Source organism: Sprattus sprattus (genome assembly GCF_963457725.1).
Source record: "Sprattus sprattus genome assembly, chromosome: 14".
Taxonomy (NCBI): Eukaryota; Metazoa; Chordata; class Actinopteri; order Clupeiformes; family Clupeidae; genus Sprattus; species Sprattus sprattus.
In genome coordinates, this window is record NC_137912.1 from 8,847,539 (window position 1) to 8,955,038 (window position 107,500).

The following is a 107,500-nucleotide window of genomic DNA, read 5'->3' on the forward strand; positions in this document are numbered from 1 at the left end:
GAAATATGCAGACAGCAGGGACTCCAGGAACACACACACACACACACACACACACACACACACACACACAAACACACACACACACACACACAGGTAAGTCTTTAAACGCATGCCTACTTCGGAGTAAGATGTCTGTATCTAGGGAGTCTATTAGCAAATATCTCACTGGGAGTACAAAACAAACAGATCGTAATCTCATCCAAACGTTTCAGGTACAGGAATATTTAACTGAGTTAAAGTTTCATTTGTTCCTTATTTCCATTTGTTAATTTCAATGTGATTCATCATTTGCGTTCACGAGTCTGCCATACATGTTTGTCCGTACCGTTCAAAGAAGACATTTAAAAAATAAGAATCACAAGTGTGATGCTGATGGAGCACATACGTACACACCGAGTGGTAAAGACACAGACCAGAGGTCGCCAGACCAGGTGGACGTTTTCCCCAGAGGTCGCCGCTCTGGAGGGGTGAAGATGGCCGTCGGTGGAGTCCAGTCGTCAGCCCTTTCACGCTTGACGGAGGGAGCACTTGAGCAGCCCTGGCATTGAAACACTGAGGTCACGCCTTCCCAGAATCCTCACCTGATAGACGTGCCAGGAGACGCACAAGCAGACCGCTCCTCCTCCCTCGTCCGCCATTTCGTGCCGCCCTCGGACTCCAGCGGCGGTTGCCAGCGGCTCCTCTAGAACTGGAGGTGGGGCTCAAAACTAAGCCTCGTCCGTGGAGATCCAAAGGCCCCTGGTTCCACAAGGAGCGCCTTAGGGGTCACTGAGCGTCTTCATCCACAGACAGTAGGGGTACCAGGGGGTGCTGAAGACACTTGGGCAAACATGCCCCCCTGTGGCTGGCAACCGTCAGCCCTGATTTCACCTGATTTCACCTGATTTCACCTGATTTCACCTGATTTCACCTGATTTTACCTGATTTCACCTGATTTCACCTGATTTCACCTGATTTCACCTTGACTTTTCTGTTGTTCTCAGGCTTCTCTTTCCTGGTTCAGTGGAGAGTTCAAGACATCGTCCCTTTCTGGCAGTTTTCTCCAATGTCATTAACCCTTCTTCGAGTTAATTACTTCGTAATTAATTACTTTCCAGTTCAAAGAGCAGAAAACCAAAACCGTCCCGAGTCGCCGCCAGCGTTGTTGTCACTCATTTCGCCATCCTCTTTCTCGCTCCATTTTTTCCTCTGTCCATCATTGCTCTCTTCTTTCGCGAGAGACTGCTGAGGACCTCCTCTGGTTCTCCTAATCTAAAATGGCTGCCCTGGTTGAGAGCGGTGTGTTGCTTCTCACCATTTGATTTTAAACAGCGAAAAAAGTGAGTGCTGGCTCTCCTCCAGTGCTTTGCTCCCTCTGTCATCTCTCTCTCTCCCCCTCTCTCTCTCTCCTCCTCTCTTCCACTCTCTCTCTCTCTCTCTCTTCCCCTCTCTTCCTCCCTCACTTCACAGCCGTTTGCAGTTTGCCTTTTTTTTTTTTCCTTTCCAACCACTGACGGCTTTTCCACCCTCTCCCTCTGTGTCTCTACATCTCCTCTCTCTCTCTCTCTCTCTCTCTGTCTTTTTCTCCTTGTCTCTCTTCCTGTGTTGTGAGTGGCTAGCAGGTTTGCAGGCGGCAGTTAAAAAATTTGGAGTCATTATGGTAATGGTGCTAAGTGGAGGTAAGGGGGCCGGCACGGCCGTGCTTTGAGCAACAGGTGGTGGGAGGATGGTGGGCTGCCGTGGCTCTTCTGGATGAACCGCCTGGCCCGGCGGGACCGAATTAGAGCAGTGACTCATGCACCAATAGGAGCGGGTAGAGCGGGGGTAGGGGGGGTTGGTGTTAGGGAAGAGTGTGTGGGGGGGGGAGGGGAGGGGGGTCATTTCGAGTTCTGGTACAAGGAGCTCGTTACACAAATGAAAGTGCGCACACACACACACACACACACATAACAGGCTTACACACACAGATGATCATGCTTTCTCTCTCTCTCACACACTCACACTCATACACACAGATTGAGAAAGAGGGAGAGATAGAGAGAGAGAGAGAGAGAGAGAGAGAGAGAGAGAGAGAGAGAGAGCGAGGAAGAGAGAAAATGGCTCCCAGACTGAAGCTTTATAAAACACTGAAAATGTGCCACTGCCAGAGTAGCATAGTAACCTGCAGGCGTGATGCATGACGGGGGATGCGAGGGGAAGCATACGCATCCAGCACACCAGTGTTGTACCTGAACGCGTTCACGGAACGAACGTTCATGAACTCGTTCATAATTTTGGTGAACGTGAACTGAACGTACTGTATTACTGCCTGATGAAAGATACTGTGAACGCGTTAATTCTGGTGTCTGTGAACGCCACCTTCATTCTTTTTTTTTATTTCGTTCAATAAAGTGCCAGATTTCTAGAGACTTCTAGGCGAAAAACACACCATTAATTAACAGTCCTGTATCCAATCGCTGTGTGTGCGTTCTTCTATACCTGGCAAGTGGGAGAGCGCTGTAAACGCATTCATTTTGGTGTCTGTGAACGGCACGTTCACTCTTTTTAATTTTGTTCAATAATTTGCCAGATTCCTAGAGACTTCCACTTCCATTACCAGTCAATTGCTACGTTTGCTTTTTTTCTAGTGTCTATGCCTGGCAAGTGTGAGAGCGCCGAAGTTGCGTAGAGGCAGAGAGCGGTATTGCAGACAGATAGAGATTTAGAAAAATTACTGAGCTGCTTTCGCGTAGACTCTGTTGATTCCGACTTAACATGTTACTGCTGTTGCGTGCACTTATAAGGAGCTGGCGGGGCGTGTATGTATGCAAATCCAGGTGCACATGAACGCGCGTACAACTTAAGAAAGCTCTTCCGGGGGAGCCAGCTCACAATGCAGCAGAGGTCTTTTGGTCTTTTCTAATCAACCTGAAGTGAGAGGTGTGTAATCAACAGGAAGTGAGGTGTGTAATCAACAGGAAGTGAGAGGTGTCTAATCAACAGGAAGTGAGAGGTGTCTAATCAACAGGAAGTGAGAGGTGTGTAATCAACAGGAAGTGAGAGGTGTCTAATCAACAGGAAGTGAGAGGTGTCTAATCAACAGGAAGTGAGAGGTGTGTAATCAACAGGAAGTGAGAGGTGTCTAATCAACAGGAAGTGAGAGGTGTCTAATCAACAGGAAGTGAGAGGTGTGTAATCAACAGGAAGTGAGGTGTCTAATCAACAGGAAGTGAGAGGTGTCTAATCAACAGGAAGTGAGGTGTGTAATCAACAGGAAGTGAGAGGTGTCTAATCAACAGGAAGTGAGAGGTGTCTAATCAACAGGAAGTGAGAGGTGTCTAATCAACAGGAAGTGAGAGGTGTCTAATCAACAGGAAGTGAGAGGTGTCTAATCAACAGGAAGTGAGAGGTGTGTAATCAATACCTTGTTCTCTCTCAGGGACTCTCATTATGTCTGAAGCCCAGAGCCCAGGCCTGATGGAAAGGCCAGCTAGTGTGTGCTGTTAGTGCATGTGTGCGTGTGTGTGTGTGTGTGTGTGTGTGTGTGTGTGTGTGTGTGTGTGTGTGTGTGTGTGTGTGTGTGTGTGTGTGTGTGTGTGTGTGTGTGTGTGTGTGTGTGTGTGAGAGTGTGTGTGTGTGTGTGTGTGTGAGAGAGAGTGTGTGTGTGTGTGTGTGTGTGTGTGAGAGAGAGAGTGTGTGTGAGAGAGAGTTTGAGTGTGTGTTTGTGTTTGTGCCTGCATTACATGCATATCTTTGTCTGTGTGTGTGTGTGTGTGTGTGTGTGTGTGTGTGTGTGTGTATGTGTGTGTGTGTATGTGTGTTTGTGTGTGTGTGTCTGAATACACAGGTGATATTGGATTGATAGAGTCTAGTTTGTAATGAAACCGACTAATGCAACATGGCTTATCTCTAAAAATGTTCAGCAGTAATGGTGGATATTAATGAATGAGTGGAGAGACAGTGAAACATGATCAAAAGTGGTGTGCTTTATCTTTGCACTTTACACAAGGCCCCTGATGAAGTTAGCTGCGTAGCTTCCGCTGTGTTTTTTTTTTCAGGTAATAAAAGGCCATGTCAGATCACAGCCAGTAGGTGTTTCTGCCTTCTAATGGATTCTCTTTGATGTTCCTGTTGAGCACATATCCGCAGATTTAAAAAGCAAAGTGCTTGAGGCATCAATCAGGGAACAAGCTATCAGTAATGGGCAAAATAGTCCATTAAGATTCACTGTGTGTGTGTGTTTGTGTGTGTGTCTGTGTGTGTGTGTATGTGTGTGTGTGTGTGTGTGTGTGTGTGTGTGTGTGTGTGTGTGTGTGTGTGTGTGTGTGCGTGCGTGTGTGTGTGTCTGTGTCTGTGTCTGTGTCTGTGTCTGTGTGTCTGTGTGTGTCAGCCTGTGTGATGCAGAAATTAAATCCTGTATCCAGGCAACTGATACCTGCTGTGGAACTGAAGGATGTGATGTGACTAGAGCAGAAACATTAGCAGAGAAGCTTTATGTGAAGTGTGTGTGTGTGTGTGTGTGTGCTTGTTTGTGTGCAATTCTCTCTCTGTCTCTGTCTCTGTCTCTGTCTCTCTGTCTCTGTCTCTCTCTCTCTCTCTCTCTCTCTCTCTCTCTCTCTCTCTCTCTCTCTCTCTCTCTCTCTCTCTCTCTCTCTGTGTATGTGTTTGTGTGTGTGTGTGTGTGTTTATCAGGGCAATAGTTTGAAAGGCAAGTACTTGTTTTTGTGTGTGTGTGTGTGTGGCGGAGGTCGTGGTGGTGGTGGGGGGGTCTTAATGATAAATAGCTGTGTGGTCTGTTAGCATGGTGGTTAATTAATGTTTACAAAACAGCATTGATTCTTCCAAAATGGCCACCAAGTGTCCTGTTGCAACACTGCTTGGTGGCACCCATGTAATTCACTCTGACACTTCCCATCTCTCAAGCAGCCTCCGCTCACAACAACATCCTGCACAGTAGTACTAGCCGATCAGTGGGATAAGGGTCTTTGTCTTCCTGCTTCAACCCTGCCGTCACTCAGACAGGGATGATAATGTCATTAGCCTAATGTCTCACACATACTAATGGGTTTTGCTGGCTGTATTTATGCCAGTGGCCTGCAGACCCCATCTCCTCCCTCTCCTTCCCTATGTGGTCACTTGACCTTCTGAACTTGTTCCAGGACACCTTCACTTTGACCCTCGGAGTCAGGGTAGAGGAAGGATATTCCTAATATGGTCATTGATAACTAAAGCAGTGTGAAATGAAAAAAATAAAAAACTTGAATATGGAAATACTACTCCATGCTGAATGATTTGCCCAAATATTTGCATCACTTTGCACCAGTCATTTTTGTGTGTGTGTGTTTGCATGTATTTTCAGTATGTGTATATTTGCATGTTTATCAATAATGCAAACACGTTTTTACATCCACACAAACACATGCACACACACAAGTGCATAGATAGATTGATAGATAAATAGATAGATCAGAATAAGAATCAGAATTCTTTTTAATAGCCAAGTTACATATACAGGATAGATAGATGGATACCTTATTAATCCCGAGGGGAATATTAGGACATCCAGTAGCTTATACAACTTATACAACTCACAGACACAACAAACACAAATCACAAACACATAGGGAGTACATGTTCACAAGGAGTGGGGTGGAACACACACATACAAAGTGAGTAAACCTAAATTTGATCATTGTCTCCCAAGACCCTTTCCTGTATCTGCTGTTATCCTGAGGGGGAGGGGGGGGGGGGGGGGGGGGGGGGTTCGCCCAGGGTTGCCTCACAGCCAGAGGGCTTTTACGCCAATGCTCAGAGACCCTGGGCAACAGGCACCCCAGAGCCCATAATAGCCGACCCCACATAACCAAAGCCTCAATTAGCTTTTAAGAGTCTTTCAGGCCAGCAAAATCAGCCCTAATTGGATGACAGCAGGGCGGTCAACACCGCTGCGAGCTACAGTTGCATTAGAGGAAATCCAATTTAGTGCAATCGCCCTTCCTGAGGGAGAGGGAGAGAGGGAGGAGAGAGAGAGAGAGAGAGAGAACAAGAGAGAGAGCACGAGAGAGAGCGAGAGAGTGAAAGAGAAACGAAATACAAAGAGACTGAAAGAAAGGGAAAGATCGAGTGAAAGAGAGCACAGCACCCTTCAACCAGGGCGAGTGAGAGGAGATTGCCAGACATACACACACACACACACACACACACACACACACAGGGCGAGTGAGAGGAGATTGCCAGACACACACACACTCACACACACACACACACACACACACACACACACACACACACACACACACACACACACACAGAGACCCTATGGAACACAGCAAACCATAACATTAAACTATGTCTAGGTCTCACCACAGCGTTAGCACTAAGAGCTAGCACAACATTAGATGGCCGTGACTCACTCTGTTGGTCTCGGCTTCATGGTCACTCTATGAATGGCAGTTTAAAACCAGGCTGTTTATGGGGGGGATGACTTTTTAAACCCTCCACCTCCAGACTTATGACCAACGCTGAGGGCCGCCAGCCCCCGCAGCCTCAGATGACTCCATTACCCATAAGCCTCGAGCGGCAGACGCAGAAGTAAGAATGGAGCGGTGGCTTCCAGATGAATGGCTAGGCTTGACTGATCAGTGCTGACATGTTTGGAATCAGACAGTCGAGGGGGTTAGGCGGGTGGGGATAAGGGGATGCTCCCTCTCTAGCGGGTCACCAGCCGAGGAGAGCAAGCGGCTGGCTCGTGAAGCCCACGCGAGGCGATCGTGAGCTGTGTTTGATACACAGATACATACGGAGAGGAGGGAGTGTGCAGCAGTGGCATGACGGCGGCCTTGCGTGAGAGAGCGAGATTTGGCCGCCGGCTTTCCTCCAATCCCTCTGCTCAGACGATCTGCACATGCTCAGTGGATGTGAGCTTCATTCATGCATTCTCTTCTGCTGTTTAAGCGTTCCATTCATAGCCATTCATTCGCTTATTTGTTCATTCAATCATTCATTCATTCATCCATTCATTCATAAGGTTTCTAAAGGACAGAGGCCCTGAGCTGTAACTCATTTATGAACTGAGCTCACACAATGTTTCATGTTTCCTTTTGCAATGCGTTATAATAAATAATACAATATGCAATCACGTGTTTGTTATGTGTTGCTTGCAATCAGGGGTTTCAAAACCACATCCTCACCACACACGAAGCGCATCACTTGTATCTTCCTTCTGTTACGTTCATAATTGGATTGTGGGACCCTAATATAAAGGCAAAACAAATACTTTGTTGATTGATGATACTGCTGCTTTTGGCTTTTGAGGTTGTGTTTATTCGTAACCATGGTCACCACAGCGCCACCTAAACTTGTATGTGTTCATGTGTGTGTGTGAGCATCCGGGGTAGTTTTAAGAGTCATTGTTCATTCTTAAGGTGTAAATACGGTAATCAGACACGAGGCACTTGTTTTGGAGAGTGTAACCAGGCGATCTAAACAAACAGATTTACAGGAAGTCAGTCAGAGCCGTGACTCTAAACCTGCAGTGTAAACACCAACGCCAATGGGTCATGCCATGCGTGTCAACAGGAAGAGAATGAGGCCTAGTCCTCACTGACGGTGTGCATATTTCATAGTGGGACACAGAGGGTTTCTCCTGGAGTACATAATTCAGTCGGGTAGGGGGAGACCACTTAATGAATTAAAGATTGCATGTGTTTGTTCATGGGGGTGGGTTTCAAAGGGATCAAAGGGGTTTTAATTCTGAATGTTCCAGTTCAGATAAACGCATGCATTCATGCATATGAGAGAGAGAGAGAGAGAGAGCGAAAGAGAGTGAGGGCACGTGCAGACAGATAATGAAAGAGAGAGAGAGAGAGAGATAGTGAGAAAGAATAACAGAGAGAGAGAGAGATTGCATGCTTTTATGTGACAGCGATGTTCTTCTGGCCACAGGGTTTGTGTTGTGGCTCGGGGGAGCTGTACTGTTTTAAGCCACTTAAAATGTCAAACAAAATGTCACACTCGTCGTCTTCTTTTAACTGAAGCAGCACCTAAACAGGTCCTTTGCCTTCAACAACCTGGAGCGTAACCAAAACAAAGCACTATTGATATCAAGTCTAGCGTCTAATCTCTGATTGCTACGCTAGCCCCTTGACCTGCTAAAGCCATTCACTCTGCATTAGGACCGCGCGTTGTGTGCTCTTAATCAGCTGTGTGGCCATGGCAACACCAGGCCACATCCAAAGCAAAAAAAAAAACCTCTCCCCCTGCCCTTTCCATCTGACACACAGCTGCCTCTTTGATGGGACACAGAGGCCATCGCCTCCTGACACGGATCCACACAAGACAGCGAGTAACTGGAGCGGTACAGAGAAGAAAGGAAAGAAAGGAGGAGAGGAGGAAAAAGGAAGAAAAGACAGAAGGATGTGTTTTATGATCTAGTTCTTTCTGATGATCTTGTGTTCTATGTGCTTGTTGACGTACATTAATGATCACGGAGTGGACTGAAACCATGTTTGCGTCCTAGCATCGGAGCCAAGGACAGAAGGGCGGTTCTCTGGCCTCCGGGTCCCTCTTCTGTCAAGACAGCTATGCTATCTCCGCACAGCAGGGAGATCCAGGGATGGAGCCAGAGATATGGTCCGCTCAAGCTGTCCTTGTAAACTCTGTCAAGCTGAGACAGACTCAATCTGAGACGAAATGTGCGGCATATGTCACGTTAGCAGGGGTAATATTCTAAATGTTTGTCACATTAACATGGATGACAGTGACGTGCTTGTCAGGTCGTGATTTGGAAGAAGTGTTTGTATGTGATGTCAGTTTGGACAAATTATCATAGACAGTCTAGATGGAGTTAGAAAGAGTTTATCAGAGACAAGTAAATCCAAGAAGAAGCAACCACGGTCCTGCCATCGTGAAATCTGCACTGAACAGACGAGCTCACGTGTTATTGTGTGTGAATGCATGCGTGTGTGTGTGTATGAGTGTGTGTGTCCAGCATGGGCACATGCAACTGTATCATTATTCTGCTTGAGTGCGGGAGCCACTAAAAGCAGTGAGTCAACACACTCGACTCCTGACCTTTCCCACTACTGTGGAATGGTTCCCCAGGGGGTGCAGAAAGGCCTCTGACCCACACACACTTCATCCTCAGGAAACCCTTTCCCCGTTTGTGTGTGTGTGTGTGTGTGTGTGTGTGTGTGTGTGTGTGTGTGTGTGTGTGTGTGTGTGTGTGTGTGTGTGTGTGTGTGTGTGTTTGTGTGTGTGTGTGTGTGTGTTTGTGTGTATGTGAATATGTGGGGGTGGGGGGGTGGGGGGTTCCCAGGTTGCTCCTCAGCCCGTCCTATCCCTATCACTGCTGGAGAACCAGCAGACACTGGTCTCTCTGCGTGTGCAGTGTGCTTTATTAACCCCATTTCCACTGGATCCGGAGTGTGGCAGCCCTCAGAACCATCGGGGAAGCTCAACGCAGAAAGCAGATGCGGTAGATTTCTATTGGCTTTGCCTGGAGGCTGCCATGGCAGAGGTGCTCTTTGAATCCCCCCCCACCCTCTACCTGACCCTGGCCTCGTCCCGTCAGTCGGGGCTCCCCCTGCACTTGAGAGTCTTGTTTTCGTCCTCGCCACGCAGCTCACTGTCGCCACCTGGTGGCTCATATCACACCCTGACGCTTGCGGATCCCCACATGCATGTCGATGCCGCAGGCCGAGATGTGTTGCGCTGTGGGGTGTGTGTGTGTGTGTGTGTGTGTGTGTGTGTGTGTGTATGTGTGTGTGTGTGTGTTAGAGTCAGCGTGCCTCTGTAGCGGGCGTGGGCGCATGGCTGATCCAGCGTGTTTATGAGAAGGGCCCTGGAGAGGTGGGTTGAGTGCCCCTTCAAACCTCGCTTTAATCTCCCCCGGCTCCTCAACCAAAGCCACTACTGCCTCCTCCCACACGTCCAGGATTAGACAGGCCATTAATTCAGCTCTGCACACACCTCCAGAGACACTTTCTCTTTTCTCCATCTCTTGCTTTCCATCTCTCTCTCTCTCTCTCTTTCCATCTCTCTCTCTCTCTCTCTCTCCATCTGTCTCTCTCTCTGCCATTCTAATATATTTTTTTCGGTGTAACACCGTTCTTTCCAACAGGCACAAGTAGACGGATTTTTGAAAATATAAATAGAATGACTGTGACTAGCCCTCTCCCTCTTCCTATCCCTGTCCTCCATTCCACCATCTCCTTGTCTTTCTCTCTCTCTGTCTCTCTCTCTCTCTCTCTCTCTCGCTCTCTCGCTCTCTCTCCAACTGACAAGGACAGGAGGCAGCATAACCAAAAAATGTTGAAACGAACGAATGACTGATTATTAAGAAAATGAATGAATGAGATTAAGCTGCAACCATTTCCACAGCCTTACACGGGCACCTCAGCATTCCAGTGCCATCTCTCTGTGGAGGACATCGGGAACCACAACCTCTGATCACTGAAGGACACTAAACTTGTGTCGCTGCACCTCGACCCTTGGCAGGGTTCTTGAGGGTTCTACGCAGACGGTTGGGGATGCGTGGACCTTGGTCGATGCCCATTGATTGCGTGCTGTAATCCAGCCCCGACTGGCTAAATAATTCAGGACAGGAGGAGAGCACCGGGGCCGCAAGAGACCCGAGGACAACAACCGACCGAGAGTCACGTGGCTCTGCATTCTCTCAGAGATGCACGGCAATCCAGACTATTCTCAGTTGTAGTTCCAGGTTGGTGGAACGAACTGCCTAGCACTACCAGAGCAGGGGCGTCCCTCTCTACCTTCAAGAAGCTCTTGAAGACCCAACTCTTCAGAGAGCACCTCCCTTCCTAACTGGCACCTTGGATTAACTTGCACTTAAGCAGTGACAGTCCCGCACTTCTTTTTCTTTCTATGTCGCTTTCTATTTCTTGAAAAAAAGAAATGAAAAGAAAAGCAGTATTTATTGTTACACCAGGTTTTTATTGCTCTTAGCTTGACTGTTCTCTCCCTTGTACGTCGCTTTGGACAAAAGCGTCTGCTAAATGACTAAATGTAAAACGAGATGACGGAAAGAAAACACTGCTTCACACATTCACAGAAAACACTAACACGTGCATCTTTTGAGACAACTGTAAAATGTAAACTGTGATACACACCGAGGTAAACAGACACATACAGACACGCACACACAGACACACATATACTGTATACACACGTTTGTTTTTGCAGATACCGGATGTTTACAAACTGACATGTGCATGCATACAATGTGCATAACATTGCTACACATGCCAGCACAGGCACGCTAGCAAACAGTGCGCTATCTTAGTTTTCTTCTATTAAATGTATTCATCCAGGCAAGCAGCTCATTACACACACAGTAATACATTCACATGCACACACACACACACACACACACAGAGAGAGAGAGACACACACACACATACACACACACACACACACACACACACACACACACACACACAGACACACACAGACACACACACACACACACACACACACACACACACACACACACACACACACAGACACACACACACAGACACACACACAGACACACACACACACACACACACACAGAGACACACACACAGACACACATACAGACACACACACACACACACACACACACACACACACACACACAGACACACACACACAGACACACACACAGACACACACACACACACAGAGACACACACACAGACACACATACAGACACACACACACACACACACACACACACACACACACAGATGTGGCTTGCTGTCTCCCTGCAGCAGAAGCAGGAGACCCGTGTAGACCACACAGCTCCCGTGCACCATCTGTGAGGTTACACAACCACTGAGACACCTAAGGAGCCACCGGAGGTGACGGTCAACCCTCACTCTCTCTCTCTCTCTCTCTCTCTTCCTCTCTCTCACTCTCTCTCTCTCTCTCTCTCTCTCTCTCTCTCTCTCTCTCTCTCTTCCTCTCTCTCTCGCTCTCTCTCTCTCTCTCTCTCACTCTCTCTCTCTCTCTCTCCCTCTCTCTCTCTCTCTCTCTCTCTCTCTCTCTCTCTTCCTCTCTCTCTCTCTCTCTCACTCTCTCTCTCTCTCTCTCCCTCTCTCTCTCTCTCTCTCTCTCTCTCTCTCTCTTCCTCTCTCTCTCTCTCTCTCGCTCTCTCTCTCTCTCTCTCTCTCTCTCTCTCTCTCTCTCTCTTCCTCTCTCTCTCTCTCTCTCTTCCTCTCTCTCTCTCTCTCTTCCTCTCTCTCTCTCTCTCTCTCTTCCTCTCTCTCTCTCTCTTCCTCTCTCTCTCTCTCTCTCACTCGCTCTTCCTCTCTCTCACTCTCTCTCTCTCTCTCTCCCTCTCTCTATCTCTGTCTTTCTCTCTCTCTTTCTTTTGCTCTATCCCTTCATCTTGCCCTCTCTCCTCGTCCCCGTTCTTTGGCTCCCTTCCGTTCTCTCTCTTTCTCTCCATCCTCTGTCTCCATCTTTCTTCCCCTCTTTCACGAACCTTGCAGATTCCATTACAGCCGTTCAGACGTGACAATGCACGGCCCGTGGCGACTGGTCATGTGACCTTCAGCTTGGCGAGCAGACGGAAGCCTCGCTATCGTAGCCACCGCTCCCCACGCCCCCCCACCCCCCAGCCTTCCGCCTTCCATTTTCATGTATCCTGAGCAAAAATGCGCAGCATGGCTATTTCTGGAAGATTCCCTGAAACACTGTGATTGCTGTCACATGGAATTGCAGGAGAACAGCCTGGGGGATGCTCTCGCTATTTTATGAAAAGAGGGGAGAGAAGCGCATCAGATGCATTCAATGAGCAGAGGACAAAAGCTGAGAGAGAGAGAGAGAGAGAACCAACGTCTATCCATCAAACACTCAAGTTTAGGCTCGAGACTTCAGGAACCCAAGGGGCAAAGACACTTATGACGTTGTCCAAGTGACTTATCCCCACATCATTCATCCTGGTAATGGACTCTTTGTTAGCCATCAAAAGCATGATGCCCAAACAGGTCTCAACTGCAACTTATGCACGGAGGCTCAGAGCTGAGCAAGATGGTGGCTATGAAAGGTGTATTGCAGTATGAGGCTATTTTACATAATCTTCTGTTTCCATGTGACACAAACACACAGAGAAAAGCATTATGTTCTTATCTGTCACATCATATAGCAAATACAGCCTGATAGCCAAATAGATGCCTGGTGGACTTAACCATAGGCAAAAATCACTGATTCTGAGGGGAATTGAGGGGGTTCCGGCCCTGTGCTCTGTCAAGCGCCTTGTGACAATTGTTTCGTGTTGGCGCTATATAAATCAAACTAAATTGAATTGAACTGAATTCCTTTCTCCTGGCACTTCCCCTCACGCGGTGCACAATAGCTGTGAACAGAACCATTACCACAATAATACTAATTTCCTTCCATTGCTAGGTCTCACAAGTACAGCAGATATTAGATTATCGTCAAGGCAACATGAGGATTGCCTCCTACAGTGTTTAGATGACATAAGCCGTCTAACAATTATAAGACTTTGTGAAAGGACAATTTTAGTAGAGGATTGTTAACGACACATTTCAGCTTGAGTGTTTAAGGCCCCGTCGAGAGGGAATGTGTTTTTCCCTTCTCCTGAGTAAGTAAGACTTTATTTATATAGCACATTTCGTAAAAGAGTTGCAATTCAAAGTGCTTTACATAAAATCAATAAAAGCAAGCAGCAGGAGCAATACATGGAGTAGAAGATAAATACAAAATGATCAACATCGTATCAGAACCTGGTGTTCTGATAGGCTTACTAAAATTAACCCTTAAAACTGCTTAAAAGAGAAATAGTAAAAAATAGTGCAAGTTACAGAGAAATAAATAGTGCCAGATAAAATTAATAAAATGCTTTGGTAAAAAGAAAGGTTTTAAGCTGCCTTTTAAAGGTGTCTGAGCTTTCCCAGGCACAAAGTGAGGGTGGCACACAAGGCTGTCGTCGTCTTCACTCAAATCTTAATGCTGTGGAGAGAAAATAAAAAAACAACCCCTGCGTGTCCCTGGTGCCTACCAGCGCAGCACGGCACCGCCATGCCCGCAGCCTCGTCACAGATGCGCCTGGCACTGCAGGAGGGGTTGCCCACCATGAAGCCTCTGAATAAATCATAGAAGGTCACAGTGGAGGGGCAGGGGGGGCGAGAGGGGCGGGGGGGGGGGGGAGGTAGTGGTGGGTGGGTGGTTGGAGTGGCATGCGGAGCTAGCATGGCAGAGCGGCGCTGTCACCGCGGCCTGTGGGAAGAAAGGGTGATTTGGGCAAAGCGCTCCGCTGCACTGCATGTGGGTGAGGAGGGCTTCTGATTGCCACGGCTCTCTCGACGGGGGGACAGAGATTAGAGCGCTTATTTATAACTGAATGTCAGGCTGTCTCTGCCTCTTTCAAAGAGATTTGCCTTGTGGAGGGACATCTTTCTCTATCCTCTCGAAATGCCATATATGGAATACAACTTTAAAATATAAATACAGTACGATATTGAGCATTTCCAGGTATTCTTAAGCGTGTATTGAAACAACACTGATATATGTGATGCTCGGTTCAAATGCTTTAGCTAAGCTCTAAAATGCATTTATTTTTCTCCATCCCTCGCTTTCCCTCTCTCCTCTCATCATTTCTCCTTCTTTCTTCATCTCCCCCTCTCCTCACCTCTCTCCTTGCTCCTTTCTCAGACGTATTTATGAGCTGGTCATTGCGAGTGCAGTATTTATAGGTGTGTCTGCTCTCTGTAACAGCACCGGAGAATGATGCCCAGGACTCGACAGTCGATGCCCTAGGCTCTGGAGAGGACATAGTCGGTTTCATCTGCATATTCACCACCTTGACCAGCTGTCATAAGGAAATAACATAGCACCTGTCTCACACTAAAGAGTAATTGTTGGTGGCAAAGGCACTTCCATGTCCTCAAGGGTACCTGATCAGATGGAAACGGACATCAAACCGATAGGATATGAAACTTGGGAGGTATTCTAAGAAGAACTTGTCGTTAAGGATCGTTTATCAGAACCAAGAGGGTTCTTACAGGAAGACTGACTGGAAGGCCCTGAGAATTTCTAGAATCACTCCGACACACACACACACACACACACACAAACACACACACACACACACACCACACACACACACACACACACACACACAAACACACACACACATACATACAAACACACTGTGCACTCACACACACACACCCACACACATACATACAAACAAACTGTGCACTCACACACACACACACACACACACACACACACACACACACACACACACACACACACACACACACACACACACACACACATCCTCACACACACACACACACAGCCACACATTCCAAAAATTTGGTTGACAACCCTAGCACCGGGTTGATCAAGCGATGAGGATAAAAGCAAACAGACCAGCAGCAGTCATTATCCTCTCTCCGCTAATGGCTTAGGGACAGGATATTGAAACGGCGAAGCCAGCACTAGGGGCAATGAGAGTGATGGGTGATGGCTAGAGAACACGATCATTACCGAAGACTAATCACCGGTAATCTCACTCCCACACTCGCTCAACCAGACAGAGACAACCTCGCTGCCTGAGAGAGAGCTACTCTCAAAAAAAAAAAAATGAAAAAACTGGCTCGACGTAAATAGATCCACAAAACACAGTATGTACTCAAGAGCTTAATGAAGAGAACATGAATGAGTGTGTGTACCTGAGCCTTCTGTTGACTGAACATTCTGCCTGGATGAAGGCAGAGAACATTTCTGTTTGCTTGAGGGAAGTGTCCTGTAAGCTCTGGGGCCGTGGGGAATTGGACTGGAACTAAAAGCTGCCCATACAGCAGCAGGGAAATTAAGGGTTCTGTCCCACTTCTGGGCTGGGTTTGGGTATGGGCATGGGTCCAAAGTACCTTCAGAATCACCCCAGCTATATTGTTGTATGTTATATGTTATATTATATATGTTATATGTTATATGTTTTATGTTGTTATAGTGTTATAGAGTTATATGTTATTTTTTGGTGAATGTTACTTGTTATCTGTATGATTTCTACTGCGTAGAATAGATGATGATGCTGGCCAAGTCTTAAGACTGAAGCAATTTGGTGCATGCAACAATAAACACTTTGACTTTGACTTGACTTTGGGTGAAACAGGGACCCTGTCTCTCTCTTGCTCTCTATCTCTATATTAACTGTATCTGTTTCTCTTTTACTGGACCCTCTATACTTTCTCTCTCTATCTTTGCTCTTACCTATCTCCGCACCTTTACCTCTTCCCTCTCTTGACACCTTCTCTTCTCTGTTTGTGTTGTTTATTTAAAGCTAAGTGATTGGAGGTGTGGTGGTGGCGGTGTGTGTGTGTGTGTGTGTGTGTGTGTGTGTGTGTGTGTATGTGTGTGTGTGTGTGTGGGGGGGGGGGGGATGGCGATTCATGCTTCCTGCTAATGGCCCTCTTCCACCTGTGCAGTTCAGCCTGCTGGTGCATGATAATCCCCCCTCCATTTCCTGCACCGGTAATGAGAGTGCCATCCCCTGCCCACATGCCAAAGCCACCGCCGCCATCACCACCACCACCTCGGCCAGGGAAAACATCCCAAGCCTGTGACGCCAGCAGGCTACGGTACCCCTCACCTCTCAACCATGGGCTACCGGCACCAGGGCACACCCTTTTGGACAGTGATCAAACAGCTGACGCAGATCAAAGACCTGACGCAGGACGAGGGGATGCACAGGAGCTGTTTTACTACTGTTTTACTACAGCATCCCACTACTTTACTGCATGTCTAGAGGTTATCAGTTTTATCTCTTCTTTTACAATACCCCAGGGTTATCCATCTGTCTTTTTTATATGGTCAACAATTACTTACCAGGCTGAAGGTTATCTAATTATCTTTTTATAAGACCAATGGTTATGTGCCTACAGTATGTGCTCTAAAATGATCATTGCTTATCTACAACTCCCCAGAAGGTGCCCTCTCGGCTCTGAAGATGGGCAGGACAGTCCACCGAACTCAAGAAACCAAACAAGCGCTCCACGGCACACTCACACTCTGCCTGAACTTGGCAGAATCGACATGCGGCTCACATGACACGAGCCAAACGCTGCCACACAGCGCCTATCCAAGAATCGATGCGATCGCAGCGTCTGCGTACGCACCGAGGGGCTATCAAATGTCCGCCGGGCAGCCGCGTATCAGAGGGAATAACTCACTGCCTTTATCAGCTGCCAGCAAATGATGACACACACACACACACACACACACACACACACACACACACACACACACACACACACACACACACACACACAAGACACACACACACAAATGATGAAGTGCCAACACCAGGCCTCAGGCTAAGAGCTTCGTCTCAGGTAGAAACCTTTGTTGGTTGACCGGTAGAAAAACATCTTTCATGGTTGAGTTTTGTTGTGTAGCTCATAGCTGAAGAAGCATTCATCAGATGTTTCAGACGGGAAGATTTAAAGCTGTTGTAAGAAATAATTCATCAAATACTTGAACTGTCTGTACTATCTGACAGCTATAGTTAAATGGTGAGTGAACTAAGGAAATGGAAGCATGTGTGTGTCAGTGATTTGTCATTAGGCAGTAGTTTTACTTCATGATGTACCCAGACATCAAGTATAATAACATACTTGTATTGTTTAAAATCGACTCGAAGCTGAAGTGAAAGGGTCAACAAGGCTTGCATCAGAGAGACAGTGAGTGGTATGCAGTGTATGTAAGTGTCCTATTTTTATCTGGACTCAAGACCCTTGAGGTGAAGACAAATTCAAGAGAGAAATTGAAGAGATAGGCAAAGACAATTGTGTATTGGCTTTTAACAACAGTATATTTTATAACTACTGTAACACAAATTAGTGTGTTAAACCGGTTTGGATATAAACAGAAAAATAAGTTATATTGTGTGTATACTTGTGTAGGAGGAGGGACTCAGTCATCTGTGTGTCAGAGAGAGATAGACAGAGAGAGAAAACACAGTGATTCGATGCATTATTGATAACCTCCTCAAATAACACAACCAAAATAATCTCTTTGCCCTTCCAAACAAACAGTACAGCGTAAGAGAGAGTTAGGTAGGGATACAGTAGGAATTAGCAGAAGAGGTACACATTCTCTTTTAAAAAAAGGAAAAAGAGAGAGATAGCGAGAAAGACATAGAGAGAAAAAGGAGTGTCTGACAAATAGAAGGATGGATAGAAATAGACCCCTAATGTCTTCATCACAATATCGACTTTCGTCTTTAATAACAAGATTCATCAACAATTCCTATTTGTGTCCATGCAGAGGCTATCCCCCCATGGAATTGGTGTGTATCCCATTTCTTTCTGCAGAAAAAAGGCCTGGAAACCCAGTGGAGTGGGCTGGGTCAATGGCATCGATATTATAATGGAGCAACAGTAGATCTTGGAGCACGTCCAGACTCTTAATCAACCCTTTTACCCTGACCTTGCAGCGAGCGAGGAATTAGTAGTCTGACAAGCGGGCTACACCCATTGCTGGGTGCGCCCCAGATATTGCGCCTTAAAGAGGGAGACAAATGGCCCGTTCCAGGAAATGGCTACCTGGGCGTAAGAAGCTTCTCTTAAGGGAATCTAGACATCTAAAGTGGTTCTGCTGTAGAAAAAGCATTTTATTTGGCAACAGCTTTCATTCACAGCACATTGGTTTTAAACAGTCACTATATAGGCCAGGATCTATAATACACTTTAGATTACACTAAAATCATTGAGAATACCGACCTTTTAAAAAAAGACTTAGAAGTGTGTAATTCACAAATGAGCATCATTATGACTTGACTATCAATAAGAATGAATCATTTCCGATCCTTCATAGACTGACACTGTAAGTCATAAAGTACCATGGTGAAAATGTAAATATATTGCTTTAAATGAGAGCAGGGGATGTCAATTGTCTCAGACTAAGAATTCTCGCTCTTGTCCGAGTGGCAGAAGAAAAACCTGGGCCCAGTTTCACCCATTACATCTTCAGCAAAGGAGAAAAAAGGATTCATTTCGAGGTGGATATCTTCTGTTTTACTCCATCCAATCTCCCATATGGCCCAGTCAAAGGACCCTCGCTAAGTGTTTAATGCATATTGTGATTGCAATGTTCTGGCTGTGATGTGGCAGCAGACAACATTTGGCACCGTCCGCTCCATCTGGTAAGCTTGTGCCAGACAAAAATAGTCTTTGTCTGCTTTCCAAGACCGAAGACTCAATGCGTGGTGGTGGATGCAAATATTCATGCTGTACTGAAATATTCTGAATTTGTTTCAGTGTTTTGTAAGTGGGAGTGGGATGTGGAGTGGAGTGAGTCTGGGTCCTTTGGTCTCAGTGTCATTCCAAATCAATTTCAAATTGTGACTGTTTTCCTTTATTGATCGATCATCCCATATCTACAGCTGTGACTAACAGCGGAGTGACAGCTGGACAGCCGATCACGCAAACGCTGATTTATTACTGTGTCGTCCATCTCACAGGGGACGTTTGATCAATCGGGGTGATCAATGCAATTTACGTAAAAGCGTTGCGTTAAAAAAAAACACAGGCAGACAAAACTCTTCACGTTTAGTCTCTTACAGATGAACCTCAGTGGATCCCAATAGTCTAGTTTTATTAAAAAAAAAATGTAATAGTGGTTTTCAGCTAATGAGGAAAGCTCTGGATGACCAACGGCAGGGAAGAACCACAGCATGAACCCAGCTTCGGTCTATGGAGAGCCCGGTGAAGCCAGAGGCAGGCAGCCCAACGTTGATAAAATGCCTCCAATTAGTCCCTCTTAGGCGGTCATGCATTTTTAAACACAGTTTCACTCGGCCAGACCAGCAGAGATCTGCGCCTCTAATTTGAACCGTTGCCTTTTCCACTCATTACAAGAGAGGGTGATTCATTTCTCTCGCTCGGATATTCTTTGCCTTTCATTACTCTCATATCATGTTTGCGCATTAGTGGATTGTATGAATTGTCTGTCTGCCCATTCTGCCAAGTCCAGTGGGAGGTTGACTGGCAAACACACAAGACAAATAGGGACCAGGAGCAGCATGTAAACACTTTGCCTACGCTCTGCAATTAGATAGCGGAGGATGCTACAGTAAAATGAGGGCACTCGAATATCAGTGGTCGATGCTACGGGACAAATGACCCGTGTGGTCAGATTTAAGTGCGCTTAGCAACCATGTGACTCTTTACGTTTACATTTAGTCATTGAGCAGACGCTTTTATCCAAACGACTTAGAAGGATGTTTTACACATTTTACACATTTTACATTTACACTGATGGCACATCAGGAGTTCAGTGTCTTGCTCAAGTACGCTTCTACAGGGAATCGAACTAGCAACCTTCTGGTTGCCAAATGACTTCTCCACCTCCTGTACCACTGTCACTGTCACTGTCACTGTCACTGTTGACTAGGTGCTGTAGAGGTGCATGAAGGTAAACACAGTTCACCTACTTCCCAGCGGTAACAACTACTGAGTCGTGGAAGGTTTGCGTACAATACATCTAACAATACATACACGAATTTCACTCGCAAATAATAAACTGGTTATCCAATGGGGCTGGATGTATTGGTAGTGCTGTCCGTGTACACATACAGAGTTACCCATCATGCATTGCTCCTTTTGCACTGAAGAAAGTCTGACATGGACTGAAATGTCCGCACTTCTGCACTCAATTCACTTTTGCACTCTTTTCACTGTCTGTACAGCTCTGCAATGTAACAAATAGAAATATCTGAAATCCAGACTCCAGTCTGAATTCCTTTTTTGCTCTCCGTGTGCAAGTCCTTCCTTACTGCACTAGTGCTGTGCACGTAAAACAACAAGAGTGAGGATATTCAAGAGACGTAAGTATAAAGACACAAACATGCTTACAAGCTCAAACTTTAAACAGCTTGTGGGAGATTAAGAAGACTTTTTTTCTATCAAAATTACATGCGTAGCTATCTAAAAAACAAATTCCTAAGGTTTCTTTTTCTTCATCGCTAGCCAACCAGTTTTATTTTGATTCCTCCTGATCTCAGGTCAGAAGAGGTCATCCTCAGAGTGGGTGTATATGGGTGGATTCTGCAGGGGCCAATAAAACAGTGGTCCTATTAGGACGTAGTCAGCCAGTAGACGGCTCTTAAGAGACTGCCATTTTTCCTCCCTCAGGCCAATCAGCAGATGAGTGTGTTCCGCGGCATGAGTGCTCCGAGGCGACGGGTTCTCCCGAACAGGGCAGAATTGATTTTTCGACACTTTCAATGCCAACGCGGGGCGCCATCCAAACCCTTTCAACAGGTGCATTACCCTAATTGTCTGGAGTCTAAGCCAGCAGACGGGAACAGGGGAGGTGAGTGGGTGCAGTCTGCACACACACACACACACACACACACACACACTCAAACACACACACACACACACACACACACACACACACACACACACACAAACACACACACACACACACACACTCACACACACACACAAACACAGAGAGAGAGAGAGACATAAACCACTGCTCCCACACACAGACAAACACGCAGTGTGAACTACAGTGTGATGGGGAGAGAGACTGATGCACAGTGGATGCAACACTCTCCTGTCCGTCCCTGACCAAGACGGACGTGATCACTTGACTTGGTTCCCGGGCGCCATAAAGGCTGCCCACTGCTCCTGGCTGCCCTGGAGGAAGGACAGCCCAGGATGGGAAAATGCAGAGGACAAACTTCTCTGCGACCTCTCCGGCATGTGTGTGTGTGTGTCCTGTGTCCCCACCCTAAAATTAACGTGTGTGTTGCAGTGTATCATGTGTGACCAAATAAAAACTGACTTTGTCTTTGACTTAAAGACACATGCACGCATACAGAGATAGGTAAAGAAAGAGACCCATAGACACATAGGTAAAAAGGATTTGAGATATTTGACAGACATTTGTCTCTGTCTGATAGGCACAACGTTTTCCAGTAAGTGACAAAGCTGCCTTCTCCTTCGGGGGACAGCGCAGGCTCAGATAGACACTGACAGCTGAACAGTTCCAACCCAGATCTGGTCTAGGATCAGCGCCCGGATGCCCAATGTTAAACTCAAGGGCAAACCTGCTTATCTGCCAGTTACGTACATGCCACCCAGCAGGGCTGCATTTGTCAACATTCCCGTGCAATATGCTTCCTCCGACTTCCACCGATAGGAAAATAAATGAAAAGAAAAAGACGAATGACATTTTGGCCAGTGGATGAGCTTTAACAAAGAGAGGGACGCAGTATGACTGTGCAGTTGTCATGGAACCACACCCTGGAGACAGCATATGGAGGCTTCACTGTCTGCAGAACTCTGATGTTTTGATGGTGTGAGTGATATCCTCTCAAATATTAAACTGCAGAGACGGCATCACTCTAACGCCACACACTTAAGAGCGGCACGTATCTTTCAGACACAAAGGTCGATGCCTGCTTATGCACACACTCAACACACACACACACACACACACACACACACACACACACATACACACACACTCAACACACACAGCCTTGGAGAGCCTGTCTGATATTGCGGCAGATGCTACTTCTCATAAATCGCACTGTGAGATGAGAAGAGAAAGACAAGAGAGCCATCTGGGAGAGAACTGACCACACACATACTCACTTATACACACACACACACACACACACACACACACACACACACACACACACACACACATACACACACTCACTCACACACAGCAGGGTTGTGATGGGTGTTAACCAATACCACACTGTTCCGACAGTGTTTATCAATGTCTCAATATCTGCAAGCAGCCTTTAGTTTGCCAAGAGGCATGTTGGTATTAAAACAGTCTGAGGCTAGACGTCAAAGCCTTAAAAGAGTGCAATATCATAAAAACAGAATATAATTAAAACTCAGTTATTTTCTCAGTTCACCAACAATGGATATCACTATGTCAGCAGTCTTATAATCACCAAAAGAACATCCTTAGCAAGATCATACAAAGCTGCAGCACGCAGTTTAAAAAAAATCGAGCAAGGTTCAGGGGTCACTCACCACGGTAACGATGTGTCGAGCATGGACAGGGGCGTTCTCGACGTGGACCTCGTGATCGTTCCTCGCCAGGAGACTGACGCCATGCCGGCGTGGTGACTGGCGGAAACGGGAGTCCATCAGCGCAGCGGGACTCAGCTTGGCCATCCTGGCATGAGACTGGCCCCTGCTCCAGGACCCTTGGCCCAGGTCAAAGGTCATCTCGTGACCCTCAGGGTCCACGCGGCGGTAGATCAGGTCGTTGCCATGGTCCCCAGAGAAGCCATCTATAAAGTATAATGACATATGGTGAGTCTCCATCGCTATAATCACAACAAACTAAGGTCCCTGTACATTGATGACATTGGCATTGCTATGTCACAGAGCAGAGAGTATGTGTTTGTTTTCTCTCTGTGCATTGTTACATGGTCAAAAATAGACAAACAATATGTCGACCTGGTTGTCAGTCTTTTATCTCCATTTTGGAAAGTAATTCAACGCATAGTAGATAGGAGAGCAATGGTGACAATGTAAAATACTGTAATATGAATGCCCCAGGTGAGAGCCTAGGATTTCTAAGGTATTTCTGACAGTACAAGGAAATCCAGACCAACTCTCAAAACATCCTCAGTATTGATGTTCTTCGTAGTGTATTCAAATCTTGCCAAGTAAACTAACTATCCCGTCTTGATGCAGGGGACACTTAAAGCCTTGAAGCCAGGGCTAGGCGAGGCCCACATAAGGAGTGCAAACAGACAGTGGACCAGAGGGAAAAAAGTCGCCTGTGGTCCTGCTGTTTCATTAAGTTGCTCATTCACCCATCCATCAGGGCTCTCAGCAATGAAGATCTGGACTCCTGCCAGACGCTCAAACATGCCCCCCCCCCCAATGAAAACATGACATTCAGACTGGCTGAGGGGAAAGGGAAAAGACTGTGACAGAGAACTGGGGATGAAACAAAAGAACTCAATAAAGAGAGACAGACAAAAGAGGAAAAGCGGAAATGGAAAAAAGGGGGCAAAGGAGAGAGAGGTGAGACGAATCACAAATTAGATTTGGCCTATAGCAACCTCACACATACACATCAGAAACACACACACACACACACACACACACACACACACAAATGACAAATGCACAATGTTTCTTCATATTCACCACATTTCAAGCAGCTGTGGCAGACCTGTCCACCTGATGCCAGTCAGTCATGCTAGTATAGCGTTTGCACTCAACACCACTTTGTAAAGCTCCCTATGTGTGTAGTGTATTCGTAGCTCACTGATTTAAAGGTGTGTATGTGTGTGTGAGTGTGTGCGTGTGCATGTGTGTGTGTGTATGTATGTGTGTGTGCATGTGTATGTGTATGTGTATGTGTATGTGTATGTGTATGTGTATGTGTATGTGTATGTGTATGTGTATGTGTGAGACAGACAATGTGTGTGTGTGCGAGAGAGAGAATGTCTCTCTGGATGCGAGCATTATGGCCTGTCAGTCTACCAGTTTAATGCTGTAAAGGCAAGCTGTCAAACCAGGGTCCCTTTCTCCCTCATATCCTTATCCCTTTTCTCCCTCATATATTCTGACGAGACTGTGACACATGGCAGATTCTGCTACAGCAGCATGGTCTTCTGAATCCCAGACTCTTCTTTCTTTTCCATGCGCCTAAGTCTATTGATCACCCTCTGAGCCACTTTAACCAAACCAACCACCATCTCCGTAGATCCAAACAACACAGAGCTCTGGCTGTCTGTGTCCTTGTGTCACTGATAGATTGTTCGGATATATGAGTTGTGTTTACTACGGCAGGCTAAGAGTTTTTAATTATGTTGGGTAGTGTTTATAAGATTCAGCGCATGATGAGCAATTAATGGATGAGTAGAATACCTGACGCAAATGTCAAACTGCAGTTCAGTATAAGGATAATATTTGAATTAAAGGCCCATAGCGCCAGCAACTAGGCACCTTGCTGCGACGACCCGTACGTTTCCCGAGCCTCCTTTACCATAAACACTTGGCACGTTTTTCTCCCCAGCGACAGTGTTGTTTTCGGACGGTTGCTAGCCCTGGTGCTGAAGGAGCTTCCTCATTGGGCTAGAGGTGGGAATTCAGTCAGCTGTTGAGAAGCGGCCAAAAATGCCTGGAAAACTTCAAATTCACCTTTTACTCCGACGGCACGTAAACTACTCTATACAAGTGATGCATTATGACATGTATGGTGATGATAACCGTTTAACCGACAAAAGTCGTATCAGCTCACCTGAGTGATGGTGTTGAGAGGCTAGACTTTTGATTATAGATAGCAGTGCTATAAACGTCTACGCCATGAATCCATAAAATAATGTAGCCTTATCTATGCCGTTGTCACATTTATGGCAGTTCTGTTGTTATTCTGTGCATGATGGTCCTCATAATGGTTGACAAGCAATCATTTTGCTGGGTGCCGGTCGTCAAGCACCAGCATACGCCCAAATATACGGCCGCCAAAAGCATTCACACATTTAACACAATATCTACAATAACGTCTTACCTGTTATTCCGATGTGTAGCAATAAGCATGCTGCAACAAACAAATCCCTTCTTCTCGGCATGTTACCGTGAAGTTACTTCGCCTCCGTGGTTACATTCAAGACGACTAGCTGACACTTGGGGAATGTAGCCTACTGCTTCCGTGCTATTGTTCTTGGCCGAATTACGCCTCGTGTATATACAAAAACACCACAATACTTATTTATCGCAATTAAACGTAATCTAGCCTGTGGATTTGATAACCTACCGGTTCCGTCTACACCAGCACTCGCACAGATACATCTCGAGCGGAGATGCAGCTCGTCTGCCGCTCCTTCTGCATAATCAATGAGGGGGTTTGACCGTACACAAATACGCGCAGATTCAGTCTACCGGGTTGTTTAAACAAACTCTTCTCACCCTGTCTTTGCTCGAGTCCTCTCTTGGCAACTTGAAGTCTTATAGGCTAGTAATCGTAACGTGGCAACATTTTCAAACGTTGCCATGTATATGGCACTATTTTGGAATAATATTTTCTTCAGCAAATAGCAGTTTGTTTATGTGTACATTGAACACAATTTCAGATTTTTAAAGTTGGTCTCATGCTCCATGCTCACAAAATGATGATTCCTTTCAATTCTGTACACGAAATTCATATCTGTAGTTTACTGTCTATCTGTAGTTTACTATATGCATTGACGGATTTCAATCTCTGAATTGTAACTCTCTAATCTTTGTCCCAGATATTGTTCCATTATTGTATTTTTGCGATATGTTTTCATTTAATTAAGAAAGAGCATTATTCTAAGCATTCGGAGCCTCTATAAGATGAGTGATTCGAGAGGAAAAGTCATAGATGTGGCCTGGAAATAGCCAGGGTAGCTAATTATCTGTGTGAGCTATGGAGTGGCAATCAGCACCACACAGAGCTCCACTGTGAGGGATAGATTCAGCTCCATCTAGAAACCTCGAAGCTCTACAGGCCTGATGTATTTAGAGTCAGAGATAAAAAAAAACACCCTTTTTAAAATGCTTAGCCTTTCTAGTGTGGGGAGTTGCTGGTGTGGCATACATGCACTGCATGACTGAGAAGTCTGAGGAAACGCTGGACTGTGAGCTTTTGCAGACCAAACATTCTGTAAAACAAATATTTGATGCATTTTCCATTTTTCTGTCTTTGTTGGTTCTGATTGAGCATGTCAGTGTTGCAGTTGACTTTAGTTTATATGGGCAGAAAAAGATTCTGACTGAAAATAAAATCTGAGTAGTTCTATATAATAAATACATTTGCCATATTAGCCACCATGCAATATCTCTAACAACAACATGAACATAAAGGTTGACAAGATCACAGCTGTGTTTTATTCCCTATATAGGGATATAGGGGGGGGGGATGACATAAAAGGATAATCACTGTAAACATAAAAGGATAATAATCATCCAAATTCGTGCCTCAAATACTGTAAAATGAAAATCTACCCCTCCTGTCAGCACCCAAATCCCTTGCCTGTAAACTATACTCCACAAACACGCTGGGTTTTCCTTTCTACAGCACTCTAAGGAAGATTTGCTAGGACTGAGTGAAGGCATTTCTTTTTGTTAGAACCCTTTAATAGGTGTAGCGGATGACCTACTTCTGTCAGACGCTTTGATGCCACAGACCATTTTCTCCATCTTCTCTCTCCCTCGCTCTCACCCTCTCTCTCTCTCTCTCTCCATCCTCCCTCTTTCTCTCTCTTTCTCTTGCTATCTGTCTCTTTTTTCTCTCTCTCTTCTGTCTGAATAACACCTTCTCTTTTTGCTCTTCCTCACTCTCTTAATTGCTTTTCACTGCTCTGATCCAGTGTTCCCTCATCCCTTGCAAAACAAAGAGCTGCTGATGTCTGGAGGCATTATTTAGAGTCAGCGGTGCAGATGGGATTTTTTAACTGGGGGGGGGGGGGCGCTAACATCGCCTAATCAGCTGTGCAGAGTTATTAACTGATGACTGTCGCCTTACGTATAGGGAGAGTGGTGGGGACGGATCGGGGTCACTATGAATCTGGGGGGGACATGTCCCCCGTCCCTATCTGTGTCCCTGTTCAGAGTGTCTCCTCCACACTGTATCAGTGAGAATGTGGGTGCCGTAGACACCAACGCCACTACCAGCGGTGGCTTGCACTGTTCCATTCATCAAAAAAGCTTCATGCCCTTTGCAGAGGCATTGTCCCTTAAAGCTTATTTTTAGTACTGCTGCAGGGGGAGATACAGAAATATCAGTCTTGAAAGTAACCTGGTATGTGCTTGCTTGCTCATTCAGTCAATAAAGAGTGTTTCACTGACCTACACTGCTGAATCTATCATCATCATCTGTTTGCTAGTTGATTGCATTATTTGCCAGCTTTTCGTCTTGGCTACAGGATGCATGTGTAATTAAACGTTGTTGAATAGTCAATCACACCCTTGCTACTTTAGATATCTCTGCTGTCCCTTCCAACTCTCTCACTTTTCACTCCCCACCCAGGTATCAGCATGTTCCTTCAAACCAGAACTTAATCAGAATTCTCTCTCTTTTTTAAGCATTAAGATAAGCAGAGTAACTGGGCATGAAAGAAAGTAAGGGTTACTCAAGAAGGTTACTCATTTTGCTCATTTATATTCTTTCAAGTGGTCATTTCATGGACAATACAGGCATACCTAAATATAAGGCTATTTTTTGGGCTCCAGTGATTATCATGAAGTCACTGAGATTGCGGTGAGTTTGCTCTTATGATGGCCTGTTCCCTGTCACATAGTCCATTAGTACATTTGATACTGAAACTCTCACCAACATGATAATGAATATGATACATTCAGGAAATTACATCAGAAGATGTTTTGTAGGCTGTACAGTGTATAAATGCTTAAGTTTCCCATAAATAGATACTGACAAACGTAATCATTATGCTTTGGTATTAGTCAAAAACTAGCTTCAAACAAAGCAGCAGTAACAGCATTTGAATTGGCTATTGGACAGATTGACACAGATTGTATGCTCAATTGTTAAATGATTCATTCTGTATGATTTTATTATTTTCTATCTGTTATATAATCTATACCTGTTCATTCGTTTTAGACCTATTTTTGTGAAAGTCTACGAAAAAAAACATTAAGTGGATTTGATGATTAGCTGACAACGAATTTAGTTGTGATTTAAAGCTAAAAGACAATACCTGACTGTTCTTAGTGTGTCTAAAGCTGTATCTCCAAATAACACGTTACCCCCTCTATTGGCAACATACAGTAACTGCAAAGACTGTAAACTAATTCCTTGTCTTTTGTGGTACTGGAACCACCTGCTGGTGATTTGTGGAACTGCATGATCTCTTTCAACTATGTCTGCAGAGCATTTCTACATTGCTCCAGAAGATCATAGTTGTCAGAGGGTGCCACGTTTGAACTTTCATTACAAAAAAAATGATTTCAATAAAAATATTTGATGAACAAAAAAGAAAAATGCAGTAGAAAGTAGGCAAGTCTGAATGAAGTTTCTCAGATGCTCTAGTCTTGTCTAATGTATGCAGATGTTTTTGCCACGAAAAGCAGTGACTGGAAGCTCAATCTTTGTATTGAGATAAGAGGTTGAATGCAAACTTGTCTATTGAACCGGACAGTGGGTGACCTCCCTGAGACCTTCACACTGCAGCACACAGTTTCTTGTTGGATTTGACCAAAAAATATTTCATTGTCTTCTCAATTTAAACACGATAGACAAATCATTGATGCACTGGTTTTAAGAGCAAATATCTTGGTATGCTCAAACGCTTTTTGGATTGATTGGTTGGTCATGCTATTTTCTATATCTGCTCTATTCTCCATCAGATTTAGGGTTTCGGTTGTCACATTTACTGAGATAATTTTTTTTAGGCCTCTTCTTTGTTTATTTGACACGTGTTAGGTTTTTCTTATACCTGCGTGCTGGTTTAGAGAAGAGTCACCGGATGAAGCTTTCTTGTAGCAAGATGAGTTTACTTAGTGAATGATGACACAATACAACCATCAATGCAATGCAGTCACGCATGAAACATTAACATCAATAGTCGGAGAAGGCCTTCTGCCCAACACAAGAAATGTTTTTAAAGCTTTAAAAATTCTATTTCTGTGATATCACTCTGGGCCTCACAGGGCCCCCCTCCCATAATCATGCGATGGTTTCATGTCATAATCTGGTCCCCTCTGTACACAGTAAGAAACACAAGATGTTGTGGTACTTTTCTACTTCTGTATTTTTAACTGCTGGTCTGCACATTGAAATGTCAAGTGTTTCTTCCTGTCTGTCTATGGATGCCCCCCTTTCTCACACTGACATTCAGAGTTATGGCCTGCTGTATTCTTGGTCTTAATATTTTTCCCATGTGAACCTCACTCGCCATTTTTCTCATGCTATATCGATACATTTTGATTTTATCTTACACACGTTACAACCATTGATTTATACAATTATCAGCGATTATAAGGGTGATTTTAATAATCCTGTGGGTGTATTGTGTTCTTTGTTTATCACTTACCTTCCCTTTTTTGTAGCTCTTGTCGTGGAAAATTATAAGAGATTCTTCAGAATTCTTAAGAAACTTCTCAAGGCAAACAGGTATGAATATACTGAATGGTTTAATTCAGAGCAAATCACGTACTGATGAGCTGGTTGTATGATTCTTCTCTATATTTAGGCTACTAGACTTAATTACAAGAGGCTGTGTAGTTGTAGGTTGGAGTCTCAATCAAGGCAGTGTAAGAATATTAAGAGTAGTCAGTTTTTAGTCTGCATAGAAAATATTAAAAGAGTAACCAGTATCAGTTGTACATAGGAAAAGTCACAGAGGCGGGGGGACCCCTAGAACAACAGGAGCACAGGAAGTGTAGAGGCAGTTGAGACCTTTGAAGTCTCCAGATCAAAAACTGTCAAATAGCTAATCAAAGACTGTCTAACAGACAATTTTTGCCAACAACTGTCTGAACGTTAGACACGTCACTGGGTCAGACAGAGGGCAAGGATGGAGACGGCCTAGCAACCAAAAGAGGATCAAACAGAAGCAAGTTGGAAAATCACTTTCGATATGTCACTCGCACAACAGTATAAGAGGGCCGCATAACCGCTCTCTCATCAGAACGCGCCTTCTCCGACTTTACTCTTGTATCGTTGTACTTGATATCTCAGTAAACTTTTTTACTTTTACCTTTTACTCGACCGTGTGAGTCTCTGCTTTATTCCTGACCAACACTGGAAATAATTTTCATACAACTTGAAGCAGTTCGGATCAGAGCCAGATAAGGTTTATTGCAATAGGTACAGATCTCTAAGCACATCAACTAAACCTAAGTTCTAAGTGTGGAGCAGAGCCTAAGAGTCGCCGGGCGCACGCAGCCGTGTTGATGGATGAATACGCAACTCAAACAGAATGCATGACATGTACAACAAAGAATCACACACACACATATGAACACGTAAACAGTCTCATGGTCGCACCTGTGCCCTTGCCCTTGGGCCCAGGGACCTGATAGAGTGGGCGCCTCCGAGGAACGCTTGGTATGAGTATAGAGAGGGGCCTAAGCAGACCATCTTATCAGCAACTGGAGATGTTTCTCAGCGAGGAACATATGGTGTGGTATACTTATGGTAACCTGTTAACCTTACAGGAAGTCTGGGCCTCCATATTCTGAGCTGGAGTGCCGGGTACGGATGGACGGTCACCAAAAAAGTACACTAAGATCTTCACAGAAAATACACTAGGATCTAAGATGGTCCATGAAGCATCTCAAAAGACTCTAAGCAAACAGCAAGAGCGATCAAGAAGGAAAGGGTAAAGGTGACCAAGTGCCTGTTGTAAGAATATTCAAGAGTAGACAGTTTTTAGTGTGCATAGAAAATATCAAAGAGTAGCCAGTATTAGTTGTACATAGGAAAGTGCAGAGGCGGTGGACCCTTAGAACAACAGGAGCAAAGGAAGTGTAGAGGCAGTTTTAGAGGCTTTGAAGTTTCCAAACCAAAAACTGTCAAATAGCTAATTAAAAACTGTCTAGCAGACAATTCTTGTCAACAACTGTCTTAACGTTAGACACTTCGACACGTCACATGGGCAGACCAGGTGGCAAGGATGGAGACGGCCTTAGCAACCAAAGGAGGACCAATCCGGAGCAAGTGGGAAACCACTTTCGATATGTCACTCACAACAGTATAAAGAGGGCCTCCTAACCGCTCTCTCGTCAGAACTCATCTTCTCCGACCATACAGCTGTATCGTTGTACTTTGTTGTGCCTCAGTAAACTTTTCTACTTGATTACATTTGAACTTGTACGCCTCTTAACTCAAACTCCAACACCGATCGGACATTTTCTTACACTGTGCCCATTTATATATTTCTAAAGCCCTTTCATACTTCCCTATTCTTTGCCTACCCCTGTCCTTGTACCCCTTCATCAGACTTGATCACATCTCCTATTTTACATATTGCAGTTCCCCGTGCTGTCAGGCGTCTCAGTGATTTTATGTATGGTGTCTGGAAAACGACCTGTCTTGTGATATTTGCAGAAGTGTCTAGGAGTCTCCACGATTCCTAGACCTTTCAGAAGCGCCGTCCGAAAGACCGCAATGAGTCTATCCTGTGTTTTTTAAGGAAATGAATGGCATGTCTACCATTTGATTTATCAGAAAAGGGCCTTCTGCTTTATGGCAGCCTTCCTGTCTAACTGAGATGCACCTGGCCTGCAGATAAAGACTCCAGTTTCCTGCTGCAGGAGAGAGGCTTCTAGCTTGGGGGACTGTTGGTCTTGCTGCCTCCCAGTTGTTAGGTATTTTCTTTTTGTGTGCTGGTTTAGAGAGGAGTCACTGGACGAAGCATTTTGTTGTTACAAGATAAGTTTTTACTGGCAAATAATGATAGCAAATACACCCATCAATGCAATGCAGTCAAGAATATTACATCAGCACTACACCGTAGCTGGAGAAGGTGCATTCTGATCAGATACAGACAATGTTTAAAGCCCAGCCCAGTGATGTCACTCTGGGCCCACAAGCCGCCCATGGGACGGTGACATACCCTCTTGTCCACCCTGTACATAGTAATATCACATGATTTTTGTGGAATTTCCCATTTACAGAACTTCTGTTTTTTATCTGCTGACACATCTCATCGTCTAAAAGCTTTCCCTTATCTGCGCCACAGACTGGCGAATAGTTTTTCTCTAAACTTAGTTTCCACTGCCCTTTCAGACAGCCTTCTGTCCCAGTTTTAACTTGCCGTCTCATCTGGCTTTTACATTTCCGATGTGGATTTTAACTTGCTGTTTCTGTCTGATTTCATTTGATGCATTTGATACTTCAAATGTATCTTACACAGCTTAGGATTTCGTTTTACAGCTATGATTTGTCTTGTAGTTGTTGTATTTGTTTTACATTTATAAATCCAATGGATTTGGTACTTTTAAAAAGGTGTTTTTAGTAGATGTTTTGGGTCACTGGTGGAGTGTTCGTTCGCCCCATAGAGCTACTAGAGTTGGGGTGTAACAGTGGGCCAGAGAAAACTAGGCTGATTCAAAGGCATCGTATCCTTTCAAAGGTCACAGACTGACACAGTGAGGCAACGGTGATCAATCAGGAAACAAGGTTTGATTTATTTGACTGTGCAGAGATGGAAAGAGGCTAGCATCACATGAAAACCACCAGTAATTAGATAAGGAAAAGTCTGAGTCCAAGCATCCCACCAGGTTGACAGGAGAGGGGGTTAATCAACGGACCCAACATTACATGGATGTGATATGCGGCCACTCTGAGACAGAAGAGACAACATGCTACGCTTATCAATGCCTTCCTGATTATATGTAAGGGATATCTGATGACAGAGAATGCAAAGAATAACGGTCACATTTTGGCCTTGAGAATACAGCATACCAAGAGCATAAAAAGAATAATAGTCACACGTTGGCCTTGCAGGAGACACAGAATCCACATATGGCCGGGTACAAACATATAATTAAATATAAATATATATGTATATGTATGTATAATATTTTTAAATATCATTGTAACTATACAATGGAACATTAATATTTGAATGCTTCATGTTGTTCACACAACTCCCAGTGTGCATACAAGTTGATGTTAGAGTGTGTGTGAGTTTCTGCAGTGAGACAGTCCATGAATGAGAGATAAGGCGGATATGATTTGGCACTCTCACCACTAGGGCCCAGGTGTGAAACTCCCAATTTCTCTTATCTGGGTTGAAACCTACTCCCTTTAAGTTTTAGAAGTCCAGCTGTATTCAATGTCCTTGTTTATTGATATGGTTCCATCTCCCAACAGTGCCTTTCCACTGAAACAAGAAATCCTTTGCTGCTGTGTGCTTTGGTCTTCTGTGAGATAGAAGTTAAATAGAATAATATCATTTCCAGACAGCCTCTCACCTTTTTGCAGTCAGAATACCGGAGACTGGATGTAGAAATCTGAAGTTTCATTGTTATCAATAAGCTTCAATAAGGAGAGGCTCATCTCATTGTGTGAATGTCCTGCAAGCCTTTTCAAAAGCCCATATCTTCATGTGGTCTGTTCTGTTTTGGCTGCATTCAGCATTAAAGGCACCCAGTGCAACTTTATGTAAACATTCAAAGTTGCACTGGGTGCCTTTAACCATTCCCTCTTCTCTAATTCCACTGGGTTCCCTTGTGTGGGTGTGGACCCCCTGATACCTCCTCCTCACCGGGGGTTTCTTGAAATGTGTCTGTGTCGTGTCTTTAGTGCTGACTTTAACATAAGTAAATCATGTTAATAGCTAAGTTACTGCTTCCTGTCTGGTCTGCCTTGAGACTTTCATACTGATGAGGTAATCCATGTTCATCTAAACATTCAATATCCCACACTCTCAGGCAGACTTTAATGCAAAAAATGGTTTATCCATATGTATCTGTTGTCTCTGTGTCTAATTAGTTGATTCGTTTATCGTTGATATGTTAATTGAATTTGTCTACTGGCAAGCAAACGGTTTGTGCGAGTTCTCCCCCACAATAGAAGAATGCGCGTGCATTCACAGAAGAGCTGATAGGATAGAAGCCCAACCCGTCCTTGACGCTGACTGGAGATCACCACACGACATACACACTTCACTTCCCCCTTTGTCTGAAGTTTACAGGCAGTCTTCGATCGAGTTCTGAATGCAAGTGAGGCACAGCGGTGTCTTTAGAAAGCCCCGAAATGGCGAAAGCGAACTGTCTCCTCCTCAGAAACCTGTTTATTTTTTTCAACCTGCTTTTTGCGGTAAGTTACCCTGCTTATTAGAAAGTAGCCTAATTGAAAGAATTTGAAATATTTCTTTACCTACATGAGAGAAAAAAAGACTTTCGCTTGAAAGTGCAAACATCGACTGTGAGGACTCCGTGACTTGTATTATGGGGCTACGATGTCACCCACGAATTGTTGAATGTATCACTTTTTATTTTAGATTGCGGGTGTTGTCGTGTTCGTTCTGGCGGTATTTGTTCACGTCCGCTTGAACGCCAACGAGGTAGGATATTTAAGGGTTAATTTGTTTTGAAGTTCGACCAACAAAGTTTGTTATTTCAGCTCGTCACATGATCAGATCAAACGTGTACCAGCTGAATCACCTAAATGCTTGCATTCTATTTAGTTTGACAATGGAGTCATCGGGCTGTATATGGTCGGGTCTGTCACATTCCTCATTTCATTTCTGGGAGCTTACGGTGCTCTTAAAAATGTGAAATGGATGCTGGTTGTGGTGAGTGTCATTTTGAAAACAACGTCATACCTTTGAAGTTACGTCTCCTACGTTTGATAACCTTTCGTGTCTCTCGTTGTTTGCAGTTCCTTGTTCTGATGTGTTTGAGCTGCTTTACCCTGTTGCGCTTTGCGGTGCCTATAGCCCTTCTGCATCCACAGGTAAGTCTGATTTCAAGGGATCTCAACAAGACACAGGGCCTGTGAACTTCCACGTTAGGTTTATCTGGAATTATTGTATTATCGTTTCATGTTAATGGTTTATTTAATGGTTTACTTAATTATTCAAAGTGGGTTAACAGTATTTGCATTCCTTTTTGTGTCTCAAGGTTGGCCTGTTGCAGGAGGAGATGGAAGTCGTTGGGCCTTTGGATAAAACCCCTGGTGACTTCCAGAGAATTATGGGTGAATTCCAGAGTCAGGTAAGCAATACATCATGTCTAATCATCTCCAGCTGAGGTAAACAGCCGCACAAATGGAAACATCACTTCACTCAAACCATGGACTGTAGCCTACAGTTTAGAGTGTATCTACAGGAACAAGCTGTTAAAATGGTCCACTATCTAAAACTATTTGTTGTCTTGGTATTTTGGCTTTTGAGACCTGTCTCAAATATGTTAATTTTCTTGGTAGAACATACCGCTCGATATTAATTTGGCTCTCTTCAGGGCTCATAGGAAAGTATTCAACAGACCTTTATTATGAGATGAGCAACGTGTAGACTGTAACGGTCATTTAACTCACTGCACGAAGATGACCTCATCATATCTGACCTTATAAACTTGTTATATTTACATTCCCAAAGTTACCCAAAACAAGATTCAAGATTCTCTTTCTCAAGGCTGACTCACACAATACTCTACAGAGACAGCATAGATAAAATGTGTTTTGAACATGTCCGAACTGTTTCTACATCTGCAAGGAGAATATCCACCAATTAGTGCATATTTGGCAGAATGAAACAGAGTACTGAAGGAGATACAATTGTATGAATTGTATATTATGAGTGTTCTTTTTTATGTCCTTGGTTGTTAAGTAGTCACATTGTTCTTTAAATCCTTTGTTACATTGTGAGTTAGAGGTGAAAAAAAAGCACACTTTTGTTTTGCTTGAAGGAGTGTTCTATTACAGTTCTTTTAACGAGAAAACTTGCAGGTAGGCTTAGCAGTGACCTTCTCTCTCTCTCTCTTTCTCTCTCTCTCTCTCTTTCTCTCTCTCTACAGCTGCTCTGCTGTGGTCTTGCCAATGGGTACAGGGACTGGAATAACAATGTGCCAGAGTCATGTGACTGCACCACAGAGGAGATTATGCAGGGCGCATGCCTGCCCCTGCCGGACAATACCTATCAGGTGAGCCATCATTGGTAACTGAAAGAACACCACACAATCCCTCAGCACCATGACTCATAAAGGTACAGTGTGTAAGATCTAGGGGGATCTAATGACAAACATTGTTTATATAGTCTGTGGTTTGCGCTGATTTTAGAACAGATAAGGGGGTTTAATGGCACTCCGCTTCGCGTCGTGCCTAACAACTCCCCTTACCTGTTCTAAAATCAGCGCAAACCACGGCCTCTTGGGGCTTATTGCTTAATTATATCATTACTGTGTATTCACCTGTAACTATGAGTCGGGTTTTTGTTAGCTTAGAATGAGTCCTTCATATCGCCATAGGGAGCAGGTCTTCTTCCACGAAGTCAGTCATCCCAGAAAGGACTAACCAAAACACTGGTTCTTGAGAGGGCTTTTCATGTTTTGTATGCACAAGATGACCACTGTAGGTTCCTCTGTACTGAAAGCGAGGTGTATTCAACCTCCCCCCCCCCCCCCCCCCCCCTTCTATTAGTGAGTCACATGTAATGCCTTTCCCCCCTTAGGACTATTATCTCATCAATCCCATCAGAAGGAGGACCAGGATGGTGCATAAGATGGTAAGGCATACTTATGAATTTGAAACAAATATTCTTGGTTGCGTGTTTTTGCTTTAGGGCTTTGTGTAGTTGCCCCACTGTAACAGCTAGAGTGTCTATCTTTGAAGTTATGGACTTCATGTCTCTCACAAAAGTATGCAAAGTTGCTGTAACAATCAAAAGTCATCCAATTACATAGATGCATGGACAGTATACGCCTGTCCAGAGCAAAGTTATTACAAAACTTTGGTTCTAAACCTGATTGTTCAAATCCTTGATTGTGATTGGCTAAAAGCCGTTGTAAAATCCAGCATTACCTTACAATTTGACCTGATTACATTCCATATTACTGCGCAGCGAATGGCAAGGCATTCATATAGCGCATTTCATACCCAGTGTTCCATCTGGCCGTTGCGTTGTTTCAAGGGTTGCGTGGCAACGATTTATTTAGGAACTATAATTTTTAGTGGCGGAAGAATGACGGTTTATCATTAAACTATTGTTTCTTAAATTGAATTGTCTTTATTTATGAAACCATATTGGGGCTTATTGCTTAATTATCCTTATGTTGTACCCTTTACCCCACTTCCTCAATAAGAGTTACTTTAACAAGTCAGCCAACAAACCTTGTGGTGCCCTGCTTTCGTTTCACAATGTTTTAGATGCAAAAGATGAAGTGGGTCAGAAGTATCAAAAGCAGGAACAGGATGTTGCAACAGATCCTGTTGCTGATGCAACCTAATGCATCCGCATTAGTACTACATCAACAAAGTGAATTAATGATCTTTTTAAACTTGACTTCTAAGTTCTAACTTGACGTCTTACTCCTCTTACGCTTATTTAGCCCTGTGGTGAGATAATTGTGAGCAAAGCCCTTGATTGGATTCTTGGAGTGTTCTTTGGATTGACCACCTTGGCAGTAAGTACTGACAGTCATTTATCAGAATCAACTACTTGTGCATTGTTTGCACTGGTTAAGTCTCAGATTGATAATTTAGTTTTAGACTGAATAGAAATGGCTTGTCTCCTGGTCATTCTCCATGATATGTGTCTTTCGATAATGCCTTGAAGCAGTTTGCGCTTGGGCTTGCTGATGTGTCTCCTTTTGTGTGTGTAGTTCCTGGCAATTGTGATGACCTGCTGCCTGCTGGCTCAGAAGAACAAGCTAGGAACTGTGACCAAGCCGTCCATGATTTTCAGCATATCATCCAAGCCGCCCAAGTACAGCCAGCTTTTGGAATACAAATAGTGCCTGGTGTGGTTTCAGACAATGCAGAGGATTTCGGAGGCAATGCAATTTTTTTGCTACAACATTAGTTATTAGTTCAGCTATGGTTGGTTGTAGGTCACTTTAAATGTTGACCGTGTGGCTTGGTCATGACTATTTTGAAAACTCTGGCTGGCACATTAAGTCACAACCAGTAATTTTCACAATCTCTTGGATGGGGATTTCTATAGTACTGTTTTGTACTGATTTGACTGTTACTGTTGGCAATATGATTGGATAGCTATCTGCTCTTAGCAGCTACTCTGTTTTTGATTGCTTTGTGAAATGTTTGCAATACATTGAATCCCAAATGGGTGACCTTATTGGTTCTGTCTGGAGAAGAAGTCTATTTGCACTATTTGGCGTATATCTTGCTTGTGAAAGGCTTTTTTTTTTTTTTTTTACATTTCTTTTATATGATCTTTTAAGACACTGAATTAAAATGACTTCAACAAAGTTCCTGCAAGTGTTTTGTTTTTCACCACCGTGTCCTGTCAGAGGACGAGAAGGAAGCAGTGGTACCTTTCTTTTTTGTCTTTTCTTTAGTCTTTACTAAACTGCTTTAAGGGACAAATCTCAGTATCAGACTTTAATTCTTTAATTCATCTTATGTATTTATATTATTGAATATATATGTATATATATATACAGTATATATGTATCATTGATCCATTTTAACAATCTATGAGCGCCAACATTTGCGATTTCCAATTTAACACATCATTAATGATATTACAACATGCAACATGACCCACAACCTCACCTAGTACATCATACTGGACGGAGACATCGGCAACACATGTTATAGGCCTACCCCAGGATCCGAAAAAGGCCCTCCTTCATAGTACAACCTCGCTGTCTGTAGCCCGCAAGAGCTGAACACAACAACATGACTGCCCATAGAACCTGAGCAGCAGGATAACAGCAACAACAAATCTGCAGGCACCCTCCTTCATCAGTCTTAAGTTGAATTACCCAAAGGATTCCTAAAAAACTGTACTGTTCTTTTCATTAGAAATTCAATACCTATCCTGATATTAGTTCTATGCCCACATTATTTTTGTATAACGCACTGTCCATATCTACATTGAGGACTATACATGTTGAAAAATATCATGGTTGTAATACAGTGATGTGGTGAACATGGAGCACTACAAGTAGTTTTAACTACAAGCGTTATGTAAGGCCAGGCAGAGAGGCCTACGTGCAGAGAGGAAGGTCAGGTCAGTCAGAGAGGCCTGTTTTCTAAAAACAAGACCACATGTGCAGGTTTGCAGAGACAGCCAAATATTAATTAAAAAGATTTATACATAAGGGGATGTGGAATTCTTCAAAGAGCCGGTAGAAGTTTCCCAGGAAAGAGCTCAGACATCATAACCGGGAAGGGTGACACTACTGATAAGAAGACAGCTGCTCAGCATCTTGAAGGTTTTTTGGGCAATTAGTTAGCAGAATATTCTGATTGGCCGAGTTTGGATAAAATTTAAAGGTTTGAGAGAATATTCTGAATGGTTCAACTTGGATACATTTGGGGTTTTTGATTGGGAAAGCATAGTGACGAAAAAAAAAAAAACATTTCAAAAGTAAGTGCCCTCGTTTTTTGACTGAATTGAATAAAAGACTGCAAGAGTAAATACACTTCAGTTCATCGCAATTTCGTCTTCTGACTTATTGAAGTATCAACTCTAAGATTTGAAGAGGTTGTTTCGCTACAACATACACACATGCACAGACAATAGGGTTGTGATGAATTTTCTTCCACATAATTTAATATTGCCTGCCTGAGACAGAGATATGTACTGTAAGAATATTAAGAGTAGTCAGTTTTTAGTCTGCATAGAAAATATTAAAAGAGTTGCCAGTATCAGTTGTACATAGGAAATATACAGAGGTGGGGGGATCCCTAGAACAACAGGTGCACAGGAAGTGTAGATGCAGTTGAGACCTTTGAAGTTTAGCTAATCAAAGACTGTCGAGCAGACAATTTTTGTCAACAACTGTCTGAACGTCACGGGGTCAGACCAGGGGCAAGGATGGAAACTGCCTCCGAAGCAAGTTGGAAACCACTTTCGATATGTCACTCGCTCAACAGTATAAGAGGGCCGCCTAACCGCTCGCTCATCAGAACTCATCTTCTCTGACCATACAGCTGTATCGTTGTACTTTGTTGTGCCTCAGTAAACTTTTCTACTTGATTACATTTGAACTTGTATGCCTCTTAACTCGAACTCCAACACCGATCACGTAATTTTCCAACAGTACAAATGTACACATGTACAAAAGTTAATTATATTAAAGTGTTGCTGTGCTTTTCTGTAGTTTTTAATTAACTTAATATTCTGAACCCTACTCTATGCCCATGATCAGGAATACTTTGATAGTGGCAGTTGATTTGTCCTCATTTTTTTATGCACCCGTAGGTTAAGGCCTACAGGAAATTGTGGTGAGAAAGAGAAAATAAAATCCTTCAACAGAGGCATGCAATCTGGTTTGCATATGAAAATAGAGCGAAATTTGGTTAGAAGAATTTGGCTCTACATGCGTTTTTCTAGCTATTGATATAACCAGGGGCTGAGCAAAGTGTGCCTCAGGCTTGTCTTTTTATTTAAAAAAAATTGAAAGGAGATAAGCATTGGTAGATTGAGGATTTATTTACCTACATAGACAGTAATGTTACATGTGTGACAAAACAGAAAACAATTCTGTTTTTTTTTTTTTTTATCCCTATAAAGGATATATGTATGTGTTTTGTTTTCCCTAAGTACATTTAGACAATATTTGTCCTTGTAGAGAAATCATGGTTGTAAAACAGTGTGTTGATCATGAAGCAGTTTTGGCAAAACAATTGTCACAAGGCCTGTGTACAGAGACAAGGGTCTTTTAAGGTCAGGTGGAAAGGCCCGTGTGCAGAGGTGAGTGTCTTCTTAGGTCAAAAAGAACGGCCTGTTTTCGAAAACAGGCCTACAGGTGCAGGCTGATTGAGACAGCCAAGCATTCATAGAGGGGCTTCGAGATAAGAGGTGCAGATAAGTCAAGGACAGGCGAAGCCTCCCAAAAAGTTGTAAACAGAGTCTCTGAAACATTGGCAAGGACACCAACCTGCTCTCACAAGTCACCATTGTCTTAAAATGTTTCTCCACAACAATTCAGCAGAAATGTTATGATTGGCTGAGCGTAGATAAAATGTATACATTTGAGAGAATATTCTGACTGGTTTAACTTGGATACGTTTTGAGTGTTGAATTAGTGAAATTTGGATACGTTTTAAGCTTTTGATTGAAAAGAATAGTGAAGAATATGCCAATTAAAATGTTAGTGCACTCGACAGAACTGCTCCATGGACCACCACTCTGAATTAAAAGTCTAGCATTCTGTCTTCTGACTTTCATTGAAGAATCAACTCTAAAGTTTGAAGAGGTTGTTTTTGCTTTAACATCATAATATAAAAAAGTCGGAATGAAACCTGCAAGATGCGCTCAACAATGTTCATCTCTCCATCTCTAAAAATGTTGGTCGGATCCATCTTGCAAAAATACACTGGAACTGGCTATCCTTAGCTGTCTAGGCACTGCTAACAAGCTCACAATAATCTTTTTTAATTTGCACTAGCTCTTGCTGACCAAATGAAGTTTGAAAATGTGCAGATAAATAAACAATAATCCCAAACAAGATTTTCTTAACCAGACAAAAAAAACTACATAACCTTGAAAATGTAGGTTAAACTAATTATGTGCTGCGTTTGTTGCTCTCTTTATGAAGTTTCCACAGCTCACCTCAGTGAGAGTCATGGAACAAGTGAAAACCATGACAGATTTATGATGGCAGTGATCGATTGGAGTTTAGTGTCAATCACATTCAAGTCGAGAACGCTCATAACTGCATCCTATTACATTAGGAGCAGGCAGCACTTAGTGGCATAAGAGTGCATTAAACTGCAGGCGGCGATGATCGAAAGACTGCACGGGTGTGCACATCGTAGCACTGGATCCAGACATGGCAAGAGACGTCTGAAGTTTAAATCTCATGTTAGAACCCTTCAACAACAATATTTTTTTACTTGAGTACAACCTTTGCTTACTCTGCCCACCTCTGCAGATCATGTACGCCTATCGTGGTTGCTCTGTCTTTAAACAATAGTGTTGCCAGATTACTCATGCTGGTGTTATGCTATCAGTCGGGCATACATGTTCATACACACCAATATCACTTCAGCAGGTTATCTTCACACCACCTCTGAAGCCTATCCTTGGCCTGCCCTGACATGCCTTTCATTTCCCCTAAATACCTGGATCAGTGAGCTGGGTCTGACTTACTCTACCTTACTTGTAGCCACTCTCTGAATTAGGTACCAATTACTACTACTACTACTACTACTACTACTATTATTATTATTATTATTATTATTATTATTATTATTATTATTAATAATAATAATAATAATAATAATAATAATACCAACACTATGACTATAATGTAGGTCTGAAGCAAATTAAGTGTATGTATGTATTTTTGGGGCTTGACTGCATTTTGGCAGTTTATTTTATATTTTTTCACTTTTGTTTGAAAAGACTGCAGATTCCCAAAAAAGAGGGAATGTGTATTTGGTGTATTTTTCTAAAATAAAATTACTGTGACAGATTTGGGAACTCTCATCATTTCAAATGGTTCTAAACGTGTGACCCCACAATTTCCAGAATTAAAACCATGTAACCAAAAACACTTCCACCTAACCAAAGGGACAATAGGGAACAGGATTGATTAAGACAGGACGGGATAGCATGTACTTTACCGATCCCTGAACGGAACTTTATTTTCATAAAGTTTAGGGCTTGACATAAAAATGTACCCAGTCAATGATTATAAGTTAATTGTCTTTTTCCCCCTTGTATATGCCACTGTTGTGAGAGTTGCATGTTCTTTAGGTAGGCTATCTCCACAGCTGTTTCACTTGACTGGGATTTTTAGAATTTTGAAAAAATACTCACAATCAATTATACTAATAAATGATACTAATCAAGACAAGTTAAACAAACGTTTGTCAACCACCAACTCTATTAAGAGTGTAGTCCTGAGTTATAGTTAATAGTAAACTGAAATATATTGTTTTACTTATAAATAACACGACCTAATGGTTGCGCGTGTTTTGCCTTAAATGGTAGGGGGTTCCTCCCTGGACAAGGCTTAGTGTCTTTTGGCAGGTGGCTTTGGCTTCCTGTACTAAATTAAGTTAAGGTCAATGACCCCCTTACAAATGCCAGCTGTACAGAAAGGTAGACAGTGAGGCACCGGCTGGTTTGGGGTCTTCCCTCTTACGGATATTGCAATTTGGTGGTTCTGATTGGAGGTGGGCAGATGGTATTTTGGGATAACTGAGGTCTATAAGAAGGGCTAACACACTTCATATGATCAGAACGATTCCCGGGGGTCCGTCTCTGTTGTCTCCATTGTGACAATAAACCACTTCCAGATTTCTTCAACTCAGTCTCTGAGTCTTCTGATTCCGAATTAAGAAACCAGTTTTTAGCCACTACAATAGATCATAACAGTGAACAAACAGCTGAACTAGGTGATGGCCTGTGGGCTAGGCTAATTTTATTAGTAGTAAAATAATGCATTAAAAAAACACATTGATGCAAGGGTACAAAGTACAGTGAATAAAGCACAAATATGTTGTGCAATAGCATCAGAAAGATGGGTGGCACAATGTAGGCCACTCAACGGTCTGAGAGCCTTGGGTAAGAGCGCCTTGCAGTTGTAGTTTGAGAAATTATATGGAACCTAGTTCTGGTAGGGGTCTTGCACAATGTTGGAGGCCTTAAAGATGTAATGTTTGTTGAACATTTTCTTGAAAGACTTTTAAAAATGCTAAACCTAAGTTTAATCTGGCCTTAGTCTCCATGAAGTGCATAGGTAAATGTGAAACACTACTACTTTTGTCTAAAAAATCTTAACTCTATTTCTGGTTCATTCATGTATGGCAGAACTTAGTGTTATTTTACTGTAAGTCAGCATGCCAGACACTGAGAAAAAAGTGGTGGGAAAGACAACCATATTCCAAATAAATTGCAAAAAGGACAGCTATCAGTGAGCTTTATTTATAGAAAATAAATACACAATATTTCAGTTTTTGCTACAGGTTTCCTCCTACTGGTCTAGCAATGCTTTGCGCTCATCTGCATCTGCAAGAGATGTCAATGGCCAAGATTGAAATACAAGAGCAAGGAAGTGATAGGCTAGACAGCATTTGAAAGGCAGGAGTTATTGCCTGATAACCAAACAATTGATGGGAAGTGAGTCAAGTGGTAAGAGGGTGGAGTTCCTTAGTGATTGGTAATATTAAATTGTAAACTTCACTAGTTTTGTAGTGTTCCTGGCAGAAGCCATGCACACGTTGTGTGATCTTTGTTGTATTTACATTTTTACATATGTATATGATCCATAGGCCTATTAATCTGGCAGTTGCTTGTAGTTAAATCAAAGGTGCCCAATACATAGATAACCATGTCGTTCCAGTTACCTGTTTTGGTTAGAAATTTAGAGAAAGGTGTTACCCACAAATGGTTAAAAAAGTGAAATTCACTCTACACTACAAAGATTGTCGGAAATTCTTGGGGAAAGTGTGTGTGTGTGTGTGTGTGTGTGTGTGTGTGTGTGTGTGTGTGTGTGTGTGTGTGTGTGTGTGTGTGTGTCATGTGTGTGTGTTTGTGTGTGTGTGTGTGTTTCATTCATTTGCTTTGCCTTCCAATAAAATACACCAAAGAAAGTGATTCATTTGTTAAATGTAAAATAGTGTAATATGAAAATCAACAAGTGTGATTGCTGTTGAGTAATTTCCCTATTTATCTTATATTTACCTACGGCGCCAAAGAGGTCATGTGTATGCAAGATCCAAGGAAGAGCTCAAAAAATGTTGTTGCGGATTCAAATAATGGTGCGTTTCTATTAGGTTCATTCAATCTTGCGTGTATATTAAAGGATGATTTGTGTTGGTATGAGTGTCACACTTTTTTAAGCAAATTGTGGTGTGTGTACACAGGAAGGTATTGTGTCCAGTCACATAGAGGACGTCCCTTACCAGAACTACCACGCCCCTTACAGGAAACATCTAGGCTAGCTCTTGAAACCGTCGAATACTAAAAGTGTGCTTACTTACCTGCTCTCTGCTTTGTCTCAAGATGGCAAAAGGGAGTTCTGTTCTCAGAAATATCTTCGGCTTCTTCAATCTGCTTTTTGCGGTAAATTAAGTAGTGTAGTGTGAAGCAATATTAAAATGCGATTAACTGAAAGAAGTAAAAAAAAAAAAATAAAAAAAAAACGCGTTCAAAGGTTATGTGTTACCGTAGGCTGAATAGCGTGTCGATGTTGAAAACAATCAGCCTACTGTCAAGTCTACAATACAGTAAATGTCATCGTTGTTCTTCTAAAAATGAGCAACGCTTTTCTTTTCTAGATTGTCGGTGCTATTGTTATTGTCTTGGCAATACTAGTCCATGTTCATCTCAGTAATGTGCAGGAGGTAAGAACAACATGATTTTATTTTTAATGTTGCGTAAAAAAAATATTTGTATTCTTATGGATATGTGTAGCCTTATATAGCCTATTTGTACGTGTGTATCTGTAACACGCAGGCCAATGTAATCAATTATCTTACTGTAGCCCACCAGCAATACAATTTGTGACTGCGTCATCGCACTGTGAAACAAACTTTCACTTCCATGTTTAGTTTGAAAAGGTCGGTGGAGTCGTCATCCTGTATGTGATTGGATTTATCACATTGACCATCTCGTTTTTGGGAGCTTACGGGGCATTCAGACAAGTGAAATGGATGCTGATCGTGGTGAGTGGTTTTGCCGTTTATTTGTAATGGTTTCTCTGATGGATTGAAACTTCAGTAAATGTCGGGGTGGGGTTGTGTGTGTGTTTGAGGTAGTCAAACACAATATAAGGGGGAGGAGCATAGGACGGAAAAATTGTCTAATGAAAAGCTTCCGACCAGGGCCCTAGCCCTAGCAACGGAGTTTTTTCTCTTTTCTTTTAGCTTTGGATTTATCTTTTTTCCCTAGTGAAAGTTGGTTTCAGCAGCTCTGTGAATAGACACCTCGTAGTAAGATCAAATGCTTGATGATTCAAGTCCAGGAACTGATGGCTTCCTCCTTATTTGCAGTTCTTGGTGCTGATGTGTGTTGGCTTTCTGTTCCTGGCACGCATTGCAGTAGCTTTGGCCATCATGCGACCAAGGGTATGTCTACTCTGAACATGACTGAACTAAAGTATTCCATGATATAGATTTTGTTTTCATCAATCCTATTTTAAGCTATTTCATCAATGTGAAACACAAATATGATCTAACAAATAATATCTTAAAGGACCATTGAAAGTCGGGCCTTCAGTGCCTTCCACTTAATAAAAAACGGTCTTCTCACTTAATAGGAATCTCAACATGAAATAACAACCAGTGTGTGTGTAGCAAGAGATGTGATTTTTGTATCCCTTTAGCTGTTGGATTTCACATTATTTCTCTCGCCTCCTTTAAGGTTAATAGCATCGCAGAGGAACAGCTGGATGCAGTTTTGCCACTGGATAAGACTTCTATGGATTTCCAGTCAATTATGGATGCATTCCAGTCTTCGGTAAATATTAGCATAAGAGACGATGTTGTAGTTGTCTTTAATCGTTTCGAAAAATAGGCATCAATTACATGTTATAGTGTCTTAGATTTGGCTTTTAGGAATTGCCAAATTAATTGCCAGTGTAACGACCCTTATTCTCTTGTGCATTGGTGACCAAGAATCGGACCAGGGTTTTTTTTACAGTGGCTTTTATTGCCTCCAACGTAGCAGCTCTGCATTCACAATGAAAACAATAATTTCACAATCTATGCTGCAACAGCGACTGCATACAACTCGTAGAACGCAGATGTTCTAGCTCTCATCTACGACATAGACAAGCCTGTAATATTGTCATGCATCTGCACCAGACTATCTTAAGGATAGCCTTAACTCTCTCCGTGGCAACAGATGCACTGCTGTGGTCTTTCCAACGGATACAAGGACTGGAATGAGAACGTGCCCGAATCCTGCAACTGCCCTCCCCCAGAGGAGACAATGAACGATGTCTGTGTGGCGATTCCAGGAAACTATCTCGAGGTGAGACACCGCTGTAGTAATGCGTAAGGTGCACCCGACATTACAGTGGTCTATAAAAGCAATGAGGAACATCATACTCACCCGACATTACAGTGGTCTATAAAAGCTATGAGGTACATCATACTCACCTGTACTTCTGTGGAGTTTGAGTAGAGGACTGCGAAAATGTTCTGTACTTTTACTACTAAGTACTTCCTTTTTAGAATGAAATTGATTATATATATGTTCGCTCAGTGGAAGTTTGATACTAAGTCAAATAAGGTGAGTTAATTAATTGCATGAAGGAAATGTGACCTAATTTTGAAGCATTTCATAAAATGACCTGAAAGTGGTTGGTATGTTTCCAATACAGTTTGTGATACTACTTCATCCGCTGAGATTTCTCAATTTGTTTCCCCCTTTTAGGCTTACTTCTCCCAGCGTATGGTGTACAGCCAGGTATGGCTACCCAACAACCATCTGTTCTGTTTTGTCTGTTCATAAATTCACAAATAGTAGTCTGAATGGCTAAATTGATACATCACTGGGTTCGATTTGTAGTCCTAAAAGTACACTCTTCTATGTTATTGTGCAGTCCTGCGGCCCTATTCTCCTGACCCTCCTGAAGACAGTGGTTGATGGTGTGATGGGGGTCTTCTTTGGGCTGACCGCTTTGACTGTAAGTGATGAAGTGATCTTACTAGATATCCCCCATTTGCTAGACAATTCCTGTAGGGAAAAAGAGAGAGGCCATTGGCTTAGTGGTTTAAATAGGGGTCTGAAAATCTCTGGGCTGTGGAATTGAAGAATTAAATCTCAGTCCTATGTAGAATATTTTTAAATTAGATTAAAATGAAGGAGCTGCTGTTACTTTTATCTCCTTCCTTTTGTGAAGTAGGCCTATTACTGTAAAGAATGTTTCTATCCAGGGCCCGTTTTTCCTCACTGGATCAGGTTTTTTTTCATACAAAACGATTTAAATCTGTCCAGTAATGAGTAAGAACACTATAACCTGCAATTGCATAACGCCTATACAATGTTATCCTATGGGGCAAGCATCCGTGTCAAGGGGGGAAAAATGACGGCGTATAAACTGCTACATTTAATCTTAAGGCTACTTTACCAGCAGATACAGTCCCGTCAAGCAAGAAAAAAACAACTGCTTCAGTGTTTAATCCAAAGCTTCTTGTATAGTACATTGTATTTTACTAACATATTTGAATTATATTATTTGACGTTGGAGCTCAGTCAGGTAGAAATCAGCATAATTGTACGAGTGCATTGTCCAATAGTCACTGTCTAACAAAAAAATGTTTGTGAGTAGACCCACATTATTAGTTGGTTTCACAGCAAGTATGATGGGTAACAGTTTTGATATTTGTTTTAAGACCTGACATTTTCAATAATAACTATGAAACATTATTACACTTGAAGCAAATAAAAAAGTAATTTGCATATCACTGCGTTATCAAATAGTAGTTGGGAAAAACAGGCTGATTGTACGAACATGTGGTCAAATAAGCACAGTTCATAAATACAGTATACTGTATATATCCCATTGTCCACTGATGGAGGTGTTGATTATTCATTAGCTTCATCATGCTTTTCTGAGTACTGCCCGTCTGCCCCAAGGTCTAACCCCTCCTTAACTCTCCTCCTAACCTTTCCTTAACTCACCTCTTCCTGGTTTGTGTTTGTAGGTTTTGGGCATTGCGATCTCCAGCTGTCTGATTGCTCATATCAACAAGAACAGAATTGCAGGAGTTATGTTCAAACCTACCTTGGTCTTTAGCACCTCACCACCACAGTACAACGAGCTGGTCAATGAACCGTACCATTAGTTCATTCGTGCCCCCGGAGGTACATGGTGGCACTTGCTGTATCGCTTGATTTGGGCGGTGATCTTTTCTTGGCAGGATCACTGTAAGTAATTGATTCATTAGTCACTTTATCTACATCTCACGCCTCTCTGCACAAAGTTAATGACATGCAAACACAATATTGCAATCAAGAAATTATTAAATCACTAGCCATGCTTAGGCATCTCGCTTTGCTCACTGAAAACTGTTTAGCATTAAAATGGAGGAAAGAATGTTTTTTTCTGGATATGCTGAGTACTGTTCTCTAATTTTTGGGGCTTGACTGCTTTTTGGCAGTTTATTGTATATTTATCACTTTCGTTTGAAAAGACTGCTAATTCCTAAAAAAAAAGGGAAAGTTTATTTTGTCTAAATTTCTGAAATAAAATGATTGTACCAGATTTCTGAACTTGTCATCATTTCAAATAGTCCTAACCTTGTGGTGACTCCACGAATTCAGCATTTAATTTAGAACCTATGTTTTGCTAATTTTTGGTGAATCTCCTTTCACCACACGCATCAAAGGTAAATCACGGAGGGGCAGAACACTTTATTTCAGATATTGCCTCATCGCTTTGAACTTTAACATACACAAGCAGAACATTAGTTGGAATGGTAGGCTGTAAGTTATCCACAGCGTTTGTGGTTTCTTCATTCACTTTAAAAATACAGCAGAAGAGTGTCATGAAGTGGGTTAAAAATCTCAGGCACAATAGCAAATAGTTTGGGAAAAACCTCTTAAAAGGCTAAACGCTGACATCGGTTAGGTCACCAGCCATATCAGCGTGTTGAAATATTTGAAATCGGAATGGTGATCGAACAGATGCCTCGCTTCTTTAATAAAGATAATAATTATGACACTTTTGGTGTTTTATAGATTACTGTTATCAGTGATCTACCTTCATTTTTTTGGGGAAGGTTATACATGTTTACGTTTAAGTTTAAACCATTTCTGCTGAGATCACCTAAACGTTTCCTCCAATATCACCTCATAAAAACATTATACAGTGATTCAGAGGTTAGGAATCGCTGAAAAATACTACTTTGTTAGTCTTGTAAACGATTGTTTCACCTTTAATTCTTTTGAATTAGAATGGAATATCTTTCCAATTTTGTTGCCCATGGTTCCCAATTATCTGCAACCATCACTCATGTGTTTAAATGGCGCATTATGTTAACTAATACTAAATTATCATGTTAAAAAGGCTAATTCATCACTATTAATCCATTTTGCAATTCTGGCCGTCTTCGGTATCTGGAGCATCAGTAGATTTGATTATGGTCTAAATATGGTCTGACAGAAAGACCCCATTATTCACAGAACAGTGCAAACAGACAGAGAAGTTAAAGCCCTCCCACCAGAGGCACACAAGACATGCCAATGATAGGAAAACACTACAAAGTTTGTGTTAGTTATGCTCGTACAGGGAAATAATGAAGCCCCTCTTCCATACACAAATGACTTCCAGAGTATTCTGGTCTGTGAGTGGTGCATCTTTTTAAAGTGACTCAACCTTTTTGAATATAGCAGAGCCCAGCTGTTCAGCATTAACAAATTGTTAATCTTCTCTGTGACATGAATTAGTGTTGAATCAAGTGATATTTTCCATTCCATTTTTTGCATCAACCTATATCAGAGACTTCAATTCAAAGAATGGATTTTGAACTAACTGGTTCATATTTCATGATTAATTATCCAGACAGGTGATTATTATTATTATTAAAAAATAAATAACAGGAAGAAACAAACTACGCATGCACACGCACACACACACAGATGGTCTCTGTATTATGCTCTGAAGCAATTTCACAACCACATACTAGGAAACCAGTTCTATGTCAGTCTCAGAAAGACAGCAATACTTTTTCGAGACAGAATGAAATGAACAGAAGAGGGCGCTATACACATATAATGCCTGTTGCCAGTGCACACAAAACTCATCGAAACTGCCTGGAATTCGTCACTTAAATTGTTATAATAGTAATAAATAGCTGTTATACATATAATAAATAAGTTCCTATGCAACCTATGTTCATGCCATATGGCTTAGACAAACACTTTATGGAAGTGGTAGACCACTGCTCTCCCATGCCCACATCCACGGCTGAAGTGCCCTTGAGCAAGTCACCTAACCCCGATCACTACTCCCCGGCACCGCCAAAGGCAGCTCACTACTCCGGGTTTTTGTGTAACTGCACTTCACTGTGTGTGTGTGTCACTTCCCTGGATGGGTTAAATGCAGATGTGGATTTAAGAGTGTGTGTGTCTACACCACCTCTGCCATAGAGACACTTTCACTTTCACTTTATGAATGGCACAACTTCAATTACACTGTGCGTTGCCGTAGCGATGGGAGAGAGCAGTCACCTCACTTGGCCTTGAACGGGTACCTGCACCTTTACCGCCACCCCAAAGATCCAGGCTTGATGGTATGGCAGTCAGAGCGGCAATCCGTCACACTGTCCTCCCTTTCGGGAAGCGCACCTATACGCTTCACACACACAGTTATTCCTCATGCATCCTCCAACTGTACTTCTCCCATCCCAAGGCGCCCCACACACTAGTGCTTCACCCATCTAGCATCTTCCAGTCCCGTGCCCCACCTAGCTGTCCAGTTTCTGGTCTTGAGGTGGTGAGAGTGGCTTGGCCCCCGCCCTCCCGGACAAATGTTGTTGCCGGCCTACGGGATGGTTGTCACGATCGTGGCAGCCATTGCCACGATTTGGCGGCATCTGGTGGCAAAATGACTTTTTGTGCTTTCTATGTTTGTTTTGTGTCCATGTGTCTTTGTTGTGATTGTGTGCCCTCACCTGTAACCCATTGTGTGCCCTCACCTGTTCCCTGTTGTGTGCCCTTACCTGTCTCACCTGTTGTAATGTCACTTCCCTCGTTAAGCTAGGGTATAAAGCCCTGGCTAATCTCTGTGGCCCTCATCGGGTCGTTACACTGTTTCCTGTCTATGTCTATGTCTATGTCTATGTCTATGTCTATGTCTATGTCTATGTCTAGCGTGAGTTTTGAGGTTTGTTTCTCTGTTGTTCTCAAGCCACTTTTGTGTCACGTTGCTTTTAAGCATTGCCTCTCGCTGCTAGGGCGTAGTTCCTGTGGTAGCTTAACTTTACTGGCTTCTTTAGTTTATGGCCTTTTGCCCTGGATTTGATCTTCTGTGTTTTTGGGATTTATCTTTTATGTTGGACTACTGCTGTTTGGAGATGTCCCTGTTTTGCAAATAATCCAACTATTTTCAACTTCCTGCAACTGGGTCCTCTCTGTAGCCCACTGGGTTAAACGCTGGTTCCCCAAACCCAGCATCTCGGGTACAATCCCTGAGGAAACCCTGACAATGGTGGAGGAAGGTAAGTGGCCATAAGAGGCGTGGAAGGAGCCCGAACTGCATGCACCAGAGCTTCAACTTGCCAGGTAGTGCAGTTCTGTCGATGTTCTCCAGGCCGCTGGCTACATCCTTCCTGAGCTGGTCTACTTGCTCTTTGTCCTTAAGGGAGGCATCATACCATCGGCCAAGGCTCTTCACAGGCTTCTCAGAGACAGTTGGAAATGGGATCATCACCAATGAGCCAGCTCGATGTTATCTTGCAGCTTTTCTCAGCAGCCGTACAGTGCAAGCCTTGGTCGTGGTGAGGGTGGTAAGGTCGTCCATGTAAGCGCTCAAAGGCGGCAGCCTCAGGCCAGGTCTTATAAGCTGTCCTCCAACCACCCACTGAGATGCTTGAATTATCATCTCCATGGCCAATGTGAAGGAAGATTAAATGCATCACCTGCAGATTATGGCAGTAAACATTACTAGAGTGAAAAATGAGCTTTAGTTACGTTAACCACACTGCATTATGATCTGTACTACGCATCGTCAAAAGTCTGTGAGGGGTAAAATCGCTTGTCGCTAAACTAGGCTAAGGCTACTCTTGTTAGGCTGTATATGGGTGACCTTGGGGGTGTTCATGTTTATAATCACATTTGCTAACCTGTCGTTCTGAGAACTTTCTGAAAAGTTTGGGGTCTGTCTGAGAGGTGCTTAGCCATATTTGACGTGTTCCTGTTTTACAGACGGGTCTCTGTGTGTCGATAGGCTTTCCTTCACAGTCTGCTTCCTATCCGAAGTACTTCCAGATCTCACTTTTTTTCCCCCAAACAAGCCGAGGACGTCAGCAAGAGCTCCTGCACATGAGGCCATGTCTCCCCTGAGATCACTCGCTGTGAGTTTCATGTGTGAGAGCTGGGCAGCCCAGCCTTGCAGTCAATGCTCGCAGGCACCCTGAGAGGCAAAATCGTATTGTTTTTTACGTAAGGTTTCCGCGGTACCTTTCTAGTACCGGTACATTGCGCAAAATTAGCCTATATGTTTTGTTTACTGTACTGCAATAAATTACAAAAAAAATAACTTTTAGAAGCCAGACTTTTTCCCGGACCCCCAGGCAAGGCGTCCGCGGACCCCAGTTTGAGAACCACTGCTGTGGCGTATTGACATCTCACTGCCCCAATACAGTGCACTTACATCTGTAGTCGATGATTAGTGTTGTATCAAATGGAACACTGACTGACGCAAATGTTTACCCAAAAAACTGTGCGCCAGCTTCCTCCAGGCCAACTGGAAATTTTAAACAATGATGGCAGACCAAACGCCATTGACGGCCGTGTTTTGTATGTAAATGTACATCTTTTGGCGTTTTCTGAGTTACCGAGAAATAGGAATTGTTCTATCAGATAACACAGTTATTGTAACCAGTAATAGTAAGTAAGTGATTTGCGAGGCGTCTGTCAGCCAACTTTCCAAACTGAAAATCTGCCGAAAGGCTCCCGCTCTTCCGCTACGTAGCTGAGATGGCGCCCGTTTAGGGCGAGTAGTAGTGATGCGCGAGAGGGCGTTATTTTAACACCCGCCCCAACCCGACCCAAGACATTTTCCAAACCGCCCCGCCCGACCCGTGGGGAATTCTGAAGCGGCCCGCCCGACCCGCCCAATTTGACCCGCAAAAAAATAAAAATAATAATAACAACAAATACAATAAAAAGCCTGGGGCTGAGGGTTATGCTTAATTTAACACGTAACTAAATGAGAAGGATTTGCGCTAAATTCGCATTATTGTGAAACTTCAACGGCAGGTCTACATCAAACAACAACAACAACGACAGCTTTACGCAATTATTTATTGAAGAACTGTTAACAAATGCGTGGAAGACATTAGCCTGGCCATTACCAGCCTGTGACTCCATTTCATTCCGTCTTTCAGTCTGGGCCAACCCAATGCATTTTGGTTTCCGAGATGGGCGGGTGCTTATCTTGAGGTTTAAAATCATTGGAGTTCCCTTAACCAATCAGCAACGTTTAGTAAGCATTCGGTAGATTAAACTCTTCCCAAAGCCAGTTGGGAGAAGAGCTACGACGTCCTTTCCAATCATAAAACTTACCAGAAAATACTCTTGTTCTCCTTTTAATTTTCTGATGTTCTCGAGAGTTGAGACAACTTTTCCGATAGCTTTTCGTGTCTTTTCCTCCAAGGCGAGTTTTGCGTCACAGCTCTGAACTGTTCGCTGATTGGTCCTGCAAAATTTTGAGTTCTGGAGACGATTGTCAATGGGGTTGGGCCAGACTGAGTATGAGCTTGAAATCAATTCAGGCGTAAATACGTAGGCTGGTGTCACCAGGCTAGGAAGACATAGCCTATGTCTATGAATGTCGTAACAGATTTGATGTACCTGTTTTATGCCCATCATATTTGTACAGCGCCTCACATTGAAGACACATGACGTAGTCTGCAATGGTGTCATCGGACAGCACGACTTGTCCAAATGTTTCCCACACCTTGCTCTTTTGGTCGGCTTTCCGTACAACCTTTGCATCGCCTTTTTTAATCTTCTCTCTTATTAAGTCAGCCATTATTGGAGTCCTCCTAGAAGTTTTGGCGGTGCAAACAAAAACTACGGATGGCGTGTTGGGATAAACTAACCGGAGCTGTATCTTAAACTATACCATTCTAAAAGGTAACATAATTTTACAAAATATAAAGTATAGAATAAAATGTGAGGTGGACACCCATGTTATGTAGCCTAACTCAGACGACTAGCAGGAGTGGGAGCTTTGAGTGCAATAACTTTGTGACAGTGGGATGTATGCAATTGATAAGTTTTGTAGGCTAACGCAAAATTGCGATTTCACCTATGTATTCCAAAAGTTCCGGGTTGCAGGTCTTGACTATTTTGACCCGCCCCACCCGAACCCGCGATACTTAGAGAAATCTGCTACCCAACCCACCCGGCCCGCGGGTAATTGGGTAACCCGCGCATCACTAGCGAGTAGTGTCCATCGTTTTACACTGCATTTTTTTTACCGTTTGCAGTGCGCCATCAGAGTACTTTCAGTGACCTGAATTCTGCTGTGTGAACGCCCTAAGCACTGAAAGTCAGTGTTCGAAGTGCACAAGTGCTCGGTTTGAGATAGCGCCAATGTTTTGCTGACAAGTGTTTCGTTTTGGTTATATTTCTCTGGCAACAATTCTTTCTTCCCTTTTTCTGCCCTTATATGCTGTGTTTGCGCTGCTGCTGCTGGTGATGGTTACCGGACAAGAAGTTTCACTTCATTTATTTGCAAGTGATCCAATAAACACTTCATTTAGCGGTCATCTTGCTGATGAAGAGATTATTTATTAAGTGAAAATGTATATGACCCATAGAAGTGAATTCATGACCCATTCTGTGAAACAATTGAAGACAAAGCCTTTAAAGACCTTTTGGTCAAAGTAAGCTGGATGCCACAACTGTAATCCTTCAGTTCAACAAATATATTAATCGGAAAATCTAAAACAAAATACATAGCAGATGCTCACCAGCTTATAATGTTTTATGGTACATCATGAAAACCATATAGCTGCCATTCATGGGCAATAGGTAAGCATTCTAAAAGGTGCAACACAAAACAGGATTATAGTAACAAGTGACCTAATATCCTGCAAGTGCATGAGCAAGTCTCAAGTCCTAAAAATGCAGTCTGAAGATCTCCTAAGAAGCGCATCCAAGCTCTGTGTACTTTGCGTCACTTGAATGTGTTGTAAAAGTAACTGGTGGTGTGATTCTCGTTCTTCTCATTTGGCACAGAATTACACTGGACAAGATGGGACCAACAACCTGTGGAAGCAGCACAAAAAAGCTGTGAGAAGTTGAAACAAGAAAGCAGAATAAAGCACAAAGCAAAAGACACAAATATTAAAAGCTTCCTCATCAATATGACCACATACGTACCAGATATAATAGACAAATAAAAGCGATCGCAGTCATCACTTTGAAGCCCATTATCCAGATGGGGAACAGGTATGGAAAACATGGCTGCAGATGAAAACACAACAAGGAGGAAAACATTTTAGCATGTTAAGTGATGACACTGGGAGTGTCCATATTACAGAAAATGGTCTCTTTAAAGGAAAGAAGGGTTTTAAAGTGCACAAATGAATCCCAGTTACTCTACCAGGTAGGTAACCAGTCACATTATGTGTGTAGACAACAGTCAACCGATAAAAAGTGATTCAAATACATATCTGAGCATGTACTTCCATTCACCCACTAGATTTAGACTAATATTTACTTGTTTCAGAAGCCCTTCCGGACAAAGATGGCTACACGTTCCCTCTGAAAGAAGCTGAATATTTGCAATTCTTTTCTATCTGACATTTTTTCCATCTGTTGTGAATAGGCAGTTGATTAAAACAAGACAACTAGCCAGAGTTGGACTACTTCCCACATCACTTTAACACCTTGTGAACCCTATATGTATGAGTTTCTAACACCCTATGAACCCTATATGTATGAGTTTCTAACACCTTATGAACCCTTTATGTATGAATTTATAAAGATAGAAAGGTACACAAAGCGCTGTTGTCCCTCAGAGATAGCAGAGATGGTCATTACCTGCCGATACACCTGGATTTCCCCAGATATGTCCGTCACATTGAGGTTAATCTAAACAATGCCAAAGAGAGGTTCCATGTTAGGTACGGGTTCTGTGTCAGATGAGGGCGTATAGTGAGGAGAGAAACACAAGGATCTTTACTCACACATACTGTTGTGTTTTCAAGCAGCTGTGGACATCGACATGATTTAGGAATTGTATCTCCCCAGTCACTGGCTCCATTTAGAAAGCCACAACATTGATACTGATGAGAGTGTGTGAGAGAGATAGAGAGAGATTTAATTAATCCTAATTCATAATCAATAATGTTATGGGGGTTGTTCAGCCCAACAGGATATGCACACATCTTAAAGGAGATTTGGAGAAGTATGTTACCATGTATTGAAAGGCATCAAACTGAGACTGTATTACATCCGACTCTTGATCAAGTGGCAGTTCCGGTTTAAATACAACTTTTGCATGTTCTTCCGTCTATGGACATAAGTATCCGTCAAACATGTACACAACCATCTATGTTATTAACCAACACTGGACAATTCATTCATTGAGGAGAGCTATAACGCTATTTGTGTTATTAAATGATTAGTCTACAACATTGAGCTGCTCACACATACCATGTTTATTGCAATGGCTGAGGATACTGCTGCCCCAAGAAACAGCAAGCTGACAAGAAACCTCCCAACAGAGAACTGTGCAAATGGAGTCAAATGAAAGCAAGTAAATTACATGAATACAATCAAACAAATGTGTAGATGTATGTCATATACTGTATATGTCAAACTTCCATTTCTTAACTAAATACAACAGTAGGTCGTCCAATTAAAATCAATACTACTCATCGAAATAATAATAATGAACTAGCTTACCACAATCAGTGGCCACTGCTTCTTCTTGAAGATGCCATACAGCCCCACAGCACCCATAACCACTATCCCAACTCCAACTGCATAAGTGACGGAAAACCCCACAATTGTCCCTGGTTCATAACTCTAGAAGAAAACATTAGCACTATTAGCATACTGTAGCACACAGTCAGTGTGGTTTCATTGATAATAATAATAATAATAATGGATTTTATTTTTATAGCACACTTTCACATCCAAAGAGGTCTCAAGGTGCTTAACAACATCACAACAACAATAATGCAAGGTAATAGGAGTGAAAAAATAGCAATTAAAACAGTGCATTCTAAAAACAATACAGAAAAGAAATAAAAACAGAAACCAGGACTTTAAGGTTATTTTAGTTTACCAACGTTTCAACAAGTTTTTATCAGGGTATCTGCTATACAAATATTGACACTGATTTTTAGGGAGCATTGGTCCACATGTTCAGATAATGTGAACCAGCTGTAATTCACTCCCAATTGCAACAGATAATAACCACAAGCACTCAAAGCAGAATAGACAACAACACATCATCAGACTGATACAATAAAAGAAGGGAAACGGAAGAATAAAACGGCAACAATTATTTACAATTATATTCACTATAGGATAGAGATTATCAGAAAGCTTCTTGTTGAAGCAAAAGGATATCCAGATTACCACCTCTGGTAGGTAGGATGTGTTTTTCAATACCTGAATGAACATTAATGAGACTATAGAGCATTTCTTTCCTGTTTGAATCTTGCTGTTTTTTCCAACGCCTCATAAAGACCTTAGTGTGCGTTTACTCACTATTTTGCTATTAAAATACTGAAAATGAATACAACAGTGAAATATATTTACAGAGAAGGCCCGAAAACCAGAATGTTACAATGAATAGCCTATGTTATAAACAAATGTGTTTCTAACACTTGTTCTGCCTTCACCCTTCACCTCATAGACTTGATGGTGTCTGCCATGAAGAAACAGTGTCAGGGCAAGCCAAATAGTTCCCAGAAGCTGAAAAACAAGGTCACATTAGTCACATAGTGAATAACAAAAGTATATTCATAATAATAAAATAATTCTCCGATACCACTGTTTTGTTACCACACAAAAGTTTTATGTTTACTTTTGCTTGGAAATAGCCTCCTGTTATACATTTTATTTTATATCCATATTATTAACAACCTGAGCTCATCTGCTGATAACAATACCTGTTTTCATTGCATTTTGATGGTAACTGGTATTTTCACTGTAGTAATACTGCCTTATTAAGTACTTGAATCGGTATGGCAAGTACACAAGTGGAAATACTCATACTCATACTCGAAAATGTGGTATTGTATTGTGGCATGAATTTTATTTTGTTGAAATGACAATATTGAACTGACTAAAACAATAACTCACCCCTGTAATGACATTCACAACAATGAATGTCTTCTTCAAGCATGTGCTGACTGCAGCCATCCTCCAAAACTGAGACTTTCTGTCTATAAATGCTAAGGCACCTTAGCGGCAACACAGCAAGCTGAGCTCGTCTGAGTGCAAATGAATATGGTGCAGTCTCTGATCAGAGTTTCTATTTTGCTGTGCCGTCAAGCCTTACACACTCTTCTTGCTGGCTGGCTCTCAGATTCAAAGATCCCCTTTCAGTTCTCACTCCCTGTAGACAACGTTGTGAAATGAAGGTGTGATTCCATAGAAAGGTACAAGCTGGAGATATTTCCAGGAAAACTGCCAGCCCAAAAAAATGGACTTGCATCTCCAGAGACAGTTACATTGGTCATAGGCCTATTGGACTTGCCTGTGTTTAACTCCATCTAGAGGAAAGTATTCAAAACAAAGTTCATGTCAACAGCAGTTAATGTTCTAACTGCAAAGCTTGCACAACCAGACAATTGAGCAAACTTTCCAAATCAAAAAGTCCAATGACTAGCATGTGTACATGTAAATACAACTGTGGCAAAACTGCCATTGATGCTATTTGATATATTAGACTTGGGTCAATATAGCCCAGAACAATGCATGAGATAGTCACATATATGGCCACTTGTTATTTATCTTTTATAAAAATAAAAAAAGATGCCCATCAGCTGTTGCCTAGGTTTTCTCAAACATTGTTTTTAAATTTGAGGTTACATTTTTTTCATTAATAAGCTATTCTTAATATTTTACCAGTGAAACATTTATTTTATCAGAACTTTTGTCTTAAACATTTAAAAAAAAAAAAATAATCTTCTTACTGGGTGAATATTCCATACAATGTTTATGTTAGGCACATGTCAATTTGTATCAATAATTAGGCTGGCCATTCCTACTTAGATAAAGGCTAAACAGCCAACCATATTGTTAGGTAGGCTTTTACCTTATCACCAAATAGCTAAGTAATATGTTGAAGACTGATCAAATAAAGAAATGTTTAACTGGAAAAAATATTTGACTAACTGATAAATGATATGAAAAATGTTTTTAACTTTTCAAACGTAGAGGCTAAATGGCCTACGTCACTGTCTCTAAAGCAGTCAGTTTTTCAGTGCATGCATACTTTACAATATGGTCTGGGCTGTTTGACCTTTCTGTAAGGGACGAGCCTTATTATTGATACAATTGACGTGCACGTGAAATTGTATGAATTAATCACCCAGTTTCTGAAGTTCTCAACCTTATCCGCCCTCCCCTGAACCACCCCCCTCTGGGTTAAGAGGGTCTCATACACATCGGCCAGATCTCTCCACCTCATGCTGAACCTTCGACCCTGTTCTAGCTAAAGATCACATCAGACTTTTGCATGGAACATTAAAAAAAAAAAGACATAAATTCAAGATGTCAAGTTCTGCAGCCATGTTTTATAAACTGAAATAAAAGAATGTGAGGTTCTCACAGGTTCTGTTGCATTCATAGTTTTCTGCAATGCACTGATTTTCTAAAAAGTCAATTTGTAGTTCCATTTACACTACAAAAGCTAATTCTACCCATCACTTACCATGAGGACTGATGTATGAAATTATGTATGCAGTGATTTCAGGATCAAAAATCATAACACCCAACAACTGAGAAATTCTTTCCCCTCAATTTTATTGTATGAAAATGTACAGGGCAAGTTTAACGGTAGGACTTCTGGTAGCGGGCACGGGCTCCAGGTCCACCGAACTTCTTGGACTCGCAGCGACGAGGGTCAGCCACCAATAGAGTCCTGTCATACTGGATCAGGATGTCCTTGATCTCTTTCTTAGAGGCCTCATCGACATCTGCAGGAGGTGGCAAATTAAACACGTGTTCAACAACTGATCACCTCTCCTCAGAGATAAACTCCACATACACTCACAAAAAAACACACCACTGACTGAGGCTTTTGCTGTTTAAATGAGAACTTACATTTCTGGTAGTACGCCACCAGGGATTTGGAAATGGCCTGACGGATAGCTGCAAAGTGAAGAGAGCAAAGACTTGATACAGCGAAATAAATACATTAAAAAACACTTGTCCATGAGAAAGCACAGTTGATACCAGAATAGTCCAAGAGGGACACATTTGTATTTTAAAAATCTCTAAAATTGAAGGCAAGATGTGCTCCATCGATACATCTTTCCATCCATCCACCTACCATAGACCTGAGCGACGTGTCCACCACCCTTCACACGCACCCTGATGTCCACCCCAGCAAAACGCTCCTTGCCGAGCAGAAGAACGGGCTCCAGCAGCTATGGACACAAGAGCACGTAGCATTAGGTCACAACTTCACATTTCCTCATCAAAGAGTATGTAGATATGGATCCATTTGGAATATTTGTACTGAAATCTGAATCCTTATTAATCCAGTCAAGCTGTCAAAAATATATCAGTAATCAGATGTGCAGCGGCCTTTCAGCTGACACCCTATAAATCACCTGGAACCGAATCAATACTGCAAAAGGTCACCTATCTACTCTTTTTCTATATAAAATCAAACTAGTCATTTCCCTCCAGTAGATATACAAGCTAGACATCATCTGCAAATGTAATATCTTGCCTTGTGATCCACTAAGCACAAGCAGATAGTTAGCAATGCCATACAGAAATATATTGTAGCGACACATGTGTACACACAAAAAAACAGCCAAGTCTACAACCCCAGGATGTCTTTAGATAAGACATTGGTTTCCACTCACCAAATTCATATTCAACTTAAATATTCAATAAGCCAACACGGCCACACCATCAGAAACACTTCATGATTTATGGATCAATGACATAATGAATTCTTGCCTTTCCCTTCCCATCAGATATCATTACTTCTACTGAGACATACAACACATCAGACAGCTATTATTCTAAAGTAGATATTCAGCTCTGTCGTACACACCAGGGAACAGCCAAGACGACAGCAGCATGACTTACCTTGTACTGAAGAGTTGCTGGCTCAATCATCTCAAGAGGTCTGCCATTCACCTTGATGAGGCCATTTCCCCTCTTGCAGTGGGCAACAGCTGTGGCTGTTTTCTGTTTAAAAAAAAAAAACAAGGTAATTGGATAAATGTTCTTGTCTCCTTACCCAACACTTACTAGATGGTTCGTCACATAACTTGCTATGGCAGCCTAATAAACTCGGCCAGGTTCGGTTCCTAGCACGCTAGCATCAATTAGCTGACAACGTTACAATGGCAACTAAACAAGTGGCCCGAACGGAATTTAACTTAAGAAAAATACATGTATTTGAAGGTTAGGTTAACGATATTAAGTACGCACATGCTTCCAGCCACATTTCAGGAACATGTTCATTAAGTTGTATAGGCTGCTAGCTAAATAATGTTAGCTCCTTCCCCAATTGTATACCACGCACGGCAGATCCAAGCAGCCAATGCGATAGGAGGTTTCACTAGGCCGCATTTGATGAAACACGCACTTAACTTTAACTTTCTACTCTAAATCTATCGCGGTTAACGTTTTGAAGTTTTAAGAAACATTCTATCGTTGTTCTATGACAACTTGGCAAACATACATATGCTGTAACACATTAGATCACAGTCAATTTGTACACTGACAAGCTACCCAGGTAGCATGTTGTACCCCGATTCAGTAGCTAGCCGCCTAGCTTAAAGCCACACGTGGATGTTTGATATTTTGTACTTACTTTGCGTCCGAAGACCTGGACAGATTGGAGTGGGCCTTTCGCTGGCATGTTTCTAGAAGAAATAAAACCCAAATGAATGCTACAAAACGTATATATAGGACAACAATTGTGTGATTGTCAAAGGAGCTCAGCGGAGCACATACCGTCTGCAGCTGCGGTGCCGTACGGAGAGGCCGAAAGGGTTTCAAACGCCGAAAATCAGGGGCATGGACACGACACAGAGGAGCATTTTACGGTAATAAATTGAACCTGTTTACGACTATGGGAGTGGCCAGAGTATGGGCTATTCGGAGATGTACGTTTTCACATTTAATTAAAAGAAACCCAGGAAGGAAGGTAAAGTAATTGAGCCAGATTTATGTTTATTTCCTATTTAGTAACAGGCATGGACAGAGTACAACCACTTACCAGAGTCGTATGTCTGCTACATGGCCTCTTAAAAAGTTGACTGGCGTTCCACATTGCTTGCAATACACCCATATTTTACTGTATTTGTGTGGTGTAAATGTGCAGTCCACAATTTATTTTAATCCAACATTATGTTTTGTGACAAATACAGCAAATTGCTCCTCACAGTCCGGTCAGTGTGTGCAATATTTAAAAAAAAAAAAAAAAAAAAAAAAATCGTTTTCGTTCGTACACAGTCTTGACCCTGTAAGTGATAAACGAACATAGTGGCTCGGACCGAGCCATAAACAATTCCAATTGCAAAACCCTGCAAACATCACCAACAGCCCAGTTGACACTGATAGAAGCTTGCCAAAAAACGAACTGGTGCTCATCCTCATGCAGGAGACTGATAATCTGAAGGCATCCCTTCCCTCACACGGAGTAGAACAGAACGCCGCCTGGATATACAGTAAAGCGGATAGGGCGCCCCCTTGAGGTGAACCTGTGGAAACTGAGCTCTTATCTGGTGAGAGTAGTGCTGTCAAACGATTAAAATATTCAATCGCGATTAATCGCATTTTTGTTATAGTTAACTCAAATTTAATCGCGATTAATCGCACATTTTTAACTATTCTAAATGTCCCTTCAATAATTTTTTTTGTATGCTCTTATCAACATAGAAAAGTGGATTGGCTTGCTTTATGCAATGGTTTATTTTATTGAAAAACAACATTGCCAAACCGGGCGGTACAAAATAAAATAAGAAAGTGCACATTTCAGATAAACAAGGACTCAGCCTATAGTGCAGTTAAACCATGGCTTAATATTTTCTTTCTTTCAAGTTTGCTGTGAACATAGAAGTCAGGCCTCTTATTTCAAAAACAATGAACCGTAACAGTTAGGTTACCAATAAAAGTTAAGCCTACTACTTATGTGCTTTCAGCCAGCTGCCTGTTAAAATTTTCAGACAACAGTGAAGCTCGCTTTTTTTGCACAACACAACTTTTAAAGGTAAACTTTCTATTCAGAAGCTTTTTATCATCCATTTCGCCATATCGCGCTCACCATTCACTCAAACGTAACGTTAGCCTACTACACAGTTTGGGAGAGCAAAAAGAACGTTAATCTAAAAAAGATTTTTTTTTTTTACAACGCGTTAATCGCGCAATAAAAAAAAAAATCAATTGGTTAATTAATTACTTAATAACGCGTTAAACTGACAGCACTAGGTGAGACACATCCAGATTAGGGTTCCTATATATTTTTCACCTTTTTCACTTTTCATTAATTTCCCTGATATGTTTGCAACCCCTGGCACATTCTAGATGACTGCTGTAAGTAAATTAAGCATTATAAAATAATTGGGTTCTAGCGCGTAATTTAGCTGTTTCTGATTGGACGAGAGACGTTCCATGCTAAAGGTTATTCTTCAACATACCTACAGTTACGGGACTTTTCACAGCTAAAAATAAATCACTCCGCGATGAAACATTCGCATTGATGATAACCGTTAATTCAAAGTTTTTATAAAAGCAATATAGCACTCGTGGGAGTGGGGTAGGTAAGGGATAATCCCACGGGTGTTGTTGCCTACGCCACTCGGCCTGGCGGCTTCGGTGGCTACGGCCGAACACCACCCGTGGGATTATCCCTTACCTACCCCACTCCCACTCGTGCTATATTGCTTATATAAAATAATTCTACAGTCAACAAATTAACATTTCAACACAAAGTTATTGATTCAAAATGGTTTATTTCGCCATTGTTTCTCCGCAACAAAAAATAGTTCCATTGTCAACGTCTTGGTTTGGAATTTTAAAAACTTTTAATTAACGGTTATCATCAATGCGAATGTTTCATCGCGGAGTGATTTATTTTTAGCTGTGAAAAGTCCCGTAACTGTAGTATGTTGACGAATAACCTATAGCATGGAACGTCTGTCAATCAGAAACAGCTAAATTACACGCTAGAACCCTAGAACGGTTTATCAGCTGTTTGTTTGTTTGTTTACTACATTATTTATCTTGCATTTATCTTACATGTTCATTAAGCTGTTTTGAAATGTATATTGATTGTTCTCAAAAAATCACCAGCGCTAGTCAGAAGATTTCCCTCTTTACCCACGTAATGCAAACCCCCCTACTTATTCATACAAGACAAGCAAAGCAGCTCAGCTAGCCGTGCATCTTGGTTCCGATAGTCAAATGCAGCATTCTGTCTGGTAACATGCATGACTGTGCTAGTGAGAGAGAGTCTCTTGACCCTTGTTGCCCCCCACCCCCATGAACTCTCATGATCAAAAACTAGTCTGGAGGGCTCAGCGATAGATTTTGTATAATTGTCCTTTTGGTGTCCATCTTCTGCTTTAATGACAGTGAATTAGGTGCTTGTGTATTCTTGTCAGTGTATGTAGGACAGTACATCTCTTCCTTAAGAAGCATTTCTAAAAATAAAAAAAGTACTGATAACTTGACCGGCTTTATCTAAGGAACATCAAGCACATAATAGACAAATGATAAATGAGTCATAAATGAGTGGTCAATGAGTTGTGATGCAAACATGCTTACACACACCCATGTCTCATGATCGGAAATGTTGCCTACTGTACAGCAATAATAGGCACAGTTTGATCATGTGACATAAACAGTCCCCTCCCACTAGTACCAATGAGTACAAAATGGTCATAAGTTATGAATGTTTTGGTGAATTAGCTTAGTCTCACACTGAAAGAATTGAGAAAAGTCCAACCTTCCCTTCAGGACATCTACCTCACAAGATGCCTCCGAAGAGCTGGCAGGATCCTAAAAGACTGTCACCACCCATCCTTCAGACTGTTCACCCTGCTGCCTTCTGGTAGAAGGTTCCGAAGTATCCGGGCTCGCACCCGCAGACTGGAGAACAGTTTCTACCCTAAGGCCATCAGACTCCTAAATGAACAATAATGCACTCTCATCACTTTACACTCGCCACTTTACTCCACACAGGCTCACTTTCACTGCTGTTTGCGCTACATTTGCAATATTGCACCATCCACAAACTTGAAGTGTCTTTGTCTCTGGGTTATTATGGGTATAATATGTCCAGTATAGCTTAAAATATCATGTAGGTATGTTTATCTGTTTAGTATCTGTTTAGTATGTGTATTTATGTTTAGTATGTGTATTTATGTTGAGTATCTATATTGTATATTTATTGTTTATCTAGGTGGTCTACTACTCTGTCTTTCATATGTTTGTCTAATGTTCAGTACTTATTGTCAAGTTATGTTATGTTATATCATGGATGGAGTACTTATATGTTTATTTGGAGTACTTACTGTATATGTTTATATGTTTATATGTTTATATGTTATGTCTTGTTATGTTATGGTAGTGTGTGTCCTGTCATAAGAATTTCAGTGCCCAGTCCAACTCTGTTGTTCTGTGTATCTGACAATAAAAAGACTTGACTTGACTTGAACCTTTAATATAAGTACATTTATTCTGAGAAATAAAAACCTCATCAAGACGTAATTGTTTTTAACACCCATATGTGCCACAATTATTGGCTCCCCTAGAAATTGTTGTAAACAAAATGTTACTGAAGCATCTTTTCATACTTCACTTGTGTTAGGAAAGTTTGAAACAGTAATCCATGACTTCCTGTTTCACTGGGGTATGAATATGAGGTGACAGAGGCCAAATTCCCTCAGTCTTCAACATTAGAAATATTAGAGCACATAATTAAATAATGAATTAGGGCAATGTTTAAAAAGTAAAAATAAAATTAAAAAAAGCCCCAATGCACAGTGAGGAGGGATGGTGAGAGAGGCAAGAAAATCCCCATGGATGACTGTGTGAGAGTTACAGAAAAATGTTGCATCTTGGGATCACAAAGTTTACCAAAGCTACCTTCAGACGCCACCTCTATGCCAATAAATTATTTGACAGACATGCCTAGAAAAAAAAGCCTAATTGTCTAGAGTGCTTAACGCTGCAGGGACCTTTATTGAAACTGTGTTCTGTTTTCAGATGAAACGAAACCAGAGCTTTCTGGCAACAAACACTAAAGGTGGGTTTGGCGTAAACAGAAGGATGACTATGCTGAAAAGAACCTGATCCCAATTCAGTCTGGTGGAAGGTCTGAGATGTTTTGGGACTGTTTTTCCTCCAAAGGCCTTGGGAACCTCATTAGTGTACTAGGCATCATGGACTCCATCAAATACCATTTTAAATCAAAATCTGTCTGCCTATACCAAAAAACTCAGCGTTGGATCTTCCAGCAGGACAAGGATCCAAAACATATGTCCAGATCAACACAAAAACGGTTTACTGAACACAAAATCAGGCTTCTACCAAGGCCACCTCAGTCCCCTGACCAGTGGTGTAGTGGAGATTTTTTTTGTGGGGGGACGCTAGATGTGACGTCACCAAAAACGGAATCCCACGTGCACGCGCACACACACATTTTGGCAAGTGTGTTTTTAACTGGTGCATTTTCAATATTTTTTTTTTTTTTTGTATAGTGATTTTTTTTTTTCAACATACCCGAGTGAAATCAATGGGGGGACGGTGTCCCCCCGCATCCCCCTCCCACTACACCACTGCCCCTGACCTTAACCCCATAAGTTGACCCCATCTGTGGGTCGAGCCGAAGAGCAGAGTGCACAAGGGAGGACCTAGGACCCTGAATGATCTGGAGAGATTCTGTAGAGGAATGACCTCAAATATCCTATTCTGTATTCCCCAATCTCGATCTTATAGTAGGAGACTCTATTGGCAAATAGGGGGGGTTGTACAAAGTATTAAATGCAGGGGTGCCAATAATTCTGGCATAAGTGGTTTTGTTCAAAATAGTTATTAGAGGGGTTTTTTTCTCTAAGAATGTACTTCAATTAAGGGGTTGGATTTCTCATTTTATTATGAGACTAAGCCAATTAATCAAAAGGTGATTTTCTATAATTTATTTTACGGATCTTTACGGCCATATTTACCATGGGTGCCAATAATTGTGGAGGGAAATGTATTTCCTATTTTACAATGCTAATATAATTCTGTGACTTAATTCTTCTTCAATATTGTTAGTTGTTCTTCAAAAACGAATACATATTGCCTCTGTGTTGCCTCTAACAAAATTAGATATGCAAAGAAAATCACAAGACACCTATGTTCTTTAAAAATCAATCCGCGGTCATACACACATTTCTCAGAATCAGGGAGTTTGTCCAGAGCACCAAACCCTTTGAGCAATGCCCTGTGCTGGCATGGGCTATTATGTAATCTTTTTCTCCTGCATTGCACATGCATAATTCCCATCATTATGACACTGTTTATGGTCTGACCATTGCAGAATTATGAGTGTTGTTGAAGTCGTGCATATCTGTGCAGTGCACTTTGTAAATATTCTAGCAAGTGTATTTAGAAGCAACATAAAGCAACACACACACACACATAACGCACACACACACACACACACACATACACACACATACACACACACACGCGCACACACACACACACATAACGCACACACGCACACACAGGCACACACACACACACACACATCCTCACAATGCTGTGTGCTGATGTAACAAATGAAGGGACACAGCTGCGCGGGAGTGACGGTGTTCATATATCTGGGCATTCTCTGGCCTTGGCCATATTTGGACCGACTCCACTGCCATCCCTCCAATAAAGGCCTTTTAGGGGCCACTGAAGTGGCGTTTATGACTGATATCCCCGGGTCCGTGTCTATTTAGAGCAGCTCATCCCCTTCTTTAATTGCCCCATTAAGGAGAAAGGGACCCAGGGAAACCAGCAGAGTGCCAAGCGTTTTGGAAGCTGTGTCCATCGTTGAGGAGAGAGAGTTCCTCTCTTTTTTTTTGGTGACGTATTATTATAAACATATCAGCTTCAGCCTGTCACGTCAGCGTTAAAGTGCACAGCCAGGGGTTTCAGTCTGGTTTCACTTGAGCTGCCGCCTCCGCAGCTCTCTCTCATGAAAGTGACAGTGCAAATAGACCAGTCCAGCGGCTTTTGTATGGGAATTCAGGTCAGCTTTTCCCTAAGGAGCACACTGGAGGAGGAGTGATACAGATACAGAGCAGGATGTGGTTGTCTGAAGAGGGCGACTTTGGGCTGCACAAGTGCGTTCAGATGTAGTGTCTGCATCTGGCCTGTAGAGGGAGCCATATACATCTTCCTCTTGCGAATGAGTTCCGGTGCTGTTTGAAGGATGGCTATCAGACCCCAGTCACTGGTCCTCTAAGTACTTAGCATTTCAGGCAGCAGGAAGAGTAATGACTCATAGACACCATCCCAATGTCTCCCCTATGGCCTAAGCTTTGAACCCTCACAGACTTAATTGACGTCACCTGGTAAGTGATTGAGTGCAAGAGGTGGCAAGGGCTTAAAAATGGTATGACTAGTAAGCACGCTGCGACATATCACGTTTCTGGGGGGTTCCCCTGGTAACGCTGTTTTTCACATAACAACGCTGTGAACTGTGGGTAATTCTCTCAGGTAAAATCTGCAGAAATGCGGACTTACGGAAAGTGTGCACAAGGGGCTCAAAATATCTGTGTAAGTGCCCTCATGCACCTGACGGTTTGACAGTGGGACAGCCCTTAGCCTTAACGGTTAAAGCGGGGAACGCGCCTCAAATTCTGAGAGTGTTAACAGTGGGACTGGGCCATGAACAGTTCACAGCGTCCACTTCTGCCAAACTGGTGACGTCCATTTAGTGCACGTGGGCAGTGTGGTGGTGTTTACAGCTCCGTGCTGGTGATTAAACAAAAGTGGGTACTCATGCAGCTTGTGATGCAGAAACGCAGAGTGACGTGTGCGTGGGACCCTGAAACAAGCACAGACCGTTCAGAGTCCATCTGATTCAGCTTCCCATGGAAGTGTTATTGTGAATCAGTGGCTGACATTCACTAGACTGAAACAACATCTGACGCAAACGTGCTAAAATAACTCAGTTTTCATGCAAGGCATTATTGTCGGTGCGTCAGAGTCCCCTCTTGGAGCACAGGCGGTTAGTTTTATTCAACAAACACACAGGCTGAAATTTGTATTCAGTGCCAACATTTCCATGGACAACACATTGACTGCAATAAAGAGCGCCCCCCTGTGGATGTACAGTGTGGTGGCATGTCACTCAGCAGCTAAGTATTGAGAACTATTTGGATTTGGAAATGTACATTTCACATGAATCAAAGACAATGTGTATGGATTCATTGGAAGAGACATTTGTTGAATGTCAAACATGGAGCCGTCTGCAAGGAGAGGGAATAACAGACGGAAAGAGACAAGGAGGAACCCTGAAGTGGCATTGCTGATCCGGGCAGCATGTTATATTTTGACCAAAGAGGTCAGAGGTCACCTCAGTGTGTGCAGGGGTGGGGGGGGGGCGCACAGCATGGCTGGAGCCTACGGGGGGGCTGCTGGAGATGGGAACACTCCAGATGTTCACATGGGAGACAGGAAGCGGAGAGCCGCTCGGACAACAGGCTTCCGACCTGTGACGAGTCGGAGAGAGACCGCGTTCCCATGGTTCAGCGGTGGCCCCCAGCGGTTGTCCCAGCATTCATCCTTTCACTTGGCGGACACTAAAGACACGCTCTCACTCTCCTGCAGCGATGGACCGTGGATTTGATGAAGTCAGCGGTGCAGATGAGATTTTTAAACTTATTAACTGATGCTTGTCGCCTTACGTAGGGAGAATGGTGGGGATGGATCGGGGTCACTATGAATCTGGGGGAGACTTGTCCCCCCCGTCCCCAGTGCTATTTGCGCCCCTGGATGAAGTCAAATTTTCCTTTCAGATATATTTGCTTACTTTCCATGCCTATGGTCTTGGAGGCTTGGGTTATCATGACCTTGGCATAATGTGAGCCAAATGAAGATCCACGGTAGTGCATATGAGTAAAGTTTGTGCTCTGAAGAAGAAGAAAAAAAGAAAAGAAGAAGAGGTGGAGAAAGAGGGGGGGGGGGGGTTGTAAGCCTGGTGTCTGGGCATACTCTTACCCTTAAAGGAGGGAAGAACAAGATGAGCCCCTGCTGTGGCAGTGTGGAGCTGAAGATAGATAGCATCTTGGGAATCTGTATACACTGGTGTGACTCACACTCCGTCCTAGCCTCTCCTGACATTTACAGCGGGCATTGTGCTGTTTACACCGCACGCCAGCGCTCTGAAGACACCTGGCTTCTTTTATTGTCAGGGAGGCGCCACCTTCTTCCAACCATCCCCTGCCATCCCCTGACCCAGCCACTTCCCCATGGCAGAGGGCATCAAATGTGGCATGGCACTGCCCTTTTTTTGCTACTCTAAAACAGCTCCAGGTCCGGCCTCCCCCCGCCTGATCTGTGTCGGAGCTCTTGCCCTGGTCAGGGATGCATCACAGAGGTCTGGCACACATGTACATGGTGTCCTCCCTGTGGAGTCTGGCCTGGGTCTTTGTTGGCTGATGCTCGTCTTTCCCTTTTTGTCTATCAGTTTTTTTCCCCCCAGAGAACTGTTCCTCCATTAAGCCGCTGCTTCCTGCAGGCAGCCATCTTGCAGACAGCCACAGTTCTTCTTATTAAAAACAATTTACCTAGGACGCTAACTATTGTGGAGATATTTATGCAAAGGCCAGAAGGCAATATAAATATATTTGGAGAGGGGGGTCTTATGTAAAAGCAATGTATCGTTAAAACACTTACAAACAGGGTGTATTACATGTGAATCAGCAGGGTAACAGGAAATCAAGATATTTACATTGCTTCCTATTTGTATGTTGATGTTTCTCGGGCATAAACATTGGACAGCTCTCTCCAGCTCGGTTTCATTGAAAGAAATACATTGCTGAAGTTGCCGGCGAGCTGGTTGCCTAGGAAACTCCTGGATGGATGATAAGTAACCAGAGATACATTTGTTTGTGTAGAGGGTCTTGTGTGTGTGTGTGTGTGTGTGTGTGTGTGTGTGTGTGTATGTGTGTGTGTGTGTGTAAATGCATGTTGTTTGGGGGAGGCCTTGTGTGTGTGTGTGTGTGTGTGTGTGTGTGTGTGTGTGTGTGTGTGTGTGTGTAAATGCATGTTGTTGGGGGGAGGCCTTGTAAAAGTGGCCCCCTCAGGAGGAAACGTATAAGGTCTGTGAAATCATCCGCCGATTTCCTGCTGCCGTGGCGATCCGCTCCTGCCCGTGGTCCCTCCAGTGCTCCCATCTGTCAGTCTCATGGTGCGCTCTCCAGGCCTCTCCACCATTTTGAGATAAACGCTCTCAGATTACAGCTCTGGGTATATCGTCCTGACACTTCTTCTCTCAAACTTAGAGCTCTGGGGGTGTCGATTCGAACTCAAACTCGGGCTGCACGGCAGGTAGAATATCCCTTTCTACACCACCAGAGGAGCAGGAGAGCCTGCAGTCACCCGAGCGGCAAATCCAGAAGGCTGGCAAAAATAAGGGGAACACACCATATATGCACATTTCCTCCTCCTCCAGCGCACCGGGCCTTATGGAAACACATCACCTGGAGCTCCGACCTTCGTGACCCCCGCCTGTCACAGCGCTGCGAGCACGAGACAACGGCCGCAGATTTACAGCAGAAGTCCCACCAGCCCCCCCCCCCCATTTTTTTCAGACCTGCGATATCGTCTCATTTGACCATAATAGGTACTGAGGAGGCGGGGGAGAAGAAAAGAGGGGGAAAAAAAGTGTGGCTGGTAATTGAAGTTTCCCTGAGCGGCGAAGGGGCTGCCAAGCCTGGCGGGGGGGGGGGGGGGGTTACCGGGGGGGTTACCGGGGGTCTCGGGGGGGGTTTGTGGCGGATACAACGCTTTGGTTGCCGTGGCAACGGCAAGGCACTGTTCAGAAAAAGGTGGTGGTGGTGATGGGGGGGTGCTTATTAAGCAGAAAAGTGATGTCCCAGAGAGGCCTCTGAATGCACTGCCAGCTTGCCAGGGCAAATCATGATTGCAGCAACAGGTACTGCGTTTTATATCTCCAGCCTGTTCTTCAGGGCCCTCAGAGGGACACCCCTGTGCCCTACCCCCCGAGCTCAGAATGAATTTTCCGACAGTGTTTCCAGCCCATTGTTTCCAGATAGGTAACCAAACCCTTTTTCTTTGTCACTGCACTTTTGACAAGCATTAGATAAGGGACTACCATCACGTCTGTCATAATTGTGGACAGATTTGGACTTGAGAAGCTCCTTTCAGTCAAATAAAGTCACTTTGCTTCATTTATAAAGTGCACCTTGTTTTTTCGTTCTGTAAAGACATCTTAGCGACCTCTTATTTTATTGTTTGGGGTAGTATTCACACTAATGCTTATCAAATATCAATCAAATTCAGCACACTAATGGAAGATAGCATGATTGTGTCACACTGTCTCTGCCTCCACGGCCCCCCCAACCCCCCCCCCCCCCCCCCTCTCGATGGGGTTTGGGTTCATGTGTGAGGCAGGGTTTGGGTTCATGTGTGAGGCAGGGTTTGGGTTCATGTGTGAGGCAGGGTTTGGGTTCATGTGTGAGGCAGGGGTTGTGTCGGGCCAGAATGGACTTGGCTGCGGTCTCTGGTGCTCTGTCTAACATGGGTCACAGCAGCATCAGGCGCCCTATCTGATGGGCAAAGGAACAGTAGACCTGGAGCTGCATACAATCTGCCATGGAAACATCATGATTCATATGAGCGCTGTAGCTAATCTCTCTTGTCATTGCCATTGCTTTCTCCTCCTTTTTTTATGTCTCTATCCCTCTCTCTCACTATCTCTCTTGCTTTGTGTGTTGCATGTATACTTTTTCCTCTTCACTTTCTCGTTTTTCTATCTCCTTATAAAAAGCACACAGAGGAGATTGTGATGCTGCTGTTCACTGTCCTTTATGTGGAGCTGTCATAGGTCACCCGTCTTCTCTCAGCTGTGTGCAAAATATGCGGTATATACCACAAAAATGCATGACACATCTATAACACTCATGATTACACAAAGCCCATAATTGCTGAAACTACTTGCAGTGGTGCTGATGCATTGTAGGGACCGCATTCAACAATTTTAGCGTCTTTGAGAAGCGCCATATAAATGTGATGTATTATTATTAATATTATTATTTTACATGTCACAGCCAGCCACTGTTGGTATGTCTGTCCTTGCACTGAAAGACTTTGCTGTATCTCATTGCGTTAAATCGCTGCGTTATGATATTCGAAAGACTTTGTGTTTACCATGTCTTTGTAATAATTCTGCTCACACAATTCTGCTTTTTTCTGGTGTCAGCTTCTGAATATGGATGTGTGTGTGTGTGTGGACAAAATACTTTGGTCAGTCTCTGCCTGTGGGAGTTCAGTGATGGATCACTGTGATATGTGTGCGCAAGTGTACATATGTGTGCAAGAGAATTTGTTAGTGTGTGCTTGTGTGTGTGTGTGATCAGGGATTGCATGAGTATCTCTGTGTGTGTCTCTCTATGTCAACATATTTAGTGTGTTTGTCAAGAGAGAGTCTGTATGTGTGTATATGCAGGAAAGGCAGAGAGAGAGAGAGTAAGAGCGCAAGCGAGAGAGAGAGAGAGAGAGAGCAAGCAACGGTGAGAGAGAGAGAGAGAGCGAGCAAGCAAGCAAGCGAGAGAGAGAGAGAGAGCAAGCAAGCAAGCAAGAGAGAGAGAGAGAGCAAGCGAGAGAGAGAGAGAGAGAGAGAGAGCAAGCAAGCGAGAGAGAGAGAGAGAGAGAGAGAGAGAGAGAGGCCAGAGCTGGGTGCTGGGAAACAGGACCAGTGCTTCGCAGGCCTCCACAGGAGCACTCCTTAAAAGGCCAGGATAGATGATGTCGTGGAGGCGTTCTTTTTTTTTTTCTTCCCGAGAGAGAGAGAGAGAGAGAGCGAGAGAGAGGAAGAATGTTTATGCGGGAGAGAGAAAGCGACCGTCCTCTTTGGCAGAGTTGGCCCCCTCTCCTCGCAAGTTGACACGCGTCTCTGTGAGATGCACCAGAGCTCACGGACCGTTCCAGCCCATTTGCAGCCCCGCTGAAGGCTGGAGGAAGAGCCCCCATCAATCCAGCTGTCACTCAGCACCGCCCCGGTCCTGATGGGCCACTGCTGGAACAGGGTCAAAGAGTCTGGGGAAACCGTGAGTGGCTTCCCTCATTGGAAAAGCAGAAGGGGAAGAGCTACATGAGAAGGTGGAGTGGGCAGGTACAGGGGACTGAGAGCGTGCAGATAGTTAAACCAGACGTCATCAGTTCAGTAGAAGAATATCAGATGAGCACATTTTCGTATGGTTGCTAAGGAGACCATCTTTAAGGCACGTAAGACGCTCTCAGCTGAGCGATGCAGCGGAGCGGTCGAACAGATGACACATCAAGGTGCTCGTACTCAAAACCAGCATCCTGTCTTAGCAGCATTCATACAGTCAGTGACAGTTTGGGAAAGAAACTGGTTTTGAAGGTGCGTAACAGGTGCTTTTGTCTAACACAGACTGCATTTACCCTAGTGGTACTTTAAATGAGAGTTGAGAAGTATAAAATCCCCATCACACACAGAAGTTCTCAGACGACAGCTGGTAGGCCTTTTCGGGGAGGTGGGAGGGGCTGGGGGGGGGGGTCTTACTCACTTTTTCCACCACGACCTTTCGGGAAGGGGTCAGGGAACACTTCATGTACACAATGCCAGTAAAGCCAAAACAGAAAAAACTCCCCCCCCCCCTCAATAATCCTTGTTGGGGCCAGTGATAGGGAGTAGGAACTTGTGTGAGTGTGTGTCTATGTGTGCATGCCTGATTGCATGAATGTGTGTGTGTGTTTCTGTTTCTATGTGTGCATGTCTGTATGCATGAGTGTGTGTGTTTGTCTGTAAGCGCACGTTTGAATGTGAGTGCTTGTCTGTGGGTGTCTGTTTAGTGTGTGTGTGTGCGTGCTTGTGTGTCTGTATGTATGTAAATGTGTGAGTGTACGTATGTCTAAGTGTGTATATCTAAGTATGTGTGAGTGTGGGGTCTGTGTGTGCATGTGTTCTTATGGGGGGGGGGGGGCTGTCCCTGTGTCCCAGGATGAGCTGTGGCTCCTCCATGGCGTTTGAAGTGCGTGTGGGCTGTTATTGTTTCCCCCTGGCCTGGACCAAATCTACCAGACATCTGCTCTAATCTGTGGAATTCTCTGCACACTTTATGGACATATATGTACCAGTGCCTTGACGTCCAACCCCCCCGCCTATTTTTAGCATCCTTTTGCCACTGGAGGCTGTCATTATGACGTCACGCCACCTCTCGAAATAAATCACTTTGTTTATCTTGGGTTGCGCACTGTGATGGCTTTTTTGTGTCGTGTTTGTTTGTGTTTATTTGCCCGTCCAACTTTTATAAGACACGCCGGTCCACTCCGGTCCAGATGAACTAATGCTGTCTCCAAGGATGCTGTCTCCATTCCCCCCTCCCCTTCCTTGAGTGTTTCCAGGGGCCAGATTTAAAGCTATATTGCACAATTCAAATCCACCTACCTTTTGTCAAATTCTGCTAATTGCCCTTCTTGGTCCTCTAGCTGTCAATCTGAGTGTGCAAACTCTGATATTCGAACAAAGGGAATGGAATATTGGAAACAAACATAGTGACTCAAACTGAGGTATAAACAATTCCATCCAATCAACTTGTTGCTTCAGGAGCATGGAAGGGAGGGGTATAATTTGATTGACAGTTCAGCTCAAATATCAATTTTCTTTTACCAGAATTGCAGTCTGGGGGTGTGGGGGCAAGTAGGAACATGTTGAGCGGTTCTGTCAGGGTCTTTTTTTTTTTCTCCGAACAAAGGGGGAAAACCACAAAGTCTGACAGTACAATTGCACTCTGTAGGACAGCCTGTAACTACATCTGTTATGAGTGTTTGTGTGTGTCTCTGTTTACAAACATAAGGACATATCTGTAGCAAAGAGCCGTAGTCAAAGCCAAGGTTTCGTGTACGAGTCGAGTGTTTGTGCGTGGGTGTGTGTGAGTTTGTGTGTTGTTGAATGTTTATATGCATAAATATATATAAATATATATATATATATAAATATATATATATGTGTGTTCATTTATATATCTTTACATATGTGTGTTTGTGTGTGTGTGAGTATGTAACTATGTATATATGTGTGTCTGTGTATGTCAGTGTTTATATTCATTTCTTTGGGGGGTGTGCGTGTTTGTGTGTAACCCCATATCCGCACATATACACAGAATGTGGGTGAAGTGTGAGGAAGGGGGAGCTGACAGCTGGCTGAGTGTGTCTGTCAGAGGACTCTGCTGCTCCTTGGAGACTCCTGAGGGTGAAAGTGCTGAGGGCTGTTTGAGGAAGCGAACACTGACTCTGCCCCACCCTCACCCACACCTCAGAGCCAAACGCCTTATCCCATTCTCCATCCATCTCTCGCACTCCCCCCCTTTCTGTGCAGGTGTGTGATGGCGAGCGGATCGGGACTTGTCAAGGGCCACTGAGAGACAGCTTGTGTGAGGAGCAGCATCAGCCATTGGTGTGTCTCTTCTCCAATGAGATGTCAACTCTCTGAGGCTGACTACAGTTCCTCTGATCTGAGATCAGGCCTTTGGAAGGAAATTCACATGGCAACGGTTACTTTGGGCAGAGGGAAAGACATATGTTAGTCTGATAAAAAGATACATATGGGTAAAGGTATTACTAGCAAAATTTTTAATTGGTGAGTTATGAGGCCTTCCCTGCTATGTTCTCTGCTATTGTTTACTTGTTCGTTAATACAAAAATAAAACCTGGTAGGGCCCCAAATTGTAAGCATTTATGTGTAATCATTTATTCATGTAATCTGTTGAAATCAAAATGGAAAATGGCTTTGAATGTAAATGTTGGGGGGGGGGGGGGGAAACAGGGCCAGGGCCCGCACCTGAGGGCCAGTGGACCATCAAAACAAAACCTGTGTTTTTGTCATTTTCATAACACTCCGTTGTCATGTGGACAGGGTTCCAAATCATTGGTCATTAGCAGTGGCTTTAAATAGGGTGATGGTGGGTTTAGGCCAGGGGCTTGGAGGCCCACTACATGGCAGTTGATTTGGGGGTGGCAGTGCGGGGGTGGAGCTGGACACCAGCCGAGGGTGATGGCTGTGTTATGAATGGGATTAAGGAGGACTTATTTCATTCTGTTTGTCTAATGAGGGAATATCTGTGTCTGAGATAAAGCTCACTCTCTTAGCAGTTCTGAAATAATTATAGCCCTCGTTGATAGAAGCGTGTGTCCCTGCATAGTTTCCTTGGTCAGCGAGTGTTACCAACTGCTCATGTTGGATCATATTTAGCTTTGAGGGAGCGAGACTGTTTATTTTTCAACATTAGGCTTATATAACAGCTTAAATTAAAAGCCAAAATTAACATTAAGCACATCTGTGCCAACCCCTCCCGGCTTGTGTCCACACTGAACACTCCACAGAGCACTTGGAGGGCCTCGCACGGCACCAGCATCTCTGTTTTGCATCATTACATCAAACTATTTGCCGCCAGTTCCAGCTCCTACTCCTACTCCTCCTCCTCCTCCTCCTCCTCCGCAGCCCAAAAGCTTCTCTGCCCCCAGCTCGAAGCTCCGTGATGAGTTAGTGACTTAGCAGGAGTCTTGCTCGCCTGTGAGAAGGAGAAAAGAACATGTCTCTATTTATATCTTCATCCCTGAAGGGGTAGGGGGGGTGGTTCTGGTGGAGGTGGTGGTGGTGGAGGGGGGGGGGGGGGGGGGGGCACAGGCGGAGGAGGGTTGTGTTAGCTTCATCGTTCAGACACAGAGCATGGCTGCTCTCCTTCTTCGTGTCTGAAATGGAGGACCACCGTTACTGTGTACACCAGGAGTGGACCCTCAATGACGGGGGATGCAGCTGAGAGCAACAAGTAAAACTGAAGGTCGAGAAAGAGGGCAGAAAGCGAGAGCAAGAGCAAGAGCAAGAGAGAGAGCAAGAGAGAGAGCAAGAGAGAGAGAGAGAGAGAGAGAGAGAGCAAGGGAGAGAGAGAGAGAGAGAGAGAGAGAGAGAGAGAGAGCAAGAGCGAGAGCGAGAGCAAGAGAGAGAGAGAGAGATTTTTGTGGAATGGCACCTGCCAATGGATACTTGAAGCTGTCAGTATGTAGAAGAACAGCCTCCTCCAAATCTACACATTATTGCCCTGATGAAACCATGACACTTGCCCTCTGAATCTTCAGAGAACGAATCAGGCCTCCACTCTAGTTCTGCCTTCCTGTACATTACAATCATTCACTAAACAGACCCTTTTATCCGGGGCCTAAATTGGTATATTTAAATGGGGGGTTGACATTGGTGCAAATGCGTGTGCGCTTCAGCAACAGTGACAGGCCTAATACTTTTACACACAAAAGCCTTAAAAAGAATCGCACAAATTCAAAGTATAATTTTAACAATTTTTTAAATGATAAAAAGTAGGCCTATGATCATTTGATAGACAGTCATAAGCATCTATCGTAGAATCCACACAACATATAACAAGGTCTGACAAGCCCCTGCTCTGAATGTGGCAGTGTGCAAAACTGCAGCTTATGACAATAGAACCTTTCTGTACGTGCACTCACCTGTGTATCAGTACCAGATATAAGAATGGCGGGGTTAGGCTACCACTAAAAGAGAGAATGTTGATATTAATTTATTTATATGCATGGACCTTTGGTCTTTTTTTAAACAATTACATTAAAAGGGAATCGGTTTACATTATGCAATATTAAAATACATACATTAATCCTTAATTAATGATGGTACAGCTAGGACATGATCAAACTAGCATTACCTACCCATGATATCATTTGCATTGCTCTTATATTCTGTTTAAACCAGGCTATCTAGTAGCTTGACAATTTGACTTCAACTTGAGCTTGCCAGCTAGCTTAATGTAACAACTAGCTAGCTTAAGAAGATTTTAGGCACGTAGTTGACTTGTAGCCTACTTTTTAAAAAGCAGAATATCAGACACATTTACACACAGTTATGAAAGAAAATTAGGTCTCCGCTTCAGTTTCTGACCTATTTATCTCTCTGACATTGCAACAAATGATAAAAGAGAGGGTTGATCTGCAAGGTGGCTTTTGGGGCAGTCCATTGACAGTACAAAGGGAAACCCTGTGAAACGTCTGTTGTGCACCTGTAAAGCACTGGGCCTAAACTGAGACGTACGTATGTAACAGCAAAAAAAATCTAAGACCTCATGGAAGATGCGTTCAGGCATCCCCTCTCTTCTCCCAGGTCCTCGTGTTCACATGTTAGCAACCACAGCGTTGTCAGAAAGATTGATAAACAGGAAGAAAGTTAAAATTCCCCCCGAAACACCCGAGAGGAAATCTCAGCCTCTAACGTCTCCGTCCCAAAAGAAAGATAGATGTCTCCACAAGGAAGTCTTCTTTCTTTCAAAGGAAAGTGCTTTAAAGTAGGGGGGGGGGGGGGGGGGGGGGGGCTTAGCGCATTACAGCGCAGGTTATCAAACTATTTAAACATGTTAACCAGATGATGGAATGTGCCCTGTTCAGAAACAAAGAAGGCCATTAGATAAATGGAGAAAGAAGAATGTCTGCCTTCAGTATTGGATGTTCATCAGATTGCTTCATTAAAAGTTGCTAGGTGTTCAGAGAGAATGGCCGCCAACGAGGAAGGCGAAATACTGTCGAGTATGGCTCTCTCTGGAAGGGTCCTGAAAAGGTTGCTGCTGTCGCCACTGTTGCCAACGTTGCCACGGTAACGCTCAATCGGTTTTGAGTGGCCCTTCAAATAACTCCTACTGGTGGGTGTCTGCGCTGCTCGGAGGTGACAAGAGACTAAACACTCTCAATCACGGGCCATGCTAGCACCTCATCGCACAGGATCTTATTATCCTTTTATGTCAGGGGATGAGTGTTATTTTCCATGCCTTGTGCCTCAAGAATGACTCATTTCAGTAAAAGGCTTATTACTGGTTTCCATCCAGCTCCAGATTAGGTCTATTCTTAGCTAATTTTTCAGCGAAACAAGGTCAGTCCGTCCGCCTGTATGACTGAATTGTCACCTTTCATTTTGCCAGCAAAAGAAATGACTGCTGCTGCCTAGGCTGCAGAGTCAGTGTCCACAACATGGACACTCACACAGCCGACACACACACACACACACACACACACACACACACACACACATGCACGCACACACAAGCATGCATACTACATACATTACCTATGTAAGCACTTCCCTAATGAGTCACATATTGTGTATTTGCTTGGGGCCTGTTTCAGAGGTCTCCTGCGTCCTGGATGGAAAGTGTATGTTTATCTGTCTGCTGGACGTTGTTGGCAACATATGTCATTAACCATCCCCAATGCGGTAATGCTGGTGAGTGAAGGGGGTGCCCTATTTCTGGCCAAGGCTGAAGCCCAGCTGTTGTCTGCAAGGGGTAGGTCATACTGTGAGCCTCTTCGCGACTTCAAACTCCTGTCCATTCCCTGGCCTGAAGTGGATCACTTTGAATGCATGTGTGTGTGTGTCGAATGTGTGTACATGTGCATGTATGTGAATGTGCGGAGGGGGGTGGTGATGTGTCTGGGTATTTACATAAATGGAGGTGGTGTGCTAACATACGTGTGTATGTGTGTGCATAAAGGGGATGGCTAAATGTGTGTGTGTGTGTGTGTGTGTGTGTGTTATAATAGGATTGTAGATTGTGTATGTCTTGCACAAGGGGGATTCAGGGTCTGTGGAGAGTGGTGTGTTGTATTGTGGTGAGGGATCCACTTGGCATAATATCTGCTGGTGTGCGCTAGAAGTTAGCGCCGCTGCTCGCACTGAGCCCGGCCAGGTGGCTCACATTAGTGCGTCTGGAGTGCATTCTCCAGGAACCGCCCGCCACATCCCAGCAGGCTAATAGTGTCTTAAGTGGATGGAAACACATGCTCTGCAGTGTAAATAGCTTAAGAGCGCCAACCGCAAAGTGAAAAGCTCCCCAACACTGCTGCAAGACAACACCACTGCCGACAACGGCCACCCCCATTGGGATGGCTTGGATTGGTACGATCCGCATTGGGCCCTGTGGATCTACATGAGTGAAGAGGTGCAGGAACAGCTGCTTGGTTTGGGGTGGGGGGTTTGGCAGTGCCATTATAGATCTGTCTGCCCTCTGACCTGGGCCTGTCAGAGTTAAATCCCTGTGTCCATCTCACTCTAACTTTGCCATTGCGCCAACTGAGGAACTTGCAGGTAGCTTCTCAACTCTTAACAACTGCACAGGGACCAGGTCGACCATCAAGTGTGGTGAAGTGATCAGTTGACACATTTGAATAACTGGAGAGACACACTTGAAGTGTTGTATTATAAGCATGATAAATCCCAAATCCTAAAACCGCCCTCTCACACACGTACCAAAACAGCACAGAGATGCACAACCTATCACGTACAATGACGACGCAAAAGGCCACAGACTTTACAGCTGCTTGGTTCGGTGAAACGTGACTGCGGTGAAGATCTGACTATTATTACTCTTCGGGTCGAAGACAGATATGTTCTGACAGACTGGAGTAATCATGTGTCTCTGCCTGAAACGTTCTGACATGAGGCATGAACTTTGCCCACAGCAAAACAACAAGCCCATGCAGGGTGCCTTTGTTTTGCGCTGGCCAGGTCACTAACTGAGTTACGCCTGATAGCGGGGGCTGGCAGAGAGCTTTGATACAGACAGTGACTAATTTAGAGGGGCAGAGGCTGAGCCTGCTGCTATCTGTCGCATTTCTAACCGCCTGACCCCCCCCCCCCCCCAACACCCTTCGATAACTTCAAAGCACGTCTATTTCCATCTCAGGGAATGGTGGTGCTGTCGGGGACTTTTTCAGGGATGGGATGAGCTTGAGTGTTTTGCAGGCATTGGTGTCGCCACAGCAACAGGCACCCTTGGCGACAGGATGAGAGGGCCCCTGAATTCACTCGTATGGTAGTAGCTTGTCTGCATTCACCTACAGTCAGTTGGGCCCAGAATACCTTCAGCCTCAGTCACCACATTTACCTGAAGGTGGGTTGTGTCACAAGCCACAGGCATTTTGGGTGAGAACTGCCATTGGGCAAAGAGAGACACCTACACACGAAACACATAACTGCACTGGTGTAGCCTCGGGGTGTTGGGGTTGTTTGACCTATCCCATACAGAGAAGGTCTACAAAGGTCACATGTACATACATTTATTTATCAGACGCTTTTGTCCAAAATGACTTAAAGTACAGGAAGGGTGTTATCTACATTAAATCATCATGCACCTTGTGATATTGCTCCTACAGGGAAAGTTCTGTAATAAAACAAAGATTTTACATATTGTATTGCAACACAATATTTTTCTCGGAGGCCACATTTGGGAAAATGACCCCCCTTCCCCTGTAACCTATGTGAGTCCCTAAACAATGGTGTATAAACTGCATGGGTATAACATCACTAGGAACCTGATAAACAGATGTATTGTTTTATTATCATCACAACAGTAGACTCTTATAATTCAGGAATTTAATCTGCTGGGGGCGGATACACTTTTAACACCCAAATGGAATTGGATGGCAAATTATGCAATGGTTTTTGGCCAGATGAGAGTACTGATGACATAACACATGGATCAGCAGTGATCCCTGTCCCTGGTCAAATGAGAACTGCTCCAGATTTCACAGAACAAAGCACAGGTGGCAGAAAAATCTCCTCTGTCCCTCTGAACAGGATTGTTGCCATTGTTTCCTCCTAGGACCCCCCTCCTGCCTCGCGTCCCCACAACCCACTCATACGCCCCCCAAACACACCCTATTGGTTTGGGGCATTGTAGTGGACTTACACCCCATCAGGTTTTACAGATCATGGCAGGGGACAGTCGGCAGGGAAACAGAAAGATAAACACACAAACACTGTTGCACCACAACACAGACAGACAGAAATGGGCATGGGCCAGAGTGTCCAAATGGTACATCTCTGAAAACAGAACAGATGAAAAAACAAGGGAAGGGGGTGACTCATGGCTTTGGTTGGTGTGGTTAATCCAGTTAGTGTGAAAGTTAGTGCATGGCTTTGTGTGGGGTGGATATTCCAGTAAACATCAATCTTCAACTGATTATTTTTCTGACCAGATTTTCTTTTTGTTGTGAGTGTTGTTCTTTGTGGTTCTAGTGGTATTTATTGACTCTTATTATGCCTCACCGGAAATGCGACCGCTAATTTTCACACACACCCACACACACACACACACACACACACACACACACACATACACACACACACACACACTCAAACATATACCCTCATGATATATACTGTATGTTCAGGGCAATTACAAGCACACAACACAACCACTGAGCTCTGATTGTGAACTGTAATGATGGACCTGAGGATATAGTTTGGCTTTGGCTAGTACAGCTGACTAAGGTATTAGGCAACTAGCCCCACCGCTTACTGTATATTACACTTTCAGTGAGCTCACCAAACAAATCACACGAGGCCCCCCAGACTAGATTGGCTGCTGTTGTGGTTTTTGGCTATGGTAGATCGGCCCCAGCAGATAGGTATTGAGTGGTGAGTGGAGATGACATGAACTTTTGCGGGTCTTGGGTAGCACTCTTTAATAATAAAAAGAAGGCCATTCGTGGCCCTGTAACAAATGTTGCTTCAAGGTCAAATGTTCCTTAACCAATGCTTTCACCCACACATGGTCTTTGTGCACCCTCCAGCTGCTGTTTGGTTGCCAACCGCCAAGTCGCTGCTTTGTATGGGTAAAATTTGTCAGAAGCTTCAGATAAACCTTCAGAAGTTTGTTTCATTAATTTGTATTGTTTCTTCTCCAGCTCCTGAGAGTTATAGCACTTGGACGTCTTCTTCTTGACAGTAAAAGTTTAGGTCAGGTCCATGCATCACTCGCTGACTATGACATGACAATAAGGCCCCATGCACATGAAGTCTAGTTTGCCTGAAGCTGGGTTCATTTTTCACATGGATCCAATCTCTAATAGCGTGCAGACGAAGCCGGGTCAAAAGAAATTTGCGTACACATGAACCCAGCGGATCGGATTGAATCCGCTGTAGTACATCACCCACATTGGTGGTGGCGCATTAACAGTGCTACAGCCTGTGCTTTATGGAGAGGCTGAGCTTGAGCACGAGAGACCACCTTGCAAGTGGTGTGGATCCTTGATGTTTCATGGTTTACAATTGCTTCCAACTTCATGGTTTTATTACTCACAACAAATGTATGCTATTATTGAGGGCTTTGTCCTTCACGTAGTGTACCTCTGAAGTGACGTTAACACTAGCTAGTAGGTTACGAAAGCAGCTATCGTTGTCTGACAGGACTAGAGCTTACGTAGCATTCATCTTTATTATAGACCGTTTTGAAACCTTCCGTCTATAATAGAAATATTTATACGTCAGATTTGCTCATACGTATAGGCTATTGCTGAAACTTTCAAAAAGCAGTTTTGTACAAAGGTCTGATGTAAATAGATTAAACAGTGATAGATTAAATTCTGGCTTGTCAATGTCATCCCTTTTCTAACAACATCGATTTAGGTAGATAGATAGATAGATACACTTGTATTAATCCCGTTAGCGAAATTCATGTGTAATATCAGCAAGGTAATAGGAAAAAAACTTTTATTTATTTTTTAAGCTGGAGAGCTGCTGCACTCGGCTGCCTCACTCGCTGTGCCATGGAAACTCAGTCAGTTATTAAATATTGACGGTGGTGTCCGTGTTTAGACTGGTCTCAAAAATTACGTGGCTAAGTAAGACCACGAAAAAACTATCCACATGTAGGTAGAGCAGCACACTATCCCAATACAAACAACTAAGCACAGTAGAAAACATACATTTAGTTTGTTGTTGCTGTTATGAAGTGAAGCAGTGGGGTGAATATGGGTTCAGCCTGATGTTGCGAGGCGATCACGTGGGGCAATGACATCATCAGATTAGAAAGGTTTGCGGATAGGCGTGCACACGAACACCTAACCGCAGACAGATTCGAGTTTACTCACTTTGGACCCCCGATTCAAAGGTTACAGGTTACGGATACAGTGTGCGGATACAGCAGATAGGGCTATCCAGAGACGTTTCTCTCCGGATACAGGCAAACTAGACTCCTTGTGCACTGGGCTTAAGTGTCTGAAGGTCATCTCATGAATCTCTTTGCCTTCAACAGCACAAGATCAACGAGGACTTCACCCACCATCACACTACTGACAGGTGTTACTTCACATTTATCACCCTCTCTTAAAAAAAAACGTTTTCTATGTATTTGACTCACAGACTGTACCATGCTTTCTCTGATCATTTTTCTGAAGCCACCAAATTAAATATATATACATCCCAAGCTTTCTGACTGTATGTATGTGAGTTTTAGGAGTGGTTAGCCTCTGACCCACGTCACACTCTCTGTATGGCCTTATAAGAATTCCCCTTGACCTCTCCTCGCCCCTTTGCTGCAATGACGTGTGCAATGTGCCAGTAAATCAGATGTGTGTCTTGGCCTCCATCACCCACAGCTCAGCCCCCTCTGACTTTAGCTCTCAGCCTGCCCTGCAGAGACATCTCCCCCAACACACACTTAAATACACAAACACAAATGCTCTCTCTCTCTCTCTAATACACACACACACACACACACACACACACACACACACACACACACACACACACACACACACACACACACACACACACACACACACACACACACACACACACACACACACACACACACACACACACACACACACACACAGACACACATACACATACACACATACAAACAGACACACATATATAAACACACACTTGGCATCTCTCTCTTGCCAAGGAGGCTGATTCATGTGCCTTGCTTGCAAAAACCAGTTAAGTGTGCGTTCTCTCTCATCGGACGTCCAGCAGCAGCAGGTTTGATAGATGGGCTTGGGCTCAGGCTAATGGTACATCAGCACATGAGATCTCTTCACGGAGGAGGGGAAAGCAAGCAAGCCCGTCCTGCTATTCTTGATCCTCTTCTGCACAAGCCACCCTTCAACTCATGCATTTTAATCTGTGAAAATGTTTTGAAGAGTGCTGCCTTTCTTCTCCGGAGGTTTATTTGCCTCTTGGCCCGTTCCTCAGCTTCGGATTCCGTCTCGAGGGATTGATGCCAGACCACTCTGAGTCTGAACATATCATCAAAGAAGTAGTGCAGCCCTCCATAACAAATTAGTAGCAGTATTGTTAATCACAGCTGTTTATGAGGGTTTTGTAGTGTTTCTTTCCTTTCAGCAATACTAAATTAATTTGTCAAGAGCCTGATCATTCTCTGTCTGGGACTGGTTGGACCAATTACACTCACACCTGATGCATTTGAAGTCCTAAACATGGTCATTCATGACAGCTAATGAAGGACTCTTTTTATTTGACAACTGTAATAGCAATCTTTGTGACAACCTCTTCACTGGCTTTTGCCAACAATGCATATCCTGAAAAAAAAACCCACACACACACCTCCTGCAGAGAACACATGGGCGTCTGCCAACAACAACGCACCGTGGTTCCAAAACTTTTTTTTTTTGCCGGGCCGGCAGAGAGGGACCACCCCTGCGAACATATCCACTAAACATTCCTGACAACACAAGTGCTCAAATGAAACCATTTATGATGCCTCTAGCAAGGAGAAACTGTTTTATTAATTAATCTAACAGTATATGCTGTGTGTGCCTCAATTATCAAAAGTAGAAGATATGACTGTTTTTTTTTTCTTTTAAACAAGTGCCTGAGGAAGGCAAGAGGTTTCCTGCCGTTTCTGTACCACACACATCTTGGTCTCCCACTGGCTGTGTTATGGAAAGACTGTCTGGGAGGAGGAGGTTACCCCTACATCAACATGCGTATCTAAGCTGCATGTTTGCATTGTGTCATGGGGCTGCTATGAAAAAAACAAGGCTTTACAAACTGTATACCTAGATCTTATCCATGTGGTTGCTGTGGCAGGGTTTTCCTTTTGATCTTTCACAAGAACTTTCCTGCAGATGCCAAGGGATTAAAATGCACAATCAACACCAATTGCAAACCCATCATTAAGCTGTAAAATGAAAAGCAGTGTTTATAATGGAGAATTGGTTGAGATAAATATGAGGTTAAGACCTCCATCGAGAAGGCTCTAAAATCCCAGGGGTTATACTCTAGATATCTGATGTAATCATCCCTTCTGGTGTCTCATCCAAAGTTACACAAAGCATTAGTTACTAGACTACTTCTCTAATGGGCTTCCTCATAGACTGTTCATTGAGCTCACTCAGATGAACACAACCCCAAGTAAACACTCCGAGATCCAGCTCTGAAATGGGACAACGGCGGCACTGCAGTAGCCTAATACCCTGAGATAATCATGCTGATGTAAACCTTTCATCCCTGAAGTGGATTAAGAGTGGAGTAAAAGCTTCACAATCATAACTGTTACACAAGATGAGGCTCACAGGGTGTTATTAGAACACAGCATTCCCAATTATTCCTGTCTTAACAGACAATACATCTGGCTGCTGAGTGGTTTGAGTCCGGAAATCTCAAAAAATATATATTTTCCATCAGGTCAGGACATCAAGTAGCTACCTCTATGGTGGATAGTCAAGATCATTCCTCTTATTGTTACATCAGCAAGAGAAATTATGCAATCTGGCCACAACTTTTACTGAGCTCATACGAGTAGGACATCTTGCTGCCTGGCGTTGTCAGCTTTACAGTCTATATGGATCCGGCTGTAGGCCAAAATGCATGTTCACTGTCTGATTCACACTCACAAAACAGCAACTACAACAAACAATACTGCAAATGTACAAGCTAACAACAAACTCAGTATTGTATTACATTTAAGTCAGTTTCACTTCTTGTTTTAAGACACCGAGGACATCACGTGTGAATGAATATCAGTTGACGGACATACTGACGAAGTTCAGTTCTTCTTTTTAGATTTTTGGTCAGTTGCGAAAGCCTCTTTGCTGCACAAACAGAAAAAAGTTCAACTATTGCCCACTTTTTCAGTTCAGCATATTCAGATAAGCTAAATAATGAATATTTAAACTGCTGATTGATTTTATATTTTGTAATTAGCTAAAAGCTGAATTTGTCAACTTCGCAAGGATATCTTTTATACCCTTTCTCTGCTTCATGTCAAATGACGTTATACTGCAGATCCAAAGGTGACGTCGCTGTTATGTTTCCTCGCGAGATTATGGAAAACAATCCGTTCGCTCTCTCGCCCCCCCCTTCCCACGCCCCAGTGCGCTGTGGGATAGTGGCAGTATAAAGTATATCCTCTCTCGGACAGAGATAAGAAGCCCAAGGCAGGAGGGGATGAAGATGGCGGACGCCAAGCAGAAAAGGAATGAACAGTTAAAACGGTGGATAGGCTCGGAGACAGACCAAGAGCCACCTGTCCTGAAAAAGAAGAAGACGAAGGTGAAGTTCGACGATGGCGCCGTGTTTTTGGCAGCCTGCTCCGCCGGCGATACCGAGGAGGTGATACGAATGCTGGACCGGGGCGCTGACATTAACTACGCCAATGTAGACGGTCTCACTGCCCTACATCAGGTAAGAAGCATTTTATATGCCAGCTCCAACCGTTATTTTATTACAGCTGTTATGATTTCCATGTTGAGGAATGCTACCATGGAGGAGCGATAACCTTTCTACCACAATAAACAGTTTTGTCGGAAAGGGAGTCGTTCACTGTGTTTACTCAGCCCGCCCGACCGTAATCGGCGCTGAGAGAGGGCCGTTTGCAAAGCTGTGTTGATTGAATTGGTTACAAGGCAGAACCTGCAGAAAAAGACTCAGAGTATGCATACATAACATTGTCTGTTTAATCGACGTGCTCCTTTGATGCGTTCTCCCACATCAAATGATGTGTGTTTGCCCAACATTCGTATTAATTGAGTGCTTCGCTGTTTACTCAGCGCTAGCGGCACGTCAAATGGCCAAAGCCAGGAAGAAAGCTGCTTGGGTGGTGGTGGTGTAGTTCGAGCAAGCTAGCAGTTAACTTAGCCCGATAGCTACTTAGCTAGCTTGCTAACATTACTCACCCATGTCGACAAAAAAAAACTAGCTGCTGCTAGGATGCCAGTCATTTTCCAACTCCAGTTATAAAAACATGAATTTGTTTAGTTAATTTTGTACACTAGAATATTCTTCATTCTGCAGTTGGCTGACCAACTTGAAAGGCTTTCTAAGTGGGTTAAGGTTATGCTTGTTGTAATGGTTGTCAGGAGCTAGCCACCTAGCTGGCCAACTTAGCTGACGTTTTTTTTCCAAGGATCGCCAATGCGGAATAATGTCCTGCTAGGTGCTAGTTTAGAGTAGCTGTTGTCGTTGTTGTCATTGCTAGCTAATAAGTCAAGCAGTTTACTTTGGCTGACCAGCTAACTGACCAGTCAATAAGATAGCATTGTAACGTTAAAAACATGTACTGACTGAATACCTCAAACCGAAATGTGTCGCTCAGTTGCTCAGAGGTTTTCCAATATCTTTGGTGATCTCCAAAGTTTAATGCTATGGCATCCATGTCATGGTAACGTTAGGCTTTGCTGACGTGTTTCATTTCTTTCTAATTCGCAAGGAAAGACCACCATAAATATTGTTTAACACTGGCTGAAGCTATGCCGCATCGGGTCAGGCCGACAGTATTACATCATAGGCATGGCAGATTATTGTTACCAGTACTACCGAATCATCAAGGGCCTCTGTAAATGGTAATTGGGTGGTTTATTTCATGGGATTAATGACTTGCATTTTTTTTTTTTATCTTTGATTTGATTTAAATGTGCAGAGTAGAACAATATTTGACAGCTATAGGGCATTTTAGTTTTTTTGGTAAAGATTCACTAACTAGTATGTTTTGGAATGAGCATTTGTTTATTTCATTTGTAATGATGATGGTTTTCTTTTATTGGTTTACTCTTATGCTAGGCTTTTAACTTCTCTTGACCAAGATAAAGGACAGACTAAGAAGGGAGTTTCAATTTGGTCTACCAGCAGAGGCTAACTGTTAAGCATTTAGATTATCATCTAGCCTATCATTCAGATTCTAAATCGCCTTACAGAGAGTGTATGTTCATTAAGATGCACCAAAGATGACATCATTTCAACAAGGATGTTTTCTTAGTGCTCTGAAAAAACAGATGTTGACTGCAGGCGTTCCAGGCAGTGAGGCTGTCATGTTTACATGTCAATACCTGTCGCTCACAGCAGATCCCTAACCTGTAACCAGTCACTTACACAGGTTCAGCCAATACACTTATAACACAGCTGTTCCTGAGGTATTATCTTATTGGAACTGTTCACTCTGTAAGTTATACGAGTATTCATTTACCGAAGATGCCATTGAAAAAGCCTTTTCAGCTTTGTTGTTGTGTCTGGGACATGCCTTGGCCTCTTGTTAAGAAATGATACTGAGCCTCAACATATTGAAGCTCTCTTTAATCACCTCCTTTCCTCTTTGTAAATCATGCATCATCAATGATCTCATTTTCTTACTCATCACGCACGGCTTTAAACATAGAGTAATGGCTGGGCCTATTCGTGTCAATGCATTGCAACGTACTCTCAGATAGACTGGTAACCACCCAACCAGCCGTGTGCATACGTGCTTGTTTAGTCACACTTTTAGTCTCTGTATCTGGGCCTAGGTTTTCTGCCTATTGTGTTCATCTTTTGCGATGAAGGTGAAACATATCTCTCTCTCTGTGGCCCTTGTAGGAAAGACTATGTGTAAAGGCTATGTTGCATTGAGAACCACTTTGAGATTATTGGCAGCGGTGCGTGCTTGACCGGCCCTGGCCCTCACTTCGATCTCGATAGAGCCAGTGTCCTGCACAGACGCCCCAGAGCGAGACTAGTTGCCTTTTTTTGGGCCTGCGTTGAGGGACGAGCAGAGAGGGGAGGAAGGAATTTGCGCAGTGGCTCCTTCTGAGACCTAACCATGTCTGGAGAGGCTTGGAGCAGGACTACTGACGCTGTGTGTGTGTGTGTGTGTGTGTGTGTGTGTGTGTGTGTGTGTGTGTGTGTGTGTGTGTGTGTGTGTGAGCGTGGCATGTGTGTGTGAGCGGCATCTCCGCATGTGATCCCACTCTCCAGGGTCTTAGAAAGGAGCTGGAGGTGATGCAGGGATTTTTGTGTTGCTTCTTAATCCAGGGGGGTTGCAGAAAGGTCAGTCCTCATGCTGATTTCCCCTCTGCTTTACATTTTTATTTTTAAAGGACAAAGAAACAAACAAAAACAATCATTACAACCTCTGTCTTTTTTGGAATGCGTTCACACTATATGCCGGCTATATTAGGTTTGAATGGAGAATGTATTTGCATATCTCCCTGAAGTTAGCGAGACCGTTCTCCTTAAGCAGTCGGCTGCCTGGAGAATCAGAGACAACTGTGTTGCCATCGACACTTGCAAAATGGGATTAGCCACTTATTACCACGGCTGACTGCTGACCCTCTAGCTCTGTTCGATTGTGAAGTTGCAACGTGAAATCATACACATCTTTTAAGTTTATGTCTCTAGGACGGCAGAGGGAACTTTCTTTTGGGCTTGGTGAACTTTATGTGCTCATATTAAAAGTTACATTTCACCTCGCATCCGTTCATGTAAACAATATTTCTGATCTTCGATATTCTTTTAAAACTACCGGTCCTTTTTCCTGAGCGTCAGGAGATAAGTTGCCTGTAATTTTGACCGTGCTGTTTATTAATAGCTTTTGAGTGGAGTGAGTTGTTGTAATAATTGGATTACAGTGACTCCAGCCTGCCTGGTGCTTTAGTGCAAGAATCTCTAAGACCCCTTAAAAGAGGAAGGAGACTAGAGTGGGGGTCTTTGTGAGGATCTGCTCCTGGCTATTCCTGACTGACTGAATTCCACATTCTGTTATCGTCTTGAACATCACACCCTATGTTTTTGAATGGCTTGCTTAGTTTAAATTGTTCTGTGTAATAAGCATATGACTGCACACAGTTGGTCTCGTTTGCTGCAGACATTGGCTGCTCTATTTAGTTTTTTCATTTCATAGTGAAAATCACATGCAGTCATTAGCTAACAGGTAACAATGATTGAAACGGGCTCATTCTGACAGGCGATTCTGCGTGAAATCAGTCTTTTAATCTTTTTTTTTGTTTTTTTGGTTCCCTGGGGGCGAGAGGGTTTAAGCCCAGTGGGACTTGCTCAGGAGCAGAGTCTTGTGATTGTGCTGGCTGCACTGGTCTATGGTGGATGGGTTATAAATAGCACCCTCCCCTCCACCACTAGAGGTTTCTCTGTAGACTGAGCTCTTAGGAGTTGAGTCTAAGTTTGGCTATGAGTCACCATACACACACACACACACACACACACACACACACATTCTGGGCTGTGCCTCACTAGCAGAGAAAGAGCTCTGGTGCATAGTTTAGAAGGTCTGAGGTCAACTGTGATGGGGGCACAGGCCCTGGTCTTGCTTGGAAGGTTGCATCATGTGTCTTGCCTCGCATGTTATGCATCAGTAGCTAACGGTATCCCGGTCGCTAACCAAGCGACTCGCTTGATCTACAATCGGTCAGCGGCACACACATCCGCTCCTGCTTAGACACGACTCGTGCGCCCGCCTGCCAAACTTGCGGTCTGGCGATGAGCTTTTAATTACAACGATGCCCAGGCGGTCAATGCGCCACGGCAGGATTAGCTGAGATAGATGGGTAGGGAACAGCTGAGACTTGTGGTGTGGTGGGGTGGGGGACCACCAAAGCCCCATGTGTTACGTGACAAATTACATTTATCATACCTCCCTGCCCATGAACCAGCCCCATGGTTTCCTTTCTCAACACCTGTGTCGCCTCAGACCACAGGGCTGGGTGAGAGCCGCAGGTGTGCTCTGTACCTGCAAAGCCTCATCCGTGCCGTGGTCTTTTTCTCTAGTGTTTGCTGCAGAGAGCCGAGGCCTGGGCAGATAGGTGGGTGAATGTTTGTGGGTGGCGAAATCTGTCATCATTGCAGAGGAGATGGAGAGAACTGTGAATGAGAGAGGGAGGGAGGGAGAGAAAGAAAGAGAGGAAAAGAGTCGTGTGTGTTGGGGGACGCAAGAGATGTGCAGATATGCACTGGGTGGGTAGCATTCCGTCCGGCTGGCCATCAAGAGCTCGACATTCCTCACATGACACTTAAGTGGAAACCATGGCAAAGGCAGAGAGGCATTCCTCAGCTGTCACCTCTACCCTCCTCTCTCTTTCTGTTGCTCTACTCCTCTCTTTCACACTCCGGATCTTGTGTTTTCTTCCATACGCCCTTCGTCTGCGAGTAGTTGCAGATAGCTATCTATGGTGTGCTCTTAGTAGCATATCACTTATTACCATTTTTAAGTTGGCCTTCTTAGTAAGGCTGTTTTATTTTAAATGTTCATTTTTATGTCACCTTGCTGTGTTTTTAAGGGCATTTGTTTTAGGTTTCTTTTTAATTAAGAGTCCCAATTGAAGATGCCCACTTCATAAAGTGAAATGGCACTGGCAACATGCTGTTGGCTCAGAGCTAATTGGATTTGGAGTATAGTGTTCTGTGTCACAAAATGGCTATTTTGTGGTATCTATCTCTCTCTCTCTCTCCTTTTTCTCTCTGTGTCTTTTCTCTCTCTCCCTCCACCCTATCTCTGTCTAATTCCTGCACCATCATCATGGCTAACATTAACACATTACACAATTAGCAATGAATGGGGCCCAGAGATTGTCAGCTGTGGCTGAGCCTCCCCAGTGTCCAATCAGAGACCAGCAGCAGCAAGTGGTGTGCCTACATGTCCAGAGGGCTGTTTTTTTTCTCTTTTAAAGGCATAACCAGCAGTCTGTTGGAACTAGTACTGACTGAGCAGTGTGCACACACACACACACACACACACGTTCAGTCACCCAGACATAGGGATGAGTGAAACATGAGTAGTTCACCTCAGGGAGAGAGGCGTTTGGGGGGGAGGATATGAGAGTTGGAGAAGAGGGTTGTCCATGTTCGAGAGGGAGGGAGAAAGCAATAGACATCTGCAGATCACATTCCATCACACCTTTCCACCTGGCTCTCAGCAGCAGCAGCAGCAGTCTGCAAGTCACCTGTCTTACGAGCATTCAGATGCTTGTGTAATGGAGAGACACACACACACACACACACACACACACACACACATTGACACACTCATGGAAAGCGTGGACTAATTCATCTCAAATCTCAGGTTCTCAGCTCAGCTCTTATGAGACAAGGGTGTTGAACGCGAAACGTTAAAAGCACCCTCAAACAATGCTCCGCTTCTTTCCAGTCCCGATAAATCATCCAGCCCTACCCCTCAGATTTATTTGTTTTCAGCTCTCTGCAACTGAGCTGTGTCTTGTTCTCACTTTATTTTAGCTGGTGTCATGCGGCATGCTAATATTTTGCCTTCTGGGAGTTCTAAACTCCTTTTGAGACAGACGGAGAGAGCGAGATAGGGAGAAGGAGAGAAAGAATGTGGACCAAGGAGAATATTTGGGTTGGTGCTGATCATCTGACCCGGACTGTGGTGTGGAGCGAGTCGGGCCTTGAACACTTTGCACGCAGTGGGCCAATTTGAGCTAAATGGACCTGAATTGGCCTGTGTCCCCAGAGAGCGAGAGAGGGAAGGAGGGAGAGAAAGAATGAGAGAATGCTGTCTTCAGTAGAAAAATGGAGGTCTCACCTCATACCACCTTTCACAGTCTGTAAACACACAAGGGGAACAAGCAGCCCTAAACAACAACAACATTGATCCCCTCCCCCTCGATCGTAATGGTCAATGTTAGACTGTTGTAGAATTCTGACTATAAACCTCCCTGTATACTTATTTGCATAGTACACTTACACTGAGATTGACACTTTATTGATACTTGATACATTGTGGGAGGAATTCAAATCAAATTGGGCTGTTGTGGGTCTGTTGAGGGCTGTCTTGACAGCGTGTGTGTGTGTGTGTGTGTGTGTGTGTGTGTGTGAGAGACTGTGTGTTTGTGTGTGTGAGATGAAGGGGCTGAAGGAGCACATGGTGTTCAGGTGGGGGGTGGAGTGTGTGTGTCTGTGTGTGTGTTGGGGATGGAGGGGGGTGTGTGTCCTCAGTTTCTTTGTTTAGGACCTGGCTGAGATACAGTGGCTCAGGCCCCTCCCATCTCCTCCCCAAGGCACACTCTCTATCCAATCAGAGGAGTCGAGGCCCCCGCCTCAGGCACATCATGCCTCATCTGCCTCCACATCAAGCCTCCATCTATCCTACCGTCTGACAGAAGGCCTGCTCTCACCCCTTTCTTGTCTGATTTCCCCCAATTTGTTTTTCTTTAAGAGTGTCTAACTATAGTGTTTACATAGGCCTAGGGGTGTTTTTTATTTTATTTATTTATTTTATTTGTATTATTTTTATTGTTATGATTTTGCTTCCTTTTGTCTGCTTTGACTCCGCCCTGCTCTGACCCTGCCCACATCGTCTCTGCTCATGCATACCTAATTGCCCCAAGAGGCCCAAGTGGCAGGCAAAGCCATTCTAACAGCCACTTCATAATTAATGGTACATGATTTAAAAGCCTATCTGGACACGGGACACAGGGAGGTAGGTGTAGGAGGTCTCCAATTAAAGCAGTGTTATTGGATTTTGAATTAGCGTGACCTCTATTTAGTTAACCCCCTGGAAAGAGCAGGAGAATGTCACTGCACTCGTGAGCGCCTGCGATCCACTGACCCGTACATCATCTGAGGAGATTGCAAGACGGACGGATGTTTTGATTAAATGCCTCTTCATGTATTATTTTTGGCCTCTTCAAATGTCAGCTATAAATAAAGGAAGACATATTTTAACACGACACCTATAATTTTAATTTGGCAACCAGTGATGAATCACTCGTCAGCTTTCGCAAAAGCGTCTGGCCTCCCAGACGCGTGAAGTTGTTGGCATCCGAGAGTGCGTTTGAGTCAGACCTGCATGCCGGACCTGTTCCTCTAATTGGTAGGTGTAGGCACCTTGTCTCTTCAGAGAGGCGTTTTCATTGGACGGCTCTGTGTCGAACACGTAATCAGAAGCAGAAAGCTTTTGCGTGACACACTTCACACCTTCACCTGCTCCCATTAGAACCTGCAGGACCGTCTGTAGCTCAGCATGCAGGTCAAGGTCAAGATGTCTGGATTTTATTCAGGAGAATAAAATACATGGAATATAAAACGCAGGCAGCATGAGTATAGTTTTAATCAACCCTCACTTTGTGGGAAAAGATTCTGTTACATAACCTAGAGTGGATGTCTGTTCATCTCTTTGATGTACAGATTTACAGGTTGTGTAATACCCATTATGTAATGAAACAGTGCATCTCAAAAGGTCAGTGAGTTTGAAGTTAGTAGTTGTACTCCTAAAACTGAACGTTGCAGATTAAACTGAATGCGTGTTGCATAAAGTCTATCGGCGTAGACCTTCCACGTCATGCCATTTTGAGTACACCAGCTACCTTCTGGATTGAGGGGGGGTGGGGGGCTGGCGTGCTTTTTGCCTTTGTCTCTGGATGCGGTGTTGGGAGCTGAAGCGTTGTTACAGGTTGGAACTGGTTCCCCCCTCAGGAACCTTTTGCTTATGTATAGGAATGCCTGAGGAGGTGCTTCCACTGGAGGAGCAGCTCCTCACTCTGCCACGTCGAGGGCTCACTGGAGAGACCCCGGGGGATCATTCCATGCCAAAGCAACAGATTTCTAGAACATTTTCCAGACTGACCTTCTTGGATTTGCTTCATACTTAATGTAAATAATGTCATCACAGTGTGCCACATTTTTTGACTTCATCTTAGTCTCTGAGATGTAGAAGCTTTAGAAGGGGGTTATGGCCCTAATTTAACGGCAAAAATACTTCATAATTTGTGCCTTTACTTATTAAAACATGCCTTTCCCAGTGGTATGGCACGGGCAATATCATGTCATACATATGCACTTGAAATATAAAAATGTACCTAGTTGTATAAAGTACTATAACGAGCATTATATTAAAACATTTAAATGTCAAGATGCAGTGGGAAAAGTTGCTCCAAAGCACAGATCATTTTGTATATAATATGATTTTCAGTCAGTCATAACAGCACATATAACTGTAGGCCAATTACTTTATAAGTTAACAGTATAGAATAGTTTTAAGTTCCTGAACATTGAAAAAAAGCACCCCGTATGAATGGTTCAAAGGTAATGAGCTAGTCATCTTTTTACACTCGTCTTTCTTGCAGTAAAATTAGGCCCACAATCTCTTTGAAGCCACCATATCCACCCCCCCCAACCAATACATGAGCTCACCTATTTTTTTACTTGTAACAGTCTCTGTGTGCGCATGCCCGTGCTTGTCTCTCCCTCTGCCCTCCACACACACTCACACACTCACACACTCACACACTCACACACTCACACACTCACACACTCACACACTCACACACTCACACACTCACACACTCACACACTCACACACTCACACACTCACACACTCACACACTCACACACTCACACACTCACACACTCACACACTCACACACTCTCACACTCTCACAAACACACACACACATACTCTCACAAACACACACACACACACATACACTCACACTCAGGTAGTCTGTCCTGTTGGATGAGGTCACCTACATTCCCTCATCTTCCGTAGGCTATTCCACAGAGATATGCCAGGCCTCCTCTGCAGCAGTCATGTTGCAGATGGGTGGGAAATAGCCGGGATGCACAGTTACCAGTTCACATCTGTGTGTGAGAGGACTAATGTGTCTGTGCATGAGTCTGGGAGAGACTACGAGAGAGGTAGATGGAGAGAGAAAGAGAGACATGGAGAGAGAGAGAGACACATAGAGAGAGATGGAAAGATGGAAAGAGTGGGAGACATGGAGACATGGAGATGGCTAAGAGAAAGTGAGAGTTTGATGTAAGTGTACCTGCGTTGGCTCTTGTCAGTGTTTTTTTTTGATAGTGCATGTTGTGCCTACTGCCCATATGATGAGTAAGAGGCCTCCTCTCTGGTCAGGTACCACCACAGGATTCATTGCTCTCCATTTGCAGTGTGAACATTCAATTTGGAAGAGTGCAAGAGACATCTTGTTCTGTTTGTGTTTTTTGTTCTTGTTTTTCTTGTTTTTCCCTTTTTTAATTTATTTTTCTCAACTTGCTCACCTCACAACAGCCAACTGTTGAGACGAGCAGGGCCGAAACATTGTTGTGTCTAAAAGAGGCTGGATAACGAGTGGCAACCTTTGGCCGTGAGGTCACTGAATGCAAATGTAAACAAGGTACGTAAAAAACAAGCAAAGTTAACATGCTAATAGGGCATGTGGAAAAATAAGATGAATGATTTAGGAGACCTTAGCATCTGGATTTCTGGATGGATCTCCATGTGGCAAAGACAGTTGGTGCATTCCGCTGTGAGGGGATGCCCACCAGTATATCTGGGGCCTTCGATAGATAGATGGAGGCAGGCTCGAGTGCCCTGAGTACCACACATACTCTAGGACTGCTGTGAAAAGTCTTTGGTATGACTTAAGGCGTCTCAGCCCTCATTCCTTCACCTCTAGCGTGTCTCTCTGGTTGAGATGTCCTCCTGTCCTAGGTCCCCCCCCCCCACCCTCCCCTCCTGCTACCCCTTCCATTCCCTGGCTCTAAAGAGGCATTCAAGCACTTGAGTTTTGTTTAATTGTATTTAATCAAATTGGCTGTATGTTGCGTAAGTGCTTTTCAAGGTGAAATATAATTGTCTCGTTGACTCGGCTAAACAGCTGACTACCGCCCAACACTTTCCTGCAGGATTTCTCTCCCATGCGGTGACCGTGTTAAGGAACTGATGTTGTTCTGTTCCCTTTTTAAGCAGAAAGCATGTTTCTAATTTAGTCCAGTTTTATCGTTATGAGTCTGCTTCAAAGAGCCGTTTAGTCTTTTCTTTTCTTTGGGGAAGAACTCACCCTCTCTATTTCCCCACACTTTAGTTCCTCTCAGATCATCAGATTGGCAACAGGAAGTGTGTGTGTGTGTGTGTGTGTGTGTGTGTGTGTGTCACTCTCTTTGTGTGTGTGTGTGTGTGTGTGTCTCTCTCTTTCTGTCTATGTGTGTGTCTCTCTTTCTGTGTGTGTGTGTGTGTGTGTGTGTGTATGTGCGTGTGTTTGTGTGTGTTGTGTGTGTGTGTGTGTGTGTTGTGTGTGTGTTTGTGTGTTGTGTGTGTGTGTGTGTGTGTGTGTGTGTCTCTTTCTGTGTGTGTGCACTCTGTTTGAGTTACAGCGTGCTTTTTGTTCAGTGCAACGCAGTGCAGCTCAGCGTCCCATGATGACACTCACCTCACCTGAGTGCAGTTTGATGTCCCGTGTGCCTTCTCTGCCACCATGGCATGGCATGCCAGCCCAGCGCAGCGCTCGGGACTGCTCTGCTTCTGGGCCTTGTGCCTTTAATTAGGCCACTATTTGTGCCTGTTATGCAGTCAATGCCTTGAATTTCAGCCTCAGCCTGTGTGTGTGTGTGTGTGTGTGTGTGTGTGTGTGTGTGTGTGTGTGTGTGTGTGTGTGTGTGTGTGTGTGTGTGTGTGTGTGTGTGTGTGTGTGTGTGTGTGTGTGTGTGTGTGTGTGTGTGTGTGTGTGTGTGTGTGTGTGTGTGTGTGTGTGTGTGTGTGTGTGTGTGTGTGTGTGTGTGTGTGTGTGTGTGTGTGTGTGTGTGTGTGGCCTCTCCATAGCTGCGCACAGGGGCGTGGGACGCAGTGAGATCTCATGGTTGTGGACCTGCGGAGGGACGTCCTAAAGCCTCTCCTGGCCCCGAGAGGCTCAGGTGAAGCAGGGTCGCTGGCCCTGACTGGCCCAATGACACTAAACCTGACGAAACAAAACACCTCATTGCAGATGGTTTCTTTTCTGACAGTTGATAACGGGGAAGCCCTCACTTTATACCACTTAAGGAGATGGAATGACCTGGTTCTTTGATGGTTGGATTTCTCTTGACTCGTGCACTGTTCGGTTTTAATTACACAATTGAGTTAAGTTTCAACAGACCTCATGGTCCTGCCCAAATGGAAGCCTTATCTGGTGAGCGTCTCTGCCCAAAGAGTGTGCCGTATATTCAGGTCCATCCCCATGGTGATGGTTATGTGTTGATTCCCTGCTTGCAGAACCAGGGCGGTCAGGCTGTCGACTTGCGATCAACTCCCTTCTTTCATGAATGAAACAGGACCCCCCCCCCCCCCCCCCCCCATGCACGTACGGTTGTCCTGTCAGCGTGAAGCCTCTCTGTGTTTGTTCCAGTGTCCATCCGTCTGCGTCTCCGTCCCCCCCCCCCCACGGGTTTGTTTTCCCCAGATAATGAAAGGTGTGTCCATGCATGTGTCCGTTGCTGCGGCTTGGACGATGTTCCTTGTCAGTTCTAAAGTAAGTGTGTGTGTGTGTGTGTGTGTGTGTGTGTGTGTGTGTGGGTTGGGGGGGTGGGATGGGGTGTTGGAAAAAAACATTTTTTTTGGCGTGAGAGGAACAGGAAGAGGGTGTTTATTTTTCTCATTTCCTTGCTGAGCTGTGGCTCATCGGCCAGCCGCAGAGCTGAGGCCTTATCACCAATGAAAAAGCCACACACTCACTGTACAAGTTTCACACACACACACACACACACACACACACACATACACATACATACATACATACACACACACTCTCACTCAACAGTAGTCTATCTTACCCATCTGTCGTGTTGCAACGTCTTTCCTTGAAACTGAGAGATGGACCTTGTCATGTTCTGGCTGCACAGTTGCAAGGAACTAGAGAGTTCTGTGATGGCGGGCTTTATCCTGCTACATATGATATCCCCTCTATGTCTCTAGTCTCTACTCACAGGCCTGTATCCTGATGCATATCCCCTCTATGTCTCTAGTCTCTACTCACAGGCCTGTATCCTGATGCATATCCCCTCTATGTCTCTAGTCTCTACTCACAGGCCTGTATCCTGCTGCATATCCCCTCTATGTCTCTAGTCTCTACTCACAGGCCTGTATCCTGCTGCATATCCCCTCTATGTCTCTAGTCTCTACTCACAGGCCTGTATCCTGCTGTCTCTACTCACAGGCAAAGACTTGTGCTAGACTAGGGTGGCCAACTTGCCAGGTCTCCCATAACCTAACCTGTGGTGCGTGTTTGCAGCTGCCCCAAGTTGAGAAACTCTTCATCACATCATTCTTGGGGCATAAGCACTTGGAACTTGAATGGACTTGCAGTTCAGTTAGTTGCCCAGGACACTGGACCTACAAACTTAATTGAGCATGCACCTGTCTTCACTAAACACGGCTGCTGCTGACTTGTGCACACGCCAGGGTTTTTCTAACCATTTTTTTTTTTCTTACCGGTACAGTGTCCGGCAATAATTCATTTTACCAGCAAATTCTAAACTTGCTGCTGCATGCAAACACAACTTTAATGTAGCCTGTATAAAATACAACTAGGTTGACAAAAGAATGACCGTCATCCTGGGGTGGGCCTTTGGATGTAGGATGGGCAGCTTTGCAGCACGATTGTGCTTGACACCACTCCACTTTGCAATGGCAGTACGGGACGAGACGAGACAACATATTCATTATTTATTTGTCAACATCAGTAACACGCTGTTTGAGAGAAGAGAACTGCCCATGTGAGGTGACTGAGCCTACTTACCCTTAAGGTTGCTGGCATTTACCGATAGATAATCGATAGATTACACCCTTCTTGTAGAAATAGCAATTTTGATTAGCTAATCACTATAGTGTGTTTGACAATGAAAATGGGATTTTTTTTATTCATTGCTTCAACTGCGAATGTGGTTAATGCTTTGGAGGGCGGCGTTCGTACTGAAGCTTCTTGCACATTGAAACGTGATTGGTTCAAATCCATTTTCTCCCCATGCTGTCAAATGGGAATAGAACCGGTTGAATTTTGTTATCCCACAGTGAACAATAAAATAAGATAATAACAATTTTTTTTTTTTTAATTTCTTTTGTTTAAATATACAATTCCTATTTAAGGATGTGTTTTTTGCTATGAGCATTATTACTGGCCATTTTGACTGGCAAACTTTTAACTAACAAAAAAACGGTTATTACCGGCTAACGGAAACCCTGACCCACACACGCGCTTACATATACTGTATGTTCCATATACGTTGTGATCCTATGCAATTATTTTGTTTACCCAGGCGGCATTGACCATGCTCGAGGTGCAATCTATACCGACTGTACTAATGGCCATAGATCAATTTGATAGGACTGTGTGTGTGTGTGTGTGTGTGTGTGTGTGTGTGTGTGTGTGTGTGTGTGTGTGTGTGTGTGTGTGACTAGTGTAGCTTCATTGTGTTTGAACCTTTGTGAAGCAGGGCTGTGATGTGACGGAGGTGTGGGTGGAGATAGAGGGCAGGGGGAGCAGGGAAAGCAGGTGTGTGTGTGTGTGTGTAATGATAGCTGTCACTGCGCTCCCAGCCCCCATCAGCACTTTTGGGTGTGTCTAGCCGTCTGGCCCCCATATTGTGCTGCGGTTGGTTAGTGCTGTGGTAGTCAGTGCTTCAGGTGGGCTCTCTGGCTTTCTTTTCTCTTCTTTCTCTCTCACTCGCTCTCCCACATATACTCTCTCTTTCACTCCCTCCCCCCCTCAAACACACACACACACACACACACATATACACTAGGGGTGTAAATCACACCCATCATGGCGATTCGATTCAGTATCGATTTCCTGACCCAACGATTCGATTATTTTCGATACTCATGAATACACCACGATACGATTCGATTTCGATTCGATTCGATTAATTTGTTCTTTTTTTTACCTTACAGGCTAGACAATGTTTCAGATTTGAAATAAATCAATGAAAGCTGTTATATCGTTATGCATTTTATTTGAGAAACAACAGCCAACAACAGAAGTAGAAAAGTTGTACTCCACCTAGGCCTATGACAACCTCATTCACTGAAAAATAATAATGCCCCTGTTATAGGATCTGAAAGGCCTTGCATCAAAAAGTACTGTACAAAGTACAAAGTGTTAAGTAACAAAAACAGGCCTATACCACATTCACTATAGAATAACAATACTCAACAAAATCAGTGCAAAAGTGCACTAGCAGCAAACGATAACAAAAAATAGGCCTGTAGTTAATTCAATTTAAAATGACAATGCTCCACAAAATCAGTGCAATGAGTGCAAATGTGCACTAGTAGCAGCAAATGGTAACAAAAAATACCCCTGTAGGCCTACTTCATTCACTATAAAATAAAAATACTCATCAAAGTGCACTAGCAACAAAAAGTAAAAAAAAAAAAAAAAAAAAAAAAAAAAAATTTTTTTTTTTTTTTTTTTTTTAAATCGATACTCTTGCGGACGTGTCGATGCATCGTATCGTCGGCTGTTGGATCGATGCATCGATGCAAATCGATTCTTTTTTACACCCCTAATATACACGCACAGTTGCTACTGATGTCTGATGAACTTACTGCCCCTTCCTCCTCTTCACACACGCCCCCACGTACAAACACACACACACACACACACACGCATACTACACACACGCCTCTCTCTGTTGTGCAGAATCCCCTGATGCTATCTGACCCATGGAAACTAACATGGCATATAGCTGGCTGCTATTGTTTTGGCTGCCGAGTTGAGTGCAAGGCAAAATGAAATGTACAGTAGCAATCTGCCTGTCCTCTTTCTCTCTCTTTTTTCTATTCCTACTCCCTTTCCCCCTGCCTCAATCCCTCCCTTCTTTTTCCACGGGAATCCCAGGGCCATATATGGTCGTCAGCAGCGGCACATTGCAGTGCTTTCTGCTGCCCGCTCGCCTGCTCTTATTTTTTCTCTCTCTCTCTCGCTCTCTTGCTCTCTCGCTCTTCTCTTGCTCTCTGTTTCCCCCTTTTTCCTGGTTACTCTGCTGCTCTTTCTCTCTCACACACTTTCTCTCTAAAGTTGTATTTTGTTCGCTGACATTTAGTGTTAATCTGTTTTTTTTTTTTGTTGCTTTCTGCTGCCAAGCTGCTGGCTTTTTCTCGCTCTCTTTCGCTACATCATTCTCACTGTAAAGTTCTCTTTCTCTCCCCCAGCCTTGTAGTTCTCTCTGAGGCTCTTTGCAGTAGCTGTATGTGAACTCTTACTCTTTCTCTTGCATTCTCTCTCTCCTTTCACACACTTAGCAATCCACTGTGTCTCCCTTTCTCCTGACACACACACACACACACACACACACACACAGACACCATGAAGGAATTCCTTTTGTGGAAGTGGCTCGGCTCGGAGTGAGAGAGTGGCGTAGCAGGAGGAGGCGTGGTTAGGCTGAGTGTGTGTGTGTGTGTGTGTGTGTGTGTGTGTGTGTGTGTGTGTGATTTAGGGCTCTCACTGAAGTGTGTGTGTGTGTGTGTGTGTGTGTCTGTTTGTCTGGCATCTTAGTCAGCAGGCAGGTGTAGTTTAGAACTCCTATTTCCAACAGCTTTGTCTGTAGATAGTTCTGTAGATAGTTCTGTAGATAGTTCTGAAGATAGTTCTGAAGAGTTGTGTGGGGCCTAATGTGACTGGACCTGTATAGTTCTGAAGATAGTTCTGTATAGTTCTGAAGATAGTTCTTAAGAGTTGTGTGGGGCCTTGGCTGCTCCACTGCTGTGCGTCTGGAGATCAGAAGGGCCCGTGTGTCTGATCAGGAACCCCGGCCCTCTACCAAGGTCTCGGCCCCTAAAGGAGACCCTCAGCTCACTGCGCTCTCTGTGGCTTTATAAGGGAGAGAGTCTAACTCCTCAGTCAAACCAAAACAAAGCCTTTCTGGTTGTATGTTTTTACTGTATTTATTTATATATATATATATATATTTATTTATATATATTTATATATTTTTTGGTAGCTTTGAAGGTCCAGACTTTATCTCATTGGCTGCTGACTCACTAAAGCAATGGGCGAAGCGATTACAAATCCCTGCCACATCTGATAACTTCCCCAGAGCCAGGAGTCCATGATGAATTATGCCTGGGTTTTTTGGCCTGCTGGCAACACAAATGCTATTCTCTCTCTCTCTCTTTCTTTTTTCTCTCTCTTCCTCCCTCCCTCTGTCATACAATGAGATCACCAGGATGGCTTCTAAGGGTGGCTTTTAAAGCTCACCTTCGTCCCATTCCACAACATCGGACAGCGTTGATCGTTGTCGTGGAATAAGTTGGCGACCTGCACTCCCCGTGCCAAAGTGCGGGAGCAGGAAGAGAAATGACTTGCGGTTCTTTTAACAAAATATTACATTTGCCTCTAGAATAAGTCGTGTGCTGGTTGAATGGTATATTGGTATCCCTCCAGCGCTCTGTACATAGGTACCTCATTACAGATTGATGCCTACGTTGTGTGGCGTGGCCAATTAACACCAGAGATGTTTCTTTTTACGCTTTGTTTTGTTTTGTTTTGTTTTGTTTCTCCAGGCCATCGTTCGGAGTCTGCGAGTCGCTTAAGACTGCGTCAGACTTGAGTCAGATGCCAAGGTGGTCATTATGTCGGCTTGTGTTGTGGTTACTCACCCTGGTCATCAATCCTGTTTCGCTGCCGAACGCGTCCCGTCACTTCCTCAGTTTCTCAGTGGTGTGTGTTCAAGCTGAAAAGGACGTGTGGCTGTGGAAGTTTCGTGTTTTTTTTTGTTTTGCATTTAACTCTTGTCCTAAAAATTCAGCAACTGAAAGGTGTCTGGCCCAAGTCCAGCATATTTTCAATCAAAATAAAATGATGAGAACTAGGAGGATACGACCCATTCAGCTATAGTACAGTACAGTACACAGGATGATGTTTGGCAAGCCATCTAAAACTGGACTCGCGCTGTGGCTGATTGGGCAGGGAGGAAGGAAGGAAGAGACAGACAGAGAGGGAGCTGCAGAAAGGAGGTATGGAAGGAGACTGATGGCT

The 107,500-nt window shown here is 43.6% G+C and overlaps 5 protein-coding genes across 5 annotated transcripts in view; 3 read left to right on the forward strand and 2 right to left on the reverse strand.

Annotated features, from left to right (window-relative positions):
• The first annotated feature begins 34,637 nt into the window (after positions 1 to 34,637).
• LOC308375402 (tetraspanin-8-like) lies at positions 34,638 to 38,817 on the forward strand. Its single transcript, XM_080851541.1, has 9 exons — positions 34,638 to 34,749; positions 34,934 to 34,996; positions 35,120 to 35,227; positions 35,314 to 35,388; positions 35,556 to 35,648; positions 36,450 to 36,575; positions 37,103 to 37,156; positions 37,980 to 38,054; positions 38,253 to 38,817. Exons 1-9 carry the CDS (start codon positions 34,687 to 34,689, stop codon positions 38,382 to 38,384), a joined length of 789 nt encoding a protein of 262 aa, XP_080707667.1. The 5' UTR covers positions 34,638 to 34,686; the 3' UTR covers positions 38,385 to 38,817.
• Positions 38,818 to 45,525: 6,708 nt separating this feature from the next.
• On the forward strand, positions 45,526 to 49,760 carry LOC308374919 (tetraspanin-8-like). The gene is made up of 9 exons (XM_080850898.1): positions 45,526 to 45,637; positions 45,853 to 45,918; positions 46,126 to 46,239; positions 46,567 to 46,641; positions 46,937 to 47,032; positions 47,420 to 47,548; positions 47,954 to 47,986; positions 48,123 to 48,206; positions 49,228 to 49,760. Exons 1-9 carry the CDS (start codon positions 45,578 to 45,580, stop codon positions 49,366 to 49,368), a joined length of 798 nt encoding a protein of 265 aa, XP_080707024.1. The 5' UTR covers positions 45,526 to 45,577; the 3' UTR covers positions 49,369 to 49,760.
• Positions 49,761 to 56,398: 6,638 nt separating this feature from the next.
• Positions 56,399 to 59,638, reverse strand: LOC308375297 (tetraspanin-8-like; the record flags this gene model as incomplete). Its single annotated transcript, XM_080851374.1, has 9 exons — positions 56,399 to 56,524; positions 56,639 to 56,722; positions 57,302 to 57,352; positions 57,448 to 57,546; positions 57,678 to 57,773; positions 57,917 to 57,991; positions 58,169 to 58,291; positions 59,123 to 59,188; positions 59,579 to 59,638. The coding sequence occupies 9 exons, from the start codon at positions 59,636 to 59,638 to the stop codon at positions 56,399 to 56,401; spliced, it is 780 nt and encodes a 259-aa protein (XP_080707500.1).
• Positions 59,639 to 61,229: 1,591 nt separating this feature from the next.
• Positions 61,230 to 63,490, reverse strand: rps16 (ribosomal protein S16). The gene is made up of 6 exons (XM_080850948.1): positions 63,425 to 63,490; positions 63,282 to 63,333; positions 62,549 to 62,650; positions 61,776 to 61,872; positions 61,547 to 61,594; positions 61,230 to 61,419 (listed from the first exon to the last, which is right to left on the reverse strand). The coding sequence occupies exons 2-6, from the start codon at positions 63,327 to 63,329 to the stop codon at positions 61,274 to 61,276; spliced, it is 441 nt and encodes a 146-aa protein (XP_080707074.1). The 5' UTR covers positions 63,330 to 63,333; positions 63,425 to 63,490; the 3' UTR covers positions 61,230 to 61,273.
• A 26,442-nt stretch (positions 63,491 to 89,932) lies between these two features.
• ppp1r12a (protein phosphatase 1, regulatory subunit 12A) overlaps positions 89,933 to 107,500 on the forward strand; it is a 69,735-nt gene continuing 52,167 nt past the window's right edge. The window contains 1 exon segment of the mRNA XM_080851316.1: positions 89,933 to 90,173. Coding sequence (XP_080707442.1) covers positions 89,937 to 90,173 — 237 coding nt within the window. The 5' untranslated portion in view covers positions 89,933 to 89,936.

Excerpts from the sequence above, each read along its gene's own strand:
- LOC308375402 (XM_080851541.1), top strand. The coding sequence starts at position 34,687 with ATGGCGAAAGCGAACTGTCTCCTCCTCAGAAACCTGTTTATTTTTTTC. Across the intron at positions 34,997-35,119 it reads TCCGCTTGAACGCCAACGAG|TTTGACAATGGAGTCATCGG; the intron begins GTAGGATATTTA and ends CATTCTATTTAG. Across the intron at positions 35,649-36,449 it reads TGGGTGAATTCCAGAGTCAG|CTGCTCTGCTGTGGTCTTGC; the intron begins GTAAGCAATACA and ends CTCTCTCTACAG.
- LOC308374919 (XM_080850898.1), top strand. The coding sequence starts at position 45,578 with ATGGCAAAAGGGAGTTCTGTTCTCAGAAATATCTTCGGCTTCTTCAAT. Across the intron at positions 45,638-45,852 it reads TCTTCAATCTGCTTTTTGCG|ATTGTCGGTGCTATTGTTAT; the intron begins GTAAATTAAGTA and ends TTTCTTTTCTAG. Across the intron at positions 47,549-47,953 it reads TTCCAGGAAACTATCTCGAG|GCTTACTTCTCCCAGCGTAT; the intron begins GTGAGACACCGC and ends TCCCCCTTTTAG.
- rps16 (XM_080850948.1), bottom strand. The coding sequence starts at position 63,329 with ATGCCAGCGAAAGGCCCACTCCAATCTGTCCAGGTCTTCGGACGCAAA. Across the intron at positions 61,873-62,548 it reads CAGCAACTCTTCAGTACAAG|CTGCTGGAGCCCGTTCTTCT; the intron begins GTAAGTCATGCT and ends TTGTGTCCATAG. Across the intron at positions 61,420-61,546 it reads GGTGGCGTACTACCAGAAAT|ATGTCGATGAGGCCTCTAAG; the intron begins GTAAGTTCTCAT and ends CACCTCCTGCAG.